Source organism: Garra rufa, chromosome 17, assembly GCF_049309525.1.
Source record: "Garra rufa chromosome 17, GarRuf1.0, whole genome shotgun sequence".
Taxonomy (NCBI): Eukaryota; Metazoa; Chordata; class Actinopteri; order Cypriniformes; family Cyprinidae; genus Garra; species Garra rufa.
The window spans coordinates 35,519,183-35,658,264 of NC_133377.1; the positions used below are offsets into that span (position 1 = coordinate 35,519,183).

The window sequence follows — 139,082 nt, forward strand, 5'->3', positions numbered from 1 at the left end:
TAATGCTACTTTTTAATTTTAATTCAGCAATGACACATTAAATTGATCAAAAGTGAGTGTAAAGGTTTCTATTTATCAAAAAATTCTTGGAAAAAAAGAGAAGTATCAGTTTACACAAAAATAATCAACACAGTTGTTTATAATCAGTGTTAGTTATGTAATAAGAATTGTTCCTTGAGCAGCAAATCAGCATATTCAAATAATTTCTGAAGAATCATGTGACACTGAAGACTGAAGTAATGGCTGATAAAATTATTTTATAAAATACATTTGAAATGGAAAGTAGTTCTTTAAAATTGTAATAATATTTCACAATATTACTGTTTTAACTGTATTTTTGATCAAATAAATAGTCTTGGTGAGCGTAAAAGACATAAAGTACACTACTAATCAAAAGATTTTAAATGTTTTTTTATAGACGTCTCTTCTGCTCACCAAGCCTGCATTTGTTTGATCCAAAGTGCTGCAAAAACAGTTAAATTTCTAAATATGTTTACTATTTAAAATAACTGTTTTCTTTTTGAATATATTTTAAAATGTAATTTATTTCTGTGATTTCAAAACTGAATTTTTAGCATCATTACTCCAGTCACACAATCCTTCAGAAATCATTCTGATTTGCCGCTCAAAAAACTTGTATTATTATTAGGGCTGCAACGATTAATCGAACGATGTTGTGAGGCGCGTCTAGACAATGAAGCCGGTACTTTGATTATTAGTAAATCTCCATCACGTGCGTTCAGCTGGAGCAGCAATTCAAACACCCCGCCGTAAATCACTGACAAGCCACGCCAAATCGCGCTGAAAATCGATTTGCAGCCCTAATCGATTTGCAGCCCTAATTATTATTATTATGTTGAAAACAGCTGAGTAGAATTTTTTCAGTTTTCTTTAATGAATAGAAAGTCTTTATCATCAGTTTTTTTTATCAATTTAAAGCTCCAAGCTTTTGAAAATATAGTGCATAAAATTACAAAAGCTTTTTATTTCAGATCAGTGCTGATCTTTGGATGTTTCTATTCATCAAAAATTTGCGTTGATCACAGGAATAAATTACAGTTTAAAATGTATTCAAATAAAAAGCAGTTATTTTAAATAGTAAAAATATTTCACAATATTACTGCTTTCACTGTACATTGGATCAAATAAATGCCGGCTTGGTGAGCTAAAAAGACTTCTTTAAAGAACGTTAAAAATCGTGCTGTTCTAAAACTGTTGACTGATGTTCTTACAATAGTTTTGAATGGTAGTGTATATTAACGTGCTTTGTAGATTTTGTAATGTGAAACTGTGTTTATTTCAGGAAGCTCATTGGAGGTGAGGTCACATGACCCTGAAACTCCAGTAGTGGAGACCGTTTTGTCAGAGGAGGGTCACCAGGTCAGTGCATCACCGCCGGTATGTACAACGCATGACGTTCAGTTATCATTCTCTATCACAGTATTTGTTATGCACACTTTGTTCACACTGTGTTCAAGTATGACTAGGTCTTTAAATTCAACCTGAATCTGAATTTTGACATTTTGTTTGTTCTGATATGCATTAATGCATGTCAAAAGAACTTAAAATTGCATCACAATATCTATGTAAATATTTGAATCTGATTTTAAACCTCTTTTTCTCTGTTCACCCACTAATCCTACTAAAAGTGGTGCCTGTCATCTGAATTTGAATGTTAAGCTGTCTCCTTCCTAAAAGACTAACAATTGTATTGTCCAATATTCAGATTTGCCAGGAAACATCCCCGGATTTCTTTGAGGAAATGTCAGCGTCTGGTCATACCGACGTCGAGCTTGATCCTGAGATCCACGCTCCTGTCATCCATGACACAATTACCAGTTCTCCCCCTGACAGTGATCTTCTGGGTGCTGTTCCCTTCAGCATCGCTACAGAATCAGCCTTCCAGTTTTCAGAGGAGTCGGTCCTCGACGAACCCTCTGAGGAGGACGTTGCCGATATCTTCCCTGGCCAGCATGTTCCAGTTCAAGAAAGCCCTGCCCCTGAATCAGAGCCCAAAATCACCTCCACTCCTGAACCATTCAGAGAAATAAGCTCTTTCCCAGATGTCCCCGTTGGTATTGCAGACATAAGCTCTGTTCCTGAAATCAGTGATTCTTCTGCAGTCCCCGTGCTTGATATTCATGCTGATGTACATCCTGCACCTGAAACCCCACCTCTAGCCCCGCCCTCTGAGACTGATACAGGATTTGGTTCCATAGTAGAAAGCCCCGCCCCTGACAGTCCTTATCCAGAAACCATTGGTTCGATTGAAACTGAGGAGGAGCCAACTTTTGAGAAAGAAGACATAGAGCTGCCAGAGAAATTCCCAGATATTGTCAGAGAGCCAGGTATGGTGCTTAAACAAATGTTTATTAAGTAATATATGTGCAAGAAACTACTTTTTTTTTTTCATTTATTTGTCATTATATTTAGCACTATTACCAGTCAACAGTTTTTGAACAGTAAGATTTCTTTTAAATCTCTTCTGCTCACAAAGTACAGCAAAAACAGTACAATTTTGATTTTTTTTTACTATTTAAAATAATTGCTTTCTGTTTGAATATATTTACAAATGTAATTTATTCCTGTGATCAAAGCTAAATTTTCAGCATCATTACTTTAGTTTTCAGCGTCACATGATCCTTCAGACATCATTCTAATATGTGACCCTGGACCACAAAACCAGTCTTAAGGTTAAATTTTACAAAACTGAGATGTATACATCATATGAAAGCTCAATAAATAAGCTTTCTATTGATGCATGGTTTGTTAGGATAGGACAATATTTGGCCGAGATACAACTAATCACCTTTAAATTTGTCCAAATTGAGCTCTTAACAATGCATATTACTAATCAAAAATTACATTTTGATATGTTTGCAGTAGGAATTTTACAAAAAAATCTTCATGGAACATGATCTTTACTTAATTTTACTAATGATTTTTGGCATAAAAGAAAAATCAATAATTTTGACCCATACTATGTATTTTTGGCTATTACTACAAATATACCCCAGCGACTTAAGACTGGTTTTGTGGTCCAGGGTCACATATGCTGATTTGACGCACAAGGAACATTTTTTTATTATTATTACTATCAATATTTAAAACAGTTGACTTTTTTTTTTCCTCAGGATTCTTTGATGAATTGAATAGAAAGACCAAAAGATCAGCATTTATCTGAAATATATTTTGGAAAGATATTATAGAAATTAATACTTTTATTTAACAAGGATGCTTTAAATTGATCAAAAACGATAAAAGAATTTATTATGTTACAAAAGATTTCTATTTCAGATAAATGTTCTTCTGAACTTTTTATTCATCACAGAAACCTGAAAAAATTCTACACTGCTGTTTTCAACACAATAATAATAATATATGTTTTTTAGCAGCAAATTAGAATATTAGAATGATTTCTGGATAATGAGACTGGAATAATGATGCTAAAAATTCAGCTTTGAAATTATAGGAATAAATAGCATTTTAAAATATATTCAAACAAAAAAGTAGTAAAGTAGTAAAAATATTTCAAAATTGTACAGTTTTTGCTGTACTTTGGATCAAATAAATGCAGGCTTGATGAACAGAAGAGACTTCTTTAAAAAACAAAAAATCTTACTGTTCAAAAACTTTTGACTGGAAGTGTGGATGTAAATATGTATGCAAAACAATACAGACAATGTAAATATTAGAATATATTTACTTTTATATATTTATGATTTATATTTGTAATAATTATTTAGCATTTTGTATTTCAGTACTAAATTTCACTGATATTTCTGCTTATATTATTTCTCCTTATTTTTTTCTGTAATGTTCAGAATCTCTTGGTCCTGAACTTCCAGCGGGCATCTCAGCAGACGATGATGGTCTGAGGCTCCGACATGTGCAACCTACCATACTGCTGAAGCGAAGCTCAGACGACGAGGAGGAGGAAGAAGAAGAGGAAGAATTCAACCTCCCAGCAAGGAAAGAGGAGAAACGAGGTTTCTCTTTGAATCAGCTGATAGTAGGAGCATTGGTCCTGCTCTGTGTTGGATCCTTCTTTTTCTCCGGTGAGTTTTGTGTGACACTGATACAAATCATGTCAGAAATCTAAATCACACTGTAATTGGTCCTATCCACCTTTTTCTTCCTGTGAGAGTGGGCGCTGACATTTGTAAATCTTATGGGTCTGGCTTCCGGTCGCATCCACGTCTAGCTACAGTGAGGTCAATAAGTATTTTGCAAGTTCTCTTACTTAGAAATCATGGAGGCTTCTACAATTTTCACCTTACTGTATTTTAAGCTGTACAAAACTCGTTTTGCTGCTTCATATTGCAAATTGGTGTGTTTTAGCATATTTTTTTTAACGTATTATCTTAACTATGAACACACTGGTTTGCAAACAGTTTTATTGTTTACCGCATGTCATTATTTTTCTTGTTATTTCCTTATAGTGGCTAATGAACCGGAAGTCTCACCCATAGGCTTACTTCCATGTTAAAGAAAAAGGTGGATAAAACATAACATAACTGTTGAGCAATTCATATTTAGCCGGTGGTTGGGTGGAAAGACCATTAATTTCCCATTTTCAGTTGTTGCATTCATGTTGTTATGCCTCCAGGTTTTGTGGTTGACCTGACTGATGGTAGGTTCATAGTTTAAGCTAGATGGCAGTATATGCTTGTGTTTGAGCTGTGGATAGGAGTTGCCCTCCAGTGCTGATGCTAAAGCTTGTTCCCATCACATATTCAAACATTAACAAATGAGTAGGGAAAAAAGGTACATTAACCTGAGGGCAGCCTCTATCATCAGCCCATATCATCACTGCGGATGCACTGCTTTGCCAAGGGGGTTTTCAGCTGGTTGCTTCTACACGTCTCTTTTAAAGTTGTAAAGTGTGTAATTTCTGTGCCACATTTAGTCAAACATGCAGGGAGCTTCTCAAACTTACACTTTTGTTCAGGCTGCTCAAACAAACACACTGCAGTTTGGTCACTTGGGGCAAGAGATTACACACTTCATCTTTGTATTTGTTTAGTTTCAGTAGTGGCTGCCTCACCCTGAAATGGCTTAATGCTGGGATTCTGTTGACATGACGTTTTTGTAGAGAATGCCTACATATCACTATATCACAAGGCAACTCAATTTGGTTGTATAAACACTGTTAAATTGAAAGTTTGTGGTCAGTAAGATTTTTTGTTTTGTTTCATATTTCTGAAAGATGTGACTTAGTATTATCATTTAAATAGCTGTTTTCTATTTTAATATATCTTAAATTGTATTCATGTGATGGAATGGAGCTTTCAGTCTCCAGTGTCACATGATCCTTCAGAAATCATTCTAATATGATCATTTGTTTGTTTGGTGAATAGAACGTTTAAAAGAACTGCAATTATTTGAAACAGAATTCTTTTGTTACATTAAAAATACTGTTATGATAACTTTCCATTGATTAATACATCCTTGTGCAATAAAAGTATTATTTCTTTCAAAAAAAGTAAAAATCTTACTGACCCCAAACTTTTGAGTGTGTTACAGAGAGACCTGGACTGGTTCATATATCCAGAAAAAAATTGTGGGACTGCTGTTGCATAAACTACACTGACTTTAACTTGCAGCGTTTGAGTTTGACACTAACACTTTTGTAATTCACTTCACTTGTCTGTGGAATCTCAAAGAACATTACAAATCAATTTTTTCTCCCACAGATGATTTTGACGGTGCAGAATTAAGTGACCAGGTTTGTACATTGCTTTATTTTTGACTTTGCTCTCTTTCATTATTGACAATATTCAAGTTGATTTTACCTCTGATGACTTCTGTCTCTGTTTCTAGGAACTTCTTGATAAACTTGCTCAAGAGAATAAACAAATTAATATATTAGAGGCTCAGATTGAGGTTAGTCCACAGTTTCTCTATTCTCAAACTTCATAACACAAAGCTAAACTTTATACACTACCAGTCAAAAGTTTTTGAACAGTAAGATAAACTATAATATAATGTTTTGAAGCCTCTTCTGCCTGCATTTATTTGATCCAAAGTACAGCAAAAACATTCAAATTTGTAAATATTTTGCCATTTAAAATAACTGTTGTTTATATGAAATATATTTTAAAATGTAATTTATTCCTGTAATTTCAAAGCTGAATTTTTAGCATCATTATTCCAGTCACATGATTCATCAGAAATCATTCTAATATTCTGATTTACTGCTCAAAAACATTTATGATGAATAGAAAGTTCAGAATAACGGCGTTTAATTGAAATGGAAGTCTTTTGTAACATTATAAATGTCTTTAACATCACTTTTGATGAATTTAAAGCATACTTGCTAATTTCTATAATTTGGTAATGGTATAGTGTATGATGTTAGCTTTTTTATTTGGTAGCTTTTTATTTGGTAGCTTTTTATTTCAGATAAATGGTGATCTTTCTATTCATCAAAGAATCCTGAAAAAATGTACTCAGCTGTTTTAAATATTGATGATAATAATAAAAATGTTTCTTTAAAAGCAAATCAGCATATTAGATTGATTTCTGAAGGATCATGTGACTGGAGTAATGATGCTGAAAATTTAGCTTTGATCACAGGAATAAATTACATTTTTAAATATATTCAAATAGAAAGCGGTTATTTCAAATAGTAAAAATATTTCTGTTTCTTTAAATGTCTGTAGAGTATTTCAGCAAACTTTTTTCAGATGTTGAGCCCTTAGGATATGGTCTTTCTTTGTCATGATCAGTCACAGAAAGAGGAGTTGGATCGGGCTCTGAAAACGGCGGCAGATATGCATAGCACCGAGAAGGGAACGCTGAAAAATGAGAACACTCAATTGAAAGAACAACTGTCTGAACTGCCTGGTTTAAAAGAAGAACTACAGACGCTGAGAGCGAGAGTTGCTGAGCTCGCAAAGCTAACCGGTATGATGAGAGAGAGTGGGAATGACACATGAACACTATTTGAATGTTAAAACTCAGCATTTATATTTGGATGTAATGGATAGGGCATGTAAATTTAACAGCCAAAAGTTCAAACAAGATGAGAATGAGGTTGTTAGCTTTTTTGTTAGTTTTTACCCTACTTTTCAAAAGTTTGTGGTTAGTAAAATATATATTGTTTAAATTAAATGCATGCTTTTATTCAGCAAGGACACATTAAACTGATTAATATGTAAGTACTAAATATGTGTGTTTAAAATAAATGCTGTTCTTTTGAAAAAATTTTAAAATATCACAAAAATGTGCAGCTGTTTTCATCATTGATAATAATAGAAATGTTTCCTGAGCGAAAGATCAACATATTAGCATAATTTCTGAAGGATCATGTGACACTGACGACTGGATTATTGATGCTGAAAATTCAGCTATAATAAATACATTAACACATTTTGTATGTAGAAAATGGTTATTTTGATTTGCAATAATATTTTATAATATATTACTGTTTAACTGTATTATTATTAATAAAATAAATGCAGCCCTGGTGAGCATAAGAGAGTTTTAAAAAGATTTTTTTTTAAAACTCATCAATCACGAACTCTTAAACAGAAGTGAATATTTATACATTAAATATTAATATAAATTATTACAATTAATTGTGATGGCTAATGTCTTATTTTTTTACATTTAGACCACCTTTCTGTGATATAACTCTGACTGGAAGTTTATAAAAACAAAAAATGTAACACTGTCGAATGTCATTTTTATAAATTTTTGTCTTATCTTATATTCCCTGTTTTTCTTACTGCATTTATTTGATTAAAAAGACAGACAGAATTGTATTATTGCGAAATGTTATTACAATATAAAATAATGGTTTCTATTTGAATATACTTTAAGTCTTAAGTGTCACATGATCCTTCAGAAATCATTCTAATATGCTGATTTATTATTAGAATTATCAATGTTGGAATCAGTTGTGGTGCCAAATATTTGGAACCTGTAATACTTTTTTCAGGATTCCTTGACAAATGAAAAGTTAAAAAGAACAGCATTTCAAGTCTTTGATATCACTTTTTATCAATTTAACACATAGGTGCATCTCAATAAATTAGAATGTCGTGGAAAAGTTCATTTATTTCAGTAATTCAACTCAAGTATGTTCATTTACTGTATATGTACTCAATACTTTGTAGGGACTCCTTTTGCTTTAATTACTGCCTCAATTCGGCGTGGCATGGAGGTGATCAGTCTGTGGCACTGCTGAGGTGGTGTGGAAGCCCAGGTTTCTTTGACAGTGGACTTTAGCTCATCTGCATTTTTTGGTCTCTTGTTTCTCAATTTTGACAATACCCCATAGATTTTCTGTGGGGTTCAGGTCCGGTGAGTTTGCTGGCCAGTCAAGCACACCAACACCATGGTCAGTTAACCAACTTTTGGTGCTTTTGGCAGTGTGGGCAGGTGCCAAATCCTGCTGGAAAATGAAATCAGCATCTTTGAAAAGCTGGTCGGCAGAAGGAAGCATGAAGTGCTCTAAAATGTCTTGGTAAACTGGTGCAGTGACTTTGGGTTTCAAAAAACAAAGTGGACCAACACCAGCAGAAGACATTGCACCTCAAATCATCACAGACTGTGGAAACTTAACACTGGACTTCAAGCAACTTGGGCTATGAGTTTCTCCACCCTTCCTCCAGACCCTAGGACCTTGGTTTCCAAATGAAATACAAAACTTGCTCTCATCTGAAAAAGAATACTTTGGACCACTGGGCAACAGTCCATTTCTTCTTCTCCTTAGCCCAATTAAGACGTCTCTGACGTTGTCTGTGGTTCAGGAGTGGCTTAACAAGAGGAATACGACAACTGTAGCCAAGTTCCTTGACACGTCTGTGTGTGGTGGCTCTTGTGGCTTTGCCCCCTGCCTCAGTCCAGTCCTTGTGAAGTTCACCCAAATTTTAAAATCGATTTTGCTTGACAAGCCTCTCAAGGCTGCGGTTCTCTCGGTTGGTTGTGCATCTTTTTCTTCCACACCTTTTCCTTCCACTCAACTTTCTGTTAACATGCTTGGATACAGCACTCTGTGAACAGCCAGCTTCTTTGATAATGAATGTTTGTGGCTTATCCTCCTTGTGAAGGGTGTTCCTGATTGTCTTCTAGACAACTGTCAGATCAGCAGTTTTCCCCATGATTGTGTAGCCTAGTGAACCAAACTGAGAGACCATTTTGAAGGCTCAGGAAACCTTAGCTGATTGCCATGTCACCATATTCTAATTTGTTGAGATAGTGAATTGGTGGTTTTTTGTTAAATGTGAGCAAGATCATCACAATTAAAAGAACCAAAGACTTAAACTACTTCGGTCTGTGTGCATTGAATTTATTTAATACACGAGTTTCACAATTTGAATTGAATTACTGAAATAAATGAACTTTTCCATGACATTCTAATTTATTGAGATGCACCTGTACTTGCGGAATAATATTATTTTTTTAAAAGAAATAATAAACATTTACTAATCCCAAACTTTTGAACAGTAGTGTATATTGTTAGAAAATATTTCTATTTTAAGTAAATGCTGATCTTTTAACTTTTTATTAATCAAAGAATCCTGATAAAAATATCACAGGTTCCAAAAAATATATTAAGCAGCACAACTGTTTCTAACATTGATAATAAATCAGCATATTAGAATGATTTCTGAAGAATCATATGACACTGAATACTAGAGTAATGATTTTTCAGTTAAAGGCAGTTCATCAATGAATTCAGTGATATCATCGTCAGTTCAGTTCAAATAGTATACAATATCCCTGGAAAGTGATTCAGCTTTGATCACAGGAACAAATTAGATTTTAATATATTCTACCATTTGTTTTTCTCCTTTAGTTCAAGAAGATCTTCCACAGCAGCTCCCAGACTCTGACCCACCTTCCACTGCTGAGTCTAGCCCAGAAGGAACTGAGAAACACTGGGACAAGAAAGAAGAACTCAAGCGGCAGAAAACTCTTTTGGAGGAGAGCCGGAAAAGGCTGGAGGGAATGAAGAAACATGGCTGGAACAAGGAGGGTTTGAGGGAGAGCTTGGTGGAGATGCAGAAGAGACTCTCGAAACAGGTAGATCAGCTGGGAAAGCGGGAAGACTGGAAGAGGAAACACCATGAACACAAAGGAGAAAAGAAGGAATGGGGCAGAAAGAAAGAACACGACAGTCGCTGGAAGAAAGACGAGGCGGAAAAAGGAAAAGAGTGGAAGCATGACAAAAACAAAAGAAAAGACAATCTCAAAAAGTACAAAGAAGAGTGGGACCACAAGAGGGATGAGAGACGGCAAGAAAGAGAAAGGAGACAGAAGGAAAGACCTTGGGAGGACAAACCTTCCAAGCATCACCATCACCACCATCATCATCATCATCACCATGAACAGGAAGACTTTTGGAAACACCAAGAAGAGAAGCTCAGGAGGAGCCGACATCCTGCCGATGGCTGCCATGACGTATCCAGCTGCGCTGATGCAGAAGGGCTTGTTCCTGTAAAGCTTGTTGAGTTTCAAGACCTTCTGAAGGTCTACCTAAACAAACTAGATGGTGTCCCTCAGGAAAGCAAGGAGTCTCTCAGCCGCCTCACTGCCCAGTTCTTCAGAGGTGACGTTTTCGCCCACGACAGAATGCTCTTCAGCGAGTTTGCTGAGGACGTAGCAGATATCCTGGAAGATCTAGCAGATGGTTTAGAAGACAAACAGCATGACAGTGACTCCCTCGAAGAAGAAATGGAGGAGTTTGAAAAAGAAGCTCTGCTACATTTCGCCACCCCTTTGGCATAATTGATGCTGGCCCAGAAACTCGGATGGAAAATACAAGTGAAGGAAGAAAGAAACAATCTTACCTGTTACTTTCCCAGACAGTAGATGTAGTTTAATGCCTTGTGTGTGTGAGGAGTTTCTCTCCATTCGGAGTCTCGTCATTATTAGTGAAGTCCCACATGTGCGTTGGGTGTTTTGTTGTAAGCTACCTCCGTTAGTCCTGTTCTTCGACGCCAAACCCTTTGACTCCTGCTTGCTGTGTAAAGTGTCAGTCATCTTAAGCATTAAGTCTTGCTTCACTTGCAAATGGATCAATCACAAATACGGAGTTGTGAACGAGATTAACGCTAAACTGGATAAGTGCAATGAGATCGGTCCCGTTGTAGTCCTAAAATTGACTTAAAAACGAATGTCAGAGCTTTGCTTTTAGCTATTTTTATTTATTTTTATGATTCAAATCCTGGTTTCTTTGCACCTACCCCATGGTTTTGCTTACTAGGCTGGTGTCAAACTGGTTTTTGAGTTTTGTTTTCGCCAGAGGTTTTAGAGGTCATTGTAAGCTTTCGCTTTTTTCGGTTTCTACCCCAAGTTCTAATGGAAATGACAACAAAGTACAATCTTTTGTTTTCTTTTTTTTTCCTGATATGTTAGCTTACGTGCCTTTACTAGTGAGCACAGGATGCTGGTACTGAATCAACTCCAAAAAAACCCCACATTGAATGAAAACTCAAAACGAGAGTTTCAATAATGGCTTTGTTTGCACTGTGGTGATGTGGACGTTTATTTATATCCTCTTTCTATCTTAGGAAAACAGCCATTGTAGTGAATCATCAAGATCATTTGAGCTGTGTTATTGTTGCGTTGCACTCCTTTGGGATGAAAACCATTGAATTTAGCCTTGATTTGTAAATACGAAGAAAATTATTTAACGAAACTCATAATTTATGTTATAATATGGCACAATGATATTTAATACAAACGAAATTTACTACATTTCAAAAGAAAGGTAATACAAGACCAAATGCCACAATGTATCAACATGAACAATTTTTGATGATTATTATTATTAAAATGACGTACCATTGCCATGAGAATTATTTTTTGAGTTTTATTTTTCTTGCAGATGTCTAGTCGAATTAGTTTTACCTTAGTTGTTAGTTCTGACCTCTAAAACTGATCTGAAGGAGACATATTAGTGAGGTTTATTCCAGCATGTCAGTTGATGCTGAGTAAGTTTTGACGCCGTTATCAGATGACGTTTCCCTGATGACAGATGTTTGGATTGACAACATTTAGGAAACCTGATAGCTGTAGAGTAATCAACCTTCATGTGTTATGCTGTGAAATAATCACAAACAAATATAAATACTACATTTTCTCAGTACCGTAAACCACAATGCGGGATTTATGCTACTAATCTCTCGTATATAAGTTGTATTTTGTCATCTAGATTACTATAAATGCATTGTGTGTAAGTATGTGTGTGTGAAAAAGAGACTAAACTATGCTATGGAAACATTGAAGCAAGAGATAAGAACATCCTGACATGTGAAATGGAGCAATGGGCGTGATTTTGGTTTTCCGCTGAGTTCGACGGTCAGATGAAGAGAATATAAGGTGAGATGTGGTCATTTTTACACCACTCCAGTCAGAACTTCATTCCTTGGCTCAGGTAAGCCTGTGATATTTTCTACTGAATCCCATTTTTGGTTTGCACTTAAAAAGTGAGCATTCTGTCAATTTGTATATATTCTCTTGTTCATCTTTCTGCCATTTAACAAAAAACTTACTGTTTTTTCCATACAATGACAGTAAATGGTGACCACATTTGTACTTGGTCCTCATCCACCTTCGCTGTATGGAAAAAGAAGCTTGGATAGCTTCTTAATACTCTCAAAATGAGTATTTGATGCCTGAAAAGTACTAACCTGTCAATTACTTTTTTGTTTTCTAGCCACCCAACTATCCTACTTCCAAAATCATGGAATCCGCTATTAATGTTCTGGTCTCCCAGTTCAAGACTTATGCAGGCAAGGATGGCTCTGCAAACACTTTGAGCAAAGATGAGTTTCAGAGCTTGGTCACATCCCAGCTACCAAACTTTGTAAAGGTAAGCCGTTTGAGTTATTACAGTACATCCTATTGGTTGGTCAGATTCACATCTATATTTGTCAATTCAGGTCTACGTATTTAAATAGAATAGATGTAGAATTTAGTTAATTATCTGCTTTAAAGAATGAGGAATTGGTACAACGTACTTCAACTATAATGGTAAGAACTTCTTTTTTAAATTTCCACAGAAAGATAAAACCAACTCTAAATGGTTCATAATAAGAAGAGGCATGTCTGCTGAATCTCAGGTGCTGCAAAGACCCTCTTTTTTAAGAGCTTACAGCTACAATAAAATGGTTGTTTTCTACAGCATGCTAAATTTTTTAAGATTTTTTAAAAACATTTTTAATATATTTTTTTTAATCTGTGACCTTTAATAACAATATTTAGAAAGTGAAATTACATATTGTATAAATAATATTCCGTGTTCTAAGAAAAATGCCGAATTTTACTATGGAATTATTTTTAATTAAATTTTTTAATGTTTTTTTTTTTTTTAATTACTAAAGGCCTTGTTTACAGTGTTTGATTAGTATTAATGCAAAATTATACTAAAGAATATGTTTTTAATCTATGCCCTCATTAATAATATATTTAGATAATTAAATTAAAGATTGTTTAAATGCATAAATGTGACCCACAAAACCAGCCTTAAGTAGCATGAGAAATATTGTAGCAATAGCCAAAAATGCACTGAATGATTCTAAATTATTGATTTTTTCCTTTATGCCAAAAATCATAAGGATATTAAGTAAAGATCATGTTTGACGATATTTGGTAAATTTCCTTCCGTAAATATATATAAAATTTACTTTTTGATTAGTAATATGCATTGCTAAGAACTTCATTTGAACAACCTTAAAGACAATTTTCTCAATATTTGGAGTTTTTGCACCCTCAAATTCCAGTTTTTCAAATGGTTGTATCCCAGCCAAAATATTATCCTATCCTAACAAACTTGATTACAAAAAATGACCTTTATGACTGGTTGTGTGGTCCAGGGTCACAAATAATGGCCTCATTTACGGTGTTTATCAGACCCTTCTGTGTTCTGTGAAGAACGAATCTAAAAGGATAAGAGCACCATTTCGGAGGTCTGGTGTGAGTTATTAGATAACCACATCCCAGTCCTCAAAAGAATTCCTTGTGAGTCACGTGTTTGTGATTTTGCAGAGGAAATTACACAAATCCTTCCTATGCAAAAACTCTAAACTCAGAGACAGACCCAACACTGCTAGTGAAAAACAAACTGGCTGCTTTCAGCATGCCTACATCCAAACCAGATCCCCAAGGCTGGATGCAATAGAAAAATGCCACATCAGAGCATTTTCTGTTTGGCCCATCCAGAACAGGAACTCCCCCCAAACTAATAGGTCAGCAGAAAAGAATGCGCAGTGCCAGTGACAACCACTAGATGGAGTCGCTATCATTGCAAGTGCGTATAAACGCCTGTCCATCTTGTCTTCCCTCACAGAATGCGTCTGACCCAGCCACCATTGATCAGCTCATGAACTCATTGGACGCGAATAACGACGGAGAGCTGACGTTCCTGGAGTTCTGGCAGCTGATTGGCAGCGTGGCGAACCAACATGGCGGCTTTTAAGCTGAAGAAAATCACTTGTGACTTTATGTAATTATAACATTGGGGAGTTAATGATTGTCCTAAGCAGGTGACGGCAAATAAAAGAAAGCGTTGTTTTATTCTCCAGGTAATCTTGCCTTGCCTCTTTATTGACCGTGTCGTATAAGATTCTCTGCACACCCTTTCCAATCTCTCCCAGTCTTTTGTGCAGACAATATAACACACCTGATTTAATAGCGTCATTTTATGGTAACCCAACACCACCTCGAGGCCCTCAACTATCCGATTGCACAGCGGCTTAGTTTGTCAGTTATGAGACATCCTTATTGACATTTTCAATCTCCCACACAATATAAAGTAGGTGCCGCCAGTTGCCTTGCTCACAGGTGTGGCTTGGGGGAAGGGAGTTGGTCTCTTTTGTGGGTAATAAGAGAGATTTAGATCCTTGCAAGTGCAAATATATCAAACTGAAGAATTGCCGGATGAACAGTGAAAAGAAGCATTGAGATTTTAATTTCAGGCTCATCGTACTGGTTTGATCAGGTGGCAATAGGGGTCTAAGAGTTTGAATCTTGCTGAACCGGTCACACTTCCTGTGGGGTGTCTACTGAAACATATTTATGCAACAAAAATATATTTAAGGTCAGGTGAACTTTGTAGCATAATCAGAGCTGTGAGGCATAACCATAGTCCACACAAAGTGACGCCAGTCGGTACAAACCGCCTTACATAGGCGGTGGCTCTTGTAAACACAGATAACCGTAGAAAAGCGCGGGCACTGGGATATGATTCATTAGCCTATATGTCTCCCCTGAGGCCTGTTAAAGGCTGTCTGAAGATTTATCGCAATACAATGCATTCCTGTTAGGAAAAATTTCTGACGAAATCAATCCTGGGGCGTTAAAAAAAATAAACAAATAACAAAGTGCAGTCTCAGTATTGCATACCAGTGTCTGTCACATTTTAGGAAGTGAGTTTCTTTGTTTTTATCTGTATTTCCTAACCATATACAGTTGAAGTCAAAAGTTTACACACCTTGCAGAATCTGCAAAATGTTAATTATTTTACTAAAATAAGATGGATCATACAAAATGCATGTTAATTTTTGTTCAAAAGTTTACATACACTTGATTCCTAATACTGTGTTCTTACCTGCTGTTTTTTTTTTAGTGATTCAGTTGTTCATGAGTCCCTTGTTCGTCAGAAAAATCCTTCAGGTCCCACAAATTCTGTGTTATTTTGGTGTTTTTGTGTATTTGAATCCTTTACAACAATGACTGTTTGATTATAACATCCATCTTTTTAAACTGAAGACAACTGAGGGACTCATAAGCAACTTTTACAGAAGGTTCAAACGCTCACTGGTGCTTCAGAAAGAAAAACTTTTGAACAGAAAGAAAATGTGTGCATTTTTTTTTTTTTTTCATTTAGTACTTGCACATTTCCCATAAGACAAAATAAGTAAAATGTACCCTGATCTTCAAATTTCTCTTAATGCATTGTGTTTCCTTTTGGAACATCAGTGAGCATTTGAACCTACTGTAATAGTTGCATATGAGCCCTCAGTTGTCCTTGGTGTGAAAAGATGGATCTTATAATCATAGAGTCATTGTTGGAAAGGGTTCAAATACACAAAAATGCTGAAAAACCACAGAAGTCGTAGGACTCTAAATATTTTTTGAAGAACAGCAGGCAGTTTAACTGTGATAAACAGCTGTGGATTATTCAGGTAACAACAGTATTAAGAGTCAAGTGTATGTGAACTTTTAAACAAGGGGATTTTTATAAATTAAATAATGTAGACTATAAGTTAATGTACATTTTTTGTGAAATATTTTACTCAGGTCAATAATAAATAAAAAATAACATTTATTTTGAATGATACCCCTTATTTTGGTCAAATAATTAACATTTTGCGGATTCTGCAAAGTGTATGTAAACTTTTGACTTCAACTGTATAAACATGAAGAGTAATTTTTATGACACACACTTCCAAACGCAATATCACAACAAAATCAGTGTTGTTTATTTATAAAACTAAAGTAAAAAAAAAAAAAAATTGGTCGTCTCTATTTACATTAAACACCTCGTTAACTACCATTATGGAAGATGTTTTATTCAGCTAACCGTGTGTTTGTATGTGTGTTTAGTTACTTATATTTTACTTACCAGCTAGAAGCCACCTATATTTCAGAGTCACCAAATTCATACTTTAGACTAAAATAATTTAAAACACATTAAATATTGTTACAGCTAAAGCAAAAGGGCATTTTCCCCAAGCCCTAACGTTAGTTAATTTCTGACACTCGGACAAACATTGTGCAGGTAAGGGTTAAAGTTTCCGTACTTCCCACAAAAGCTCCAAACAAAACTCGCCGTCCACTGCCATGACTCCCAGTAGGATTTCTAGTGTGAAACTACCAGAAATCATACTGTTGACAGAAAACATTAGAAACAGCACATTTGCGAATCATCTCAACACTCAAATGTCCTGTTCAAAGTAGCCAAATGTGTTCGTCCCCTAGTTCCCCTCCTCCAGGTACACGCCCTTTTCATTTGTCAGAGTCAGGGGCAAAAAAACGTTAACGAAAAAAAAAAAAAAATCACGGAAGAGATTCGGCAGCGGTTCGAGTCTGACAAGTTTTTTCTTCTTTTGAGGTAGGCTAGGGAAGAAAGGGGAAAGGAAAAAAAGAGGTTTTACTGCAGCTACTGCGAAGTGTCAATCCGTGCTGTCCCCATTTTAGGGTAAGTGCTCCAAAATACGTTTGTTTTGCGTTACAGGCTTATTTAAAGACGAAACTTTGCAGTTTTGAAGAGTTTTCAGAGTGTCAACGCCACGTTTTAGGAACACCCTTCGACCATCCTCAGCCAGCTCAATCTGAAACCATCTGCAGTTTTCGCACACAGCTAAAAAGCGTCTTTTTATAAACACACCGAACTATATGCTTATGTGCTTTGAAGCGTTGTTTATTAAGAATCAACGTCGATGATAAAAATGTACGTGGCTGTTTCTATTGTAGAGCATTGATATTTTAAACTCATCTTGAGTTGAATACAATATTTTAAGATCGCTGTGAAGTTGAAGTTATTTTAAACTTACCTTAATGTATTAAAAATACCTTATTTAAAATATTTTAAATAATACAATTGAAAAAAATATGCGAATAAGGATAAAAAGCCAACTGTTAAATTATTATTTAATATTTATATATAATATAATTGTAGTATTAGCCTACTGGTTTATGACATTTTGAGTCTCCTGTGCCAACCGCAAATCAAGTCCAACTCAGTAGCCAGAAAAGAGAGGCGTTTAACAAAAGCGTGATTTCAGGGTGAAGAAGAGCTATTACCTCAAAATTGTTCCTCACGAGTTTTTATGCTGTGGCAAAGTTGTTCCTGTGTGAATTTTTTATGGCGCACGCTTGCGGCGGGTATTGTCGTTACTGCGATAGAGCGCCCGCGTATCACGTTCGCCAGTTTGGAAACGCAAACCTTTCAATCTCTTTTGCGCATTGGAGAGAAACGATAGAGCAGACGCTGTTAAACTGCATATATCTGTGTCCCCTTTTCCTTTTTAGGGGGGGTTTGTTGGCACGGATTTATTTATTCATTTCGCCCAGGAACACTACAAGGTCATGTCTGTTTTGGAGAGTCATTCAGTAATGGAAGATCTCTCTTCATTACTTATTATTAACCCATCCACGTGCTGTCTGTCTGAAGGAGTTTTGGGTTAAAGCTCAAGACTGTCTAGGGTAGCACGCGCCGAATTGCCAGGTCAGGGGCCAAAGACGTCAATAATTCATATGACTTCACGACTGGCCCTGGATAGGGTTGAAACCCGGGGTTGAAAGAGTCAACCGGATCAATGAACGCTACCTATAGTCAGTAGAAATATGATTGTGGAGACAAGGTGTGTAAAACTTGTGACAACAACACCGCATTGGCTTCAACAGAGCAACGGCCCTTTGATCTGTACTGTGAATAAGGGCTGACTGTATCTGGACGGTTACAGTAGGGGCTGTGTCTCGAAACCTACTGTATTATACCTCCTACCTTTGTTAGGATGCTAAACTACGAGTCTATGTCTTAAAAGAGATCTTTTTATGCTGTCTAAATAAGCAGCTCATAGGTTTTCAAACACGGCCTGGATAAAGTCACTTATATTGTGTACTTTTGAAACTAGGTTAGTCTTTTTATGACTTAGAATTGTGTTTTATGCACTAACAACTGTACTAGCTGGTTTTGTTTTAGTCAAAGTTAGGTTACAACAACAGATTCATTTTTAAGGGTCAAATCAGGTAGAAAAAAACATAGTGCCTGAGGTTAACAACTGTGTGGTTTACATTTTCTCTTTGGTTAAAGTATGCAGGAACCAATATGTGAACCTGGACCACAAAACCAGTCCTAAGGGTCAATTTTTTGAAATTGAGATTTATACATCATCTGAAAGCTGAATATGCTTTCCATTGAGTATGGTTTGTTAGGATTGGACAATGTTATGGCTGAGGTACAACTGTTTGAAAATCTGGAATCTGAGGGTGCAAAAAATCTGAATATTGAGAAAATCATCTTTAAAGTTGTCCAAATGAAATTCTTAGCGATGCATATTACTAATCAAAGATTAATTTTGGATTTATTTACTGTAGAAAATGCACAAAATGTCTTTATGCAACATGAGCTTGACTTAATATTCTAATGATTTTTGGCATAAAAGAAAAATCGATAATTTTGACTCATACTTTTGGCTATTGCTACAAAAATACCCATGCTACTTAAAACTGGTTTTGGGGTCCAGGGTCACATATATTAGTCACATTTAAAACTAAGTATTCTCTAACATAAAGTTTAAATATCTTAGATCTTCAGGCATATGCTGTATGTTGGGAACGCAGCCTGCAACATTTTAATCAGGTTTGTGAGGTAAATCATTTATAAACCTACACAGACACAAGAGAATACATCAATATCTTTCTCAATATGCTAACTGTACATCGTGATTTCAAAATAAAAGTTTAAACCTCGCTCTAAGTTTATACATTTTGATGTCCACATAAATGCTAGATGTAGCATTTTTGTCGTAAAGGAATGGCCAAATATTAAAGATTAAGTTGACATTTCAATTAAACAATGTGTATTTTAACAGTTTTGATTAATAAAATCATATGATACTTTATCTGAACTAATTATTATGGCTTTATTGCTATTATATATGTATTTTAAGTAATTTTAAAGGCTATTGCTCGCTTAGGTGTATTTTTATTACCTCAAACAAATTAAGTATAATTGTCTGATTACTCGATTAATCATGAAAATAATCGACAGATTACTCGATTATCAAAATAATCGTTAGTGACAGCCCTTATAGCAACGAGGCAATAACAAGTTCAAGTAAAGTAAGTATAATCGTCAGATTACTCGATTAATTGCCAAAATAATTGACAGATTATTTGATTACTAAAACAATCGTTAGTGACAGCCCTAATAGCAATGAGGCAATAATAAGTTCAAGTAAAGTAAGTACAATTGTCCAATTACTCGATTAATTGTCAAAGTAATCGACAGGTTACTCGATTACCAGAATTATCGTTAGTGACAGCCCTTATAGCAATCAGGCATTAATAAGTTCAAGTAAAGTAAGTATAATCGTCAGATTACTCGATTAATTGCCAAAATAATTGACAGATTATTTGATTACTAAAACAATCGTTAGTGACAGCCCTAATAGCAATGAGGCAATAATAAGTTCAAGTAAAGTAAACAATTGTCCAATTACTCGATTAATTGTCAAAGTAATCGACAGGTTACTCGATTACCAAAATAATCGTTAGTGACAGCCCTTATAGCAATCAGGCATTAATAAGTTCAAGTAAAGTAAGTACAATTGTCCAATTACTCGATTAATTGTCAAAATAATCAACAGATTACTCGATTACCAAAATAATCGTTAGTGACAGCCCTTATAGCAATCAGGCATTAATAAGTTCAAGTAAAGTAAGTATAGTCGTCAGATTACTCGATTAATTGCCAAAACAATTTACAGATTATTTGATTACTAAAACAATCGTTAGTGACAGCCCTAATAGCAATCAGGCATTAATAAGTTCAAGTAAAGTAAGTACAATTGTCCAATTACTCGATTAATTGTCAAAGTAATCAACAGATTACTCGATTACCAAAATAATCGTTAGTGACAGCCCTTATAGCAACGAGGCAATAACAAGTTCAAGTAAAGTAAGTATAATCGTCAGATTACTCGATTAATTGCCAAAACAATTTACAGATTATTTGATTACTAAAACAATCGTTAGTGACAGCCCTAATAGCAATCAGGCATTAATAAGTTCAAGTAAAGTAAGTACAATTGTCCAATTACTCGATTAATTGTCAAAGTAATCGACAGGTTACTCGATTACCAAAATAATTGTTAGTGACAGCCCTAATAGCAATGAGGCAATAATAAGTTTAAGTAAAGTAAGTATAATCCTTGGATTACTCGATTAATCGTCAAAATAATCGACAGATCACTCGATTACCAAAATAATTGTTTTTGACAGCCCTAATAGCAATGAGGCAATAATAAGTTTAAGTAAAGTAAGTATAATCGTTGGATTACTCGATTAATCGTCAAAATAATCGACAGATTACTCGATTACCAAAATAATTGTTAGTGACAGCCCTAATAGCAATGAGGCAATAATAAGTTTAAGTAAGTATAATCGTTGGATTACTCGATTAATCGTCAAAATAATAATAGCAATGAGGCAATAATACGTTCAAGTAAAGTATCAAAAGCATATAATCATATGGTTTTATTAAGCAAAACTGTTCAAATAGATATTATATTATAAACAATAGATCTAATTTACATTACGCATTTTAACAAAAGACTGCAGAGGGCGCCAACAGCTTGACGATTGTTTTTACACTTTACTGCGCAGTCTAATAATTCTTTAATATTGACTAAACAACATTTAATTCAAATTTCCACTTAATCTATAATATTTGGCCATTTCTTTATGACAGAAATACTACAGCCATTTTAATTTCTTGAATATGTAGACATCAAAACGTGTGAACACTTAACATATTAAGAAAGATCTTGATTTACTCTGTGTTTGCATAGTTTTATAAATGATTTACCTTACAAATCTGATTAAATGACACACGTTGCGTTTCTAGATGAACGTTATAATAAACCTAAACTCACAACAATATGCAGTAATGAAGTTTGTGAAGCTACACACATGTAAATGATATCAGTTTCGTGGATTCTCGTCTGTGGAAATTGTCACTTTCAGTATTTTGTTAGTTACTCGACGTGGGCAAAATGCACTCAAGGGTTTTTTAAAATCGAGTACTCAAATTGAATCGAGGAATCATGGCAGCCCTACTTTAGATTATTTAAATGTTCTTTACTCTGAAAAAACACCCCTTTGAAACCTTTATTTTTAAGAGTTTAGGTGCAGTGTGAGTAAAAATATGAAATGAGCTTTAGCGAGGCAGTCTGCTAGGTTTTGAGTCATAGTCATTGTTTTACCTGAATGAAGATGGTGTACAAGTTCATAGGGTTCATATTCGGCAGCCTGTAGGAAGTATACTATAGTCTATTGCTGCATTGTGACTCATTAGCTGAGTGTGTGTGCCAAAGACGTCGAAAACTATTTCCTGCACCATTCCACCTGACAGTATAGAGTGAAAGACTCCTTCTCACTTTCGAACACCCTACGAAACCAGAAACTTTAATATACGTACTGCGTCATCTCTGTATCTCCTTCTCTCTCTCATTAAATTAGGCTAATGGTCATGTTTCTTAATTGCTTACTACCTGTCGATGTGTGGTTATTACTGCTGATAAGAGGAAACTCTGTGTGTATTTACGTCAGCTAATTTGGCGGCATCAGAAACCGTCTCGGATGACAAACACACCTACACAGATTTTGACCCGCAATAACAGCTCTGAGGGCTTCTGTGCTGACCGCTGGATGTCACTGTGCTTTTTGTACGTCTTTGTTTGTACAGCTATGCAAATTATAAGGTTTGGGTTCTCAACTAACAAGCGAGCTGTAACGTTTTGGTTAAGTTTGAACGACTTGCGTGAAGAGCAATGATTGGAATTCGAAGGACGACAAACCCTCAGAGTTGTGTCTCTCAGACACACGCGGGTCTGTTGTTCAAGATTTTATCAATGAAGTGTACCTTTTGTTGAATGCACACTAGAAAACACTGGTTCCTTGAAACCATTCTGCTGTTATATAACAGGATCATTTGATATGTTTGGCTTTTATTTTGTGTAGTTGAATACCTACCTACCTACTTTTTATAGTATTTATTAATATTTTGAATTACATTTTGTTTTTAGATTTTTGTTTTAATATACATTTTATTTTGTTTTATTTTTAGAAATATTTATGTTTTAATTTGTCTTAACTTATTTATTATAGGTAGTGTATTGAATTAGGTTAAAGTATTTAGTATTTAGTTTTAGTTTAAGTATTAAGTATTTTTTAGGGCTGCAAAATGATTAATCGGATTCAAAATTAAAGTTTATTTTTACATACTATATGTGTGTGTACTTACTATGTATATATAAATACAAACACACACTCACACACACACACACACACACACACACACACATATGTATATATTATAAAAAATATTTATGTGTGTGTGTGTGTGTGTGTGTGTGTGTTAATATTTTACAAATAAAGGTAACATTTTTTCTTAATATATACATGTATGTGTGTTTATTTATATATACATAATTACACAGTACACATGTATATAGTATGTAAACAAACTTTTATTTTAAATGCAATTAATCATGATTAATCGTTTTGCAGCCCTATTTTAAATATTTCTGTATGCTGTTTAGTTTTAGTAATTTTACTACTTTACTCTTAACTTATTTTATTTAGATGCCAAGGCTACAATTACTTCTAAAGTTTTTAAAGGTTTTTATCAAGTATTTAATAATAGAGAATTTGTCAATAATTGAAATTAGCTCTTTTATACATGTTTTATATTTACTGTTTTCATTATAATTGTATTTAAATTTACATTTTTTGTGTATTTCTATATTGTATTAATTTGTATTTCCGTTTTAAATTTAGTAATATTACTTATTAAATTTATTTCAGTTAAATATAAAATATTTGTATTTTATTTAAACTTTAATCGAATAACCGAAAAGTAGATTTAATCAACTTATTGTTGCCACTGCATTTTTATGCACGTTTTTAGAAATGATCTTTTTTTTTTTTTCAAAATCTAATCGCTGCATCTTCATGCCGAACATAGCTGAGTGATGACCTTTCGCACCTAATCCAAAAATCTGAGTAATGCCATTCATTAATGAGGCAAGACAACTGGCTATTGGCATTTCCTTCGAAACTTCCTTCCTTCAACCAATGAGTAAAAAAATTTGTAGTGGAATGCGAGAGAGTGAACGTGTACCTATATAGGTGAAATCGTACACGTGACAAAGGAGAAGCGATGCTGGTCAAGAAAGAAAGGGAAAAGCAGGCCTAAATTCTTTACATTGAAAGAGGTGTGAAGAGCAAGAGGGACAAACTACAGAGCCAAAAAAAGAGCGAGTGAGGAAAGAAGGGACGTTTGAGCTGTTGGTAATCCCTTGAGAAACATGAGACCGCTGTGCGGTTTGGTCATCAGTAGATCAGATGACCTATCAAAGATCAGGACAGCCACTGGCGACTTGCCTCTTTCTTCTCTCTTCCCTTATCTGCAATTGACTGTCAGTTCGAACCCCAAAGATTTCCATTCTCCACACTCTAGTACACCTTCAGGTACTGTACAGTAGAGTGTTAGTCCTTACCTTTATGAGGAAATGTCAACGACCATCTAATAATCCAACTTCTTCGGGTTTGTTTAGAATTTTTTCCCTGGCAAACGATAAACCTTAAACCATACTGATGTTTTAAATGATAGTTCAATTTTTAGAAAATCTAAATTTAGGATTCCTCGATTCAATTCGAGCACTCGATTTAAAAAAATCTGTGGCGCATTCCATGGACGCAAACTATTATTATTTACATGTGTGGAGGGTCTCAAACTCCTTCTCTGCATATTGTTGTAAGTTTTGGTTTATTATAAAGTTCATCTGGGAACGTCATTTCAACAGATTTGTAATGTAAATCATTTATAAACCTACGCAAACACAGGTGAATACGTCAATATCTTTCTTATATTCTTATCTTCCATGTTTTCTACAAAATAAAACTGGAAATCAAGGGTGTATGATGTCATATACAGGCGATGCAATGCCGTCTATTTTTTAACACACACACCCACACCCACACCCACACCCAATTACTCGATTAATCATCGAATAATCAACCAATTACTCAGTTACCAAAATAATCATTAGTGACAGCTCTATATACATTTTTACTTTGTATTTCTTGCTTAAGTATATTTTATTACCACAAAAATAAAAATAATAATTATCCGATTACGCGACTAATCTTCAGAATAATTGACCAATTACACGATGACCAAAATAACCGTTACTGACAGCTCTATATAAATTATTACTTTCTATTTCTCGCATATTTTATAATGTTGTGATGCCTAAATTCACTTTATCTATAATTTATTTCAACAAAATAGTGTCAATCCAAGTACTGTTTTTCAGCTATAATTTTAATATCTGTGGAACCCAAATGACCATTGCATAATAAATGTCTCTCTCTCTTCGTCTTCTTATAGAGCGAAAGCAAAGATGGAGGCAGCAATTAAAACCGTGGTGAGTGTCTTCCTGAAGTCATCCAAGGGCAAGGAAAACCTCGGAGGGAAGGAGTTCCAGAGCCTCGTGAAGAGCCAGCTGAAAAATATTCTGACGGTCAGATGCTGTATTTGGTTTTGTTAAATCTAGCAACGCTTTATTTGATATTCATTCATCATCCAGTTACCATATTCGTCAAAGATCTGTTCGGTGCGCTCGTTTTTTCCACGGCTACAGGTTGGCCCTGGTCTGTTTCTTTTTCGAGTAGTTCCTTATTATCTGGACTTTGATGAGCTGAGCAGAAACCACAAACTTGTGTCCAAATAGTCGTTTACCATGAAGAATGCTGCTGTGCTATTTGCTCCGGTGCCACATTAAATTACAGAGGGAAAACTTTTAGTGGTGCTCGTTCATCCCGCGCTGTTTGTGGTACTGACATGAATGATAACTCAAATCGCACAGTTTCTTGTGGAGAAGTGTGTTAAATGGGTTTGTAAAAATCCTATAGATTTACATATTTAAAAAACATTGTGATGACAGGTTATTCATAAGCAAAAAACACTTACTTTTATTTCATAAAGTTGTATCTAGTTTATATTGGACGTTGTATCACCTGCAAACTTGTTCCATTAGTGATTAACCTGTGAGGAACTTTGTGTTTAGGGCTCAGAGGACAATGAGGCAGTTAAAAACATGCGTCAACAGCTTGACAACAACCAGGATGGGAAGGTCAGCTTCCAGGAGTATATGAATCTGATTGGCTATCTGGCGCAGGCTCTCAGCGAACAGCGTTGTTTGGAAAAAGAACCAGAACCAGAGAGTTCAACCCAGGAGACGCAGGCCGAGGCGGCAGCCAATGCACAGGCCGAGCCGCCGAAGACAGAGCCACAGGCGGCAAAGGAGGAGGAGAAAGAAGACGAGCCAGTGGCCGAGGAGGCAGCGGTGGTGGCGGCCGAAGAGCAGAAGCCAGAGGAAGAGAAAAAAACAGATGTGGAACAGGAAGGGGCGAAAGTTGAAGAGAATAAACCCGAAGAGAAGAATAAAACAGAGGAAGCATCGTAGAAGCTCGAGGAAGTCGAGAGCGTCGCATCTCAAATGCTTCTGTGTTTGTTATGTTTGTCATTTTCATTATTGTGATGTTTTAATACATATATATGAAACCTGGCCAATACACTACAAATTTCATTACTGCAAAGAGCCGTAGCCCTATTATTACAGTTTTTTACAATGGCTAGAATGCATTTCTCAATACTTTTCAAAACTCTTCAACACACTTTTTCATCCAAAATGCATTGAAAACATTAAAACACTTGATATCATGACACTAGTAAAGGGTGTCACCCAACAAACACCCTTTAGGGCTTTTCACACCGGAAATAGTTAACTCTCAATCACTCTGAACTCCAGGTAGACGTTATTTGCGGTGTCAGTGTCAATGAATGCGAGTTGTTTATGACTCTAACATTAGGCGTCGTATTTGTACATTTTCTGAATGGACTTTTTGGTGAGCTATACAGGTAAGATTAAAATAGTTCTTCTTCACACCAATTCACGGAGTTTCCGCCACCGTTTGACTATTTCAAATGGCTAAAACGTACAACGCGCGTCTCTCCAAAGAACGTATACTAGGCAGCGCTTGCTAATGCTAAGCATAACCGTAACATTCTAATACCGTTTCGTTTCAAACGGAACATGTTTGCTATCCCTGGTGAAAAAAACTGCTAAAACCAGCCTAGGCTGGTTGGCTGGTTTTAGCTGGTCAACCAGCCTGGTTTTAGCTGGTCATAGCTGGTCGCCAGGCTGGTTTTAGAGGGGTTTTGGCATTTTTTTCAGCTTGGCCAGGCTGGTCAGACTGGTCTTAGCTGGTCAGGCTGGAAAACCACCAGCTAAAACCAGCCTGACCAGCCTGGCCAGGCTGGGAGACCAGCTAAAACCAGCTAATACCAGCCAACCAGCCTAGGCTGGTTTTAGCTGTTTTTTTCAGCAGGGATGGTGCTAGCGTTTCATAACACCGGTTCTAACCCCCTTCTACATTACAAATGTGAAACGTCATTACCCAGGGTTAAAAACGCCGTTTAAAACAACGAAAACCGATGGTTAAGCTCAGTGTGAAAAGCCCTCAAAACAACAACCTAAAAACACCAACAACAAATGTAGCATTTTTCTTAGTTTTCCTGTGTAAAAGTTCTTTACAAAACAAGAATGACACTTTACTGTGTAGAATTGACTGCATTATATGTTCCATGTTCCATGTTTACATTACAGTACAAAATTATAGGTTTTGTAGATCGTAATGAAAGACTAACACATGTAGGTGTTAAATGCAATCGTTTTGATAGCATCTCATTTTTTAGATTTGGAATATATTTAAATATAGTATTACTGTCGAAGTGTAGCAAATTGTTATCTTTCTGTTTTATATTGTGTGAAGCTTTGAACTCAAGTTTATTGAGTTGTAAATGTCCAATTTTGGTGGTGGTTGTTTGTGTGAGAAAATTATTAATGTAATATGAGAGACGTTTAGTCCTTGGAAAATGATCCGCAGTTTAATCCACATAAACTGCTGTGAAGAGTTTTGAAAAAGTGACCTAATATTGAGAAATGGGTCCTAGCGATTGTACAAAACTGTATAATTTCTATTTGTATGCACATCGATTCCTGTGATTCATTTTTGTACTAATAGTGTGATAGAAATTGTCAAAAGCCGCAAATGTGATAAATGGCCAAAGAGGTGCAATAACTAATCACTATGTCCTTTTGTTTGAGCCAGATTTGTTGTTAAGGGTACTGCAACCACTGTGTCCCCTCTTCAATATTTCCACAAAACATCCGTGAATGAAGAACAGACATCGTTTTTATAGCATATAAATGTTGAAAAGACAAAAAAGAAAGCATTTGTAAGTGTCCATTATGTTTACTTTTTATTCGTGCCACCTTTTAAGGACAGGGTTACTAAGTTGACTCCGGTGCTAGTGTATTTCCCAGTGTTGCAGAAGCATAAAAAGAGCAAGTTTTTCACCTCTCTCTCTTGTTTGATGAAATGCCAATCTGCAGGAATTTAACATAATGCATCACCATTTAAATGTGAGACTTGTGTTTGTGGCGCACATGGGAACACTACGCAGTCCACACTTTGTTGTTCACATTTCTGGGCCTTGTTTGCATGAGAATAAACAAATTTGCTTTTGAATAATGCAGTTTTATGGCATGCTTTCTGGCTTGTGTACTTGAATCTAACTCTTTCTGACAGCCTCCATTAGCTGGTGCTTTCTTTTAGACTATGCTGTCCATCTTTGTCTCGAGAGCTGGAATATCAGATGCTTACTGTGCTTATGATAGCTGACGCTCAATAATTAAATGCCTTTGGGACGGAATCCACACCAGGGGAAGTTGGGCCCTAAAGACCTTTATAGGCATTCATTCCCTCATTCCTTTATTTTAAACCTGCATATATTTAGGTGTATTTTGGGGTTGTAAAGTCTGAGGATACATTTATTTTAAGAATAAAGTCTAAATATACGAGAATCGTAGTCCAAATATTTCAAGAATAAAGTCAAAATGTTTTGAGAATAAAGGTGAAATATTTCAAGAATAAAGTTGAAATGTTTTGAGAATAAAATCGAAATTACGAGAATTAAATCGTAGCAATTAAAGATGTAATATTTTGAGAGTATAGCCTGCGCATGCAAATGACTGGGATTGGGAGCACCGGAAGAAGTTGCAAGGCCTTTAACTTTAATTAATTTTCTTAATTCTCGTAATTTTGACTTTATTCTCTTAATTTTTACTTCATTACTTCTCAGACCTTTATAGGCATTCATTCCCTCAAACTTTATTTTAAGCCTGCTTATATTTAGGTGTATGTTGTTGTTTTTTAAGTCTCTAAAGTCTATGACAACATTTTAGTGCCACTTAAAAAAAATCTAAAATTACGAGATTAAAATATTATGAGAATAAAGTCAAAATTATGAATGAAGTGGAAATGTTTTTGAGAATAAAGTCAAAATTACAAAAATAAAGTAAAAATTACAAGAATAAAGTCAAAATGTTTTGAGAATAAAGTCGAAATGCTTAGAAAATAAAGTTGAAATGTTTAGAGAATAAAGTCACATTTTTCAAGCATAAAGTCTAAATAAAGTCAAAATGTTTTGAGAATAAAGTCGAAATTATGAGAATAAAGTCAAAATTACAAGAATAAAGTCTAAATGTTTCGAGAATAAAGTCGAAATGCTTCAAAAATAAAGTTGAAATGTTTCAAGAATAAAGTCGAAATAAAGTCTAAATGTTTCGAGAATAAAGTCGAAATGCTTCAAAAATAAAGTTGAAATGTTTCGAGCATAAACTCGAAATAAAGTCTAAATGTTTCGAGGATAAAGTCGAATATTTCGAGCATAAAGTCTAAATAAAGTCTAAAAGTTTCGAGAAAAAAGTCGAAATATTTTGAGAATAAAGTCAAATTATGAGAACAGGCGAAATGTTTCGAGAATAAAGATGTAATGTTTCTAAAAATAAACTTGAAATATTCCGAAAATGTTTGCTACGAATTAATTCTCGTAATTTTGACATTATTCTCAAAATATTTTGCCTTTATTCTCAACTCTCAGACTTCATTCACATAATTTTGATTTTATTGTCAAAATATTCTGACTTTAATCTCATAATCTTCGATTTCTTTTTTTCCCTTTTTTTTTTTACATGGCACTAAAACGGCGACATAAACATCTTGAGTTTGAGTTATGTGGAATGTTTTAACAGCTTTGCAAAGTTTACAATGTCTACAAGTCTCTAAAAGGCCACATTTAAACAAGGACTGACTAGTTTTTACGTATATTTTGTGCTTTTAAACACATTTAATATTTGTGATATGATAACTAGTGCATGCTAGCATTGTTTAATGCATAGATAGATAGATTTGTATGCATTCCGAATCAAACTAGCTTGTAATAAAATATCCCATCATGTATAGACTGTTTCATAAGATTCAAGCTAGAAAACCCTATAACAAAAGTCTCAATGAATGAATTAACTAATTATCAATGATTCAATGAATTTCGATATAGCAGCTAGGGTAAATATATGACTTGTTCCTTTTTGTCATGAAAGCCATAACACAACAACAGCAAGAGACAAACACACAGGTACTTTCACCAGTTACCCATTATAGCAGCTTACATAATACATACATACTACATTATGCATTATACAGATATGTATAGCCTACATCAGTGTGAAATCCTACGCTGCCTAAAAAGCGCTCATTTAGATCATGCTAATGAGATCTCGTTTAGCTCATGCTGTCATGTATATCCTGGCCATCTAAAACCGCCTGTGTTTACTTTGGTGTGTCCGACTCCACAACAGCCGCGTCTGGTGTTACTAGGCCCCATTGCATTAGCATTATAACGTCATCAAACATCATGACGCTTGGCTAGCATTCTTTGACCACATGTTTGTATAATGTGGATTTCTTTTTGTTTTGTTAGTCAAATAGAAGTAGTTAGTTGCTTCATCACACGGCTAACATTCATATTTTGACCACATTCTGTGGAAAATGGTATTGAGGTTTATTAGAAAAGCCACTAGCACGAAGCTTGATGTTAATTCAGTTTCGCCAGCTCTTCATAAGTAACATAAAACCTCTTCTGTCTTTTAAACGAATGCATGAGAAGTGTACATAGCTCAATGTAACCAACTGTTCATTTTCTGTGCTGTACGATTGACCATCTCCATCTACTCGACAATAAAGGATTGTAATGCAAACTCCACTGGCCTGTAGAGTCTTCTTGTGTAGATTCAACCTGCATGACGGGGTCAAATGGCCCTTATATTGGCAGGTGAACTAAAGGAGGAGAGTACGGGAGGGGTGCCGAAACTGAAGATGCGGGAGATGCTCTTGAGAAAGGAGGGGGCCGAGTGAGTGATATTTAAACCCCAGAGGTTCTCTCTCTCCTCATCTGTTCCTCTGCTCTCCGGCTGTCTGTCACTATCTCCTGCACTTCATTACAGACAAAGGAAGCTCTCCATAGGCATTCAGGTAAGACAGACAACTCAGACGAGAGAAAGGACTCCTTTCTCTCCAATGAATGCTCTTCTAGATTGGGTTATCTACTGATAACTTCTGGTAGTCTTATTCAAATATCTGTCTTTCTGTCATAGCTCAGTGCTACTATTACTTTTGTGTGAAGTTCTTCTCATGGGATAAAGATTGATTTTTAAGCCTTTTACTTATACATAGGGTGAATTCGGGTAAACTGGGACATGTTTTGCCATTGTGATGACTGAGGAAAAAATGTTTCATAGATACATATCTATTCTGTGGGAAGTCTTGAAGAAGATGATGCTTAAGGTATAGGACTTTAAAACATCTTTAAATGATATCCACACTCTTATCGCCATCAGTTTTTCTATGAAGAACCTTGAACATCCATGGAAACTTTCAAATGCAGAAATGCTCTTTAGATTTTTAAATGTTCTTCAAAATGGTTCCTTCAGGAGCTGTTCACTGAAAGGTTCTTAGTGGAACCAAAAATGGTTCTTCTACAGCATCACTGCAAAAACACCCTTTTGGAAACTTTGTTTTTCAGAATGCCTATAAAAATATAACCCAAAAGGCATCTGTGAACATACAAATACAAGCTTCTTGCTTGTCCCACTTTACCTGTATTCACTAAACTTCATGCTAGTCTTGATTTCTTGTTTCTGATTTTACTTAAAGTAAATGTACTTTTTGTGTCTATATCATCAGTTGAAAAGCATTCGTTTTTATGTACATAAATTGATCTTTCCTTCTCTACATGTCAAAGAACGGTCAGTTTCCTTCGTGTCACTGGGTCACTTGGTGTTACATTTCCATTCTCATCTTGGTTTGCCATCGCGTCACAGCGTCCATTCTATACCATTCTGATACTGCTAATGGGAATGTGATTCGTTTGTCTTGTTTGCGACAAAAATGTGCCATAATTTCACCTTTACTTTTCAAAACCTCTCATGTTTAAATAGTTTCCTGTTATTTTTCTGTTGCCTCGAGCCTGTATCTTCTATTGCCTCACAGCTGCTTTGTCCGAAAATGCTTCTAGTTGAACTTTTTAAAGGCTCTGTGGGACATTAAACCATTTTGACCTTAGTGTCCATTTCATGAACAATGGTTCTTGGTTTTAGTAGCTGAGAGCTGTTGTTCACCGTTTTTTCTTTCAAATCCGCATGTCACCATTTGAGCTTCCTAATTAGGCACTCTCTTAGGTTAACTAATCAGTTAAATTAGATGGTGTAGTACTTCAAATAAAGAGGCCTCATTGTAACCCTGTCCAAAGTTGCAACTTGATTATGTTGCTAATTATAGTGGAGAAATTTAAGAAAAAGGCCAGCATACATGATTTTACTATTTAATTGATCTCATTCCATTACTTTTAAGGAGCAATGCCTTTAATCAATTAAATAAAGTTAGACTACATTCTTAAAAATAGAGGTTCTTTATTGGCATTGATGGTTCCATGAAGAACCTTAAACATGGATTCATTTGCAGAAAAGGTTTTTAGAATATTCTTCAAATTGGTTCTTTTATGTGTTCACTGAAATGTTCTTTGGGGAACCAAAAATGGTTCTTCTACACTCTTAAAAAGGTTCTTCTTCACGATGCCATAGAAGAACCTTTTTGTCTAAATGGTTCCATAAAGAACCTTTAACATCTGAAGAACCTTTCTGTTTCACAAAAGGTTCTTTGTGATGAAGCACGGTTCTTCAGATTATAAAAAGGTAAGAGATGGTTCTTTAAAGAACCTTTGACTGAATAGTTCTTTGTGGAACCAAAAATGGTTCTTCTATGGCATCGCTGTGAAGAACCTATTAAAGCACCTTTATTTTTAAGAGTGTGCAGGACTCTTTTTTTTCCACTTTGGCCTCTATCCTCAAAATTAGCTAATGGATTTGCTTTAGGATAACTTCAGGTGTGTATTGTGTGTGTTTGTGTCTTCACGAGAGCCTCGGGTTACTTGGACAAAGGTTCCCTTGGGACCTTGCCCGTAGTTTTATCTTCATTTTGACAGTTTTATGTTTCACTTGCGGTTTCCATTTGAGAGATGCGGCCCCTGTTACATGAGCAACAGATGATTTAGATGTGAGCAGGGAAGCGTTCACATACAACTAATGAGAGTTCCAAGAAGTTGTGTAGCGCTAACAGTTTATATAATCATGTATTGAGTGAGAATGACTCATAAAGTGCCAAACCTAAATACTTAGAGTTCTAACATTACCTTTTAAAAAATCTAAATGAACTAAACATGTTTAGTTGGTTAACCCAATTACAGCTATAAAAACACTGAAGCAATTTGTATAGCCTTCCAGCAGTGCTTCTGTTCATGCTCCAGACTTTCTCAACTTCTGTTGTACCTCATCAATGACTGTGTCTGTTTCTACATGCGCAGTAGCTCGCTGAACCCCGGAGAAAGAAGTTCCAAGATGCCACGCTCAAACTGTGATGTGTAAGAATGTTGCTTTTTGAGTGACAACCCCCTAAATCAAATAAACCCCTCAAACAGTAAACAAATGATTGTTTTCACCCATAGTCCAAAACATGTGTTTGTGCCAGAATTTATTGAGCCAAAGCTCTGCCCATGCTTGTCATGTGACCATACATGCAGCAGGGTCTAGTGAGGGTGCGCCATGTCGTTGTATCTAACCTTTGACCTTTTTGACCACCCTACAGGATGTCCAAAGAGCCCAGCTCCAACTTGGAAAGCGCCATGCAGATGCTCATCAAGACCTTTCATAAGTATTCCGGGAAGGAAGGAGACAAATACACGCTCAGCCGAGGAGAACTGAGGGAACTTCTGACGGAGGAGCTGGGAAATTATCTTGGGGTGAGAAGAAAGCATTTGCACAATTAGAAATGGTTTGCAACCTGTTTTACAGGCAAGAAGATGCAATGCAAAATAAAATGGAGCCATGTGTTTTCAAGGGAGGGATTAAAAAAATAAGAATTTGTAATGTCAGCCAAAAATTAAAAAGACAAACATTTGGATTAATAAGCACCATTGTAAACAATAAGTCCAGGAACATGTATTAAGCAAGTAAACAATGAATAAAACAATCAATGACCTACATTTAATAATAAGACAAATTCTTCAAAATATTTTTTTTTTGTCATCCCCTCCCACATTTTGTTAAAAACTTTCCATATAAATTCTTCAGAACTTCCTAAAAAAAAGAGATTGGTTTAAATACCTGTTATCTGCCATACTTCTATTTCAGCCAAGACAAATATGACACAACCTGTAACACAAGTTCAGATTTGCATTTACTGTTTAGTAAGTTACAGAAATGCCCATTTGATAACAGCTTATAGATTCAGTGACGCTTCAATTATGTCTTTTGGAAATATCATGAATGTGGATCCAGCTTCTGGCTCTTTCTTCAGAAATAAACACACGTACATTCCATTTCATTAACATGAGTCCTCCTGTAACACAATTGTTCAGAATAATTTCTACTGAATTTCTAAGAGTTTTTAGAGTTACTTTTATGCAAAAGCAGATTTTTACAGCAATACCATAGAAGAACCATATTTGGTTCCCCAAAGAACCTTCCAGTGAACAGTTCTTAAAAGCGCTTTCGTTGTGGAATGGAAAGGTTTCATGGATGTTAAAGATTCATGGAAACTTAAATGCCAATAAAGAACATTTTTCCACTGTGAAGAAACTTTAGAGCAGTGGAAAGGTTCCGTGGATGTTAAAGGTTCTTCATAAAACCACTGATGCCAATACACTCCTAAAAATAAAGATTCTTTATTGGAATCTATGATTCTATTAAAAAAAAGTCAGAATTGTTTATATCAATTCTCTGAGGGCAGTCAGAATCACTAGATATAAACTCGCAATTGTAAGAAAGAAGTCAGAATTGCAAGGTTTTAGCACATTTTCTGACTTCATTTCTCACAATTCTGAGTTTAAATCGCAATTCTGAGAAAAAAAATCTGAATTGTGAGTTTATATCTTACAAAAGTCAGAATTGCGAGATATAAATTGCAAAATATAATTGCAAAATTTTATTGCACAATTCTGACTTTATTTCTCACAGTTGTGAGTTTCTATCAGGCAATTCTGAAAAAAAAAACTGAATTGTGATTTTATATCTTACAGTTCTGAGAAAAGAAGTCAGAATAGCAAGAAATAAACTCGCAATTGTGAGAAAAAAGTCAGAATTGGGAGATTTTATCACATAATTCTGACTTTCCCACTATTGTGTTTGTCACGCAGTTCTGAGAAAAAAAGTCAGAATTGTGAGTTTATATCACAATTTTCAGAAGAGCAGTCAGAATTGCGAGATATAAACTCTCAATTGTGAGAAAGAAGTCATAACTGTAAGATTTAAATGTGTAATTATGACTTTATTTCCCACAATTCAGAGTTTATATTACACAATTCTGAAAGAAAAAAGTCTGAATTATGAGAAAATAGTCAGAATTGAGAGATATAAACTTGCATTTGTGAGAAAAAAGTCAGAATTGTGAGATTTTTATTGCATAATTTAAGAATAACTTACTTTTTTCTCACAATTGTGAATTTATATATTGTAATTCTGAGAAAAAAAGTCAGAATTGTGAGTTTATATCTTGCAAATCTGACTTTATAACTCGCAATCGCGAGTTTATATCACACAATTTTAAGAAAAAAGTCAGAATTGCGAGATATAAACTCGCATTTGGGAGAAAAAAGTCAGAATTAAATTGAGATTTTATCGCATAATTTTGACTCTCACTATTATGAGTTTATACCCCATTTTTCAGAAGAGAAGTCAGAAGTTTATATGAAGCAATTCTATATCTTACAGTTCTGAGAAAAGAAATCAGAATTGTAAGAAAAATGTCACAATTGCGAGATACAAACTCGCATTTGTGAAAAAAAAGTCAGAATTGTGAGATTTTATCACAATTCTCAGAAAAGAAGTCAGAATTGTGAAATATAAACTCACAATTGTGAAAAATAAGTCAGAATTGCAAGATTTTAGTGCATAAATCTGGGTTTATTTCTTACAATTTTGAGTTTATATCACGCAATTCTGAGAAAAAGTCAGAATTGTGAGTTTATATCAATTCTCAGAAGAGAAGTCAGAATTGCAAAATATGACTCGCAATTGTGAGAAAAAAACGCAGAAATTCAAGATTTTAGCATGTAATTCTGACTTTATTTCTCACAATTCTGAGTTTAAATCAAGCAATTCTGAGAGAAAAAAGTCAGAATTGTGAGTTTATATCTTACAGTTCTGAGAAAAGAAGTCAAAATTGCGAGAAAAAAGTCAGAATTGTGAGATTTTATCGCATAATTCTGACTTTCTCACTATTGTGAGTTTATATCACAATTGTGAGAGTCTTACAGTTCTGAGAAAAGAAGTCAGAATTGTGAGGAAAAAGTCAGAATTGCAAGATATGAACTTGCAATTTGAGTCAGAAGTGCACGATTTTAGTGCGTAATTCTGACTTTATTTCTCACAATTTTGAGTTTATATCAAGCAATTCTGAGAAAAATCAGAATCTTACAGTTCTGAGAAAAGAAGTCAGAATTGTGAGAGTCTTACAGTTCTAATATCTTACAGTTCTGAGAATAGAAGTCAGAATTGCGAGAAAAAAGTCAGAATTGCAAGATATGAACTTGCAATTTGTAAGAAAGGAGTCAGAATTGCAAGATTTTAGTGCGTAATTCTGACTTTATTTCTCACAATTCTGAGTTTATAGCACGCAATTCTGAGAAAAATCAGAATCTTACAGTTCTGAGAAAAGAAGTCAGAATTGTGAGAGTCTTACAGTTCTAATATCTTACAGTTCTGAGAATAGAAGTCGGAATTGCGAAAAAAAAGTCAGAATTGCAAGATATGAACTTGCAATTTGTAAGAAAGGAGTCAGAATTGCAAGATTTTAGTGCGTAATTCAGACTTTATTTCTCACAATTCTGAGTTTATATCTCGCAATTCTGAAAAAAAGTTTATATTTTGCAAATCTGACTTTATAACTTGCAATTATGAGTTTAAATCTTGCAGTTATGACTATAATTCTATAGCTCACAATTCTGTGGAAAAAAAAAGTCAGAATTGCGAAATAAAAATTTACAATAACCTTTTTTACTTTTTATTCAGTGGCAGAAATGGGCTTCCATAGTAAACCCCTAATTGAAACCATTCTTTTTAAGAGTGTATTTTAGCACATTTACTGTATACACACACCTTAAATTCCCCATCTTTTAATTTTTGTCTTCACGCAGAACGCTCAAGATAAAGACGCGGTGGAACGAGTGATGAATGACCTGGATTCCAATAACGACGGCGAGGTGGACTTCACCGAGTTCATCATCCTCATGGGAGCGCTGACCGTGGCCTGCAACGACTTCTTCCTAGACAGCCCGCCACCCAAAAAGCCCGAGGGCAAGGGCGACGGAGCCACAACAGAGGAAAAGAAAGAGTAATGAAAACGAAAACAGAGAGAGAAAAGGAGAGAAGTATTAGTAGGTTGAGAACAAGAGAGTGCGTTTCATCCATTTCTTATATCAGGACCGACAAACCTAGTTCCTGGAGGAGATTTCTCTACTTTTATAAATTCAACCCAAACTGTTAATATACCTTTAAAGCAAAACTGACAAACCCTGAAGGCAAAGACTTGGGGGTTTGACAGAAACACACATCAGTTCTGTGCCAGGAGCTGGTTTGTCTAACGCTGAACTACTTTTTTTTTCTAGTTAATGAGAAGTTCTTGAGTATAAGGTGTTTGAGGGTCTTTAAAGATGGGTGCCTTCTGTTTCATATGACCGCAGACATTATATACAGCTATATATAGTGTTTTTTGGATGAAGATATAGGAGGAAAGTGTATTTTGAGTGCAATCAGTGGCTACCAAGTGTATAGAGAGAGAAAATGGGATAGGAAATAGTGTGCTATGGGCCGTTACGAATGCTCATTTGGAATAATTCTGAACTGTGACTTGAAAACAGATGTTAAGGTGTTTATATTTATATCTTTCATGATGATGTATTTATAAATACCCTTTATTGTTGACATCGGGTGATATTACATCTACTTCATGGTTACCATAAATTCTGAACAGTGTTTCTTAATCTATAATATTTCAGTGTTGAAGATCTGAACTTGGTTTGTCTCTTTCTTTGCATCTATTTTTTAGCCTATTTTTATTTAATAATCAATATGTATCTTCTTAATTATAATAAACGTGCAACTGACCTCCATATGTTTGTCTGACATTTTTTGTACTGTAATTCTGCATGCTTTTTTTTTAATTTTAGATATTAATTCAACATTTTTCTTTACATTCACATAGCAAATTTGAAAATATTATATGGTCCTGCTTCCAAAATCCGGCTTGAAGTAGTAAAATATATTATGATTATTTAATATTGATGCATACAGTTTCGTAAACATTTTTAAAAATATTACCCACTACCAGTCAAAAGTTTTTGAACAGTAAGATGTTTAATGTTTTTTAAGGAAGTCTCTTCTGCTCACCAAGCCTGCATTTATTTGATCCTTAAGTACAGCATAAACAGTAAAATTTTGAAATATTTTTTACTATTTAAAATAACTATTTCCTATTTGAATATATTTTAAAATATAATTTATTCCTATGATTTCAAAGCTGAATTTTTGCTTAGCTTCATTACTTCAGTCACATTATCCTTCAGATCAAATCATTCTAATATTCTGATTTGCTGCTCAAACACATTTATCATTATATTAAAAATGTTGACAATAGAGTAGTTTTAAATACTGGTAACAATAATAATGTTTTTTGAGCAGCAATTCAGAATATTAGAATGATGTCTGAAGGATCATGTAACACTGAAGACTTAAGTAATAAAGCTAATAATTCAGCTTTAAAATCACAGGAATAAATTACATTTTACATATATTCAAATGGAAAACTATTATTTTAAATAGTATTTTACAGTTTTTGCTGTACTTTGAATAAAGTAAATGCAGGGTTGGTGAGCAGAAGAGACTTCTTTAAAAAAAAAAAACATTAAAACTCTTACCGTTCAAAAACTTTTGACTGGTAGTGTATTAAAAGCTAATATTTTTAAATAATTAAGTCAATCTAACAAAAATGTCAATATTTCTAAGAAAATATTCAATATTTGATTAAGCCAATTAAATGACATAATTGTAATTTTGGAAATACTTATTTAACTGGTTGTCTTCGCAATATCAAGTTAATATAATTTTTTTTAAGTGCTTTTATTGTCATTAAGTAAAACCAAAACTAAAACTATAAAAAATGTAATTTTTGAAAATGAAATGGGCATTAACTGAAATAAAATAAAATATTTAAAAAACTTTTAGAATTTTTATAATATAAAAATATATATTTCAGCTAGTTGCCAAGCAAACATTTTTCATTTTCATTTCAGTCTAGAACTAAAACTAAATAAACAAAACTTGAAAACAAAAAATAAACATAAACTTTAACAAAAAAACAAACAAAAACTATATACTAGAAAATATAAAAATAAACTCTATTTTAAAATATTAACAAACAAAAAAACTATAATAGTACTGTATTTTCAGTTCCACTAAAATAACACTGCTCTGAATAAGAACTCTGGTTGTTCCAGCAAATACGCATGTTTATATCAAACAGAGCAATCTTATCATGCCTGAAAGCAATGGACTCTTTGCATAAACAAATGTTCAATTTTGGCTCCTTTTTAAGCAGAATTGTTGAAGTCAGCTGCTTTTACTTTAGTCTATCAGCAAATAAAACTTAGTTTAACGCATGACTGAAATGTCTGATAGTTACCGTAAATCTACAGCAGTGGGGATTCCCACTATAGATGTGTGTGTAAATACTACAAAGGTGCTTGCTCGAGCACATCCTGGACTTGTTGCTTGTTTCCGGCTCAACCTGTTTGACCTGATCTACCACTAGCCGTGTTTACCCAGGCCTGTAAAGGAGAAACAATAAGCGACCACAAACATTTGTGTTAGAACAAAACAGAAAGAGCCGATCCTGTTTTTATGTTTCCAGAAGTACATTTGTGTACGGCTCCGAGCTAATTACTTCAGTCCAGACAGTCGTGTTAAATCAATTATGAATGGTATCTTTAATTTCAGTGATATAAGCTTTTACCGGTTCATGTTACATAGCAACAGATCGCATGTTGTTGTATTCATTTTACTCCAGCTGAAAAAATAAATAGCACATTGGGTTAGATCAATAGGGGGCTTTTTTGGGACAAAGTTTACACTACATAACTCATGTCATTCACTGAGATGTAAATGACACAAACCTGCACATCATGGCAATGACATCTTCAGCAGAAAGGTTGTTACGAACATGTGGTTGCGTTATACGGGTTGCATCAGCCGAAGCATGTTAACAATACATGTAGAAATGTTGAACTTTTTTTTTTCTTCACCATTGTTGTAGTGTACTTTGTACTTATTCTCTGACCTAATCACTAACTTGAACTTTGCATTCGTAAAATTATATATTTTTATACACACTACTTCTTAAAAGTCACTGATGTTCAGCAAGTCTGCATTTATTTGATCAAAAACACAATAAAAACAGTGATATTGTGAAATATTATTATTACGATTTTAAACAACTGGTTTATATTTTATTATTTTTTTTAAATGTAAATTATTATTATCCTTCAGAAATCCTTCATAAATCCTAATTTCTTATTATTATTAATGTTGGAAAGAAGCTGTGCTTCTTATATTTAAGATATATACTACCAGTCAAAAGTTTTTGAACAGTACGATTTGTAATGTTTTTTAAAGAAGTCTCTTCTGCTCACCAAGCCTGCATTTATTTGATTCAAAGTACAGCAAAAACAGTAACAATATAAGAAATATTTGTATTATTTAAAAGAACTGTTTTCTATTTGAATATATTTTAAAATGTAATGACTTCAAAGCTAAATTTTGAGCTTTCCTTGATCCTTCAGAAATCATTTTAATATTTTGATTTGCTGCTCAGAAAACATTTTATTATAATTATGTTGTTTAGTAGATTTTTATTCAGGTTTCTTTGATGAGCAGAAAGCTTAGAAGAACCGATTTTGATCTGAAATAAAAATATTTTGTAATATTATAAATGTCTTTATCATCATTTTAGATCAATTTAAAGCATCCTTGCTAAATAAAAGTATTCATTTCCATCATTTATTCCCTGGAAGAAAATATACTGACTCCAAGCTTTTGAATGGTATAATGTACAATGTTACAAAAGCTTTTTATTTCAAATAAATGCTGATCTTTGCATATTAGAATGATTTTTGAAGGACATTTGACACTGAAGACTGAAGTAATGGTGCTGAAAATGTAGCTTTGATCACAGGAATAAATTACACTTTACAATATATTCAAATAGAAAGCAATTATTTTAAATAGTAAAAATATTTCACAATATTAATGCTTTGCTGTATTTTGGTTCAAATAAATGCAGGCTTGCTAACCAGAAGATACTTCTTTTAAAAAACATAAAAAAATCTTACTGTTCAAAAACTTTTGACTGGTAGTGTATATAGGAATAAAATCAATTTTTCATGAGAAGGCGATGACATGTGAAGAATAATCCACTAAAATTGTCCAGAATAGTACAAGCTAGAAGAAAGAGGGATATAAGTATTAAAAAAGCATAGAAAAACACATGTTTATCCATGAGGATACAAACTTTGCTTTCACACCAACAATTAAACCTAATATGTGACTCTGGACCACAAAGCCAGTCGTAAGGTTGAGATTTATACATCATCTGAAAGCACAATACACAAGCTTTCCATTGAAGTATGGTTAGAATAGGACAATATTTGGTCGAGATACAACTATTGAAAATCTGGAATCTGATGGTGCAAGAAAATCAAAATACTGAGAAAGTTGTCCAGATGAAGTTCTTAGTAATGCATATTCCTAATCAGAAATTAAGTTTTGATATATTTATCATAGGAAACTTACAAAATATCTTCATGGAACATGATCTTTACTTAATATCCTAATGATTTTTCACATTAAAGAAAAATCGATAATTTTGACATATACAGTGTATTGTTGGCTATTGCTACAAATATACCCGTGCTACTTAAGACTGGTTTTGTGGTCTTAGGTCACATATAAACACTTGTATGAACCAAATCTAGTGGTATTGTCTTCTATCTCTCTAAATCCAGACTACAGACACTGTCTTCAGGACAGTGACAGTCTTTTGGCCATGGCTGACGCTGTTGTGGCAGCTTTGATGTGGCGGTGTCACCTGACCGGGTCCGGCTGGTAACTGTAGTGCTTCATGTCACCGTTATCTAGCCAGGCTGTCTGGACCAGCCCTGACAGACACCTCAGCTTACCTCACGCGCTGAACGTCTCCACCGCAGTCTCCAGCTCTGCTTCTGACCCTCCCACGACAGACGTCCAGCCACGGATGATCTGTACTCACGATAACAACAACGACAACAACAGTGTCCATATCAGTGTTCATACATGCAGACAAACACGTACTTCCTGGAAAGAAAAGTGGAGGCACACTTACTGAGTTCACATGCAATGATTCGCTTTTGTATATGAACACAGGAATGCGTTAGTAAAACTCTGTTAGACATTCCAGGGCAAATCTTACAAAACGTGAGCATGTGTGAGCAGCTTCAGGGAGCCACAAATAATAATGTAATAGATTACGTCAGTATCCATACTGTGTCTGATAGTTTCTCATAGTTTTTGATACTGGATAGGAGCACACTGTGTAAAAAGCTACTACTACTATGTAGTAAAAAAAACAACAACAACACACACACCTTTGTTTATCTTCGGAGCACAAATTAAGATATTTTTGATGAAATCCGAGTGCTTTTTGACCCTGCATAAACAGCAACGCAACTGACACATTCAAGGCCCAGAAAGGTATTACGGACATTGTTGAAATAGTCCATGTGACGTCAGTGGTTCAACCCTAATGTTGCGAAGCTACGATAATACTTTTTTGTGCATCAGAGCTCCTGCAACATGAAAGCACTTCGAAGACTTGACACATAAGAGAAGAAATTGATTAATAAAGTTATTTTAGTTTTCTTTGCACACAAAAAGTTTTCTCGTAGCTTCAAAAAACTACTGTTGAAGCACTGATGTCACATGGACTATTTTATCATTGTACTTACTACCTTTCTGGGCCTTGAACATGTCAGTTGAGATGAATGAAGGTCTTACGGGTTTGGAACGACATGAGGGTGAGTAATAATGACAACATTTTAATTTTTTTGGTTGAACTATCCCTTTAAGAGACTTTGTTCAAAAACCCTGCTGAAAAATAAAACAGCCAAAACCAGCCTAAGCTCGTTGGTTGGTTTTAGCTGGTCATCTAGGCTGGTCTTAGCTGTTAATAGCTGGTCAGAAGGCTGGTTTTAGAGGGGTTTGGGCCTTTTTTTTTAAGCTGGTCAGGCTGGGAAACCAGCTGGAACAACCAGCTAAAACCAGCTACTTCCAGCATAAACCAGCTAAGACCAGCCAACCAGCCTAGGCTGGTTTTAGCTATTTTTTTTCAGTAGGGTTAACCCCCGGATTCACAGACCAGGCTTAAGCCTAGTCCCAAACTAAAATGTAAGTCTGAGCTGTTTTAACTGAAAGTGTCAGTGCCCTTGTTTTGTCTCAAGGTGCATAGCAGTAATGTTGTTTTTTTTTTTCCGAAGGCATGTTTATAAAAATTATGGGCTAATCCTGGCTTAGTCTAAGCGCTGTCTGTGAAACCAGGCCTAAAACACCTTTCCAACCCCAAACTGTTGAACAGCTGTGAACTTATAACTTATAATGTTCTCACAACCAAAATGTAATTTGGAAAACATTTCAACATAAATTTGTTGTCTGGTGGTTTTTCTCGTTGAACACTGTAGTTTGAGGTTGAAGCAAACTACAGTTGTTCTCACCCCTCACATGGTCTTTTCTGGAATTGACCTCACTTTTCTTACAATTGCTTTATTTCCTATGTTTACAGTCTAATTTCTTATTGTTTAGATCACAATTATAAGCCAGTTGTGAAGCTACATTTGCAAACTATTTTGTCAGCAGGGGAGTATAATAGACTGCCAAAAGTTATAACAAATCAAGGAGAAGCGTGCAAAAACACTGTCTTGAAGAGCAAAAGGCGTTTGTGATGGGCCAAACTTATTTCTTGCACATATTCATGTTTGTTTCTATCATTTCCAGTCAGGTAGGTGAAATAGGCTAATATCTTAATTAATACAGTTTTCTAGCCTAGGCTGGTTGGTTTTAGCTGGTCAACCAGCCTGGTTTTAGCTGGTCATATCTGGTCAGCAGGCTGGTTTAGAGGGGTTTTGGCCACTTTTCAAGCCTGGCCAGGCTGGTCACGCTAGCTGGTCAGGCTGGGAAACCACCAGCTAAAACCAGCTACTTCCAGATTAAAACCAGCTAAGACCAGCTGTTTTTTTAGCAGGGTTGTGTGTATCTTTACCACCTATTAAGTTAGTTTGTCAAAATATTGTGCTCTTTCCTGCTTACTAAGTCCTTCTCTATATGATTTAGCAGCTTTCACACGTTTTTCCCATGGTTTAAACAGCATAAATTAGCAGAAAACATCTTCAGTAGTACATTAACTGTGCAATCAATGCTGTTGTTTACATCCAAGTATTGCCAATATGGCCGGGTAACTGACCAAACTGTGACCTAAGTGCACACAAACCTTCTATAATTAGCTGTACAAAACATATTACCATATTATTTCTAGTTTATTATCTTAATTATGAACACACTGGTTTGTAGTGCATGTCTTATTTTTCTCAGTATTTTCCTATAGCGGCTAATGAACCGAAAGTCTCGCCCACAGGCACGTTGAAGAATAAGGTGGATAAAGTTTTGACTTTTAAATTATACTTTTGTAATACCATAATATGTTTACTATTTCATTAGATACTTTATTTTCTATTGTAGCTAATCCACTGTTAAACCAAAGAGGCTGTTTTCTTGAGCCCTCGTTGTTTTTGGCGAGAGCTTTGATTTACACGTTTGCACGTGTTTGGTGTATCTTTAACGGCTGGTTTGTCAGTCCATCTCATACAATATGCTCGTGGAGGATGGCTCTGGTCTTAAATTGGATCACAGCGGGCGTCACAAGAGACTGCTTATCGGACTCAGCTATCATGATGATGAAGTAAGAAAGGTAAAAAGAGAGGGATCTTAGCGTACCTACTGAAAGGAAAGGGGAGGGCTGGTGTCAATTCAACCCTTTTTCCCTCCACGTTAAGTGTCTTTAATACCAGTGAAACGATACCGAGGCAACACTTTGCCTGTTTTTCGCAGAGTGATTCCCTTCGGCTATCACGTATTACTGCTATTCTACCCTTAACCCCGGGGGCCGCATAGACTCGTGTACATCTGATCTGCAAACAGTCATTAACCCCGTCGCCTCTGTCACCCCTTCACCTAACCTTCACTGCGATCTTAACCTGCCTATGACAGCAGTCCTGGATTAACAATTCATCTCGATTTAAGACAATGCAGACGGTAACTCAACCCTGAGGCTAAAATTAACACTAATGGGTCTTGAAGAGGGCCTGAGAATGCAGAAATCATTCATGAGGAGAGCTCGGGAAAGACGTACAGTATCAATGAAATGATTCATAACTGTTGACCAAGGTGAATGAATGACAGCAAACGTGCACCTTTGATTTATAGCGACAGTCATTTCTGAAAAATGAACTATAAACTATAAAGTTATTATAGTTAACTAAAACTAAACCAAAACCATACAAACATTTGCGTTGCTTGAAATAAAAGGAATGTTACCTAAAATGAAAAAAAAATATATATACAAAACGCATTTTATTTCATCTAGAAGCCAAGGCAACATTTCTCAAATTAATTTAGTTAAACTTAAATCTTAAAACTTAATCTAGGTCTACTAAAATAACAAAAGGGAAAATAACAGTTAAAAAAAAGCGAGAAGCAGATAGATAGATAGATAGATAGATAGATAGATAGATAGATAGATAGAGATAATTTATCCACTTAAATCCAGGCACTTTTAGTTTACAAGGCATGCAAAGTTCATATATAATGCACCACTTATATTGTATTACCAAGGGGTGTACCCTACCTAGTATGCTATTTTTAGGGCAGTGTGAAAGTATCCTCTGGTCATTCAAAGCAGAAATGGTTTAAGGCAGTCACAGTAAATTAAGTGACAATAATAGCTGTGAACTTGTCTTAAGAGCTGACATGATTGTCCTGTTACTTTCACAATTGATCTCCCAATGTGTTCAGTGTTGGTTCTGTTTATAGCCAATAGAGGCCGCCAGACACTAACAGACAGCCCTATTTTTTGTATGGCCATCACATAAAAAGGTCTACATCCTTATGCTGGGGCCTTGCAAAATGAATAAAGGTTCTCTCTTAAACTGCGCCTTCATTTGGCTTTTCCTTTTCTTTATTTTTCCCAATATCTCTGTCTCTTCCTTGTGTATGTGTGTGTGTGTACTTTTTTCTTCTAGGCCTACCTGTTACTTCTTCACCCAGCAAGTCTGCTGTTATGAACAGGATCGTGTCCATCTTGTTGCAAAAAACAAAAACAATTTCATTTTTATTGCACAGAATATTGTTATTTATCTTAAAATGACTTTTGATTTAACAAACCTGTATTTCATACAAATATATTAAAAATAATTTTCTAAAGTGCCTGAATGTCAAAATTAGTACAGTATCTTTGACGAAAAATCCTAATCCTGAACACACTTTTGAATCTTAAGGCTATGATATTTTTGTGTTGCTGTCTGCTTTAGCTTTAACCCTATAAATCCATGTGAATAGTCTGCTAAAATTATTAATGTAAATTTGCAACAGATAATAGTGATGTTCTTTAGCATAGACTACAGTATTCTGATTTATGATAATAATAACAGGGGGCTACAAATAGCCTAACAATTGCTAGCAGTTTAATACTTTACTAAGTTAACAAAGACAAAACTACAGCAGCCTATTTACAAACTGACTTGCACTTGAAGACCTGAACAGGTCGGTTATTTTGCTACATTTTACCGCTTCTTCTGGCCGCTTCCTCTCCTTCCTCAATTATTCTGTTTGAAGTGAGCCGATTTGTATAGCGCTGCCAGTCAAGACAGATTCATAACTTATCATCAATTTATTATCAAATGACAATATCGTAAGGGATCACTTTGATACACCGGGAAGGAGACAATCTAAAATAAAAATAATAACTAAAATCAACAACAGGGCGTCAGGGCAAGTCCGCGTCTGCCCCTATAGGTGAAGAAACCAAGTTCATATACAATTGGGTCAAAAGTTTACATACACATTGCAGAATATGCAAAATGTTAATTATTGTGCCAAAATAAAAGGGATCATACAAAATGCATCTTATTTTTTATTTAGTACTGACCTGAATAATATATTTCACGTTTAGTCCACAAGAGAAAATAATAGCTGAATTTATAAAAATGACACCGTTCAAAAGTTTACAAAATTTCTGTTCTTCAGAAAAATCTTTCAGGTCCCACAAATTCTTTGGTTTTTCAGCATTTTTGTGTATTTGAACCCTTTCCAACAATGACTGTATGACTTTGAGATCCATCTTTTCACACTGAGGACAATTGAGGGACTCATATGTAACTATTACAGAAGGTTCAAACGCTCACTGATGCTCCCACTGTAAACAAAATCTGTAGAAATTACAGTATTACTGGCAGCTGGTTGCCAGTAACTTACTGTAGATTTTAATTTATGCTATTTACTGGTTTGTTCAAAGTTAATTGAACATTAAACATTAACAAGTCTTTATCTTTACAGAATAAAACTAAAATAACAGCCTCATGCAAAGCATTCTGGGAACCAAAATCTGAAGGAAAAAAACAGAAAAAGGTTGATGAAGGTTTCTGGTTCCCAGAATGCTTTGCAGTAGGTTGTTATTTTATAGTTTTATTCTGTAAAGACAAAGACTTGTTAATGTTTAATGTTCATTTAACTTTGAACAAACTGTTGCCAGTAAATAACATAAATTAAAAATCTACAGTAAGTTACTGGCAACCAGCTGCAGAACTACAGCAATTTTTTTACAGTGAAGAAGGAAACACAATGCATTAAGAATTTGAAGATCAGGGTAAATTTAACTAATTTGTCTTCGGGGGAACATGTAAGTATCTTCTGTAGCTTCTGAAAAAAAAAAAAAAAAAAAAAAAGATATTTAAGCAAAAAAAGAAAAATGTACACATCTTCATTCTGTTCAGAAGTTTACACCCCATCTCTTAATGCATCGTTCTTCCTTCTGAAGCATCAGTGTATCTGTAATAGTTATATATGAGTCCCTCAGTTGTCCTCAGTGTGAAAAGATGGATCTCAAAATCACAGTCACTGTTGGAAAGGATTTGAATACACAATAATGCTGAAAAACCAAAGAATTTGTGGGATCTGAAGGATTTTTTCTGAAGAACAGCAGGCAGTTTAACTGTTCAGGACAAACAAGGGACTCATGAACAACTATCACTAAAAAAAGAACACAGCTGTGGATCATTCAGGTACCACAGTATTAGGAAGTGTATGTAAACTTTTAAACGGGGTCATTTTTATAAATTCAACTATTATTTTCTCTTGTGGAGTTTATGTAAACGTCTTTTATGTGAAATATCTTATTCAGGTATAAACAAAAAATAACACGAATTTTGTATGATCCCTCTTATTTTGGTAAAATAATTAATTAATTAATTAATTTTGCGGATTCTGCCAGGTGTACAGTATGTAAACTTTTGACCTCACTGTATGCGTTTGGCATGCACCGTGTTAACTCGACAACAAGAGGGCAGCAGAGACAGTGGTATAATACATTTTAGCTGTCTCCTGGAGGTGATTCACCGTAGTGAAGCTTTTAAGTAGCTAATTATCTTGATCTGAACACAATTTTGCCTTTTGAGCTGACTTAATTTATGATTTAAGATTGGGGGACTGATCCTAGATCAGTAGTAGTAGCCTACAAAAGGAAAACCTCCACTGGTGCACTGAATTGAGCTGTTTTGACTTGTGATCGTTGGTTCTGAATATCCAACAACATTTTTTAAATATGATTTAATTGTAATTATTTTATTATTCTGTTTGTGAGATCAGCATTCCCATAGCTACAGTTAATAAATGATGAAAGCAAAACTGCTTTTGACATAAAAAGTAATGTAGCAATGACGTAACATATTTTATTTTAAAGGCATTTTATATTTACAACAACAATGAGAGAGGAATACAAATTAAACTGATTTCATGAAACGGCAGTCTTGAAACTACAACTCCACTCATGCAGCTGAACCATACAAGCATTCAGACGCGCCTATAACCGAATCGGGGGTAAATATTTTCATTATAAAAAAAACTGTCAGAGTACATTTGCTCCAAAACTCTATGCACAACATCACAAATAAACTCTAATTGTACAAATTTACAATAACACCGACAGCAGTGTTCTGAGTGCAAAATGCACAAAACAGAATTTCTCCCTGCCTCATTCGCAAAAGTGGTCTGATCTCGATCAGTCCACATGCTTGATAAACGGGGGGGCGACGAGAAAAATACTAAGCATTTATAAAACCAGCGTCAGACGTTTATCAGGTTTACCTCACCTAAATGTTACCACTTTAAAATTAAATACAAAACAACTACATAATATGACTAGAAACATAAACATTTTGTAAAAATCACGTAGTTGTTTTAGCCCGTTCACCCCTATTTTCCACACATGCCCTGCGAGAGTCGACTCCGGCTGTCCCTCTTTGTCCGGCAACGAGCAGGCCGTAATTAACATGGCCAATTTCGCGTTTGGGGATAAATATTAAATCGTAAGTCTATTTGACATTGATTGTTTGTCATATGCGGGTTGACATCCATGTCTTGATGCAACAGTCAGGTGTATATGAGTGAGCTGTGTGAGCAACGTTTACCGTCTTTACCTTGCTTGCTGATGGCTAAACGGCTAACGGTAGCTAGATCGCGAATTCAAATCACGTTTGAATTAAATTCAAACGCATAACGCGTCGTTTACAATCGCACTGCACTTTCGAATCAAACGCTGTTGAAAATGGGGAGAAGAGGTCGGTGTGCTTGCATATAAGTGTCATTTAGACGGCCGTCCAGGTAGAAACACATCTGTATGTGATCACATTGCAGGCAGGCAGATGTGTATTCACATTCAGTCCATTGCAATCACTTCTTCTCACGGCTGGTTTGCGTGCTTGCAAAGAACTTTTGATTAGCAACTCAATCTTTTTAGACACTTATGCGATGCCCATCCAGATCGCGTTGTTATTTGTAAACGTGCAGAAAATGATACATCTAAATCTGATTCAAACCATTAATGCATCCTTCAGACATGTTGCTGAGTAGGTGCCTGATCTCATTGGCCCATCGGTACAGTTAAAATTAAGCATTCACGGTCAATTCCTGGGGCTGCGGGGTGAAACTCGTTGGACCCGAGGAGGTTTTCGTCAAATAAACTAATTTCTGTAAATGAACGGTGTCATGTCACCGCACCGACAGTCATTTTAATGGCGGGACAGCAGGCGGGACAGAGTCAAGGAAAACGAGGCAAAGGTAGGAAACTGTCAATCAGCGCATCTCTGTGTCCGAGCCGGGAATCCACACAGCTCTGGCTGCAAATCTCCCTTTTCCCTGTCCGCACATGCCTGAATGTACGGTGGCCTTGTTTTCGTGGGGATCTGTCTTTGGGTAGCTTTATGTCAACCTCGCATCACTTGTCTATTCACGCGTGTTCGTTGGGGTTTTGGTTTGTTTTTTTATTTTATACACACATTGCATTCAACTCTTTTCCAACTTATTTACCCTAAAAGCAAGCCTCTTACTTCAGAGTTTGGGATTTCTAAAGGGTTACATAAATGTTCATCAGCTGTAAAGTTTGTCTTCAGAGATAGACCGATATTGCTTTTATATGACAGATTGTCTTAAGTGTCTGATTAAATTCTCTTATTTTTGTTTTCGGACAAAATAGACTTAAAATAAATGATCTATTCGGTATTGTATAGAAATGGAAGCAAATAGTTATTACGCAATTATGTTTATGCAATTGTTTTGTCGAAATTGTCCAGATTTCCATTTATTTTTGGCTGTGTAATTGTAAAACTAAGATTTTGACTTGAAAATAAATTAATGTATTGGATAATAATAGTTGTAGTTATAAAAAAATACCCCATTCAAAGGTTTACATATCCTCCTGAGACCCAGCCCATTGACTTATGTCCTCTGTAGTGGACCTTGTGTTTTCATGAATTTTCTTTGAATTTTTGATTGATTCTTAATACGGTGTTGTTACCTGAATGATCCATAGCTGTTTTTTTTTTAAGTGATAGTTGTTCATGAGTCTCTTGTTTGTCCTGAACACAGTTCAGGTCTCACAAATTCTTTGGTTTTTCAGCATTTTTGTGTATTGAACCCTTTCCAACAATGACTGTATGATTTTGAGGACAGCTGAGGGACTCGCATGCAACTATTACATAAGGTTTAAATGCTTACTGATGCTCCAGAAGGGAAAACTATGCATTAAAAGCAGGAGTGTAAACTTTTAAACAGAATGAAAATGTTTTTTTTTTTGCCTAAATATCTAAAAAAAATAAATAAATCATTTAGTACTGCCCTTCAGAAGCTACAAAAGATACTTACATGTTTCCCAGAAGACAAAATAAGTCAAATTAACCCTGATCTTTAAATTCAAAAAGTTTTCACCCTCTCTGCATTTAAAGAAGTCCGGTGTGATATTGACCTAAAGTGTATTGAATCATGATACCGAGTGTGAACATATCTTGCATATCTCATCTCGGTTTGTGTCCCGCAGTCCGAAATCTGGCGTTAGTTAGCCGATGCTAACAACAGGTTGTCAATGAGGGTGAATAGGGCATCGGAGTAGCCATGTAAATAAATCGCTGTTTTATGCCATTTACGAGGTACAAAGTAGCTCCACACTTCATTGGTAGACTTCCAAGGGCCCTGACATTTAAAACGATACATTGAGAACTCAGAAATAGCACCGGTAGTTTATTTACAAGAAGATTTATACAGACAGTACCTGGAAGAAATTTACCAGCCGGTGCCATCTTGAATTTAGTCACGATAAGTCGAGTGACGAGCAGGAAGGAACTTATCAGGTTGTAGTTTCCTTCCTGCTCGTCACTCGACTTATTGTGACTAAATTCAAGATGGCGGCGGCCGGTAATTTTACTAAGGGGAATGTCTGTATAAATCTTCTTGTAAATAAACTACCAATGCTTTTTCAAAGTTCTCAATGTCTCATTTTAAATGGCAGGGCCCTTGGAAGTCTACCAATGAAGTGTGGAGCTACTTTGTGCCTCGTAAATGGTGTAAAACAGTGATTTATTTACATGGCTACTCCGATGCCCTATTGACCCTCATTGACAACCTGTTGTTAGCATCGGCTAACTAACGCCAGATTTCGGACTGCAGTCGACAAGCCGAGATGAGCTATGAAGGGTAAGTTCACACTCGGTATCATGATTCAACACACTTTAGGTCAATATCACACCGGCTTCTCCTTTAATGCATTTTGTTTCCTTCTGGAGCATCAGTGAGTGTTTAAACCTTCTGTAATAGTTGCATATGAGTCCCTCAGTTGTGTGTAGTGTGAAAAGATGGATCTCAAAAACATAGTCATTGGGAAAGTTCAAATACACAAAAATGCTGAAAAACCAAAGAATTTGTGGGACCTGAAGGATTTTTCTGAAGAACTGTCACTGGGGGGAAAAAAAAAAAAAAAAAAGCACAGCTGTGGATCATTCAGGTAACAACACCGTACTCAGAATCAAGTGTGTGTACATTTTTGAACGAGATAATTTTTATAAATAAAATTTTCTTATAAATTAATATAAGATACTATATGTAAATATATGTAATGTGAAATACCTTATTCAGCTCAGTACTACATTAAAAATAACATGCATTTTGTATGATTCCTCCTAATTTGTTAAAATAATTAACATTTTGCAGATTCTGCAAGGTGTATGTAAACTGTTGACGTCAACTGTATCAGCGGTCCAAATATTACAGTATATTTATTAAAAAAAAAAAAAAAACATCGGTCAAACCGATTATCGGTCTATCTCTAATCTTCAGTTTCGTGTCATAATGTTTGATAATGTGGGGTACGCTTAAATCTACATTTAATGGTAATAAATGTATGTATTTTTGGAGGTGCTGAAATGTGTTGTGGTAAAATTGAGTTGTTTCCACAGAGTTACATAATAAAATAACATGTTCTAGGCAAAAACTCAACACTTATATAGTGGTGGCCAAAAAATTATTAGAACACCTAGTATTTACACCAGCTAAAAACTGGTTTGAAGTCAGTTATTTCTATCTTTTGCTGTAGTGTGTTAGCAGGATATATAAGTTTACATTTCCCAACATTCATTTTGCCATTAATTGTAGTATTTTGAGATTTTTGTTTGCACAAGGAGTCTGACAACAGCCAGTGCTCCACACAGAGATCTGATCTCATCATCATCCAGTCTGTCTGGAATGACATGAAGAAACGGAACAAACTGAGACGGACTAAATCCAGAAGAACTGTGGCAACGTCTCCAAGATGTTTCAAGAGACCTACCTGCAAAGCTACCTGAAAAACTATGCACAAGGATGGTCACACCAAATGTTGATTTAATTTAGTTAATAGAAGTTAATTGATAAAGAAAATCTATTTATGACATTATTTTTGACAGCATCTTCATTTTACAGTGTTTTTACAAAAGTCCCAAAACTTTTAACTGTACTTCAGCTTTGCAGGTAGGTTTCTCGAAACGTCTTGTAGACATTGCCACAGTTTTTCTGGATTTAGTCTGTCTCAGTTTGTTGTTTCTTCATGTCATTCCAGACGGACTGGATGATGATGAGACCAGATCTCTGTGTGGAGCACTGGCTGTTGTCAGACTCCTTGTGCAAACAAAATATAACTGGATTATTACAATTAATGAAAAAATGAATGTTTGGAAATGTATACTGATATTTCCTCCTGACACACTGCAGAAAAAATATAGAAATGACTGACTAAAACTTAAAACCATTTAGCTGGTGAAAATACTAGTGTTCTGCTAATTTTGGCCACTACTGTATGTTTAACAAAATAGTTACCAAATCCATTTATTTTACAAGGCTAAGCTTTATCTCTTAAAATGCTAGTCAGGTTCACAGTTGATGTTAGCAGTGTGGCACAGTAGGCATGCAAATGACCAATTCCACCTAACACCACCTGGGGAAATTACAGTGAAAATTTATCTTGTGCACGTTTTTGCATCAAAAACAGTTAAATATAAATGTGTTTTTGGTCTAACGACTACTCTTCCCCCTCCCTATTCTTGTTCGTTGTTCCCCCCTTTCCATTTCTGCTTCCATAGGTTCCCAGATGAAGAGCCCAGAGAAAAAGAAGAGGAAGTCCAACGCTCAGGTTAGTTTTTTAATATTTGGTCTTAATGCTTTGTTATACGTAGCCTCACTTTGTTGTAATAGTATTTGCATCTTCCCTCTTTAAGCTAATGTTAACAATAATTGCATTTAATGGCCAATCAGTGCATTAAAAATATTAATACTAGCCTGCATTTATTTGATCCAAACTACAGCAAAAATATTTTTCTATTTAAAATAACTGTTTTCTATTTGAATATATTTTCAAATGTAATATTTTCAAATGATTTTAAAGATGAATTTTTAGCAAATCAGCATATTAAAAAGATTCCTGAAGGATCATGACACTGAAGACTGGGGTAACGATGCTGAAAATTTAGCTTTGATCATAGGAATAAATTACATTTGAAAATATTAAAATAGAAAAGTTATTATAAATTGTAATATTTTAAAATTTTACTGTTTTTGTAACAGAGACTTCTTAAAAAAAAACAATCTTACTGTTCAAACATTTTTGACTGGTGTTGTATGTATTCAATAAAACATTAGAAACTAAGCAATTCAATGTTACCAACTTATTTTCACCCTTTGTGCCCCTTTCTATTAGGGGGCAGCATTCTCCCACCTCTCTGAGTTTGCACCCCCTCCAACTCCGATGGTTGATCACCTGGTGGCCTCTAACCCTTTCGATGATGACTTCGGTCCGCCAACGCGATCTGGTGGGGGAGGTGGTCCAGGTGGTGCCTCTTTTCTTCCCAGCCCAGGGGGCGGTGGAGGTGGCTATGGTGGACCTGGTCGAATGGGAGGAGGTATGGGATTCATCGGGGGCCCTGGTGGACCTGGAGGCGGCCAGCCTGGCCGACGCCCCCCTTTCGGTCCACCAACGCCAAATACCGGACCACACCACCCGCTTGGATTTGGAGGCATGCCAGGGTTTGGAGGTGGTGGAGGCGGAGGAGGTGGTGGAGGAGGATTTCCTCCAGGAGGCCCATCACAGTTTAACATGCCACCCAATTTTAGCCCACCCATGCACCCTGGGCAGGGTTTCAATCCGATGTTGTCACCTGGAGCAATGGGTGGCGGCCCAGGAGGTGGAGGAGGTCCACCACATCCAAGGTTTGGGATGCCTCAACAACAGCCTCCACATGGACAAGGTGGGCATCCCTTTAACAGCCCACCCTTACCCGGTGGCCCCGGCCCTCGTGGGCCTCCACACGGCCCTATGAACCCTATGGGGGGAATGGGAGGAGGAATGAACATGATGGGCATGGGTGGCGGAGGTGGAGGAGGTAATATGGTGGGAGGACATCCAGGTATGCCTCCACAAGGACAGTTCCCTCCTCCACAAGATGGTCCGTACCCTGGATCAAGTCCTCCTGTTGGTGAAGAGGGAAAGAACTTTGGTGGTCCAGGTGGTGGTCCACCTGTTCCCTCTCAACAGCAGCCACCTAACCTTAACCCCTCCGGTCCTCCATCCAACAATGCCACCCCTGGTCCGTCCCCAGCCCCTGGACCCCCACAGCCTGGAGGAGGTTTCCCGGGTCATCCAGATGTCCAGCAACCCAACCCCAACACTCCAGGTCAACCCCAGTCGGCTCCTCAACCCCCCAATCCCAATTCGTCCCCCACAGGCCCACATAACGGCCCCCAGCCTCAACAAGCGCCAACCAATCAGCATCCTCCACCCAACTCCACTGGAGGCCCTGGACCCAACACCCCGTCCAACCAGCAACAACCAACACCACCAAACTCCGCTCCAGGTTCGGCGGCCTACAACCAGCAGAACAATGCTCCTGGAGGTCCAATGCCAAACCAGCCACCCAACTCCAACCAGAACAACCTTAACAACAGCAGTGGTGGCAACACCCCAGGTAGCAACCCCAATCCTCCTTCCAACTCCAACTCTACGCCTAACACTCAGTCCCCACTACCAAGTGGGCCCGCTCCACCATCTGCTGGCCCAGGCTCTGGTCCCCCAAAACTAGGTGGAGGCATGGTGTTTCCTTGCGGCCTCTGCTTGTCAGAAGTACACGATGACCAAGAGGCCATCTTGTGTGAGGCCTCCTGCCAACGATGGTTCCATAGAGACTGCACAGGCCTAACTGAGCCAGCGTATGGGCTGCTAACCAGGGAGAGCGCTGCGGTGTGGGCTTGCGATTTCTGTCTCAAGACAAAGGAGATTCAAGCTGTTTACGTGCGCCAGGGACTAGGACAGCTGGTGGCTGCAAATGATGGCTAAGCGAGAAAAAAACGGGAAAGAGGGATGTTTGATTTATTTCTTGGTGCTTCATGTCTTGTGTTTCATGGTGAAAAAGTGAAATGGAAGAGAAGATATAATCCACCAGAGGAGAGCGAGATGTATGGATAAAACTGAGCATCTTAATCTAATGTTGCATTTGTTTCTTCACAGACCTCATAAGCACTTTTAGGGCCTATGTCTCTGATTAAAAACCATTGTACCAGATGTTTGAAATGTTTGTATATAGAACATCATGACACATTTTGAAAATTCAGCTGTTTTTGATTGATTGTTGCACTCATTGGTCTTCATTACACCTTGGTGACAGATTTGGAGACACAGCTTGATTCTAAACACAGTAGAAAGCAAAATTTAATGTAAGAATTGAACCTTCTAAAGAGCTGTCCAATCTTTTTACCTTCCAAAATCCAACTTTTTTTGATCTGCGAAAGCACTGACGCCAACTTGCTACCTCAAAATTTTGACATGTCTGGATAAGAATGCTTTAAGTCAAGAGTGTATAGTCACCACACAACCTCTCCTCTCCTCTCAGTGATCTCCATTTCAGTATATCCAAAGGAAAACGGCAGCATCCTGAAAAAGGCATATAAGACATGTAGATAATCAACATTACACTGTGTGTCATTGAATACATGAGCGATCTGATGGAAATTGGAGTCCTGCGGTTCTAGATTGTTTCTTTTCATGTACAGCTACTCAGTTCTTGACACAAAGTGGACAATGGTGGCTTGTGGCATAGCCGATAGCGGTGATCCATAACCATATCAGTGTATGTATGTAGTCTTTGGATTGCATGTGAACCAATGCAGTACTTTGTCAGAACTGTTTTCAACTGTTACCTTTACTGTTCCGATTAGGCCTCATCCTGGGCTATGAAGTAGACCAAATAACAGAACGAATTCAAATGTTGTCGCAGAATAAGATGTTTGCAATTTCTTTCTTTTTTTTTTATTTCTACATTTCTTTCCAAGTTGCCTTTTTCTTATTTGTTACTTTTTATGTACCTGTGTGTATGCTGTTCAATGTGCTTGCTCTGGTGCCCTCCATTCGCCAGCATTGTGCAGTAATATGGGGGGGGGGGGGGTGTTCTGGGCTCTGGCTCTGTACTGAAAGAAGTAAACTGAATAGTTTTTTTTACAAGTCTTTTTTTGTGACCATTTTATTGTATTAAATATAGGTTTAAAAAAAATTTAAAACCTGTAGTTGAAGATGTATATGGGCCATTCTACAGAAGTCAGAGTTGGAAATGTTTTGGAATATTTGCCCTCTGCCCAAATTTATCACTACCAAAACAGTAATGTATAATATATTTATAAGGGTTATATTTACCTATTATTATTTTGCTTATATGTGACCCTGGACCACAAAACCAGTTATAAGGAGCACTAGTATATTTGTAGCAATAGCCAACAACATATTGTATGGGTCAAAATTATCGATTTTTCTTTTATGCCAAAAATCATTAGGATATTAAGTAAAGATTCCATGAAGATATTTTATACATCTTTTACCATAAATATATCAAAACTTAATTTTTGATTAGTAATATGCATTGCTTAGAACTTCATTTGGACAACTTTAAAGGCGATTTTCTCAATATTTAGGTTTTTTTGCACCCTCAGATTTCAGATTTTCAAATAGTTGTATCTCGGCCAAATATTGTTCTTTCCTAACATCAATAGGAAGCTTATTTATGCAGCTTTTAGGTGATGTATAAATCTCAATTTAAAAAAATTGACCCTTATGACTGTTTTTGTGGTCCAGGGTCACATATCTACATTGTAAGTATATTTCTTTGCTATTTTATGCCATTTTTTTCAAAAGGTAAATTAATAGCAATTACATTTTTAAATATATTTTAAGTGTAATTTATGAGATTTGTTGTATTTTGAGTCCAGTTTTTTCTTTGTAAAAGGCAAAAAGTTGATCATACTGATTTCAAACGTAAGGATTCATTAGTTTGAGTATACATTAAACCAAACACTATCATAACATCTTAGTTGATAATTTAGTATACTTTTTGACGAAACATCCCATGTTTCGATCGTGACTGCACATCTTTGGTGACAGAATTTTATCTCACATACTAAAGCACTACTAAAACATACAAAAGTACTAGTGACATGAAAATGCAGGACTTTTTTTTAACATAAAAGTTACATAAAAACATTTTTGAATTTTTTTAACAATGGAATAAAATGCAAAAATAATTTTTATGTTTTCATAAATTGAAATTTTTTGAGTTAGGGTTCAGGACAGCCGCCTGCCAATTGAAAGTACCCAATAAATTATGTTTTATATATATTAAGCTTACTGATATTTTAAAATAATTTTGTGGGTTTCAATAGATAATAATAGGATCTTAGTAAACATCTAAGATTTGAATATGCTATATTTGAAATGCTTTTTAAACTTGTTTTTTGGTTGCGGGACAGCAGTTTGGACCAATTCTGTAGAATGTATTTTTAACATATTGGTCTATTTTTCAGTTGTTCATTATGAAGGGAGCAGCAATCTGTAAGTTACCTAAAATATTTAGAAATAGCAGGGATTTTGTAACAACCTAATTTATATCTAGCCTATTGCATTTTGAAGCTTCTGTGTTTTTAGGAGCTTTACTAACAAGTTGCTATGCGAGGACTGCTAGTTTATAAAACACAGTCCTTTTAGCAACTTTTTACCAACTGTAATTTGTTTAAAAACAAAACATAAAAGTCACTTCAAGTAAATTAACCAGAGACCTTATTTTACAATTAAAAAAAAAACTATTCAAAGAAGCTTCTGTAAATATAAGAGGAACCTCATGCCTCAACAATGCAAATTTTGGGTGTATAAACTAGTTAGTAATGCTAAATAAAACATGAATGGCTGTATTCAAGAAACATGAGCTGAACAAAAGTCTAAATCAATGGCACATCCATGATATTGCAAATTATTTTCACAGAAAGTTTGCAGTTTAAGTTTTTTTTTTAGAAAAGGTGAATATTTTTGACAAATAATAAATTGACAAATCTAACTAAAATCTTTATAAGATAGATTTGACTTTAACCATTTGTGACCCTGGACAGCTAAACCAGTCTGAAATAGCATGGGTATAGCTTATTTGTAGCAATAGCCGAGAAAACATTGTAGGGGTCAAAATAATCGTTTTGTCTTTTATGCCAAAAAACATTACGCTATTAAGTAAAGATCATGTTCCATGAAGATATTTTGAAAATTTCCTAAGGTAAATATATCAAAACCTATTTTTGATTTGTAATATGCATTGCTAAGAACTTTTTGGAAAAATTTAAAAACGATTTTATCAATATTTCGATTTTTTTTTTTTTGCACCTTCAGATTCTAGATTTTCAAACAGTTGTATCCCTGCCAAATATTGTCTATACATTAATGGAAAGTTTATTTATTCGGCTTTCAGATGATGTATAAATCTCTATTTAAAAAAAAAAAAATACTCTTATGACTGGTTTTGTGGTCCAGGGTAATTTGTTATGCCCTCATGATAAATGTTTAGCCAAGTTCATTTTCTTTTTACTATTGTTTTAATTTTTTTTAGTATGTTGTCTTAAAACTAAACGCAATTTTAACAGGAATAAACAGTGGCGTCAAGTTTCTTAAATTGCTTAATGGACGGGTCCTGAATTATTTGTATTTGATTGACATTGGATCTCGGCCAATCACGTGTCCCAATCGCCCGGCCTTGGGACAACTCTCCAACCAATGAGCGCGCAGGAGGGGCGGATCGATGACGCAAAGGCAACAGGTTGTTTCGGAAAAAAAAACGCACTGACAGTTTTGCATGGACTGTCCATCCTCGGTTTCAACGAGGAGTTTTTAATTGACGCCAAACCTAAAAAGAGCTTCTTTATTATTTTGTTGCTTGTGAAGGTCATTGCCGAAGGTTTCGGAAAACAGGTAAGCAGAATGAATGTCTTTGTTTACCCAGCGGTGTCTGTTTGCTTTGGGCTTTTTGTTTTTGTGCTGTTCATGGCTGCGGGGTTGTGTCCAGACTTTCAGTTGTTATAATCCATATATCACATGGCTACACAAGTACAGTTCTGCTGAGCAAAGCAAAGAAACACCTGTTGCTTTGTGTCCGAAGCTGCAGACTGGTTTACAGAAGATGCGCTGATCCAGGTTGGCGTGTATCCTCTATAAAAATAATAAAGTCAGTATGACTTTGAACTGCGTTGATCTCAGCAGTACCTATTAATATCACTTTTGTATATTATATATAGACAAAATTGCGTTTTTTTAAACATCCCATATGATTTAAAAGGGTTTTGATACTCATATGTATATGTACAGGACAACACTTCTAAACAATAAGTCAAAAATCTAGCCATAAAGTCTTCATTGTATTATTAATGTAACTCTAACCCTGTATATTAAAATAACATGCTGGTTTCGATCCCACCGATACTGACTGACTTGCTAGGTGGGTGTGACGCAATTTGAACACGACTGAAAAAAAATCGTTTCATTCTGCACCTTTGCTTGTGCTTCCTCATCTCTCTCAAGTCATATCTTTGAATAGGGAAACTTAGGGACAAAAACAGCTCCTCTAAAAAGTGCCTGTCTCAGTGTAATTTAATATTTAGCTCTTGGTTATTTCCAACACAGTGCAACTAGAACATAGTTGAATGTAATTGAAACAATAGCTCAAACCTAGCCTCAAACCCAAATACTATCCTTGCTTTGTAGTAAAATAAACTGGCAGATCAAATCTAAATAATTAAATAACAATGAAATAATGACAATGAATAAGTACACAAAAGGTAGGTCTAGTGTAGTATTTTGCTTGAGAATACTTATAGAGAATATTTAAAAGGCTGATTACAAATTATTAGTTTTGTTTTTGTTTATGTGCTTGTATATCACTTAATCAAGCTACTGTATTTTGTCAACAAAACTAGCCAAAATCATATTACTGAGAGCTTATATCCAGTTTTGACAAAGCCCCTGATATAAGCTTAAATTATTGTGATTATCTGTTTAAGGTGACAAGAAACACTCTATATAACACTATAAAAATGAATGTCATTGCATTAGTAAAATAATATTGAAGTAAGAGAGCTAAAATAAGAACCAACAAAAATAACCATGTGACAAGTTGGATAAAAGTAGTTAAAACAATAAAAAAAATAAATTTCACATAATATACTGACTACTGGTAAAGAGTGTACTTTTTGGGGCCTGTGTAAATCAAATAGCAGTTATTTAGACCACATTTGGTGGCAATTTGGAAGTGATGAAGAGTGAAAGATGCCCGTATTTGGGCTAAAGACTGTCATAATTGACATAAATAGCATTTTCCCCATAGAAGCATCAGCCAAGAAAACAATTAATGGATTAAAGCCAATTCAGACACAAGTACCCTCAGGGTACTAATACTTTCAAAGAGAGTAGAAACTGTAAATAAAACCCTTTCAAATCTGTTTAGGTGAATTATTAACAAGAGTTTAACTTCCATGTGAAACCTGCAGCTGGGATGAGTCATGTTAGTGTGTTATTATAAACCTTAAAAATTAGATGTTATACTCATAATCTGTAACGGTGCATGCAGGGTTTGTGTGTACACATTCATGTGAGTGGTTGACATAATGTGCTTTTTATGTGTGAGTAATGCTTACAGAGCTGAAAATCTATTTCTAGAAATTTGAGTGTGGTTTGAGTGTAAAGTTACTCTATATGTTATTCAGTTTCGAGGAATCGAGGGAAAACGGAAGTAGATCCAAATTATTTGGTTTTAAAGTCGTCAGAGAATAATTCTATTTTCTAAATGCATTTTTTTCCCTTTTTGATCATCTGATACACTCGGATGTATGTCACAAGATAAATAATCTGTCACTACTTTCATTTTATCGCAACTTTAAATATACAAAATTACACTGCTAGACAAAAGTTTTTGAACAGTAAGATTTTGAAGGTTTTTAAAGAAGTCTCTTCTGCTCACCAAGCATGCATTTAAAAAAGTAAAGTTCTGAAATATTTTGACTATTTAACCCTTTATAGGGCACTCATTGAAATACTTGGAAATTCTAAAATTCAACCCCAGAGTGTTATTGGAGGTTATTACAAGACCTTTAAACTTTTGTGACTTAAATTTTTTTTTAATGTTTTTATGTTGAAAATTAGGTTAAATGAAGTGATCATATATAGTCACTTGCCGGTCTATGGTAACTTTTTCCTCCCCAAAAAATGTGTATACATTTTAAATATAAGGCATAAATACATAAAACAAATATAATATTCATAGAATATTTATTTAGAAACAATTTACACACAAAAATATTATATATATATATATATATATATATATATATATGTATGTATGTATGTATATGAACACAAAAACTTAACAGAATATTTATTTAGAAAATTAAAAATCTTGCTGTCTTCCTCATCAGAACCCTAGATGGGGTCAGCTGGCACATCAAAACTGACTTCTATCCATAGAATTGTTGAGTAGACAGCTGTGAAAGAAAAGGTTTCTGAGTCAGTATCAAGCCCATGTTGATTTGTTTGTGAAAGAAAAGTGCAGATCTACTGAAAACATATAATATTCACATAAATAGTAAATTTATAATAAGAACTGAAAAAAATAGCATTAAGTACTGGTGGTACCACCTATTTTAGCAGAAATAATAAACACCAATCTATTGGTACTAAAACCAAAATTACAAATTTTTCACTGTTTATTTCTTGATCATTTCAATAAATGGTTTAAGTTTGACACTGGATTACTGCATCATGGTATACAAGCCTTTGCAATATTCAGTGGACAAAAAACAGGCATAAAAACAGCCAAACTATCACTTGCCTTACTTTTACCTGAACCGGGCGTATGTCTAAAAATGGACATTCTGTTGTGTTACCACAAACGGGCGTATGATCAAATATGATCACACCATTTTTTTTACCACATCGTTCACTAATTTCTAGAAATCAAACGCAAACAACGTCTATATCACCATATAACACAACTATTCAGCTATATAATGTGTGAGTTTCATTGACTTACCATTGTGCATTTCGATGCTTTCTCCGTTTTTGTGGGACAAAGTAGGAGCGTAAATCAGCATTTTCTCATTCCGGAAGCACGCTGAAGTTTGAAACGCCCCAGACAACTTCCGATTGGTCAGATGCCATTGTGTCGCTATCCGTGACGTAGACTAACATCCGTTGATTGGCTGGGACAAATCCATGTGCTTACACGATCTCATACAAGGGAGGCAGACGCTATTGAAAATGTTCGATTAAGTGATCAAATATGGTGCCTCGCCCTATAAAGGGTTAAAATAACAGTTTTCTATTTGAATATATTTTAAAATGTAATTTATTCCTGTAATTTCAAAGCTGAATTCACATGTCACATGATCCTTCAGAAATCATTCTAATATTCTGATTTTATGCTCAGAAACATTTTATTATTATTATTATTATTATAATATTGAAAACAGCTGAGTAGAATTTTTTTCAGGTTTCTTTGATGAATAGAAAGTTCAGAAGAGCAGCATCTATCTAAAATAGAAATCTTTTGGAACATTATAAATGCCTTTATCATCACTTTTCAATTTAAAGCATCCTTGCTAAGTAAAAGTATTACTTTCTATAATTTCTTTAAAAAAAAATATTTTCAAAAATCATGAAAAAAAAATTACTCAACTGTTTTAAATATTAATGATAATAATAAAAATGTTTCTTGAACAGCAAACATATTAGAATGATTTCTGAAGGATCATGTGACACTGAAGACTAATGTAATGATGCTGAAAATTCAGCTTTGATCACAGAAAAAAATTACATTTTAAAATATATTCAAGAGAAAGCAGTTATTTTAAACAGTAAAAATATTTCACAATTTTACTGTTTTTGCTGTACTTTGGATCAAATAAATGCAGGCTTGGTGAGAGACTAAAAAACATTAACAGTCTTGCTGTTAAAATTTTTTTGACTGGTAGTGTATGTGTGATAAATGTAGGGTTGCAAAGGGGTGGAAAGTTTCTGAAAGTTTCCAAAATGTAGAAATTTACCCACATCTTGCAAACCTAGATATGAAAAAATATTAACAGTAGTGTGGTTGACTTAAAAAGAAATTAATAGAATAGAAAAGCTTTTGAATTTAAATTCGCTGGTATTATTACTATTTACAGTGAGACTGATTATGAATAAAAATATAAGTATGTGTACTAATTAGCATGCTAAATCAAATGGTTAATTTTAGTAGGTTAATAGTTAAAAATTAAATGCCTATTAGATTTTTGTTTCTTTTAGATTTTTTATTTTTCTTTCATTTTTGGCCGAATTAATGTTGCATTAAATAGGTCAGAAATGGGGCGGTAATTTGGTTTATTACAAAGAGAACAATCATCACATGCCTCCTAATAGTCAAGTGTATGTGCAACAAAACTTTTTGTATTGTTAATTTTACTGCATGAATAGAAGATGGCACAGAGAACCAATAATCTAGTCTAGTAACATTCCTCCAAGAACAAACACAAACAGCCATTCTGATGCCAGGAGAATCGCATCCACATACCTATCCAGACCTGTTTTCATAAGCTTGTAGCTATAATGTTTGGCGGATGTACACAAATGGATTCTAATGCAATAATTGGAGAAACCTGGAAAACAACCTCAAAGAGTTTTCTTTGTACAGTTTTCCCATAATTAATCTGCTCCTTTAACCAATGAGAAATCACATCCATTTTACAAGAATGCTTGGAATTCTGTCAATGTGAGGAAGACAATGGCTGACTTTGAGTAGCTAATCACACCTAATGGCTCAACAGGGGTGCTGATAGTTATAATGTAACCAAATACCCCTGTTTCAATAAGTTATTCATTGATAGACCAGAGTTTGTGGATTGTTGGTTTAGTTCTCAATGTCTTCGCAGATTTTGCCCCCCCAAGCGCATTATAAGTTGGTGTTTACCACAGGATGCAACATACTACTACAAACACAAAGCAACTGTTAACATCTAAAGTTTGCAGATAGAAATTTGCTTCAAGACTTCAAGCAGCACACACAGTCTGAGGAGGTGGTTAAACGAGGGCTGCATAGCTCTGAATGTTTTCTGCATCACTTGCTTTCTACAATAGAGCACAAATGGTTCTCTTTAAACACCAGTAACTCAGATAATCAGCAGATTAGACTCAGCATCTTTGATCCTTCGTGCAAACATGCGCTTTGATATGATTTGAGGAATGTTCCCGTCACAGTGATAAGCTGTTTTTGAGCCAATGTTAGCTTTCCTGCGTACTGGAACTGTGTTCTAGGAAAACGGGAAGACAGGAAGCAGAGTGGAATGTGCTAGAACCTGCTCCTACCAGCAGGCACACCTGTTTGTCGCACACAAACAATATCTTTCTCTTTTTAGAAGCAAGAAGACTCTCAATGCACTGATACCTGATAGCTGTGTCACGTACAAAACTGCTTTATATTTCTATTTACCAAAGTGTGACACTTTATCACTTTTAGCACTTTATCAAGAGCGGTTTGTTAAAGGGTCTCATGGGAAATTAGTAGTATTAATAGTCCAACATATATTTGAAAGGTGAGCCAAGATGGAAGCAGCAATGAAGGCTGATAGGTCTAAACGGCACAAAAGTATACAATATTTGCAGGCCAATGCTGATTTTTTTTTAATTCTTTTTATAATTAAAACTTAGATGGTTGAATAAATTGCTCGCCATTCCGGCTGTAAATAAAATGATAATACAAAATTATACAGTTGAAGTTAAGAGTTTACAGAATCTGCAACATGTTAATTATTTTACCAAAATAAGAGGGATCATACAAAATGCATGTTATTTATTTAGTACTGACATGAATAAGATATTTCACATAAAAGACATTTACATATAGTCCACAAGAGAAAATAATAGCTCACCAGTTTACATACACTCGATTCTCAAGTATTTGTAAATGTTGTAAGGTTGTTACCTGAATGATCCACAGCTGTTTTTTTTTTTTTTTGGGGTTTAGTGATAGTTGTTCATAAGTCCCTTGTTTGTTCTGATTGTTACATTTCCTGCTGTTCTTCAGAAAAATCCTTCAGGTCCCACAATTTCTTTGGTTTTTCAGCATTTTTGTGTATTTAAACCCTATCCAACAATGACTGTATGAGTTTGAAATCCATCTTTACACACTGAGGACCACTGAGGGACTCATGCAACCATTACAGAAGGTTCAAATGCTCACTGATGCTTCAGAAGGAAACACGATACATTAAGTGCCTGGGAGTGAACACTTTTGAAAAGAATGAAGATGTGTACATTTTTCTTATTTTGCATAAATATCAGATTTTTTTCATTTAGTACTGCCCTTCAGAAGATACAGAAGATACTTACATGTTTCCAAGAAGACAAAATAAGTTACATTTAGCCTGATCTTCAGATTCAGAAAGTTTTCACCCCCCGGCTCTTAATGCATCTTTTTCCAAAGGTTTTTCCAAAAGGTTTTGTATCATTTAACACAAACTATTTTTAATCGTTTTGGTAAGCAATAACAACACTGAGAAGATGTATTGTGTTTTCAAAATTGACTTGTTAATGTTTTGTGGGCCCTAAATTAAATGTCATGTTTAAGTTTACATAAATGACAAGCAGGCTCAATTGGTTGTACAACTTTATAACCAACGGCAAATTGCTGAGCTGATTTAGGATTGGGGAAAAAAAAAAACTTTTTGCAAACGTCTTTGCAAAGAATTTCCAGTAGACAAAAAACTCCAGAGAATGTAGGTTGTGAAAATAAAGTGAGACTTCCTGTTGAACCTAAAAGTGATACAATCTTTTAACCAGACTGTAAATCCATCTCACACAACCTTGTTTTCACTTCAGATTTAAATATGGAGTCTATCCTTATTTGGTTTATTGCTTTGTAATTTATGTTGTAGCTTCTTTGTATATCGGTCCACTCTTTAGGCTCCTCAAATAGTCCACCAAACAGTTTAGTCTCTAAATGGGCTAGCACACTGATTTATTAAATTCTTTGTCTTGGCACCACAGCAGGTCACAATGAGCTCCCTCTCAGCAGACAGGAAGCCCCCTCTGGACTATGGTGTCCAGATTCGCTTCATCAAAGATTTGGATGACGCCGGCGGAGGGTTTCCAGACAGGAGTCGACTGGCTGGTGGAGTTGGTGGCGTCAGCAACGGGACTCCTTCGCCGTCTAAGTATGGAGTAGCTGTGCGGGTGCAAGGCATTTCGGGACAGCCGTACGTGGTCCTCAAGGATGGAGAAAAGGGGGATTCTTACGGGGTACAACTGAAGACTCAACCACAACTCCAGAGCTCCACGCCAATTGTCTCTCAAACCTCCCCTTACAACACCCTGCTACTGGGACAAAGGGAAGGGGCTCGGACTCCCCAGAATTCCTATATCCCAGCTGACAAACTTAGTTCTCCAGATGAAGACTTTGGGAGCCCCTTAAGGAGGCCACCTGGTGACGGACAGGCAGGAACTCAAGGAGAAGCCGAGCCTAGGACTACAGAACGCCTTATACCTTCTGCTCCGGCTCCAAAGGTGGACAAAAAGAATGATGATTGTTTTAATGAAGCAGGGCTTAGGAAGGTCAGGCAGAATGGTATTGGGACTAGTCTGAATGGAGCCTCATTGAAAGACGACCAAGCCCCAACTATAGACACAAAGTCACTGGCTCCCATAAATAAACTCATTAGCCGGTTTGGTGGTGGGAGTATAGGTGATGTTCCAAACTCAGAACCCCGAACTCGGGTTCGTCTTGATAACCATGTTCGGTCTCACAGTGTGGATGCCCTCAATAAACCTACAGATGAAGCTCCACCAACTTCACCAACGATAAACCCTTATGCTCCTATTACTCCAGCTACAGTGCCTAAACTCAGCTCATTGAAACCAACAACTAGCAGTCTAGGACGAGAGCCCACCTCTGTGGCTAAAGTGACTGCCATCCCCAATTCCAAACCCCTCACCTTCAGCCAATCACCAAAGCTCTTTGCGCCCAAAGAGGCACCACCTGCTATACCAAAGAAACCAGTGAGTCCTCTTCTTCTTGCCTAAAGTTGGCACAACTTAAAAAAACAATTAAGAACCAATATATAGAGCCAAGTTTTTTCTTGGTTCTGAAAAGGAGAAGTGTCATCCAATGTCATCCAAGATGTTCATGTCTTTCTTTCTTCAGTCGCAAAGAAATTAAATTTTTTTCAGGAGAACATTCCATATAGTGGACTTCAATGGTGGCCAATGTATTGAAGGTCCAAGTTGCATTTAAAGGCAGCTTCAAAGTAGAGATGCTCCGATCAGCATTTTTGGGGCCGATCACCGATTACCGATTACCAAGATCATGATCTGCCGATCGACGATCACTGCCGATCACAGAATGACAGGGGAATGGGAATCTTTGATCTATAATCTAGCAGAGTTTGCACCATTTGTAGAAATGAAACTAACTCTAAATTAGCTATATTGGAAAAAAACTGTAGAAATAGGCTACAGTCAAGATCTTGAAGAACCACCAAGTTAGGTTTGTAGACGATAGTATCGATGATAGTTAGAGATATCGCCATTTGCTGATGCCTTTGACGATAGCAAGACGATTATTATTATCCGTCAAAAAGGTGCCTAACTTTAGCGATGCAGTGCAGAGAGTCGGTTCTAGGATGCTTCAGAAACCTGCCGTGGTATAAACACACGCATAGAGTGCCACGTCGCCTTAACGTGCCGCATGAGGGAGAGATTTATTCATCATAAGTGTAGATAGATAAACTGATTATAACGGGAGTGTACCTCACACAAGACTAGGCTACACTAGTTAGTGATGAAGTTCTTTGATAATGTAAATGTTCTTTGCTTGTTATTTGGATAAAGGTAGTGAAATGTGGTTTAGACGGAATTAAATACGATATTTCAGAATCAGCCTGTATATAGGAAACATAAACATTCACCTCAGTAACATCTGTATGCGTTCGTTAGAATTACGATGTGATAAAATGGCGCTAAACATATGCACGTGAATTACACGGGCACCGTTTCTCCTCATTCTATATGAACTGAACTACAACATGAACTGATGACAACAATCAGACATACAGCGGTAACATTATTGCAATATGACGGGTATAGAAAGATACATTCATTTACATTCGCACATTTACCACTCACTGAAGATAGCAGAGAATGAAACCCAAAGTAAACTTGAACGTCTCAGGCAAAACTAAAGTCAGCACTCTGTACACGCACAGCTTAGTCACATGCCCAATAACAAGACTACCCTTACAGAACGAATAAGGAATTTCTCATGTTGCCTCTGCTGTTGTTTACCTGTGCGCCGTGCATGCATGTGTGAAAAAGTCACGCAAGTAATTTACGTCAAGTGATCGGCTTTTTTGATCGGCGCTTTTGGGGTTCGCAGATCAAGTTATTTTAAGCCAATATCGGCCGATCGTGATCATTGGCCGATCAATCGTAGCATCACTACTTCGAAGGGCTCTACACAATCCCAGCTGAGGAATAAGGGTTTATTTAGCTAAACAATTGGTCGTATTCTATAAAATTGTGGTACTTCAACGGATTGGTAACTATTGAAGTCCACTTTATGGAGAAAAATCCTGGAAAGTTTTCCTCTAAAATTTTAATTTCTTTTCGACTGAAGAAAGAAAGACTAGAACATCTTGGATGACATGGGGGTGAGTAAATTATAAGGAAATTTGCATTCTGGAAGTGAACTTCTCCTTTAAAAAGTCTAAACAATAGAAATATTGAGCCATATTCATGCTTTTTTCCAGCCAGTCAGAAAGTTTCGATGTATAGTATTTCAAAAATAATGCTCCTTTGATATGTCTTTTCTTCCAGGTGACCCCTGACCTCATAAAGAGCCAGACCACAAGTTTAGAAAACGGAAGTGGAGAGGATGTCCAGACCAAACAAGCAATTTACAACATACTTAAAGAAGGGTATAATAATCTTTTTTAACAGAGCCTCACAATCGCCTATAAATGTAATTCACAATAAATACTACTTTTTAACAGAACCATACAACAGAAACAGAAAGGGATAGTTCACCCAAAAATGAACTAAAAATTCTGTCATTAATTAGTCACCCTCATGTTGTTTTTGATGAAATCTGTAGGCTTTCTGGCCCTGCATAGACACGTTCAATGCCCAGAAAGTTTGTTAGGACATTGTTAAAAAAGTCCATTTGACATCAGTGGTTCAACCATAATTTTATGAAGTTATGAGAATACTTTTTAATTTGTCATGGTACTCTTGTGAACGCGTGTCGAATGTGTGTGTTTTTTTTTTTGTGTGCACAAAAAGTATTCTCGTAGCTTTATAAAATTATAGTTGAACCACTGATGTCACATGGACTATTTTAATGTTGTCCCCACTACCTTTCTGAGCCTTGAACGTGCAGGGTCTATGCAGGGTCAGAAAGCTCTTGGATTTCTTAAAAAATATCTCAATTTGTGTTCCGAAGATGAAAGAAGGTCTTATGGGTTTGGAACGACATGAGGGTGGGCAATTAATGACAGAATATTCATTTAATGGGTGAACTATCCTTTTAAAGCTACTCAAAACACCCTGGCAACCACAAAGCAACCCTGGCAACACATTGGCACACACCTTTTACATTTTCCTCAGAACATTCCTTAATCTACTTGTCTCTAGCTCATTCAATTTCCTTTCATATTTTCTAACACTAGGTCTATTGAGAGTGAGTCAGCCATCAAACGCAAAGCAAGCCTCATTCATGAAAGGTTCTGCGAGGTGAAGGTAAGCACGCTTGTATTCAATAAATCAGTTTGCATTTCCCAGCAGTGAATAGCGCTCAGCAGTGTCTCCTGAATGAGGAAACTACATCTAGAGAGGGAGGGTGTGTGTGTGTGCGCCCATGGTTTGCGTATCGGTCCCTGTTTTGCATGATTGTGACTGTGTGTTTTGAAAGAGAGAACGTACCAGAGAAAGATATTCTGAGACAGAGTAGATAACAGCGACAAGACTGTCTTTGTGAAGAAATGAGCGAGTTTAAAATAGACAATAATCATTATGATTATGTATTTTAAAGAGAGGTCAGCTAACAGAAGGCTTTATTTAAAGGAGCAGTTCACCAAAAATGAAATTCCAGTATTATTTACTTAACCTCGTGTTGGTCCAAACCCATATAAATTTTCTTTGTTTCATGGAACACAAAAGGTGACTTTTTGAGGAAAATCCTGGCCAATGTAATATATGAAAATGGTCTATATGACTTGCTTGCCATATTTCAAATTTTCATTTGGTGGTTTCAAGTCATTTGGTACAAATATAAGTCAGAAATTGAATATACTGATAAGAGTTAATGAGAGAGTTGTCAGTAGTCTGATTTCTGGGTTCGTACAAGGTGCTTGAATTTGACTTTTTGAAATGTAAGGCCTAAAAAAATAAAATAGGAATATTCCTGAAGAGGAACTTGAAAAGTACTTGAATTATTGAAAGATAATGTATCTATGAAATAAGTGTTTAATTTGGTCAATAAGCACATATCTTTTCATGCAAAATTCACACAATTCAAAAGACATCATAGCTTTTTGCTTATTTCAGTAAATGTCAGAAAACAATCGAGCTAAGCAAGTAGTAGTACTGACAGTGTTGTGTAAACATGGCTTAAGATTCAAAAAGAGGAACAGATGAACCAAATCAATCGAGTCACTTGAGCTGGAACCGACTTCCATCATTCATTTCAAGCGATTCACTAGCAAAAACCAGATCAAATTAAAAGAGCCATTCATTTTTGAATTTCAACATAGTTTGTAACAATTTTAAAAAGCACGCAGTAATGGGTGAAACGGATCTTTTCGAAAACTACGAATCAGTTGAACCTGCATCGCAAAATGATTCACTCTTTCAAAACGCTGTAATCAGATCGCGTAGCGCAATTTAAATCATATTTAGTAAGGAAATGATTTGCTATACATGATTTGTAGTCTTAATCAAAATCAAATGGTTCGTAATATGCAAAGTTCCAATCCAAATCAAAAGAATCACGTTCTGTGCTCTAGGTCCTGATTTAAAATTATGGTTCATGAATCATTATTCAGATCGAAATTTCAGAGCGTGTATCGTGTATCGAGCGGAATGGGTTTGTGAATCATTTTGGAAGTTGAATGATTCAAATCAAATGATTTGCGATGCAAGATTTGAAATCCCGATCGAAAATCAAATAGTTCACGATATGCATTCGGTACGGGTTTACAAATCTTGTAGATCGGAACTTCGTGAGCCATTCTTTTTTTGAATTTCAACACGCTTGTAACGATTTTAAAAAGCACTTAGTGATTGGTGAAACAGATCTTTTCAAAACTCTGAATCAGATAAACCATTGCACAAAATGATTTGATTTAGGTCGGGACTTGTATCACATGTATCACAAATCATTCGATTTAGATTGTAACTTGTTTGTGAATCATTCCGCAAATTGAATGATTCAAATCAAATGATTTGCGATACACTATTTGAAGTCCAAATCAAATGGTTCGCAATATGCAAAGTTCCAATCAAAATCAAAAGAATTGCGTTCTGTGCTCTGAGTCATGATTTAAAATGATGGCTTGTGAATTATTATTCAGATCAGAATTTCAGAACCTGTATTGCAAATCATTGATTTAGATCAGAGCGGGTTTGTGAATAATTTTGTGGATTGAATGATTCAAATCGGTACACGATATGCATTTGGTGTGGGTTCACAAATCTTTTGTTCTAGATCAGAACTTCGAAGTGCGGAGCATGAATCTTTTGATTCAGATCAAGACTTCAGTGTGATTTCACAAATCATTTGTTTCAGATCAGTATTTCAGAGCGATTTTGCTAATCTTTTTTTTCAGAATTGTTTTCTTAAAATATAAAAAAACATTAAGGCAGTACAGTTATAAAAATGCCATTTTTATTAGTATATTTGTATTTATTTTAGGGGTGGGCATAGATTATTTTTTTTAATCTAGATTAAATCTTGGAATTAATCTAGATTAAAATGGCTAATTTGAATTCTGATGAAGGCATTCAGTATATGTGTGCTACCCAAATAATGGGTCTTCGCGAACGGGCCAGGTGGCGTATTAGATCAGGCGCTCATCTCCTGTTTCCAAAATGCATCACAAACTGCTTGACAATTGCATTTACAACATAATTACCTATACAAACTTGTGTAACCAAGTACTTCTGCGCAAAAGGCTGCACGACGTGCGTGTTGCCGTTAAATACACAGACGCACACGGGCATGGATTTCTGCGTGCATAGTCTTCCATTAAACTGCGTTGCTTTTAGAAGCGTCAATTCAGTTGTTGCATATAGTTTAATGTCTTTATTTCGGGACTATCAAAGTAAATTATAACTCAAACTTGAGATTTTACTGGGGCACAGCAGATTTTCACTAGGGCACCTGCCCTGAAGCGGCTTCATATCTGCATCCATGTTTGCACGTCTCATTTGATGTGGTAATTTCACAGAAGTTGAAGACTCGTTCTCGCCCCCTACAGTGCAATTCGACTAGGTATACGTCATCCGCGCTAAAATATCAAGGTGAAAGTCATCATATCTTGCGTAGTTTAGACCCAGCCCCCAACCCAACTTTGAGAATAGATTAACGGCGATATTTTTTTTATCGCCCGATAAGAGTCTCACGTTAACGCAGCACGTTAACGCCGATAACGGCCCACCACTAATTTATTTATTTCTCTTTTTTTAAGAAATTGAAATAGAAGACATTGTTCGATAAGTGAGATCTCTGAAGTCCTTGAAAATCAAAAAAGTAGTGCTTGAAAAGTCCTTGAAATTCATGAAATTTAATTTTACAGCATCTGTACGAACCTCGTAATTTGTTAATGAATCATGCTTTTGCATTGGATCTTTTCAGTGAACTATTGCTTCAGTTGCAACAGAATGGATGATTATCTATGGACAACAACTTAAAGGGTTAGTTCAACCAAAAATGAAAATTCTGTCATTAATTACTCACCCAAGATGCTTGTTGTTCCAAGCCCATAAGACCTTTGCTCGTCTTCGAAACACAAATTAAGATATTTTTGATGAAATCCAAGAGACCCTCAATAGACAGCAAGGGTCCTTCCAGAAAGATACCAAGAACATCAACAAAATAGTCCATATGACACAAAAAGTATTCTTGAAGCTTCATAAAATTACGATTGAACCACTGATGTCACATGGACTATTTTATCAATGTCCTTACTATCATTCTGGGCCTTGAACGTAGAAGGAAAGCAAAAATATCTTAATTTGTGTTGCAAAGATAAATGAAGGTCATACGGGTGAGTAATTTATGACAGAATCTTCATTTTTTGGGTGAACTGTCCCTTTAAATTCTGTGGCTTAAAGTTTGTTGCTCACACGAAGCTATCAAATGACTACAGAAGACATAATGATACTTAATGATCACTTGAATGGCTTTTTCATGGTGCTTTTATGTCCTTTTTGTAGCTTGCCAGCCCCAGCCCTAGCCCTAGTCACTTTCATTAAATTCAAAAGTGGCAAGGTTATTGACTCAAAGAAAATCACCTTTTGTCTCTTCAAGAGAAGAAACAGTCATTCAGGTTTAGAATGAAATGAGAGTACTTAAATCATTTTCATTTTGAGGGAAATTTCCCTTTAAAGCCTTAGTTTCTGTATCTTCCTGTACGTGCGCACATGCATGGGCGTGCAGGTCTGTATAATATTGTTAGCCGTGTTTGCATAAGCTTCCTGCGTGTGAATTATCCTTCTGCGGTCTCTTGGCAACCGTCGCCTCAACAAGGAAAGCTGATTAGGGCCGCGTGGTCGAGAGCTCGCTCTTTGTGATCCATCAATAATTAAGTTACACTGGAAATGGATACCTGTAAGGGACGGTTTCCCCCTCAACCTGGGGGCCCTCAGCATGTCTGTTTGGGTTACGGTTTTAATGGGCACTTGTTGTACGGCCTCTTACGCTGTTATATCCCACTGAGTGCTTGTCCATGCATGATAAACTCTGTTGTTGTTGTTGCCACTATTGCTGGGAGACGTTGCGACTGTTGTTAATTAAGCTCATTATCTTAAAGTAAACCTTGTCAGACACTTGGAGGTTTTTGACGGTGTTTAGACTGAGATTATACAGTTTGGATCTCTAAGATTTTCTCTAAGGGTACTTCTGTTAAGCAAGGAGGGATTAAATTGAGCAGAAGTGACAGTAAAGACATTTGTTTCTTTAAATGCTGTTTTTTTTTTTTTTAACATTTATAGTCCTGAAAATGTAAAAATGTATCATGATTTCCAAAAAATATTAAGCAGCATAATAAGAATTGAAATCTGTTTTAGTTTTTTTTTTAATTTTTAATGGTTAAATTAAAATATATTAATCAAAAAGCATATCTAATTAATCTAAATCATAAATCTTACACAAATTACCAGCAATTTATTAACAATTTAAGAGAAATTAAAATTTTAAGGCCCTGTGAAATCTGTTTTATTTTTTCCTAAATTCCATTTTATTATTATTTTTTAATAATTTTTTTCTTGATTCCAGTTTTTCTAGGCTCTGTTTTAATGGTTAAATTAAATTATATTAATCAAAAAGCATGTCAAATTAATTGAAATCATGAAACTTACACAGTTTAACGGCAGCTTATTAAAAGTTTAAGAGAAATTACATTTTAAGGCCCTATAAACTCTGTTGTATTTTTTTCCAAATTCCGTTTTTTTCCATGTACATTTTTTTTCTAGACTCTGTTTTAATGGTTAAATTAAAATGTATTAAATGTATCAAAAAGCATATCTAATTATTAAAAACTATGAACCTTACAAAATTTGACAGCAATTTATTCCACTTTTATGAGAAATAAAATTTTTAAGGCCCTTTGAAATCCATGGAATTTTTTAGTTTTTTCAAATTCTGTATTTTTTATTTTTTTTTTATTTTTCTGGATTCCATTTTTTCACGTGTTCATTTTTCTAGACTTTAATGGTTAAACTGAAATATATTAATCAAAAAGCATGTCTAATTAATCAGTCATGAAACTTACGCAGTTTCTTTTAAGTTTAAGAGAAATTACATTTTTATTTTGTCCCAAATTCCGTAGAATTTGAATTTTTTTAAATTCTGCTTTAATGGTTAAATTAAAATGTATTAGTCAAAAAGCATGTCTAAATATTTAAAATCATAAAACTTACACAATTTAATAGCCATTTATTAAAAGTTTAACAAAAATTACATTTTTAACGCCCAATGACATTTTTCAAATTCAGTTTTATTTTTTACCAAATGCTGTGTATTTCATTAATTCTGGATTCCATTTTAATCGTTTTATTACATTTTACAAACCAGAAGCATTTAAATAAAAACATTTCTGATAAATATTCCTTACAAAATAATGTTTTAATAATACCTAATTTTATTATTAGTTGTAGTACTATCATTACAGTAAGTAATATATTTTACTAAATATATGTAGTAGTAAATACATTTCTGACGCAGTTTCTTTTAAAACCAAACTTTCATTTTGACGGGTTGCTTTAAAGACCTGTTTGTATATGATATGATGATAGTTTTACTTGATAGAAATTGTAAAATCCTTATGAAGTGACTCTCAGAGCAGTACTAGAGTTAATGTTTATGTACTCATATTTTGCAATATTTTCTGCAAGCGTTTGTGTGTAGTAAACAAAACTGCATTTACACCATTCATTCACACAGAGACATGCATATTAATATATTAAAATAGTATTTTTGTGGCTTAATATTTAAACATGCTGAAGTGTACTGACCTGCTTTTGATCTATTCATCCATTTCATTTGGCAAATTCAGTGACATTCTGTGTTAAACAGTAAATTCCATTTTCATGACTGGATTCCGTGATTGTGTCTGCACTTTTCGCATCGTGGAATCATAGGGCTCTACTTGAGCTGCAAATTATTGAAGACTGGAGTAATGAAGCTGAAAATTCAGTTTTGACATCACCGGAATAAAATAGAAAACAAATACTTTTATTACTGTGTTTACTATATTTTTGATCACATAAAAGCATTTAAATGTCTTATAGAACCCGCATTTTTGTACGGTAATGTATGATGATCAATTGAGCTGACATGATTATCCTAATAATTATCTAATGTCTAATTGTTTTTATTTACATTAGTGTTAGTAGTAAGATGACTTGGATAGTACTTTAACGTGTTCTTTTTTTATTCAAGAAGTAACTTTAGACCTCGTAGTAGCCATGTGTGGTCATTATAGTGATGGCAACAGCAGTTGAATGGTCTGATGGGATATACTAGAGGACTGGGATATTTGAGGAGCAGACAGCTGCCTGCTGGCTGTGTGTACATGTTTCAGATCTAATTATTTGTTTTATGTTTCCTCATTAAATTAAGATCAGCCATGTGCAGCTATAAGGTGATTCATTTAAGGCGTATCTGTATCAGGAGTCGCACAGAAACTAATCTTGTGATTGACAGTAAGAATAACTAGATACGATAGCTAGGATGTAGTGATTCCTGAGGGGACATTTGAAGAAAAATTACTGCTGTAAGATGAATGCATAGCCCCAAGATGACACAAATCATCCTCCTTGTAGAAATATGCATGTTTGTTTTGGGGCTGCAACTTTTGTATGAACAAAGCTACATGTGTTGTGGTTTGATAAGGCCCATTGATGGCAAATTTAAAGACTTTCGTTCAATAGTTATATGTATATGAATAAAAATGGAAACTTTTTTTTTTTGGTTCTAGCGTTGTAGTTGTACTGAAATGTAAAGTCCTCTTCATATCTTATTCTTATATATATAATATAATACTTACAATATAAGTTATATAATGTTTAGTTCTGATGGTTTCCAGTTGACTACGTGTTGACATGAGACAGTGTGATAAAATCACTTAGTAATTTTGTCTGTGGAAAGAAATGCAGTCTTTTAATTCCTGACATAACCACATTAAGTCATAACCTTTAACTTTCATGTAATGAGCGGAAGGTAGCAGGAAAGAGTTTTTACGGGATTCACGTCAGTAATGTAAAGCCTGTTTAGCTGCCTTCAACAGTAACCCCACCACAACAAGGATGATTTAAATAACTTTACAGATCATAAGAGTGCTTTGATGAAAATTTGAGCTTCAGCTTCCATTTCTGTTCTTAACCCCTTAGACTTTTATTGTAAATGCATAAGTGTAACATTTTCTGTCCGAATAAAGCTAAAGCTCACTGGGGTTTTGTGCTTCACAGGGTCCACAGATCTCAGTGACTGACAGCAATATGAAGACTGAACTGGAGCAGGCGTTCAACAAAAGTACACAATTACAGCAGCACCTGGACAAGGCCAAAAGAGAACTGCAGGAAAACCAGGACCAGTGAGTCTCTATGTGCATCCATCAAAAACATCAAAACAAAGCAAATGTGCATTTCCAACATAAAATATCCACATTTTTATTGCCGTAAGAGTGGGTGCAGCCATTTGTACATTTTATGGGTCTGGCTTCCGGTCTTATCCACATCCAGCTATTTTGAGCTGTACAAAACGGCTAGTTTTGCTGCTTGATATTGCAAATTGGTGTGTCTTACCATATTATTCTAATGTATCATCTTAATTATGAACACACTGGTTTACAGTGCAAACAGTTTTACCATTTACTGCATGTTGTTATTCTTCTTGTCATTTTCCTGAAGCGGCTAATGAACTGGAAGTCTCACCCATAGGCGTTAAAGAAAAAGATGGATAACCCTTTGAAGTTTGAATTGGATTTGTTTAAAAATGTTCTTTCTGTCTTCAGAATGGTGGAGCTGCGTATGGATAGAGAGGCAGCGGAGTCTCGCTTACGGCAGCAGGAGGATCAGCTAGCTCAGCTCCAGGAGGAGCTCAGACGAACGCTGGAAAACTCACCTCAGTCCGACACAATGCAGCTAGTACGCACACAAACACACAACGTACCCAATGATTGTGGTGTTTGCCATTAATGCTTAAAATACCTAATAACTGACTACACCAAGATGTGTAAATTAATAAGTGTATTATTAATTGTTTGAAGTGTAAATAAATGCAAACTCTAGGTAATTAAATTGAAAAGGTACAGAATGTTAGATACATAGTAACTACACACACAAATACAGAACTAAATAAACACACTGACTCATTATGTGTTATGAGTATTTTATATAATAAAAAAACCGTAAAGGATGACTTTACTGTTTTTCTATTATGGAAAATAGTCATCATGAATTTTGTAGTGACCAAAAGTTCTTCAAAATTGCCCCCCTGACTACCTAAAGTTGCTTTTCCAACTCATTTGTTCCAACTTATCCAATACAAATTTAATATTTCACATGAAAGATTTTTACATATAGTTCACAAGAGAAAATACTAGTTGAATTTATGAAAATCACTCAAAAGTTCAAAAGTATACATAAGCTTAATACTGTGTTGATGCTGTACCTGGATGATTCACAGCTTTTTTGTTTGTCCTGAACAGTTGAACTGCCTGCTGTTCATACAGAAAAATCATTCAGGTCCCACAAATTCTTTAGTGTTCCAGTATATTTGGCATATTTGAACCTTTGTCAACAATGACTGTATGATCTTGAGATCCATCTTTTCACACTGAGGACAACTGAGGGACTCATACGCAACTATTACAGAGGGTTCAAATGCTCACTAGTTCTCCAGAAGGAAAAAATATGCATTAAGACCTGAGGGGTGAAAACTTTTGAACAGAATGCAGATGTGTACATTTTTTCCAGAAGAAAAAAATAAGTTAAATTTACCCTGATCTCAAAACTCAAAAAGTTTTCACCTCCAGTCTCTTAATGCACTATGTCTCCTTCTGCAGCGTCAGTGAGTGTTTCAACCTTCTGTAATAGTTGCATACAAATCCCTCAGTTGTCCTCAGTGTGAAAAGATGGATCTCATAATAATCATACAGTCATTGGTGGAAAGGGTTCAAATAAGCAAAAGATGCTGGAAAACCAAAGAATTTGTGGGACCTGAAGGATTTTTCTGAAGAACAGCAGGCAGTTGAACTGTTCAGGATAAACAAGGGACTCATGAACAAATATCACTAAACAAAAAAAAAACTTCAGATAACAAGACAGTATTAAGAATCAAGCGTATGTATACTTTTGATCGGGTCATTTTTATAAATTGACTATTAGATGACTATTTAATAAAAGACTATTATTTGCTTATGTGGACTATATGTAAACATCTTTTAGAAAGCTAATTTGGAGCAATATGTATTGCGAAAGTTTAATTGAGTTTGTTTCTCTTTTTTTTCTGCAGGACTTGATGACGGTGCAGGCAGAGCTGTCAGAGTCTCTGATGCTGAAGCAGAAACTGGAGGATACGCTGAGACAGAGAGAGCGAGAGCTCACCGCTCTAAAAGGAGCCTTGAAGGATGAGGTGGAGTCTCATGACAAAGAGATGGAGGCCCTGAGAGAGCAGTTCAGTCAAGACATGGACGCCTTGCGTCACAGCATGGAGACCGTCTCACAGGTGAACATGCACTGCAAGACAAATCAATTCCTGTCTCTCACAATCCAAGTCCCTGCCTTGTGGGGATTAACATGGAAGAGAAATGTTTTATCACTTGTCACATCAAGCCTGATACCTAGGCTGGATCGATTAAGAATGTGGTCTGTTTTGTTGTCCAAACTTTTGGGAGAAGTACTTTAAAGAATTTTGAATGGGTGCAAAAAACAGAAATGTCTTTGTCTCTTGCCTTATCCGCAGTCTCAGCTGGAAATTGAGGAGGAGCGTCAGAAGGTGAATTTCTCCATCTTGGCTCTGGAGGAGGAGCTGGAGGGATACAAAGAGCAGAGCGACCAATGGAAGGAGCAGCTTAGCTCCGCCAATCAAGAGTAAGCTCTCACACACAAAACACCAACTAGTATAATATTTAAATGTCAAAACCAAAAATTTTAGCTGAATCCCAATAAAATGACTGACAGTGGTCACTGGTGATTGACAATGCAGTGACCCTGCAGCCTTCAGAGTTAAAATTACAGTAGTTTAGCAACATATGTCCATAGCTATGTAACCTTAATAACTTAAAGCATTGTTTTAGCATTTCTTGTAAGATCTTAAAGTGTCACTCCATGGTTCAAGTCCATATTTGTCTAAGGAGTAAAGAGACTCTTCTGTAATCATATACAAACAACCTTATGACCCACACCTTTATTTACATTAAGTGTTATCTTGATGACTTCAGTATGTATGATGAATGTTTTGTCTTCTGGTCTGGTAGACTAAAAGGTCCACATTTCATTTGCCTGTTTTGTTACTTTAAACATAGATACTGTTATTATCCTTTATCCAGTTTACACTCACATTAAAATTTTAGGGTCTGTAAGATTTCTTATGTTCACCAAAGCTGCATATATTTGTTAAAAACAGTAATATTTTAACTTCTTTTTTTTATTTGAATATATTTTAAAATGTGATTTCTACCTCTTCAGCATTATTACTTCAGTCTTCAGTGTCACATGTTTATTCAGAAATCATTTGCTGCTTAAGAAATATTTCTTATCATTGTTGAAAACAATATTGCTGCAATACGTTCAAAAGAACAGTATTTTCTACATTTTATAATAGATTTTCTTTCAATTCTGACCTGAGCTAGAACTCATAATGTTGTCCCAAAGATTTAATTAGCTGTTTTGTCTTCATTTTTTGTGTTTTATGAGTTTCATGCTAAATGTTTATGTCATTTGTGCTTGTTAAATGTTTATTGTTGTCTTTCTGTTTCATCTGTTCATTCTTGTTTGCCAGACGGGGGCAGTGCAGCACATTTCAAAAGTGAGACAGAGTCCTCTAGATGCAGAACTACTGACACCTCTGGCAGAAATGAATCAACAATTAACTATGACTGATGTGTTTTAGTGTAAATCAGTAATCTGTCAAAATCTGGCCCTAGTGACACTGACACACTAAACTAAAATCTATTCGCCTGGTTTTAATTTAGCTGCAGATTATAAAATCTAATAAAACTCAGCTTTAATTAACACTAATCTAAAAAAATCCTTTAATTTACTATCTGAGCGGGTACATTATATACAATACTTTACAACACAATGCTTCTACTAATATGTCAAAAGGTCTTGTGCAGGTGATCCAAATGGACACTCAAATGAATCTTGATCAAATCTTACGTCCTGAATCATTTCAGTTCTGTTCATGATTCTGAAATAACACAGATTCTCCTATAGGATGTTGATTCTTCTACTGGATGAAATCATTCTAGTGGATATCTGCACTAACATTTAATGTGATATTGTGTGTTGGTGTGTTTTAATTCGTGTTTGTCTCATTGGAAAGGCTGCTGCAGGCTCAGCAGGAGAAGAAGGAACTGGAAGAGAAGCTGCTCACAGTTAAGAAGCAAACTGATGAAACTGATTCAAACTCTTTATTGAAGGTAAAATACAAATAGAACACAATCTGTTTTCTCTATTTCTCTACACTTAACGATGCACTGTGAATGCTGAATTTTGACATGTACACTACCAAGCAAAAGTTATTGAACAGTTAGAGTTTTAATGTCTTTTCTGCTCACCTGGTCTGCATTTATTTGATTTAAAGTACAGCAAAAACAGTAAAATTTTACAATATTTTTCTTATTTTAGCATCATTACTCCAGTCACACGATCCTTCAGAAATCATTCAAATATTTTAATTTGCTGCTCAAACATTTATTAAACATTTTTCAAACAGCTGAGTAGTATATTTTCAGGGTTTTTTGATTAATAGAAAGTTCAGAAGAACAGTGTTTATCTGAAATAGAAATCTTTTGTAACATTATAAATGTCTTTATCATCACTTTTGATCAGTTTAAAGCATTATTGCTAAATAAAAGTCCCCCCCCCCCAAAAAAAAAAAAACAAAAAAAACAAACAATTATACTGACTCCAAGCTTTTGAATGGCATAGTGTATAATATTACAAAAGCCTTTATTTCAGATAAATGCTGATCTTTGGATCATGTGTACTCAGCTGTTTTAAATATTGATAATAATAATAATAAAAATGTTTTTTGAACATTTAAGAATTAGAATTTCTGAAGGATCATGTGACACTGAAGACTGGAGTAATGATGCTGAAAATTTAGCTTTTCACAGGAATAAATTACAAAAAAAAAAAGATTTGTCAGTTTTCCTGTACTTTGGTTAAAATAAATGCAGGCTTGGTGAGCAAAAAAATTTTACTCTTCAAAAAAATTTGACTGGTAGTGTAGATGTTTTTTTGCCGGGTATAAAAGTTACTTTGCATTTTCAGGAACTGCAGCGGTGCCAAGATGATTTGAAGAAAGCTCTTTCCGAAGTGGAAAAAGTTAAAGCAGAGGCAGCAAAAAAAGAGGAGGAGCTTAAATCCGCATCAAGAGCCAATGAGAATCGAGAGAAGGAGCTGAAGGCAGAGATTGTCAGACTAATGGATCAATCAAAGAAAGACAAAGAGGAACTTGCAAAAGCACTAGAGAAAACACAACAGGTAAAACCTAAACTATGTCATCCATGTTTGTTATTTTCCAACTTATTTAGGAAACACCACCGACACTGAATCCAATTGGTCTAACATCTCTTTTGACATGATGAATTTTATGTGACTCTGGACCACAAAACTAAAACAATACACTGTATGGATTAAAATGATCGATTTTTCTTTTATGCCAAAAATCATTAGGATATTAAGTAATAATCATGATCCATGAAGATATTTTGTAAATTTCCTACTATAAATAGTTAAGTTAATATAGTTAACTTATAGAAATTAACCTATAGTTAAGTTAATTTCTGATTAGCAATATGCATTGCTAAGAACTGCATTTGGACAACTTTAAAGGTGATTTTCTCAATATTTAGATTTTTTTTGCCCCCTTAGATTTCAGATTTTGAAATATTGTCAAATACTGTCCTATCCTAACAAACCATACATCAATGGAAAGCTTATTTAATCAGCTTTCAAAAAATTGCCCTCATGACTGGTTTTGTGGTCCAGGGTCACACATATTCTGATGGACTAGAATTTTGTCACTTTAATACAGATATTCACTTTGCTTGAAGGAAAGGAAAAAGTACTATAAATTTAATATTTGTTCGCTTATTCTATGTATTTCTTGTTCGTGTAGCCCTCCAAGTCAGTGCAATCTCAGAATACTGAAAGCAACCTAGAACTTCAAGAGGCCAATGCTCGCTTAAGAGAGAGAATAGCCCGCATGGTAAAACATCCCTAGAAACCAAAATAGTATTTTGCATGAAAATTATTGGCATAACCTCCTCCCAATAATCTCCTCTGCTTTTGTTTAGTCTTTTAAATTAATGTATTTTCTTCATTTCATTTCCAGACACGCTTGCACTCCAGTGTTCCTGACAATGAATCAGATGTTCTGGAGGATGAGAACCGGAGCCTGAGGAACCAGTTGGAGGAGTCCCGCCGTGCAGCGTCTCGACTGGGTCAGGAGAAAGAGGAGCTCAATAGACGGTTGGAGGAGAGGGAGAGAGAAAGGGAAGCGCTAAGACGCGGCAAGAGTGACCTGGAGGACCAGAAGAGACTGCTGGACCGATCGCTGGAGAAGATCAATAAGGAGGTGTGTGTGTGTGTGTGTTGTTAGATGAATATACAACATACAGTTGATGTCAAAAGTTTACATCCTCCTTTCAGAGTCTGCAAAATGTAATTATTTTTCTAAAATAAGAGGGATCATACAAAATGCATGTTATTGTTTATTTAGTACTGACCTGAATAGGATATTTCACATAATAGATGTTTACAAATAGTCCACAAGAGAAAATAATAGTTAAAATGTTCAAAAGTTTACATCCTACATTCGTAATACTGTATTGTTAAACTGCCTGCTTTTCTTCAGAAAAATCGCTCAGGTCTCACAAATTCTTTGGTTTTCCAGCATTTTTGTGTATTTAAACCTTTTCCAACAATGACTGTATGATTTTGAGATCCATTTTTTCACACTAAGAGAAACTGAGAGATTCACATGCAACTATTACATAAGGTTCAGACGCTCACTGATACTCCAGAAGGTAAAACAATGCATTAAGAGCTGGGGGTTGAAAACTTGAATTTGAAGATCAGGATAAACTTATTTTGTCTTCTGGGTAAAATTTAAGTATCTTCTGTAGCCTCTGAAGAGAAGTACTAAATGAAAAAAATATGATATTTAAGCAAAATAAGACAAATGTAGTTACTCATCTTCATTCTGTTCAAAAGTTTTCACCCCCAGCTCTTACTGCATTGTTTTTCCTTCTGGAGCATCAGTAAGTGTTTGAACCTTCTGTAATAGTTGCACATGAGTCCCTCAGTTGTCCTCGGTGTAAAAAGATGAATCTCAAAACCATACAGTCATTGTTGGAAAGGGTTCAAATACACAAAAATGCTGGAAGACCAAAGAATTTGTGGGACCTGAAGGATTTTTTCTGAAGAACAGCAGGCAGTTTAACTGTTCAGGACAAACAAGGGACTATCACTCAAAAAAAAAAAAAAACACAACTGTGGATCATTCAGGTAACATCATTATTATAGTTAAAGTGTTAAGAATCAAAGGGGATGTAAACTTTTGAGCAGGGTCATTTTTATAACTATATGTAAACATCTTTTATGTGAAATATATTATTCAGGTCTGTACTAAATAAACATTATAATGCATTTTGTATGATCCCTCTTATTTTGGTCAAATAATTAACATTTTGCAGAACCTGAAAGGGGGGTGTAAACTTTTGACCTCTGTAACTGTAATTTATACGTATACTATCATGCAAAAGTTTTGGGTTGGTACATTATATAAAAAAGTTTCTAATACTAAGGCTTCATTTATTTGGCAAAGCAGCCATTACTTCAATCTTCAGTCTCAAATGATCCTTCAGAAAGCATTCTAATATGCCGAATATGCTGTTCAAGAAACATTCTGTATATTTACCAATGTTGAAAATAGTCATGCTACTTATTAATTTTCTGTAAACGATGATACAGTGATTTCAGGACTTAGAAAAAAAACAAAAAACAGCACTTTATTTTAAATATTTGAATTGTTTTTTTTATCAGATGGAGTCTATGATGGGAGATTCACGTCAATCGGTACTGGTTCTTCAGTCTCAGCTGGATGAATTCAGGGATCGTTCTCGTAGAGAGCTGCAGGATGCTCAGAGACTTGGTAAAGACAGGCTGGTTGAGCTACAGAGAGCGCAGGCCCTCTTAAAGACCAGCCAGGAGGAGGTGAGACAGACCAAGTTTCACTAGATATACATAGTGCTAAAGTACCACATAGTGTCTATAGGGCAAAAATCTATAATCCTAGCAAAAAAAAAAAAGCTACATCCTTTATGAATATTAAGACTTTGTGACAATATTCCCACTGCTCCTATCCATCACCACATTTACATATTGTTATTAACATTTAAGTCCACCAGTCCTGGTTTCAGTTAACAACTCGGATCACAACATGGATACTTTTTGTGCTTAGTGCTTTGTTGTGTGTTTCTCAGGTGTCTCGTCTGAAGAAAGAACTGCTGTCATGCTCAGAGGAGAGGGACAGCGCTCAGCTGGATAAAGAGCTGCTGAGCAGCCGTCTCAAACACCTGGAGAATGAGATGGAGACGGAGAGAAGCTCACAGACCGACCGCAGCAGAGAGATCCGTCTGATAGAGGTAACTGTGTAGGTTTGTCACCTGGACTTTTGAGTGAAACCAGCTCGACAGCACCTAGTCTCAGTTTTTAGAGGCTTCATTGAATGTCCGTGTGACCAAGAGTAACAGGAAATAAGAACAGGCAGATTCTTATCGGGATGTTTTAGTGTTGTACATAAATGCACCATCAGGGATGTTTGTAAAAGTGCACATTTTTGTTTCAGGACAAAGTGAAGACATTAGAGATTGAGTTGGACGAGGAAAAGAGTGGTACAGAGCTACTGAACGAACGCATCGCTCGCAGTCGAGAACAGGTAAACAAATGCACATGATGAGTTAAAGGCTGCTTTTTATGTGTTATATTTACACTAATATTCAAAAGTCTTTTTAAAGAAGTCTCTTCTGGTTACCAAGCCTGTGTTTTTTTGATCCAAAGTACAGTAAAAACAGGACAATTAAAAAAAGTACTTTTTAAAATAACTGTTTTCTACTTGAATACACTTTAAAATGTAATTTATTGCTGTGATTTCAAAGCTGAATTTTTAGCATCATTACTTCAGTTACATGATGCTTCAGAAATCATTCTAATATTCTGATTTGCTGCTCTAAAAACATTTGTTATCGTTATGTTGAAAACAGCTGAGTAGACTTTTTTTCAAGTTTCTTTGAATAGAAAGTTCATAAGAACTTCTGTAACATTATAAATGTCTTTATCATCAATTTTGATCAATTTAAAACACCATTGCTGAATAAAAGTATTAATTTCTATAATTTCTCCTTCTTTTTTTTTCTAGGTGGATCAGCTCCGTTCTGAGCTGATGCAAGAGCGTTCAGCCAGACATGATCTTGAGATGGATAAGACGGCACTGGAAAGACAGGTACACACAGACATCTTTTCAATAATATTGGTATAAAATTAAGCTTATTCTAATTGCTTTAACATAAACATTAATCTGAATGACAAAGTTTATTTATTTTATTTATTTTTAGGAATAAATCTAGTTTCCCCCAGATTTATTTATTTGTGGCCCTGGACCATAAAACCAGTCATAAGGATACATTTTTTGAAACTGAGATTTATACGTAATCTAAATAAATAAGCTTTCCATTGATATATAAATTAACAAAATATCTTCATGGAACATGATCTTTACTTAATATCCTAATAATTTGTGGCATAAAAGAAAAAATTTGACCCATACAGTGTATTGTTGGCTATTGCTGCAAATAGGTAGTGCTACTTAAGAATGGTTTTGTGGTCCAGGGTAACATTTAATATCTTCATTCTATAATCATGCTATATTTAATCTCTCTTGGTCTCTCAGGTGAAGGAGTTGAAGTCTCGTATAGCTGATATGGGCACTCAGGCACGTCCCACTGCTGGAGTCTCGATGCTAGAAAACAAGATTCAGGAACTGGAGGACCGTTTGCGTAGTGATGAAAAGTATATAACTGGACAAACACAATCAGCACACAACTGGATATTAATAAATTAAGTATTAATCCATCTTTTGTGTATTTAGAGAGAAAAATACCATTCTAGCAGCTCAGAAGAGATTGGACAGGAAACTTAAGGAGGTGACGGTGACTCTGGACCAGGAGCGAAATCAACATGCTGAACAGAGAGACCAGGCAAGCATACATACATTTAAACATACATGTATATATCAAGTGCTTTGATGTATGTACTCGATGTACTTTAATATAAAAACCATAAAACCATAAGGTTACATTTTCTGAAATTGAGCTTTCCATTGATGTATGTTAGGACAGGACAACATTTGACAGAAATGCAACTATTTAAAAATCTGGAATCTGAGGGTGAAAAAAAAATCTAAATATTGAGAAAATCACCTTTAAAATTGTTCAAATGAAGTTCTTAGCACTGCATATTACTAATCAAAAATTAAGTTTTGATATATTTACAGTAGAAAATGTCTTCATGGAACATGATCTTTACTTAATATCCTAATGATTTTTGGCATAGAAGAAAAATTACTTATGACTGGTTTTGTGGTCCAGGGTCACATATGATTTTAATTGTCATTTGTGTAATGACATAGAGCTCGCTGGAAGAGTGGAGCTGTATGCATCTAAACAGCTGCTGTGTGTTTATGTCTCTTTAGCTGTCTCTGCGAGTGAAGGCTCTGAAGCGTCAGCTGGATGAGAGCGAGGGGGAGGTGGAGCGTCTGGAGGGCGTCAGGCGGAAGGTTCTGCGGGAACTTGAGGAGCAGCGGGAGCTGCAGGAGGCACTTCAGGCTAAAGTCAAAGCACTGGAGAATGAGCTCAAGTGAGTATCAATCAAATAATGACAAATCAATGTGTATGTATGTGTGAGTATATTTGTACCTAAGGCGTTTTCTTTGAGGAGGCAAGGGAGGCAGTGCCCTTAAAATATTGGTTGAGAAAAAATTTGTAGTACAAAAACAAAACGATACCAATATTACAAAATATAACATTAAGTAAAGAATAATTGACAACGGGTCGTTGAATTCTTAGAAAATAATGCACACCCGAGGAGGTGATGCTTCGTGTCGTGCCCGTTACACCTCGGGTGTGCATTATTTTCTAAGAATTCAACAGACTGAAGTCAGTTACTCCGCTTATACTGCGATTACCTTATACAGCTCATCCAGTGCCTCCGTTGCTAATTCCAAAATGTAATTTTAGACCTAGAACAAGTGTTGTACCTGTTTAAATCATGCTTTCACCTGAAAATATTCAGTATCTAGAAGAAACAAACTAATTCCTTGTGAACTATAACTTACCGCTCATGTCCATTGGCGTCATCATAGCCAAGCTAGCTAAATATGTTTAACGTGAATTCTTGCTTAATAATTCATTAATATGCGAGTGAAAACCACGACGCTCCGACTTTTAAAAAATCCGCTTCTCCCTCCATTCAAAATCACACCGCTCCGCTCACATACTCTGGTAAGGATTTTTGAAAAAACTGAAATCATGTGGCGAAATTGTTATAGACATGTAATGCGGTCAAGAGCTGCCTGGAACTATGTTCGCCGTGTGTTTCCCTGAAAATAATGCATACTATTAGAACATTTGTCAGCCAATCAGATTCAAGCATTCAACAGCCCCATAGTATATAAAAATGTATAAATCACTCATTTTTCTAAAGAAACATTGTCTAACAGAAACACCAGCAGGTAAAGTTACAGCAGGAGTCGCCTCCCCAGAGCTTGCGTTTTAACAGACCCCCATAAAGCGTGCCATGAGTTTCACAAATCAGTCTGAATGAACAATATTATGGTATTAACAGAAGTACTAATTAAAAAAGTAAGTAAACAGCTCACACACTTAGATATAACCACTTTATGTCAAAATAAAACTTGAAATAGCATGAAAACATGGTCTGTGGGAGTTTTTAGTGAGTAATCAGCTTGGTGAAATTTAAAGTCAATTATAAGTGTTTGTTATCAATATTTACCAAGCTTTTATGACTGATAATTCTAAAAGTAGTTCATAATTGTTACTGCTTTGAGTTATAATTTTGGAATAAATGGAAAATGCTTAAGAACTTGAAGAAATTTATGTTTGACTTTTGATTACATGGGTAATGTTAAAATATAAAATAAAATATAATAAGACATGAATGTACATTTGATAAAAAACTTTGAGGACTTTTTCTGCTTATTTCAAAACACTGCCACACACCACTGATATGTACATATGTTATAATAATATTTAATTAATTTGTTGGAAGAAGTACAGGAAAAAGCTACGGTGTCTTAAACATCTTAATGTCCTATTATTTAGGTCTCAATTTTGTCGAATGAACATGTTTACGTATTCTGGCCACTAGATGCTGCACATACAATGCTAAACTATTGCATGCTATTAACATGCTTTTGTCCAATCTGTAGTCACATTTTCACAATTAGCACAACATACGTCTGTTGTGACCATACCATTAACACAATTTGTGTTTTTTTTTTTTGTTTTTTTTTACACAATATGCAGTTAATTACAATGTTTCTAAATTGCATACATTTTCTTTTATACAAGCTTACACAAAACCAAAATCATGGGTCTTTTTAGTGTCATTTAAAATGTTTAAACACAGCATGTCTCTACTTCTAGCTCAAAATGATTGAAAATACCTCTATATAAAATATTGTAACAACTGATAAGCATTTTAAGTAACAGATCAATGAAATATGCAGAAGTAGTTGATTCCAGTCTCGGTTTGAGGAATAGTCAGGTGTTGAAGCTCTTTTCATTACATCAACATAGAGCCTCAACAAAAAGACATCTTTGAATTGTTTTTGTGGATGCAGAACAACACACGAATCAGAGAGAGAGAGAAAAATAATGCCTGGGAGAGGGAGAGGAGTAGTTGGATCAAAAAAAGGGTGAAGAACTGTGCATTTTTATGTTTGTTTTTTCCCTTTACACATGTGGAACCTATAAAAACTTATTTTGCCATGAAATATATGACTTTTTTTTATCTCACAATTCTGATTAAGTATGAATTGCAAGATGTAAACTTGCAATTCCAAGAATTTCACTTACCGTACTTTCTTTTTTTTTTTTTTTCTGTGACGGAAACAAAAGCTTATAGTAACCAAAGGCCATGTATGTTGGAATTTTTGTTGATCACTGGCATCAACTACCATGGGGTCACCATCCACATCCAATCCCCACCCACTGAAAAGCAATTTCTAACAAGGTTCCAACTGAATTTCTGCATAGGGGATCCTATCTTTTTCTATTGTGCAGTCTATAAAGTAATGACTCATTCAGTTTTAGATAGTATGTTGCCAAGAAAGAACACACTCAACATTTAAAAATGTAAAATGGTTTTCAGTGGAAGGTAAACTAAAGGCTAAATTACAAAAAACAATGGATTTTTATATTTTCTGTTGTATGCAGGTAGAACTGAAACAGGACAAGTAATGCAGTTTTTGTAAAGCCATCAGCTGTTAGTATTTTGACAGCCACTGTGCTATGATCGACTATACACTCACCTAAAGGATTATTAGGAACACCTGTTCAATTTCTCATTAATGCAATTATTTAATTAACCAATCACATGGCAGTTGCTTCAATGCATTTAGGGGTGTGGTCCTGGTCAAGACAATCTCCTGAACTCCAAACTGAATGTCAGAATGGGAAAGAAAGGTGATTTAAGCAATTTTGAGTGAGGAATGGTTGTTGGTGCCAGACGGGCCAGTCTGAGTATTTCACAATCTGCTCAGTTACTGGGATTTTCACGCACAACCATTTCTAGGGTTTACAAAGAATGGTGTGAAAAGGGAAAAACATCCAGTATTCGGCAGTCCTGTGGGCGAAAATGCCTTGTTGATGCTAGAGGTCAGAGGAGAATGGGCCGACTGATTCAAGCTGATAGAAGAGCAACTTTGACTGAAATAACCACTCATTACAACTGAGGTATGCAGCAAAGCATTTGTGACGCCACAACACGCACAACCTTGAGGCGGATGGGCTACAACAGCAGAAGACCCCACCGGGTACCACTCATCTCCACTACAAATAGGAAAATGAGGCTACAATTTGCACGAGCTCACCAAAATTGGACAGTTGAAGACTGGAAAAATGTTGCCTGGTCTGATGAGTCTCAATTTCTGTTGAGACATTCAAATGGTAGAGTCAGAATTTGGCGTAAACAGAATGAGAACATGGATCCATCATGCCTTGTTACCACTGAGCAGGCTGGTGGTGGTGGTGTAATGGTGTGGGGGATGTTTTCTTGGCACACTTTAGGCCCCTTAGTGCCAATTGGGCATAGTTTAAATGCCACGGCCTACCTGAGTATTGTTTCTGACCATGTCCATGTCCATCCCTTTATGACCACCCTTTACCCATCCTCTGATGGCTACTTCCAGCAGGATGATGCACCATGTCACAAAGCTCGAATCATTTCAAATTGGTTTCTTGAACATGACAATGAGTTCACTGTACTAAAATGGCCCCCACAGTCACCAGATCTCAACCCAATAGAGCATCTTTGGGATGTGGTGGAACGGGAGCTTCGTGCCCTGGATGTGCATCCCACAAATCTCCATCAACTGCAAGATGCTATCCTATCAATATGGGCCAACATTTCTAAAGAATGCTTTCAGCACCTTGTTGAATCAATGCCACGTAGAATTAAGGCAGTTCTGAAGGAGAAAGGGTATTAGTATGGTGTTCCAAATAATCCTTTAGGTGAGTGTATGTTTCCGCTGGATAGAAACTAGTGCTAAGGTTTTGACCAAATTACTCGATTTTGAATAGGGTTTGCTGTGTTTTGATAGAGTTGGTATATGTAGAAAACAGTATGCAGCATTTTGAATTGCAGAGTTTTTATTTATTTAATAAAATGTGGTTTTGGCCAGAAAATTAACTATTTGGCTATCAAAAAGTCAGAACACCATTTTAATATATCTTCTCAAGGGACAATACTATAGAAATTAAACATACAGAAATTAAACATACATTATTGTCAAAATAGCTGGCAACAAAAGTGAGTAAACTCTGTGTGATAACAGTGTTGTTTTATCCACGCAAAGCCACATGTCCTATTCATCATGTTTATGTTTTTGTCTGCTTGACAGGACCATACAAAGTTGTATTATCTTGTATTAGAGGAGTTAAAATTAGGTGCTTTAAGTACATTTCTCTCATACTGACCACTAGATGTTCAACATGGCATCTAAAGGCAAAGAACTCTCTGAGGATTTGAGAATTAGAATTGTTGCTCTCCACAAAGATAGCCAAAGCTATTAGAGGTTCAGTAACACCCTGAAACTGAGTTACACTACAGTGGTCAGGGTCATACAGAGGTTTTCTAAGACGGCTTCCATTCAGAAAAGGGCTTGCGAGGGTCAATCAACGAAGTTGAGCACTTGTTCTGTGCGTCAGGTGCAGAACCAGGCTTCAAAAAAGTCATATGCATGCGTGCTGCCAGCATTGCTTAAAATGTTGCAGAAGTAGTAGGTCAGCTTGTCAGTGCTCAGACCATACGCTGCACTCTGCAACAAGTCGGTTTGCATAGGCATTGTCCAAGAAGGAAGCCTCATCTGAAGCTGGCTCACAAGAAAGCCCGCAAACAGTTTGCTGAAGACAACCTGTCCAAGAGCATGAATTACTGGAACCATGTCCTGTGGTCTGATGAGACTATAAGATAAACTTGTTTGGCTCAGATGGTGTCCCAGCATGTGTGGCGATGCCCTGGTGAGGAGTACCAAGAGAATTGTGTCTTGCCTACAGTCAAGCATGGTGGTGGTAGCATCATGGTCTGGGCTTGCATGAATGCTGCTGGTACTGGGAAGCTGCAGTTCATTGAGGAAAACATGGATATCCATTATATATTGTACATTCTGAAGCAGAACATGATGCCTTCTCTACAGAAACTAGGCCGAACGGCAGTTTTCCAACATGACAATGATCCCAAACACACCAACAAGATGACAACTGCCTTGTTGCTGAAGCTGAAGGTGATGGAGTGGCCAAGTATGTCTCCAGACCTGAACCCTATTAAGCACCTGTGGGGCATCCTCAAGCGTAAGGTGGAGAAGCACCATGTGTCTAACATCCAGCAACTCAGTAATGTCATTATAGAGGAGTGGAAGAGGATCCCAGCAACAACCTGTGCAACTCTGGTCAATTCCATGACCAGGATGATTAAAGCAGTGCCAGAAAACAATGGTGCTAACACAATATATTGACACTTTGGACAAGTTCACTTAGGGTGTTCTCACTTTTGTTGCCAGCTATTTTGCCCATAATGGCTGTATGTTAAGTCATTTTCAGGGGACAGTAAATCTATACTGCTATACAAGCTGCACATTGACTGCTCTAAAATATATTTGTTTCATTTCTATAATATCGTACCTTGAGAAGATATACAAATTGTAAAATTGTTGCTGAAATGTGAGGGGGGTACTCATTTTTGTGACATACTATATGTGTATTGCTGGGTTAAGAGGTTTAGAAAAAGTACTTTAAGTATTGGTAAATACTTGTTAGCAATTGAAAAAAAAAAACTGGAACGGTCTCCATTATCTGTTATAATGTATGTGATTGTTTGTTAGGAGGAAGGTACAACAATCACGACGCCCCACTCTGGGAAGCACCTTGAGCTCTGAGGAGGAGGACAGTTACTCAGACACAAAAAGCATCACATCTATTCTTACTGAAACGCCACTTCAGACCACCAACTGTTGAAGACTGAGCAAGAGAGGGAGGAAAATATATTTTTGCACACGTTTGATTTCAGTTTTCTAGTAAATGTAAAAATAATCATAAAGACATGAAGGATACAAATGGTGTGACATCTGTACAGTCATGATGGAAGAAATGGGTTTGAAGGCCTAATAAAGCATTCAGTGTGAAGATTGGTCACCCAAATGCTTCTTTAGTATTGTTTTGTTAAAACTGGTTAATTCTTTAGAAAAACTGTTTGTTCTTACTGTTTATGAGTGTAATGTTTTTTGTTTTAGGAAGACTCACAGTACATTTTATTTGTTTTTGAATTTTTGACATCCTTAATCATTACTGAAATTTCCTGTGGTACTGGAAAAAATATCAATGAAGGAAACATGATGGGATGTATAAAACATGCAAGGTCATTTACAGAGGTGGAATCTGACGGATAGTACTTTAACTCTGTGGTTTTCATTTTTTTGAATCTTCAAAATGACACACTAGCGCAAATTAAAATGAAGGATATTTAGAAGGCTTCTTTTGGTGTTGCTTTAATTTGAGAATTAAACTTGCACTGTGAATGACACCTTTTGTGCCAAGACAGAAAAAGGTGTAATGTAATGTAATGGCTTTGAAAAATCTATATTTGCCTTCAATTTTCATACAGTTAGAAAGCTAATAAAATGTAAGCTGCTTTTTGATCATTTTTCCAGAGACATATATGTTCTGTACTGTATTTTCAGATTTATCAGAATGTATTTACCTGTCAGATGAATTTGTAACTCTTTAAGAACTGTTTTTGGAACATGGTTTCATATTACACTGTACAATATTAGATATGTATTGTATATACTGTCATTTGTTTAAAATTTATTCTTCCACTACACAGTAAAGGTTTTGAATTACTCAAGCTTTTGTCATGTTACTCTCTCTCTCTTTGTGTTCTCTCCTTTAAACTATCAGTTATTTCTCAGATGTCCTCCAAACATTTTTACATTCAGATTTATTTTTATTTTTTATAAGTATTAGGTTGAATTTAGAATAGGTTTAGCCCTTAATTGTTTAGCTTTTGGTGTAGAGAAATTGTTTGACCATTAATGCTTTGAAAAATAAAATCGTTTTTAGTACAGCTCAACAAGTTCTCAGAGACCAATTAATGAAGAGCAAGAGCTTTATTGTTTTTTCTTTCCAAGTATACTTCTATAATTATATTCAGTACAGTTATAAATGTTTTTCATTGCATAGTCTTTACACACATGTAAAATTATGAAACATTTCAAACTTTTATGTTGACACTGCATAGTGTAAAAGATTTGACACAGTCATTGTGTTTATAGTACAGCGAAAGATCATTCATTTGTTTTATCTGAGCAATGTTTGACAGTAATATAAAATAAAATAAAAATGTTTTTTTTTTTGTCAACCAATGTATGGTAACATACTGTAATTGATGATAATGCACTACAAACTGAAAGCTTAATTTTTGATTCCAAGGCTAAAAAATAGCAATAGCAAAAAATAGTTACCTATATTATAAATTCCCATAACCCTGTTGGTGGCAACAGTTCTACAATCTACTTGAGTTCACAATGCTTTCACAAAGTGCAACCCTAGACTTTGAGCCTGTGAACGTAAGAATGTGACTTCAGTGTCTCTCCATTTCAATTCTTTTAAAGATTTGGATCATCATCTTTATTTTGGGGTCATTTCAATAAGAATTGAACATCCAAGCATTCATTTGCCTGATGTACGGAGATGTTTTTCCAGTCTTTGGGTATGTCAGCTGGTTTTAAATTGTATCTCTTAGCAAAGTTGTTGTTGTACTTAGTAAAGATGTACTTCCAGAAGTCAGTGGCTTCAATAGTATCGTCAGGCTGTATCTTCCAGTCAGGATAGAACTGTTTGTATTCCTTATAGGGATGCCACTCATATCCTGTGTCTTTACATTTGAAACTATTTTCGCTAGTGACAAGAGATGAGCATATGTCAGGGATTAATTTTTCTGTGTCAATCCAGCTGTAGTAACCAATACCTTGAGGCCGATGAATTGAAGCAAAATGTTCAGTATGGTCTTTTCCACCAGCTTCACAAGGCGCACTGCAGAATGGACACATTTCCCCACAGCCAAACACTCTGCTGAAGAGCTCCTCCTGAGGTCTGTTCACTGACAGTCTAGTTAGCTTAGCCTCCACATCCCCTGCACTACGTAGCTGATCAGCTAAGGTCTTATGCATTTTTTCTATGGATGATTCAAGGCATTCTGCAAACTCAGCAGGGTCCGAGTTGTTTAGAGCCAGAGTTCCACTAAGGGTGTCAATTGGTATGACCAGCTCTTTATCAAGAGATGTGAAGACATTGGTCATGAAACTGCAACTGTTTTTTGTCATGCTTTTTGCACCTTTAATAGCCGCTTTGAGTTTGCTGACAATTGCATTCAAATGTTTCATCTCTAACTTGAAAAAGGCATCTTCCTTTGAAAAATGTTCAATGATATTCTCAGAAATCCACGCCGTTACAAACTGCTCATAATTTTCCACATACTCAGAAATATTGTTAAAGTCGTCATCCTGAAGCAGCTCCTTTAAAAGTGAAGACTGGAAAAATGTTCGTGTGCTATATGAAACGCCACTTTCAGCTGTCAGCATTTCATCCACAATGTCAGGTCCAATACGTTTCTGGATGTATTCCATCACGGCAGGGGCGACACATTTCATGGCACACGTCTCTGCCTTCTTCTGACACTGGTCTCGTTGGTAGTAGAGGTCTTTAAAGTCAGCTAACCATTGGTCCTTGAACTTCTCAATTGATTTCAAAGGGTCATTTCTCTGTATGTAGTCGTTATGCATTTTCTGGAAAGCTCTTGTTGCATTCCCGCAAATGTGGATCTTGAGAGATGCTTCGATTTCAGGGCTTATTTCGATTTCCTTGCAATCTTCCAATTTCTTGTCAATGAAGCACAGCAGTTCTTGTATGTCAGCATTATAGTCTGATTTTGCTCTTGCTCTAGACGAAATAAATACATTGCTCTCGTTTATTATTTTATCACATGACAGTTGTACGAATTTGTGTTTTCTATTTCTTTGCGCAGGCTCAAGGGAAATCTTGAGTTTTTTAAATATGTTCCTTTTTACAGTGGTTGCATAGAAAGGTCCAGTCCCACACTGATCTAGACTAGTGACACTTAAAAGCGTCTCACGTACGGATCCACCTTTTATTTCCAAGTTACTGTATAGGAATCTGTATGTTTCCTTCCCTACTTCATAACTTGGTAGCGCTGTGAGAGAAAACTGCTTCAAAATTTCATCCCACTTTTTTTTAAACTCTTCATTTAGCTGTTTGTCGGAGAGGTTTTTTGTATTCCTGCAGGCAGTGATCAAGTTAAGCACTTTTTCTTTCATGGTATCCCTTTGATTTTGTCTTATAAGCTCCACCTTTTCAATTCCCTTCTGTATCAATACAGCATTCTCCAGTTTGTTTCTTAGATCTGTCTCGGTCTCCCTTCGAAGGCTTCTTGCACTATTCAAAAAGTCCTCCTTGTAATTTTCGACAAAGTGCACATGTTCCGCCTCGCTTTCGAAGTATTGCTCAATTTGACCCAAAAGGCTTTTCTCCACTTTTTCAAGCTCAATAGCAGCTTCATGTTTTAAATCAGCCAAAACTCTGTCAACATTAAGTGCCTTTCTTGACCGCACTGACATTACACCCATGTTAGTGATTTTAGTTTCTTATTTTGTGTACCAGCCAATCATGTGCTTCTTGAATGCCCATTCGAATTTGTTATACTCCACACAAAGTTTGGAGTACGCTTCAGCGACGAGGGTGTTGCGAAAACTGAAAATAAAGTTTTCAAATTGGACAGACTTCCAGAGACTCCGTATCCATTCTTCAAACTCCAAGAAATTCTGTGCTGGGACTTTGGATGCCTTAAAAATGTTAAGTATGCCATCCTTCAACTTACTCGCCTCCTCACTGTAACTGGTACTGACAGGTGCCATTGGAGGAACACCAAGCCACAGTCCAGGGCTGTATCCGAAATCGCCCCCTATACCCTCAAATAGGGCACTATTTGAGGGGACAGCCATTTTAAGTGGTGTTCGAAACCATAGTGGACATTCTCGAGTGCACTCATTCAATCCCACAATCCACCGCAAAAACGAGTGTACAACCGATGTACACTCAACATCTAGAGATAACCCATAATGCACTGTGAGAGTCGCGCGCCGGATGAATTCCCGCGTCTCCCCAGACGATGGCGCCCGCAGCTGAATCATCCATCAGTTCATTTTACAAAGCGCTGGTCCATGGTGTAATACAGCGTCCAACACAGGTACAAATTCGTTGTAAATTGATTATTAAATTGTTTAACCAGGGTTTATACATACATTCCTAGACATAGTTCAAGATAAATCCTTTAATCTTACTACTCAAACTGTCCGTTTTAAATTATTGTTAAACAGTAAGCAATACTATGCAAAAGCGCCAGTCCTTCCGGTGCACTTAGTGTCCGAATTCACTCACTCGTTTTCATTCACTCCTTCAAGTGAACTGTATGAGTGGACTAATGTAGGGAATAGTGAATGAGGGTATAGGGGGCGATTTCGGATACAGCCCAGGTATGTGCCAGTTGTTTTCATCAATGTTGTACTCTAGAATGTCTGTAAATTTCTTGTTGTCACCAACTTTCTCCATTCTTGCAGCTGTTTGTGTCATTTCATCTAGCTGCTGCAAGAGAATCTTTCTCTCTTTTAAGAGGAGAGTCGACTTCCCACTGCTTTGAACACCTAAAACTGTTACAACTCGTATTCTGTTGTGAGGTGATGTCAGTTTGTTTAGTGCTTTAAGCACATCTTTAATCCATGTCATGGGAATGTTTGATGCCTCTCCATCAATAAGTTCCAGAGGAAACCCATTCAGCATCAATTGAGCACATATTTCTGGCAATTTCTTCACGGCAGTGAACTTCTTATTTTTTTGGGTGCATGACGATTCGTAGAGTTGACTTAACTCTCTCATGAAGTGTTGGACTCCTAAAGAGCTGCTGGCGATCTTATTTTCCAAATCTCTGAGGTGTTCTTTATCTTCTGTGGCGTTCTTACATGCATTCCTATACTGCTCATCCAGCCTTGATAGGTGTTTCCTTGTTAGATGATCTAAATTTAATTTCATCCATTTGAGAAAGTATAACTGCTCATCTGGGGAGCAGCTCAGGCCAGAGATGAATTGATATACTGTTTCTCTCACGTCATTGCTTCCTTGTTGCTTTTGCAGTTTCTGTATTTGACTTTTAAGTTCACTCTTGTAGTGCTCAATGTTTTGTTTCTTTGCCTTGAGTCGACACATCTCTTTCTCCAGTTTGGATATCTCTTTCCATATTTTGTCTTGCAATGACAGTTCCTTCTTTTTGTATTCTGCTATGTTTTTAATGTCTTGTGTGATCAGGGCTGCCCTTTTCTTTGCATTTTGACAAACGGTATTGTTTTCATCGACAAGAATCCCCAGATCCGGTGCGATCTTTGACATCTTCTCAATACTCATTTTAGTGGAATCCGCAAGTATATCAACAACAGCCTCTTGTAGTGTTTCAACAAATTTAAAATCATTCATGTTGCTATCCCTAAGGATTTCTGAGTATGGCTTGAACTTTTGTGTCAAATTGTTTCCCGAAGTTGAACTGTCTGTGGCACAAACCAGAACCAATTTTGATCTAGTTTGCAGAGATTCCAGAAATGTCTGATTTGAGTCCAAATCATCACAGAACAGAAAAATTGCAGATGATATTTGGTTCAAGAAGGCGAATTGGGCCTCAAAGGCTGAAATATCCCCACGGAGATTAGCCACAGCTACTGGCTCTTTGAATTTGTCATTTGATTCATAACCACCAGGTAGATACCAGCTCATTTCAACAAGCCCATTAGAGATCTTTCTGGGAATGTTTCCATTTTCCAGTTCCTTGTGGAAAAAAGTGTCATGATGATGCTGACTGTTGCTGACTGTTGCTGACTGTTGACATACTGCTTTTTCCTAGTCTGACGAAAGAGATCAGGGGCAAGTCTGTTAGCACAATACTGCTTTCCTCTAAACTGTCCTCTTTCAATGGATGATATCGAAACTGTTTTGTTGTGTCCCTCAAGGCCCAAAGCATCAGAGTGCACTCATTTGTGTCACAGTTTGGCAGCAGCAATGGCACAGAAAACTGACACACTGACATTTTTAGGGCCATTTCTTGCTGGAGGAAAGGATCAGCACAGTGGAAGAGAGCTGTGATCAAATCTAGTGGATGGATTCCTTTCTGATCTTCATAGAAACCAGTAGATTTCTCAATGATGTTGGTGCTTTCTTCGCATGTTTCAGATTTACAGTTTGAAGCGCATTTTATAATTCTGGCTGATGAATTGACCATCATGAGCTTTCTTAGGAAAATCCACGGCAAAGATTTAAGACTCTGTGCAGTTTCAACCTCATATGATGGTTTCCTTAATTCCAGCACAGTCTTTAAAGTCAGTTTATTCTTCACCTGGTTTTGTAGCCCCAGATCTCTTAACAAAGATTCCATAGTTATGTCTGCAATAAAAAGTTACACAGTTTATATATCTGTTTCAAATTATGGAAAGAAATGATTGCGTGATATGAATCTTTCTCAGCTGAAAAGACCAGCATACTGTATGTTCGGGATGATGATGCCCCAAGCAAGCTTCTTAACTAGTTTTCTTTTTTAAATTTACTTGATTGTTCAGTAAATTTATATACTGTATATATATTTTTCGCAGGGTCATACTGGCCTTATTATTGATTAGGAAAAATAGTAACTCACTTGTGCGATGTGTGATTTTTGCAGGAGAGCTCTCAAGTTTTGTGCCATTTAACTCAACTAAAGTGCAGACAGAGAATGAATACTCAGTTCCTGGTTTTAAACTTGATACAGTAATCTCTGCCTCATCTGTAAACGATTCCTTCGCATTGGCTTCGCTGCTGCAAATCACTCTGAAACTGTGAGGAATCTCATCATCAGTCATGGGATCAGTCCATTTCAGGAAAACTGAACTTGCCTCATTTTTGATCTGAAGGTTTTCAGGTGGGAGTGGCTCTGTGGAGGATTATAAAACATATTTTATAATTCCATTTGTGTATTGGAAAAAACATTAGAAAAATGTACTAGCTGTAAATTAGAAGGCTCCTAAAGCAGTCACTTACTTGTATGGATGATTAAAACAGCTGGTTCACTTAGTTTGTCATTATTCAGTTTTGTGTTTATTGTAGCTTTGTACTCGGTGGCAGGAAGAAGATCTATCATTAAACTGGTATTTGCATTTGATTTGACAGTCACTGATTCGGTTCTCTCTCCATTTTTATACATAATCACTTGGAATTTGAAGAGACTGGGGTCTATTTTCTGAGGTGACGTCCAATTTAGTCTTACAGTTTTTGCATCCTCTGAGACATATTCAAAATTCTCAGGTGCAGGGATTGCTTCAGGAAAAAAAAAACAATTAATAATACATGAGTAAACACAAAGCAGCCTATAAATAATGATGAAAGAATCATTCACAGAAATTCTTTTAAAGACACAGAGTCATTCATTTTAAAGTCACCACTGGTCCAGCTGGTTTATGTAACCTGTCAATCTCACACTATAATAGAGAGTTTTCACAACACGTCATCAACCGGCCACAAAATGAAACTAGCATATTTTGCTGATTATTACTGTTGAAAATGGTCAATTATTGTAATATTTTGGGCTGTAATAATCGATTAGGAAACAGGAAAAACATCTGGAGTATTATAGACTGCCAAAAGTTATAAAAAATCAAGGAGGCAAAAAATAAAAAAATATTGAGTGTGAGGTTAGAATTACCAATATTTTTCCATTTTAACGTTACTCTGTAGACAAAATTACGATTATGATTAATAAATCAGTTAATGTTGATTAGCCCCACAAAAACTATTTAATTTGGTAATTTGTTTTGTGTGAAATTATTTAAAGGAGAAGTTCACTTCCAGAACAAAAAATTTAAGATAATGTACTCACCCCCTTGTCATTTAAGATATTTATGTCTTTCTTTCTTCAGTCGTAAAGTAATATTGTTTTTGAGGAAGACATTTCAGGATTTTTCTTCATATAGTGGAATTCAATGGTGCCCGAGTTTGAACTTCCAAACTGCAGTTTAAATGCGGCTTCAAACAATCCCAAATGCGGTCGTAAACGATCCCAGCCGAGGAAGAAGGGTCTTATCTAGTGAAACAATCTGTTATTTTCATTAAAAAATACAATTTATATACTTTTTAATGTCAAACACTCGTCTTGTCTCACTCTGCCTTTTTTCCCTGTTTAAGACAGTTAGAGTATGTCGAAAAACACCCGTCTCATTTTCTCCTTTTAACTTCAAAATTGTCCTACATCACTGTTGACCTTTTTTGTTAAGGGTGTTTGATCTTCTTTGCATGTTCACTTGCAAAGACTGGGCCGGTACTTCTCTAGCGATGTAAGGTGATTTGAAAATTTGAAATTAAGTTGAGGGAGAAAATACGATGGGTGTTTTTCGACATACCCTAACTGTCCTAACCCAGAATACACAGAGTTCAGGGAGAGCAAGACAAGATGAGCGTTTGAGGTTAAAAAGTATTTAAATTGTATTTTTCTGTGTGAAAATAACGATCGTTTCGATAGATAAGACCCTTCTTCCTATAGTAAATGGCTAGGATCATTTACAACCGCATTTGGGATCATTTGAAGCCGCATTTAAACTTTAAACATTTACAGTTTTGGAAGTTTAAACTCAGGGCACCATTTAGTTTCATTATATGGAGAAAAATCCTAAAATTTGTTCCTCAAAAAACATAATTTCTTTACGACTGAAGAAAGAAAGACATGAACATCTTGTATGACAAGGGGATGAGTACATTATCTGTACATTTTTGTTAGCTTGCTTATTGTGCCCAAGAGCAGAATTTATTGAGCCCATATATCTTACTAACAAGGAAATATGCTTCTAACCACAGGTCGAAAACTGTAGTCCCAACCACGTAAGTTTGCGACGCTGTTTGCAAATGTTTGGCTGTATATTTGGCTGTATACATATTAGGCTGTATCTCAAATAGGGCACTATTTTTTGGCACAGCCATTTTTAGTGGTGTTCGAAACCATAGTGGACGTTCTCGAGTGCACTCATTCAATCCCACAATGCACCACAAAAACGAGTGTACAACCGATGTACACTCAATGGCTAGAGATAACTCATAATGCACTGTGAGGCTGTATCCGAAATCGCCCCCTATATCCTATTCACTATTCCCTACATTAGTCCACTCATACCGTTCACTTGAAGGAGTGAATGAAAACGAGTGAGTGAATTCGGACACTAAGTGCACCGGCACTGTTTAACAATCATGTAAAACGAACAGTTCCAGTAGTAAGATTAAAGGATTTATCTTAAACTATAACACGGAAATTACGTATAAACCCTAGTTAAACAATTGAATAATCAGTTTACAACGAATTTGTACCTGTGTTGTACGCTGTATTACGCCGTGGACGAGAAAAATGGTAAAATGTAAAATGAACGAATGGATGATTCAGCTGCGCGCGCCATCTTCTGGCGAGACGTGGGAATTCAATCGGCGTGCCGCGCGACTCTCACGGTGTGTTCACACGGGGCGTAAGCATCAACGCCTAACGGAAGGCGTGGCTGACGTTTATGGTCATAGCAGCGTCAGCCAATGAAATGCTGCTCTTGAACAGGATGAACGTGATTGGCTGCCGCCTGGCCACTGTATTTGCATAGAGCGATCCTGATTGGCTGACGCTTCCGTCGGCGGCGCTTCACTGGTGTTGCTCGTGGCAGAAGTTGAAAAATTCTCAACTTCTGCCGCGAGCAACGCTAGTGAAGCGCTGCCGACGGATCCACAATTCTTTTCGGCAACGCTTGACGTCACCCATTCAAAGTCAATGGGAAGCGTTGACGCTTACGCCCCGTGTGAACACACCATCACAGTGCATTATGGGTTATTTCTAGCCGTTGAGTGACTCGTTGAGTGTACATCGATTGTACACTTGCTTTTGCGGTGCATTCTGGGACTGAATGAGTGCACTCGGGAATGTCCACTATGGTTTCGAACACCACTTAAAATGGCTGTCCCCTCAAATAGTGCCCTATTTGAGTGTATAGGGGGCGATTTTGGATAAAGCCTTAGTTTGAAATATGGTTTCGGGAAACACCGAATCATTGAACTATGTTGGTAACAACAAAACTTGCGACCATAGTTGGCTAACGATGCTTTTGGGAAAAGAACCCCAGTTAAAGTTCTGTGCGACTGCCGCTAGGGGGAGAAATGCGACAATTGTAGTCCAAAGACAGTCTAAAAGGGGCTTAGGGTAGCGTGAATTTTTTTTTTTTTTTGGTGGCGTAATTAACTTTTGAGGGATTGAGTTGACAAAACAGATGCGCTAAACTGTTTTGAGAAAACAGTAACTGTAGTGGGCTAAACCCAGTTGACGCTCAGGTATATCGTCTTAACAAATTTGAATATGCAAAATGGTATTCGCCATCAATTAGATGGAATGTAACGTTATGAGGATCAATTTAGGAGTTTTACATTTTATCCTGAGTTGTCTCGTTTCAGATAATAACGTAATAGAAACATATAGGCCTAGTATGTTAGCATTTGTTTGTCAAAGTAAACATTTTTAAGCTACTGAAAATACTATTTCAGTTTCATTTTTTAAATGATTCATTTATTTTTCTGACCTTTTTCTTTACTGCAGTTAACTGTAGCTTAATGTTTTAAGATATTTCCCAGATTGTCAAGATCAGAGCATGAGATATGTTCTTGTATCTCTGTAATCTTTAAAACTTGACAATCTTTCCTCAAAGAATGCACTTCTAAAACAAACAACCTATGATGATATTCAAAGAATGAAGAATAACAACTCATATTAGTTTCATGACTTTGGTTCAGTTATTACGAAAACTGTTCTTTTTTTTATCCGTGCTTGCAAAACCCAAAACAAAGTAGAGAAAAAGATTTTGATAGAATTTCTGTCCAGTTTTTCTTAGCCAATCTGCACAGTCACAAATATCAAAGGAAATACTATAGCAAACATAAGCAGATGTTTCTTTTAAATGTGTTTGAAAGATTTTTTTTCTTTTAATTAAAATGACAAATATAAACAGTTTGCACTAAGTTTACCTGTACAAACAGATGCAGAGAAACTTTTCTTGCAGTTTTCCTGAATTGCCACCACTATGATGTTATATGTTGTGCCAGGTGAGAGTTGTTTTATCTCAAAATGATTTGCATCTGTTGTTTTAGTAAAATCTGTTTCTTCATTCTTCCATTCGATTTGAAATTTTTGTTGTGCATTTACAGTCACATCTGGATCTCCCCATTCTAAGCGCACCGAGTGTGGGCCGACATTAGTGAATCTAATGCGACCTGGAGGAGGGAGAATATTAGGTAAAGATTTGGATCAATGCATTTGCTAAAGGTAAAGTGTATTTGTGTGCATTTTGTTTTTAAACAGGTGTTACAAATAAATCTGAACCAGGTGTAAATGGCATATTAGAATACATAATTATTCATTAAACAGAAGGGGATCTTAAGTAATATAACAACCACTTGAAAGAGAAATTGCACGTTTTCTGGTTAATGTCATTGCTCTCTTTCCCAGCATGTTTCAACATTTTCCTTCAATGTACATTTACAAAAAATATTACAAATATGTCCTCTTGTGAGACTCTTGCAAAATACCACAGGTATTTTCCATTTAAAAAAACGAAAACTGGTCAGACCACAAAATCTATAATGAATCATGCTATGTACTATAAACAGTATTATGCCTGATGGAGCAGCTGTGGGTCCAAGGCAGCAGTTTTATTTATTACTGTAAATTAGCACTACTCCTACATTAATTAGATACAACCTTAATATAACTCATGTTATTTTGAAAGACCAGTAACAATTACATTTGCTCATACAGGAATTAAAGGTCAAAGTGATTAGAGTCAAATTTAGGATTTTTTACATATGCCTTAGGTACTCCATAGTTAAGAAAAAATATTAAGTGCTATTTTGTCTAGAGATTTTGAGACAGAGCAACCACAGGTATACTAATCAATCATTTCCCTTAATCTATAGTTATCTTTCTCCTTTCATGCAATCATTTTCCAAAGTCAACTTGAATGTTTTCAGTACCACTAAACATTTTGGGAGAATGTCACAGATGTTGGCTCAATATATTGATGTGATTTAAGTAAAAATGGATCAAGATCTTGTTACTGGTGTAAAAAAAAAATCAGTAATGCTAAAGTAAATAGATTTAAATGCAATAAAATGTGTGTATGTGTGGATAAGTGCTTTATGTGAGGAAACATAGGCCAGTGTCCAAATAATGAAGAATAAATAATGTTTTTTTTTTAAACCAAGACCTTTATTGTTTTTTTCTATATATAAGTCTAATTCTCCAATTATATTTAGTAAATGGTTAAAGTTTTTAATTGTTAGTCACATGTTTTTTTTTTCATTTTACATTAAGTTCTACACACATTAGACATTAGAATGCAAATGTAAAATCATAAAAAAAGTTTAGAAATGGTTAACATTATACAGAGTGTAAAAGATTTGCTAGATAAATAACCATTAACCATGTTACAGAAAATCATTCCGATTTTTTCCATCTAAACAATGTGTAATCTAAAATAGTAAGGTATTTATCTTGATTTTTGTGTAAATAAATTGAATACAATTATGGTTAGAAACTTTAGACAACAACAACAGTTTTAACAGATTTGTTAAAATCTCTATTCCTAAGTCTTTTCTTCAATGATTGTCATTCGCCAAGCACTTGTTATGTGTCTTTGCACACAGTGGCTGGTCAGTGGTGAATCTTCAGTTCAGTTCTACTTGATTGATATTGATTCTTATTTTTTTGAGTAACTGAATGTTTTTTGCAAGCATTTGTTAGCCTGATCTACAGAGATACTGTACCAATCATCAGGTATGTCTGCTGGCTTAACATTGTATCGTTCAGCAAATTTAGTATTGTACTTAGCAAAGATGTACTTCCATAAATCAGTGGCCTCAATACTAATGTCAGACTGTATCCTCCAGTCTGGATGGATTTTCCTATATTCCTTATATCGATGCCACTTGTATTTTGTGGCTTTACCACAGAATTCTTTTTCACTAGCAACAAGAGAGGAGCATATGTCAGGGACTAGTTGTCCACTTGAAGCCCAGCTGTAGTTACAAATGCCTTGTGGCCGATGGGCAGAGGCAAAATGTTCAGCATGGTTGTTTCCACCAGCCTCGCAAGGTGCACTGCAGAATGGACATTTTTTACCACAGCCAAAAACTCTGCTAAAGAGCACTTCTTGTGGCCTGTTCAGTGGCGGTCTGTTTAGCTTTTCTCTGACATTGCTTTCTTTACTAAACTGATCTTTTAAGCGTTGATGCATTTGGTGTATTGATAATAAAAGGCAATCTGCAAACATAGCAGGGTTTGAGTTGTTTAAAAACAGTGTTGCATTGAGGGTATCAGTAGGTACGACCAAATCTTCATTAAGACGTGTAAAGACACTGGTCACAAAACTAAGGATGTTGATTCCTCGAAGGTCTGCCTTTTTCTGGGCACTTATAGCTTTCTTAAGTTTGTTAATGATTATATTTAAATGTTTTATCTCTAACTTAAGCATAGCATCATCTTTTGAAAAATGGTCCATCATTTTCTCAGAAATCCACTCCGTTACATATTTCTCATAGTTTTCCACATACGCAGAGATTTTATTGAAGTCATCATCCTGAAGCAGCTGTTTTAAAATCGAGAACTGGAAAAATGATCGTGTGCCAAAATCAATGCCACTTTTGCTTGTCAGAAATGTATCCACAATGTCAGGTCCAAGACATTTCTGGATGTAATCCCTCACGGCAGGGTCGAAGCATTTCATGGCACACATCTCTGCCTTTTTCTGACACTGGTCTCGTTGATAGTAGAGGTCTTTAAAGTCAGCTAACCATTGCTCCTTGAACCGTTCAAGAGATTTCAAAGGGTCATTTCTCTGTATGTAGTTGTCATGCATTTTCTGGAAAGCTCTTGCTGCAATCCCACAAATGTGGATCTTGAGAGCTGCTTCTATTTCAGGCTTTATCTCTGGTTCCTTGCCACTTTCCAGATTCCTGTCAATGGAGCACAACAGTTCTTGTATGTCAGAACTGTTGTAGTCTGTTTTTTCTCTTGTCTTGCAACTAATAAATGTTCCACAATCATTTGTTATTCTTTCACATGCCATTTGTATGAAATTGTTTGGAAGTGAATGTGTGAGTGTTTGAATTCTATTCTCTGTTTCATCCTTTGCAAAAAAGGGTCCAGTGCCACACTGCTCTAGACTGGTGACATTTAACAGCATCTCTCGTACTGCCCTACCTTTCATTTCCAAGTTATTGTGTAAAAGTCTGTATATTTCCTTAACCACATCTTGCCTTGGTAGAGCTGTGAAGGAGTACTGTTTCACAATGTCATCCCACAATTTTCTAAATTCCTCGTTTAGTTGACTTTCAGAGAGGTTTTTTGAATTCCTGCAGGCAGTGATCAAGTTGAGCACTTTTTCTTTCATGGTATCCCTTTGATTTTGTCTTATTAGTTCCACTTTTGCAATTCCCTTCTGTACCAATACAGCATTCTCCAGTTTGTTTCTTAGATCTGTCTCGGTCTCTCGACGAAGTCCCCGTGCGCTGTTTAAAAAGTCCTCCTTGTGATTTTCAACAAGGTGCACATGTTCCTCCTCACTTTCAAAATATTGCTGAATTGTATCAAAAATGATTTTCTCCTCTTTGTCAAGCTCATCAACAAATTCAGATTTTAAGTCAACCAATATTTGATCAATATTAGGTACATCTATTGACTGCACTGACGTCACCCATGTTGGTGATTTTGGTCTCAGATTTCGTGTACCAGTCAATCATGTGCTTCTTGAAGGCCCATTCCCAAGTGTTAAACTCAGCACAAAGTTTGGAGTACGCTTCAGCGACGAGGCTATTGCGAAAACTGAAAATGAAGTTTTCAAATTGGACAGCCTTCCAGAGACTTCTTATCCATTCTTGAAATTGCATGAAATTCTGTGCTGGGATTTTTGTTTTCCTCAAAACGTCAAGTATGCCATCCTTAAAGTTACTCACCTCTTCACTGTAACCGGTGTTAACAGGTGCCATTGGAGGAGTTCCAAGCCACAATCCCGGTATGTACAAGTTGTTTTCATCAATGTTGTACTCTATAATGTCTGTAAATTTCTTAATGTTGCCTCTTTTCTCCATTTTAGCAGCTGCTTGTGTCATTTCATCTAGGTTTTTCAAGAACATCTTTCTTTCTCGTGCTTTCTTTTCATGCACAGCAACCTCTGCAGTGTTTTGGTGCACAAAATGACAACAGGGCTTTTTTCCCACCTCCTTCATGCGGAGAAAGGCATGGACAACAATTTGCAAAGTATCTTTCATTTCTACTATATTTTCCATGGAAATGTTGACAATTGTAATTTCACTCAGTCCAACAACCAGGGTCGCAAGTTCATTATCATGCTCGTAACTATCACCAGCTTTTTCTAACTCTGGAGATTTTAATCCCTCTGTGTCGATTACGAGGATATAGTCACACTGAAGCTCTGATCTGAATTCCTCAGATACGCCTATTAGAATCATGAAGGCACCTCTTGTGCATTTTGCACTGCTAACAGCAAACTGAACTCCAAACATTGTGTTGAGGAGAGTCGACTTCCCACTGCTTTGAACTCCTAAAACTGTCACAACTCGTATTCTGTTGTGAGGTGTTGTCAGTTTGTTAAGTGCCGCAAGCACATCTCCAATCCACGTCAGTGGAATATTTGATGCATCTCCATCAATAAGTTCTAGAGGAAACCCATTCAGCATCAGCTGAGCACACGTTTCTGGCATTTTCTTTAGAGCAGTATATTTCCAGGATCCTTGGAAGCGTGCACACTCATAGAGTTGACTTAACTCTCTCATGAAGTGTTGGACTCCTAAAGAGCTGCTGACAATCTGATTATCCAGTTCTCTGAGATGTTCTTTATCTTCTGTGGGATTCTGACATTCATCCCTATACTGCTCCTGAAGCCTGGACAGGAGCTTTCGTGTTAGAATGTCCAAAGTTATTTTCATCCATTTTAGAAAATATAGTTGCTCACTTGAAGAGCAGCACAAGCCAGAAATGAATTGATGAATTGCTTCGTTCATCGTATGGTTTCCTTGTTCCATTCTTAGATTCTGGATTTGACATTTAAGTTCACTCATATAGTGCTCAATGTTTTGTTTTCCTGCCTTTTTGAGACGACACATTTCTTTCTCCAGTTTGGATATCTCTTTCCATGGTTTCCCTTGCAAAGGGAGTTCCTTCATTTTATATTCAGGTATATTTTCAATGTCTCTTATGATTCTGTCTGCCCTTTCCTTTGCATTTTGACAAACGGCATTGTTTTCATCTACACGAATCCCCAGATCTGTTGCGATCATTGACATCTTTTCGATGCTTATTTTTGTACAATCTATAACTATTTCAGCAATGGTCTTCTTTAGTTTAGCAACAAAATCAGCATCATTCATCTTCCCATCCTTGAGGATGATTGAGCCTGTTTTTAGCTTCATCTGTTCCAATTTTTGTTTAAGATTTTCTCTTGGTTTTTGATCATTTGTGGCGCAAATAAGAACCAATTTGGATCCGAGTTGCTGAGATTCCAGAAATGTCTGATTTGACTCCAAATCATCACAGAACAGAAAAACTGCAGAGGATATTTTGCTCAGGAAGGCAAATTGCACCTCAAAATCAGAAATATCCCCGCGGAGATTAGCCACAGCTACTGGCTCTTTGAAAATGTCAATGTTTCTCCTTCCACTAGGAAGAGACCAGCTAATTTCAACAAGTCCATTACAGATCTTTTTTCTAATGTTTCCATTTTCCAGTTTCCTGTGCACAAACGTGTCATGATTTTGCTGCTTGTTGCTGAGGAGCTTGTTCAGAAACTCAGATTTGGAAAGATTTGGATTTTTTCCTAGTCTGACGAAAGAGATCAGGGGCAAATCGGTAAGCACAATGCTGTTTTCCTCTAAACCATGGCATCTAAACTGTTTTGTTATGTCCCTCAAGGCCCAAATCATCAGAGTGCACTCATTTGTGTCACACTTTGGCAGCAGCAAAGGCACAGAGAACTGACACATTGACATTTTTAGGGCCATTTCTTGCTGGAGGAAAGGATCAGCACAGTGGAAGAGAGCTGTGATCAAATCTAGTGGATTTATGCCCTCCTGATTATCATTCAAATCTGTAGATGCCTCTGTCAAATGGATGCTTTTCTCTTCACATCTTTCAGAGTTACTCTTTGAAGCACATTTAATGCTTCTGGCTGATGAATTGACCATCATGAGCTTTCGAAGAAAAAGCCACGGCAAAGATGTAAAACTGGGTGCAGTTTGGTCATCATCTGATGATTTTCCTAATTCCAATACAGACTTTAGACTCAGTCTGTCCCTTAGGTGGCTGTGTAGACCCAGTTCCATTAACACAGATTCCACATTTATGTCTGCAATGCAAGGTTATAGAGTTTATATACTATACTCTTATATACTTCTAATATCACATTTTCTTTCGTGAAACACACACAAATATTTTGAATATCTTAGTGTTAAACTGTCTCTCTACCTAGCTTAACCAGCAAGACATTCAAATTATCATTTACATTCCTTATAACAATTTACACAGCATTCAAGGTATATATTTGGTCTTTTCAACAGGATTGTAAGCAACAACATTAAAATAATAACTCACTTGTGCGTTGTGTGATTTTTACAGGAGTGCTCTCATTTGATTCAACAACAGTATTGACAGAGAAGGTATACTCAGTTCCTGGTTGTAAACTTAGAACATTTGCTTCTGTTTCCTGTGTAAGAAATGATTGTATTATATTATCTTCATCACTGCAGATCATCTGGAATCTGTGTTTGATCTTGTCGTCAGTGTTGGGATTAGTCCATGTCAGATAAACAGTAGTTGCACCAATTTTTTTGATCTGCAGGTTTTCAGGTGGGAGTGGCTCTGTAGAGGGTAATAAGGCACTGTCTATATAACAACTGAATTTGTACATTAATATGTAAAAATATTATGAAAATGTATTAGCTGTAAATGAAAAGGCTCATAAAGCAGTCACTTACTTGTATGGACGATTAAAATGGCTGCTTCACTTAGTTTGTCATTATTCAGTTTTGTTTTTAATGCAGCTATGTATTCAGTGGCAGGAAGAAGATTTTTCATCACATGGGTATTTACATCTGATTCCACAGTCGCTGATTGTTCCTCTGCATCTTTATACAGTATCACTTGGAATTTGTAAGAACTGGAATCCATTTTCTGAAGTGGCATCCAACTTAATGATACAGATGTTGGATCCTCTGAGACATATTCGAAATTCTCGGGTACAGGGATTTCTTGAGGGAAAAATGAATCAGCTCAACATAAATAATTCTACTCAGTTCTCAGCTGAATATTCAGTTTTCCTTTTTGCATTGTCACCCGAGTTGGTTGTCTTAAATAACTTTTTCACAAACTCTGATAAAATTATAAACAAAGATCAAATGATAGTGTTCAGCCTGTTTGTCTTGTTTCTGAAATACTGCATTTGCTTAATGACAATAAATTAAATGTTTCAGATCTTGTGCATATGTCCTGAGATACAGGCTCCAGCTGCTACTGCATAGGATGGTTTGGAGAATGGATGAATGGATTTACCCAGTTTTACCATTAAGTCAAAGCACTACTCACATTTCCTTTAGAAAATGTAAAAATCTAGTTTTAGAAACTGTTTAAAATCAGCCCTTTTGATCTTTCAGTAGGTTTTAAAGCTATTAAACTGAATGTTTACAAATATGTATAGTGTACATTCGTTTTTAGGATTTAACTGTATGTGGAGTTGGAAAAGTCTTTGGTCCCAGATTAAAGCAGGTTGCAGTAAAGTGGGGTACAATGGGGCTAAAAGCATCATATTTTTTCCTGTAAACCACTAGATGGCAGAAAAAAGTATCTTAGTATTTTCTGAAACACCCGATGTGCAAATTTGGCTCATCCTTGACGCTATTGCGGGCAGCAGCGCAAAAGTAATTCTGTAATTACTTGATCTAATATTAGATTTTTTTTATGTCGATTTAAGTAGCAAATAAAAAGCATTACAATTCTTGAATATATCTTGAGACAATGGTCTTCTTAATGATTTTTTTTTTAAATTAAAACAGCAGTTTTTAAATAATGAAAGAATATGTAAAAGTATGTTATTTGGCCAATAACATTTTATTTTGGCAAAAAGGCACAATAATTAACAGGATAATAAATAGAAGGCTGAATTTTATCATTTATTTTCACACAAAATCTGTTGCTCCATAAACGTTCAATACATTGTACATATTTTTCCACATTCATGCACTTTGGGCGCAGTGAGGTGCACATTTTTTTCTTATGGTTTGCCTTTAGCCTCGTTATAGCTACCCTACTATGTTTGCAGTCTGCATTTAGGACAAGGAAGAGGTACTTAAAGTGCCCCATTATGCCATTTTTAAGGTTCCTGATATTGAGTCTCCTACAAAAGGTTTACATGCATAAAAGCTAAAAGAAATGCTTTTATTTTCTCAAAATATGCATTTATTATCAACTAATTTTCCAACGATTCATTTGAAACAGTTCAAAGATTCAGTTTTTCTTTGTCTACAAAAATCCTCTATTGTGTCCCATCCCATAACTGTAATCGTAAATCTCAAAACATGTTAGATATTTAAAACTCTTGGTCGGGCTGCCTCTGGCGGATACCCGTGATAGCCAATGAGAGCGAGCAAGCAAGCGCCACCTAGTGGATGTTGCCTGCTTCTATAGCTTATGCCGCCTTCCAGGCAACCAGTTACCTGTGTTTTTTTCCAACCTTCTACCCGTGAACTCGTACTAATCGATGTACTCCCAATTCCGCACTCTGATGTCACATAGCCAACGAAACAACAATGGCAGCCCCTACGGATGCAGTGTTTATTGCAAGTGGTATAGACCAATTATCTGTTTGTAAACATCCGGGATGCGCGCGCATCTTGGTTGCAGAAAACCCGGGAGACCTAAGGTACGTTCGACTTCATGCAGCGCTGCGCAGACCGATCGGCGGCTGACTTGAAGTAGTGCATGCCGGTTAGAAATTTTGTCCGACTTGAACTGGCGCCGACGCCACGTGACGTTCACGTGTGGCATCAAAGTAACGCGAGAGCGTTTCGAGAACAGCCGGCTTGCTCAGCCAGCGCAACATTTCAGAAGGGACTGCGCCAGGCTGTGATGACGTCACAGCTTCTCATGATTGGCCACATTCACCACATGACGATGATCACGCGTGTTTCGTGCATAACAAATCAAATTGGATGCCATTTCGTAAATAGTTTACGATCTTTTGACTGCAGTACATTTTATTCCCTAAAATTCTTTATATTGGATTTGTGCATAAGTTTATTATTGTACTTTTTTCATACAGACCACTTATAGTATTCAGCTGCATATTTAAGTAATATTTTTAATGGAATAACTAAAATGTCACAGACATTTAATGTAATGTGGTCAACATTGATTGATGCTGAAATCTGTAGTTGCTACTTCACTTGCATGTGCTGCATTTCTTCCAACAAAAAAGGTATTTCTATAGCTCCCAGTTCATCTGCAATAAAGTAGGCAAACGCCACGTGATCTGCCATGTTTGAAGGAGCAACGAGATCTCCAACTTGTCCGACTTGACGGCTCCGATTTCAGCTCCTCCCCGACTGCTTTCGGCTAATCTCGCCGATCGGTCTGCGCAGCGCAGCATGAGCTCGAACGCACCTATAGCGTTTACGAATAGGAAATTACACGGATATGGTACAAAACAGTTCGATTCTAAATTATTATAGATTATTTTGATTAATGTTATTTAAAAAAATGTTTACCGCATATTACAACAGCTTGTCACCCAACGATAAGAATGGTTATTCAACGAAATTAACGTTAGTGAGTGGGGTTGCTCTGACAGATCCGTTTGCCATAGATGTAATCGTGTACCCAAATCAAGTCAAGTGCAAATTACATGTATAAAGCATGCCTCAACAGGCTTCACAACACAATGCAGACATACAAAAACGATCAATGTCTAACAAATTAATTTAAAAACACGATGTGACATTACTTGCCATAAATTATCTGAATTTTGATGCCTGCAATTTAATCCCTCTTAGCAAATAAAGAGACAATATTTACCTCAAATATTTAAGTTTTGCTTTGCCTTTGTTTATTTCACACTGGGTTGAGTTGAGTAGGAAAAGACAGAAGTGACGAATGGATACCGATCTCCTGTACAAAAAGTGTATTCTAACGTTAGTGACTGACAGTAGGATAGTTCGCTATAACTTGTTAACGTTAGTAGCCAAGCTTACGAGACTAGCCGTGTAACTTTACCCACTGCACAATACAACATTTTCACGGTTGTCTTTCCTTCATTTTCTGATTTTTCTTTCGGGTTTTACGCTGCGTTCCAGGCAGGTTTTTTAACTCGTAAATCAGGACTTCAAATCACGACTCACATCTTTGTAGCATTCCAGGCAAGTCACCCCAAACTGCCTGAGCGCATTTATTATTATTACATTATTATTAATTTGTTTGCAATGTTATATTGTCCTAAAGTCTATTTTTTCACTGTGTACCTCTTGCATAAACACCGCACTCGTAGGTGCTGACATAGTGGTTTCGCGGGCTATGTCACGTCAGAACTCGGAACTGGGAGCACATCGATCTAGTACGAGTTCACGAGTGGGAAGTCACGGGTTTGACTGTCGTTTGGGTGCACTTTCACTGATAGAAGATCGGAAAAACACGAGTAACGGGTTGCCTGGAACGGGACATTATAGCGGTTCCGGTGTTCTGACGATTTCTGCTACCCTGTCAGATTTTGCTACCTCCCATTCAAACAGATGGTAGCAAAATTTGACAACGAAAAATGCTACCTATCAGATTTTGCTTCCAGCATGATATTAATGTGGTGTGAGGGGTTATTAATTGCTTACACCTACTCCAACCCTAAACCTAACCTTACAGTATGAAAAATACAGTGTTTGTAGCATAATCTGATAGGTAGCATTATCAGATTATGCTACAAACACTGTATTTTTCATACTGTAAGGTTAGGTTTAGGGTTGGAGTAGGTGTAAGCAATTAATAACCCCTCACACCACATTAATATCATGCTGGAAGCAAAATCTGATAGGTAGCATATTTCGCTTTATCTGTTTGAATGGGAGGTAGCAAAATCTGACAGGGTAGCAGAAATCGTCAGAACACCGGTCGTCTTTTGCAACCGACATGCGCAGTTGAACCAGCGTGACGCGTGTGTGACGTAGGCTGATAATTGGTCTATACGGAGAGAAATATGCAAATAACGTAAAATAAAAGTTATAACAGCTTCTCTTGCCTTATGCACTGTTTTTCCTCCTCCGTTTCCCTCAAATAAGCAAGGAATAAGCACCTTTGGCAATAGCAATGATTGTAAATAAGCATAAGCCACATACAATCTGCCATGCAGGTTTATTTACATCTAGCTACCACAATTCCTTGCGCTCTGGCAGTTTGGTGTGACTTGCCTGGAATGCTACAAAGTCGAAGTCATGACTTACGGGCTCAAAAACCTGCCTGGAACACAGCATTAAACTTGGCAGCCACACACATGCCAAGAAAGCAAAGTACTGAGAAAGAACGTCACCCGGCAGCAAACTTCCTTGACTATTACGCCGGAATGGGAGTGTAGTTCCTAATCTTATCGGCCTAGAAAATCACTTCTTTACATTTTCCGCCAGTCTTGCTACACGAAATAACTGCAGAAGAGTCAAGTTTTAAATAGGACAAATACCGAAACTCATTGGTTATTTTTGAATGCGATGCTATTGGTCTACTAGGATTCAATGATCTATGCTAAGCTATGCTAAAAGCCAGAACAGGAGAACGGCTAAATGGATTTCAAAACAGTAAAACTCAATTTATTAACTCAGGGGGAGTTGGAGAATGAACCTGTTTCCAAAAAAAGTGGAGTGTTCCTTTAAGACTTAAGTCGTCTAGCGTGTGGCCAGAAGAGCAAGTCAAACCAAACATGTTCCATCTAGTTACATTATCATTTCACAGTATCACTTCTTCTCATCGTTTTCTTTGATAATGTGTGGAATTGTGTTTTATCGTAATGTAATGTAAACGAACAGTGTAAGCTGCAATAATTTTACCTGTGCACACAGATGTAGAGAACCACTTGTTATCCTCAGTTCCCTCTACTGTGATGCTATATGTTGTGTCAGGTGAGAGATTTGGTATCTCAAAATGATTTGCTTGTGTTGTGTAAGAATAAGTTACTACTGCAGACTTCCATCTGATTTTGAATTCTTGTTGTCCATTTGTGTCCCCACCTGGTTCTCCCCATTCTAAGCGCACAGAGTATGGGCCAACATGAGTAATTCTAATATAACCTGAAGGAGGGGAAAAAATTGGAAAAGAGTTTATTTACATGACTGTATGTTTCATTTCTCCACCACTTCAGTAAACAAGCTACATAGATTGATCTAATAATCTAATACATATTTACTGGTTCAGTTTTTTAGAAGGGATTATCAGTTAAAAACTGTGGGTGTTCACTGGTGACTGCTGAAATATTTATATCTGCATAGCATTTTTGAAGTTTGCAATTAGCCTTTTAAAGAGAATAGACATGTTTAAAGTATGAATAGCCTACATCTAAATGGCACAAATAATATTTCCATACCTTTAGTTCCTTCTTCATGTGTATGTACACATCTTGTTTCCCTGTTATTTTTACACAACACACACTTTGTCAAAACTTGTCCATTCACAGGAAATAATTATTATTAATAATAAAAATAATGAGGGAGTATTTGATTCTCGTTTACCTTTCGTCTGGGTATTCCATCTCTTCAGAGCCTGGCAGGGTTCTCTGGGGTTATGGTAATGCTGATTTTAAGACTTATATTCTCTATAAACACCATACAAATTGCATTCAATATATTCAATTTACAAAAGAATCTTTTAAAAATAGATATTTAGATAACATTAAGAAGAACATGGCTACATTTTAAATCTAACAAAATAGTACATACATTTTTTAAAGGTTTAGAAACACTGATAAATTAACTCGAATTATAATACTCACAGGATGATTCATGTATTGTATCTTAAAAGAGCTGCATCTATCTAGAGACTTAAAAGACAAAATGATTGTGTGAATGTCTGTATAAGAAGACATCCCCATGCACTAAGCAATAGTTAAGTAATACTTTCACTTTAATTTTTGATGTCTAATTCCCGTCATGGGTGGTGAGGGAAATGACTTGCTAATGTTTCCTTTAAAGACTCTGTTTTGAAAAATGCATTTAAAGTACAGAATGGATATATTCACACTCTTACAACAGTTTATCAGCTTACCTGGATTGTCTATTCTGTGACATGTGGTGTTTTACTATAGGTAAATCAGATTCATATGAGGTTATATTTCATGTTTGCTGTTGGTTGTTGCAGTAATGGAAAGCAGAGATACCCACTTAACCAAGTAATTTTGGACATTTGAAGTTCACTTGAAAGTCCTGTAAGAGTTAGGGATTCAATTGTTTTTATGTAACAAGGAAAATAATTTTCGGCATGGTTCACATTCTTGAAATGCTGTTAAATGTTTAGTGGGGTTTTCTCTGGTTAAAAATATGTCATTAAGGTGTCATTAAAACCTGTTTGTTACATTTTAAATGTTACCTGTGAAAAAGAAGTTTACATGCTGGGAAAAGAGCATAAAAATTAAATTGCTTAAGGAAACATTCTCAGCTGATGCAGAGCAGTTCTGTCAGGGAACACAGAGTGAAAGAGAAAGTATAATTTCATGTAACTTTCTGAGCTGCAAAACATGTTTTAAGTGTGCTCCTGACCTGATAGACACTGACAGACATTTTCCAAAATTAACCGAAAGTGACACTCTCTCAATTATCAACAATACTATACAATACTATTGTGGTCAGTAAAATAAACTTTTGGGTGGATTTTATGATACTATGCAATATTCATACAATTTACGAGTTATTTTAATATAAAACATGACACAAATATTAGTTTTCACAAAGTTTGCTGCTCAACTGCTTTTAGATCTTTGTTTCAGTTGTTTCTGTGATGTACTGAAATATAATTACAAGCACTTCATACGTTTCAAAGGCTTTTATCAACAATTACATGACATTTATGCAAAGAGTCAGTATTTCAGTATTCTTTTTCAGGACCTCTGCAATTCGACTGGGCATGCTCTCAATCAACTTCTGGGCCAAATCCTGACTGATAGCAACCCATTCTTTCATAATCACTTCTTGGAGTTTGTCAGAATTAGTGGGTTTTTGTTTGTCCACCCGCCTCTTGAGGACTGACCACAAGTTTTAAGATCTGGGGAGTTTCCAGGCCATGGACCCAAAATGTCAACGTTTTGGTCCCCGAGCCACTTAGTTATCACTTTTGCCTTAAGGCACGGTGCTCCATCGTGCTGGAAAATGCATTGTTCTTCACCAAACTGTTGTTGGATTGTTGGAAGAAGTTGCTGTTGGAGGGTGTTTTGGTACCATTCTTTATTCATGGCTGTGTTTTTGGGCAAAATTGTGAGTGAGCCCACTCCCTTGGATGAGAAGCAACCCCACACATGAATGGTCTCAGGATGCTTTACTGTTGGCATGACACAGGACTGATGGTAGCGCTCACCCTTTCTTCTCCGGACAAGAATGTCTGTGTGTTTGACTGCAAAGATGCAAAGTATTTTTATTTTATCCCTTAACATATCCACATTATGTAGCCTACATTTTCTGTGGGTTCACATAGCTGATGCAACAAAAATAAATAAAATAAATAAATAATAAAAAATATAATATATCTAAAATATATATATTAGAAATGCGTTAAAGAGGAATTATGCGCCATGCTCAACAGTCTTTTGGTCATGTAGATATGAAAACATTGAGTGGAAGTAAGTACGGTCAATAACAAATAAGTTTTTCATAACTAATAAAATAAAAGAGATATCTTTTACTTTAGATATTACACAGAATTACACAGAATTTACCCTGTTAAAGAATTATTTGAATGGTTCAAACTGGGTCTGGAAAACTCTTGTGAGTTTTGTGGTGTTGAAGACTCTGTGACTCATCTTTTCTTTCAATGTTTACTTCATGAACTATGCTGCCCTCATCTGGCAAACGGAAAACAGCAGTCGACGAACCTAATTTTGCCCAGTACATGCTCATCCTGGATCAACACTTTTGTTGATCCTGGAACGACGTTCCAATCAACCAATCATATTTGAGGGATACATTTATGTTAAGCTTGCAAACAAGATTTGGTGATTTTGCATCACTGTTATTTACCTATCTTTTCCCTCTGTTTTTAGGTATTTATGATTCGGGTTTGGGCTAGGTTTAGGGGTAGAGATATGGGATATGTTTTCAAAAATGAATGTCACAATTTTGACAGTCAGCATGCAGGACAATAAGCTTAACCTAATAAATGTCATTAGGCTGAGCTTTTACACACAGAAATACTGAAAATGTGCCTGAACAGTGCAATTAGCACCTCTCCTGTTGATCTGAGTCACATTCCATACTCATTCAGCTACTCGAAATACTGATTAAACTAATTAACTCATGCTGAAATTTTGTGAACATTTAAGGTCATAATGTGAATGTAAAGTTTCAACCCAAAGAATTGTCAGAAGAAGAGAAGAGTCAGATAAAAAATATTTTAGCTTATCGCTTGTCAAACACACTGCCAGTAAGACTAGTAATGTTTTGTTAAAGACGTCTCTTCTCTTGTACAGAAGCAAAACAATAATACTGCAAAGTGTCAATATAAAATAATGTTTTTTATTTTATTTTAATACACACACACACACACACACACACACACACACACACACACATGTTGGGTTTACATGTTTCATGGGGACATTCCATAGGCGTAATGGTTTTTATACTGTACAAACCGTACTTTCTATCGCCCTACACCTACCCTACACCTAAACCTAGCCCTCACAGGAGATTGTGCACACTTTTACTTCATCAAAAAAACTCATTGTGCATGATTTATAAGCCTGTTTCCTCATGGGGACCTGAGAAATGTCCCCACAAGGTCAAAATCTACTGGTATTACTATCCTTGTGGGGACATTTGGTCCCCACAACGTGATGAATACCAGGCACACACACACACACACACACACACACACACACACACACACACACACACACACACACACACACACACACACACACACACACACACACACACACACACACACACACACATATATTACTCTGGTTTTCAGTGCCACATGATCCTTCAGAAATCATTTTAATATGCTGATTTATTATTAGAATACTCTATGTTGGCAACAGTTGTGCTACCAAATAATTGTTTGGAACCAGTGATACCAGTGACTTTTTTCTCAGGACTGAATAAAAAGTTGAAAAGAACAGCATTTATTCAAAATATTTCTAACAAGTCCTTGCTATATATATAATTTTAACCCATCCTTGTTGAATAATTACTAATTTCCTTAAAAAAAAAATTACTGACACCAAACTTTTGAACAGTAGTGTGTATTTCTATTTTAATTAAACGTTGTTCTTTTTTTACTATTTATTCATTAAAGAATCCTGAAAAAAACGGTCACAGTTTCCCCCAAAATATTTGGTAGCACAACTGCTGACTGTTTGTAAATTATGAAATGCACTAGAACTTTTTACATTTAAGACTCAAAGTATACTTGAAAGTGAGACTTGTCTTTTGAATTCAAATTCACTTTATCTAGTTTCAAAAATCTATCAAAAAAACTTCAACTTCAACTTTTAACTTCACAAGGGTTTGAGAGACAAACAAAATAGGCAGTAGAAGTACAACTAGCAATAAATACTTAATGTTAAATAAAATTGCTTGTACTAAGTACAAACCAGTACATCAGTGTGTCATGATCACAAGTAGTCATAACAGAAATAAAAATGGTGTCCATGCAGCAAATGTTGAAGATTGAGATATGTATGAAAATAGTTTATATTTTCCAATCTCTGGCAAGCTTTTTCTGTTTTTACATAAATCTTTACTGTTTTTCATAGCATTGATTTTTGTCAAATTGAATGGAAACCAAGTTGTATTCGGTTTCAAAAAGTAAGGTTAAAGGGATAGTTCACCAAAAAAATGAAAATTTGATGTTTATCTGCTTACCCCCAGGGCATCCAAGATATAGGTGACTTTGTTTCCTCAGCAGAACACAAACGAAGATTTTTAATGAAAACCGGAGCAGTCTGCCAGCCATATAATGGCAGTAGATGGGCACCAGACCTTTAAAAGTAAACAAAAACATGCACAGACAAATCCAAATTACACAGCCACATCCATCAGTCATGAGCACGAGTTTAGCATCCGGGTCGTTACCTGTTACGCACTCTGTGGTAGTATAGGCAAACGCCGGAAGCGATCTGTCGCATGTACACAACACTCATTGTTTACACAGTGCACAGAGATTGTGGGTATAGCGGCTTTTCAAAATGGTAATTACTTGTGCTTATCCTGATTGTTTAAACCAATTTAAAGCTAAAATCATCCGGGCCTTACGGCGTTTGCGTATTGTATGCCTGAGCGCGTGCACATGTGACGTGACTGATGCCAAACTCGTGCTCATGACAGATGGACGTGGCTGTGTATCAAAGGTAAAAAATGAAATAAATACTGTTCAGTTTCTCGCAAAAAACGATCGTTTCGTGTCTTAGGACATCAATGTATCGTCACGAGTCGCAGGGTGTAATTTGGAATTGTCTGTGCATGTTTTTGTTTACTTTTAAAGGTCTGGTGCCCATCCACATCCATTATTTGGCTGGCAGACTGCACCGGTTTTCGTTAAAAATCTTCGTTTGTGTTTTTCTGAGGAAACAAAGTCACCTACATCTTGGATGCCCTGGGGGTAAGCAGATAAACATCAAATTTTCATTTTTGGGTGAACTATCCCTTTAATATTGCATAATACAGTATCGGGGAGGGAACATGTTTTGTTCGCTTAATGTTCTGAATAGTTCTATAAATAATAGCCTACTGCTATAGACCTTTTTCGTGAGTAGATCCATCCAGATTGGATGCTTTTCAGTTCCTGTCTCCATAGGAACCCATTCAAATAGCTTTCATCTGTTTTTATCGGTTTGTCATCTATTAAACTTTGAGAAGTGAGGCACTGACAAATGACAGTCATTGCGACATTGCATTAAAACATTTTAAAAGGATTATTAGATTATCAACTCGGAAAATACGCTAAATTGACTAGAAACACTGGAGACAGGAAATGCAAAGCATCATTCCATTTAAGAGTCAGACGTAACTTCTGCATTCAGGAAAAACATCTGTGGGACTGGAATTTTTTACTGGAATGCAGCTTAAAGGCTGAATTGAGCATTTACTGGTATACAATCATAAAGTCACAACTTTATTGGCATAATTGTCAGGCGTTTACAGTATTTGCAAAGTATATGGTAGCAAATAATAGCATAATTATACAGAACATTAATTAGGTAAAGGGATACACAATACATATAAAAATATAGCCCTAACCAGTTATTAAAGTAATAATAATAACGATATATACAAAGACAAGATCGGTTTACAAATGTACAAGACTGTGGGATGCATAAAAATGTTTTATCCATCTCTGATAATCCCGGGTTACAAATACAAACGCAGGTTTGTTTATGCATTAAACACACGAACACAAGAAATACATGTCGTTCCGATGAGTTAATATGGCGTTCCTATGAATTAATATCTCATGGTCACGACATGCTATCTGTCACAGTTCTGTCTGTCTTGTCTTTGGTTTTTCCCATTTGTCTTCCCCCCGTTGATCTGTCATTTGGTTTAGCCCTTCGTTATTGTGATTCCCTGCACCTGTCCTTGTAATAATTAGTCATCTGTGTCACCTGTGTTTGTTAATTAGTTTGTCTTTAAAAGTCTGTCTTTGATTTCAGTTCCCTGTCGGTCCTTTTGTGTAAAAGACGTGTGTGAATGTTCCTGCCTTGTTCCTGCCTGGTTCCATTCGGAGATTTATATTAAATATATTGTTACTTTGTAAATATTGTCTATCGTCTCGTCTACTCCTGCACGCACCCCTGACATAAGGACCGACCAACTACAGTTTACCCGGCACCTCTCCCTGCGTTTATTTTTCCATTTTTTGTATCAGTGTTTTATTTATTTTTTTCCTCATGGATGACCCTGCTGTTTTCATCATCCTCCTGAAGCAGGGGAACCGCTCTCTCGAGGACCACATCAGAGACTTTCTGTTCCTCGTGCCATCAACACACTACCTGGACAGCTGCTTGTGCACGTTCTTCCGCAACGGACTAAGCGATAACATCAAGACGCAGCTGTCCGGGGAGGGTCCTCGAGAGAGCCTTGCCGGATACATCGAGTGGGTGCTGGCGTCCAGTGGATCTTCCTGGACTGTCGGCTGCGTCAAGGAGGACGTCAGCCCCACTCATGACCCAGAGAGCAGCCTACCATCACCCCGACACGCAGAGCATGAACCCGAGCGCACTGAATCTGCCTGGTCCCCGCTGGTTCCGCCCAGCCGTCCTGAGTCCCCGCTGGTTCCGCCCAGCCGTCCTGAGTCCCCGCTGGTTCCGCCCAGCCGCCCAAAGTCTTCCAGGCCATCAGTCAGTCCCCTTGCTCACCCTCAGCCCACCATCTCTGCAGTGGGCTCGCCGCAGGGATGCCAGCTTACATCGGTGGCATGGCTGGAGGATCCCTCAGCTCCGCCTCCAGCCTCCGAGTCCAGATCTCCACCTCGGCCCTCCGACCCTGCGGCTCCACCACGGCTCTCAACGCCCTCCTCTCCACCGTCGCCCGTCGGCCCACCAGCTCCACCGGGCTCCATCGTCCTTCCGGCTCCGCCTTGGTCAGTCGTCGACCATCCGCCGCCTTGGGACTCCACTCCTCTGGCTTTGCCTCGTCCCTCTGTCCCTCCGGCTCTGTCAGGCTCCTCCTTCCCGTCAGCATCGCCTTCGTCCTCTGTCGCTCCGGCTCCGCCGCGGACCTCCGGATCTCCGCCTCAGCCTCGGCCGCCAGAGCCTCCTGTTCCGCCTTGGCCCTCCGGATCCGTGGTGTCGCCCTGGATCTTCGGCTCTCCATCTCCGCTTCGGGTTCCTCTGCCAGCTGCTCTGCCTCTGTCGGTCGGCCCCACGGAGTCGGCGGTCCTTCCTCCACCATGGCTCCTCCCTCCGTCGGCTCCTCCGTGGGCCGTCATCCTGGCTGCGATCTGGGTCCTGCTCTCCTGCTTCAGGTCCCTCCTGTTTCCTCCCTGGCTCCTCCCACCGTCGTCGCCCCCTTGGACTGTCTTTTTTGTTACCTGGACTTTTGTTCTGGTCCTCCTCCGGGGGTTGCGTCCTCCGCCGGAGCCCCCTCCCTCATTGACTCTGGTTTTCCGCCCCTCTCGTTTTTTAGTTTTTTCCACGGCGCGAGGACGCGCCTTTCCGGAGGGGGGCGTAATGTCACAGTTCTGTCTGTCTTGTCTTTGGTTTTTCCCATTTGTCTTCCCCCCGTTGATCTGTCATTTGGTTTAGCCCTTCGTTATTGTGATTCCCTGCACCTGTCCTTGTAATAATTAGTCATCTGTGTCACCTGTGTTTGTTAATTAGTCTGTCTTTAAAAGTCTGTCTTTGATTTCAGTTCCCTGTCGGTCCTTTTGTGTAAAAGACGTGTGTGAATGTTCCTGCCTTGTTCCTGCCTGGTTCCATTCGGAGATTTATATTAAATATATTGTTACTTTGTAAATATTGTCTATCGTCTCGTCTACTCCTGCACGCACCCCTGACACTATCACTTTCTCACGAGTTTGTAAACCGAACATTTCCCGTCTCAGTCACCGTAATACTCATATTTTCTGGCTAATGTGATTTACTGTGCTCTCTTACCCAACATGCAGTCTACATTTTCTTCATAAACATATTTACATGAACAGGTATTTCACAGAAGTTCTCTTGTAACTCTTTTGCAATGTGCCACAGAGTATTTTTCCATTTAACAATGCTGAACAGGTCAGACCAGCACAGGATCAAATACCAAAGATTGCCAAGAATTCATTTTTTTTTTTTTTTTAATTAAGTCACACACTATTTGTTTCTGAATTAACAAATGTAGTCATAAGTACTGAGTAAGATGCAACAGGCCTGGTCCTTTGTTTTTTCGCTTCATCTATCAGAAGTATGATATTGTTCTGAAAAGACCTAACTTAAATGCATTGTTCTTAAATGTATTTCCTGTAATGTTTTTGTACTAGTACACTTCCAGATTACTTGATGATGCAAAATTCCTTGTCACAGACCGGCATTCCTTGCCAGTAATGGTGATGAGTCATAACTAATTACTGTTCATGCTTTGGATGAAGACAATTTACCAAAATGTGGCACCACAGTCAAATCAAAGTAAACTCTATTCAATTCAAACTATTATTAAGCAAGCAGATGCAAATAAAAGAGCAGATAAGTCACCCTCTTGCTTTTGCCTCTATACAAATGTAAAATGTTAAATAGTATGTTATTAGATATAGTCATTCTTATCAATTGAATTAACTGGAAACAATACTGTTTAAACTATTTGCAACTTAGGGAATGCGATTTTCTAAAATGGTAAAGTTCACTGACATTAGTAGAAACTGGTTTCTCAGATTTTACATGTATAAACTCATTTTACTGAGCTTGTGGAGACAAGATGCATGTATTACGTAAATTATAATGATTTTATAACTGGAGGACAACTGAGGTCACTGGAAACCTCACTGACAGATCTTGTCACGTTCTTTTAATACTGTGCAATTTTTAATACTGAGCATTTTTGAGTTTTCTTAACTTGCAGTTGTAGTTGTGAAAACGAATTTTTGAGACCTGTTGTTCACCCAAACTAAAACGTTAAGTTCCAAAGACCAATCTTTCTTACTATATAGTTCTCTCAGTTCTCAACAAGACATTAAGCATTGCAGCTTGTTCAAATAACATTGTTAAAATGACAAAAACACAGTTATTGAACATTTTGTTGCAACTTCATTTTATTATGTTCAATCCACATTTGTAAACAAAATAAGTTCTTTTTTTTTGTTGGGACTACAATCGTGATTTAGGTGCTACACTCTTGGTGCTTTAAAAGATTCTTCACTGCGATGCCATAGAAGAACCATTTTTGGTTCCACAAAGAACCATTCAGTCAAAGGTTCTTTAAAGAACCATCTCTTTCTTGCCTTTTTATAATCTAAAGAACCTTCTTACAAAGAACCTTTTGTGAAACAAAAAGGTTCTTCAGATGTTAAAGGTTCTTTATGGAACCATTTAGACAAAAAAGGTTCTTCTATGGCATAATGAAGCACCTTTATTTTTAAGAGTGTATGATGTTTTTGAGTTTTGTGCTGTAGATGGCACATGAGAATGTGATCGTGGGAAATTGTATAATACCAATGAGCTATGTTACTTTACTCCATGAGCAATAGCTGCTAATGCATGATGTAACATAGATATAGTTGTCTTTAACATCATGGTGTATCCAGTTATTATCTAACACTAAAATCTATTGAGTTGGTTCAACAAAACATTGTTTAAGTGGACTTGTCTTAGTCTTATTGTACAGACGTGTAGAAAAGGTTTTCCTTTAAGTTCATAGAACAAATTGTATAGTCTAACTTTGAGAAGTTGTTACATTATTGCAGTTCTAAGTCTAAAACAGCAGTCAGTTAAATATATATTCAACTTGAACAAACCCAACAGAAAGAAGCGCTAATCATGATAATATTGACATCAAAAATAAATAAAATGAACAAATATATGAATAAATAAAAATAAAACATCATCACAAACACTAAATAGATTGTAGTTTTATCCTCTAATTCTAAATGTACACATCTAAGTCCTTGCGTTTTAAAATCTAAAAAAAATCTACCACTTCAGCAGAAATCTGCAAAACACACGCATCATATTTAGACCACACTGTTTGTTTCGGAGACATCTGGTTCCCACAATGCACACTAAAGCTGTCTCAAGGTAAAAACTCTTCACTCACTTCATCACTGTTATGTAATTGACTTTTAAAACCATTGAAGCATGCAAATGTTCTGCCATGATACTTATTTTAGGATTAAGCAGTCAAGTTGTGTTATTACACACTCTGGAGGGGTCAAATAACACAGCATTAATATTTAATGCTTGGTAGATCCTGTCACGGAACAGTAATAATCTAGCTCTGTTCCATAACCTACAGAATTACATAGCATTCTCGCAGAACATTTTTTCAGCATTTCTGGCATGAGCTTTATAAATGTTTTGTGTTATTAGGCAGGGTTTGGCAAACTAAGTCAGTTAAGCAATACATATCGTTCTCCTTTTTGTATTATAAACGCATTCATATTTTCATTTAATTAAAAACGAACCTACATGCAGCAGCGATTCCTCTGAATTCTGGAAAGTTTCGAAACTTAAAAAAGTGTCCATCATTACAAAATGGTGGATGAAGGTAGTAAAAGCGTTAAATAGGCCTAGGCTTTATCTAAATCTATTTCAATATGGAAAGCATGTATAGAGTGTTTTCACAGCGTATCATCAACTGACCATATTGGTGGCACTGAATGTAAACAAAGCCACTGAACTGATCGAAACTCGCATATTTTGATGATTATTGCTGCTGAAAATGATCAATTATGGTCATGTTTTGGGTTGTACTAATCGGTCAGACCAGGAAAAACATTTGGAGTAGGTTTCTATACACTAGCAAAAGTTATAACAAATCAAGAAGAAGAGTGCAAAAAATGTCTGAGGAACAAAAGGCGTTTGTGGTTGGCCAAACTGAACCAGGATTTCCAAAGCAAGAATCTTGACAACATTAGTGTTTGTTCTTATTATTTCTGGTCAGGTAGGTGATGTATTAAGCTACTGTAATAACTTAATTAACACTGCGTGTATGTGTCTTGACCACCTATTCGTTTTAGTTTGCCTTTCCTGCTTACTAAGTCCTTCTTTTCCCATGGTTTAGCCAGCATAAATTAGCAGAACAACGTATTCAGTACATTAACCATGCAATCCATGTTGTTTACATCCGAGTGTCGCCAATGTGGCCACGCATCCGGCTAACTGACTAATTAGTGACATAAGTGCAAACCCTCTATTTTTGTTTCTGCCTATGTAAAATGACTTTGGTCACTTGTAAGGGTGCACATGTACAATAAATGAGCTGTTATTATTGTTTTGAGACAATTTGGGTGAGAAAAGGTCGTTTCACACTGATTCATTTGCAGTTCCCATGGTGCACACGCTGAATAAGTCCTGTAGGGAGCACTGTCGAGTGAAGGCTGAGGGAGGATCAGGGCTGGACCGATGGAGACTCATCCCTGCCTTCTACGGTAAAACCCAGCCTTCTTATTTAATGAGTCACCAGAACAACACATGCAGTGAGAGAAGAACAGATAGTCTGCATGTTATCTTCAGCAAGGTAAGCAAGAACGCCTTTTGCTTGTATTCATGTCTGTTGTTTAGCGGTATTTATGAACTACGAATAGGGAGATTTTTAAAACATTAACATTTATTGCTTTTTTTATTGAATTGGGAAATTCCCACGCTTGTTAGCTACTTATCCGTGAAAGTTGAATATGCTTGTGATACTTTGTTTAAACGCCGCGATTTACCTGGGTTAATAGTATCGAAGTATTTCTGGGAATAGTTTTATTGTTTTAGTATTCAAGATCACACTAAGAATATCACAAAAATGTTTGTGGCTCCTCTGCGTTCCGTTCTAACCAATAAACTGTACTAGAACAGAAAAAACAGAAGCTCCCATGTAATTATGTTCATAAAACGTGTTTACTGTTGTGTTTACTGTATATTTCAGGCTATATTCATTGTTTATGTTTGTGATTTTAGGACTAACTACTAAGCATTTTAATAAAACTATATGACTAACCATGTGACCGGGTTTGGTGATAATAAGGATCATATTTGATTATATATCGTTATCAGATGCCATTTAGGTTTGCTCATTTCCCCTGTGTGGAAGATGCAACATGCTGACTCATGAGTTTATCTCTTTATGGCCTCGGAATAGATTTAATATCTCACTCCACTGAATACTGTGGAAATATGTCACTCTGGACTACAAAAGCAGTCTTAAGTTCAGTTTTATGAAGTTGAAAATCTGGATTCTGAGGGTGCAAAAAAATCGAAATATTGAGAAAATCGCCTTTCAAGTTCTAAGCAATGCATATTACTAATCAAAAATTAAGTTTTGACACAAAATATGTTTATAGAACATGATCTTTACTTAATACCCTAATGGTTTTGGGCATAAAAGAAAAATCAATCATTATGACCCATACAATGTATTTTTGGCTATTGCTACAAATATACCCGTGCTATTTAAGACTGAAGTTCTTATCAATGCATATTACTAATCAAAAATTAAGTTTTGACACAAAATATGTTTATAGAACATGATCTTTACTTAATACCCTAATGGTTTTTGGCTTAAAAGAAAAATCGATAATTTCCCATACAATGTATTTTTGGCTATTGATACAAATATACCTGTGCTACTATAAAATCTCAATAGCCACCATTTCACACTGAGTTTTATTATTATACAGTAATTTATGATCATGATATGATTAATGGTTTAAGTCCGCGTATGCAAAAATATTTTAAAACAGTGTGCATATCACAAGCAGTTTTGTTTCTAGCAAATTCTGCAGGTCCAGATAACCAGCATTGCATAATCCAAACAATAACAGTCTAAGATGGCTAATTAGAACTTAAAATTTGACCCATTCTGACCAATATTATCTAATACTTAGCTGACTCATTAAGTTCTGTTAGTTCATGTCTTTGCACAAACAATGAACAAGGTGAGGTAATTTCTTTTAATAAAAAAGATAAATGAGGTAGTTGGTAACCTCACCTACGGATTTAAACACCTTTTTATGCCTATGATGCGTGTCAGGTAGACTTTCGGAGTGAGATGTGTGTGTGAAATCTAGCAGTCATCTTAATGTCAATACAAATTCACATGCAAGAAGAATCTGCCTCTTTATGTAATATTAATATATCACATATGTGGAAGTTTTGCAGGTTTTTGTGAAAGGCATGAGGCCAAGACATTTGCTAATCTTCCAGTGTAAACACTGGCTTTGAGTGCTATTTAGGTGAAATATAGCAGGTTGTTTTTGATAGAATGATTCAGATGCTTATAATGATGATGAAAATAATGATGTTCTAAGCTTAAGACTTTGTTTAAAATTAAGTATTATAGTAGAAATAAAGGCTTATAACCGTGACAATTTTGATTTGCATTTTTGTAGCATCTCTTCTTCATACTGAAATGCTAAACCCTTTGATACTTTGGAAATATGCAAATCATAAAAAGGAATTTGCTACACAAAACATTGTTAGCATACTTGTTCGCCACATGCACTGACATAAACCTCCAAGGAAAAAGTACACAATCATTTGTATTTCTACTTAAACGTTTGTTGTTTTTGGATTCATGTCAATCGATAAACGAGTTTCTCATTACCAACAAAGTTGCATAACATGACTTTGAGAAACCTACGGTAATAAACCAGCATTCCGAATGAACAAAGGCTGAACGAGTTTTGCATAAGAGAGCTTAATAACATTGCATGAGAAGAGGTTGGATATCAGAATGAGATGACGCAGATACAGATTTTATTAGGCTGACTGTAATCTTCTGTAAACTTCAGTTACGCACCTGAAGGGTGTTTGGAAAGATGCGTGTGTGTGTGTGTTTGTGTATGTCAGAACATGCTTACCAAGTCAAATCTGAAAGTTTAACTTTGGAAGTTAAATCCTTAATTAGTCCTACTACGTCAGTTCATTTATGAATCATTTATGTTTGTCTTTATAAAGTGGGGTTCCAAAGGTTTAAGGATTTATTTCGCATTTTTGTAAGTCAAAAGTAAGCCATTACAAATTACTTAATCAAATGTAATAATTTGGGTGAAAAATTAAGCATGTCAATTTACCATGCATTTCAGAATGTTTTAAGGTGTGTTCACACTTGTATTTCGGTCAGTTCGGTTCATTTGGTCTGAACCAAAAAGGAAAATTATAAATTTGGTCCTGGTCCACTTAGCGTTCACACTGGCATTTTTGACAGTGAACCCAAAGATGCTGAACCTAATGCATAGTGATACATTCGCAACCTGATCGGTCTGGTTGAATGACCTATATTTCGTGACGGAACTCGTTGCGTGCATATGATTTGATTTTCACCACCTGCAAACTAATAAAGAGCTCATAAAAAGGCACTTTACCTTCTTGTTGTTCCATGTTTGCTCATTTTGTTTTAGAGACACCCTTGTTCCCTTCATGAAATCATGTAGCATAGTGTTCGCATCTTTCCATTACTTCCTGTTTTTGGTTCATTTAGAAGTATTTGGTCCACGTTGCGTTCATATTTCATTCGAACCGCACCAGAGTTTGTTTGGAGTCCGCTTGTTTGGTGCACGCCAGGGTTTGGATGACAGCGTTCACACTTACTCAAGTGAACCGCACTAACAGAGCAATCGCACCAGAGTTCATTTTAATTTAAACAAACACGACAAGTGTGAACACAACAGTATTTGGTTTGTTCACAATGTCACAAATTACCGTATTTAATTAGAGACCTACAAATAGTGCAGAATGCACGTTTTCTACCTCAAAATACTAAACGTTTTTGTTTGTTTCTTAAATTTTTATTTTAGATTCCCAGATTTTTTGGAACCTACCTAACTTTTTGCATCATTTACCATCTGTTTTTGGTCTTTAACTCTCTGAAGTTAATGTGCCAGACATGCACGTACGAAAATGAACAGCAAGTGCATGTACGCTTCTAGCAAATTCCTCAGGATCAGAACTTGAAGCAACACATAAGCCAGAATCAGCGGCACACATAGAACAGATGAGTCAAAAAATGTAATTGTTTGCAGTGGTCATAACCATTTCAGACAGGCACACAATATGTGACCCTGGACCACAAATCCAAATCCAGTCATAAGGGTCAGTTTTTTTGGAATTGAGATTATCTAAAATTATCTGAAAGCTGAATAAATACGCTCTCTATTGATTTGTGGTTTGTTAGGATAGGACAATATTTGGCTGAGATACAACTAAATGAAAATCTACAACCTGAAGGTGCAAAAAAAAAATCTAAATATTAAGAAAATTGCCTTTAAAGTTGTCCAAATGAAATTCTTAGCAATGCATATTACTAATCAAAATTTTTTGATTTATTTACGGTAGGAAATATACAAAACATTGTCATGGAACATGATCTTTACATAATATCCTAATGTTTTTTGACATTATAATTATAATTTTGACCCATGCAAAGTGTTTTTGGCTATTATTACAAAAATACCTGTTTGCTATTTACGACTGGTTTTGATTTCCAGGGTCACATATTCTCTTTTGAGAAACTTGAATATTTTGAAATGCATGTATGACCTTGTGTTCATATAATAGCTCTATAATAGCCCAGCCTGGCCAGAACTTGTCCGTGTTTTTGCCCTATCAGGTTTTCCAAAGCAAACCGCAGGGCTTTCTCACACATTTCTCATCTCCAAGTCCTGGCTTATGTAATGCGACACCTCCGGACAGATTTAATGCCGGAGAGGCTACCGTACAGGCTGTGGAATGAAGCCTGCAGGTTGGACTCAATACAAAGAGCCTGTTTGAAAGTTCATGCTATTCTCTTCACCATTCAGAACAGTTATTTTGTGATTTAGTTGAGTAGTCGGTGAATGTAGAGATACAGGTCAATTCAGCATTGCAGCAATTCCTGGTCAAATGCTTAACACTGCTTATATATATGCAAATAGGAGCGTGTGAAGACCATTCCTTCCTTGTTCATAAAAGCCTGGCTTCAAAAGCAAAATTGATTGAGCTTGTTTGGAAGTGCACACTCTTGTCTTGCCTTAAGGGTAACTAAGCACTTGGTCAGATCTAATGGCGCCGAGAGTAAACCATTAGGCTACAAGCTATTAACCAAATTCAGAATCAATGATGACGGCAAATGCAAAGTGATGTATGACAGATGTACAAGTTAATGAGAGGGTGTGTACACTCAAAAAGAGAACATTAAGTCTTGTTTGCGAGGTGCACAGGGAGTGGCAGAAATCATTTAAAACTTTTTCTCTTTTGCTCCCTAGAATGCACTTGATTGTCAGGCTGCATGTTTTTTCTGTCAAGTGTGGAGGGTTCTTTTCAAAACCACTGTACTCTGAGTATTTATGTGCTCTGTGTGTCAGTTTGCAGATTCACCCCAAGGCTGTTGTTCTTTCTCTGATCTTGCACACGTCCCCTTCAATATGTCTGCAAGGATAAAACATGACAGGGCTGATGATTTTTCAGCACGACTTAACGCAAATGCACTTGTGCGGAGCATTTCATGTGGGTGCAGACAGAAATACAGAAGCATAAAGCATGAATACACGCTAATTTACATATCATAAGAATGAAAGTTCCGCAAAATTAAGGCACGTGCATGGTCAAACTGAGTCATAATTTATAATAAAAGAAAATAACAGTAAACTGCCAGACTTAATTAGCTATAATATATTAAATTAAATTACATGGGATAATGTACTTTTCTTTTATAATTAATTGATTCCCCTTAGTAATCACTAACTTTTAATAAGCATAAAAATACATATGAAACAATTAGATTCATAAAGTTTCAATATGAAGTTTAATATAATCAATTTTATATGCAAATACCCCTTGTAAAGTTGGAACCTCTTATCTTTTACTTACCAGCCCAAGTTGTTAACAGAAAAACAAACAAAGTGTTGCTTTTCTATACATAAAATTAATTTTTTGCTGCTTATTACAACATTTTTTTTTATATAGAGCAGCAACATAGTTGTATCTCAAAGTTAAAAAGATCACAAATGTAATAAAAACAATAATAATGTTACCATTAATTATAATTATTTTCTACACTTTTCTACAAATGTTGGGTTAAAAGCAACCCAACTTGGCAACCCAGCGCTGGGTAAATGTTGGACAAAACACATGCTGGGTTATTTTGACCCAAAATGTTTTTACCCAACATGCTGGGTTGTTTTATTTAGGTCAACTGTTTAAAAATGATTATATTGATGGCTTAAAAATCACACAAAGAATGATGATGGGCTGCTGTTCGCCGGGGGAACTATGAACCTCAGGCTGCTGCCTTGCATTTTACTCGTAGCTGAAATATACCTTGACAGACTCCATAACCTGCTGAGAACTGCTCTCTCCTGTGGAGGACACAAAAAGTCTGCGCACTGACTGAAACTCAACAACTGGGTTGTTTCGTCGGTAGTCTCGCGTAGCCAGACCTCAGACTGACCCAAAAAAAACTAACCCAATATTTAACCCATTAAAAATGACCCACGCAGCTTAGTTACAGAAAACTACCCAGCACCTGCGTAAAAAATATTAAAGGATTAGTTCACATCATGAACAAAAATGTAAATAATTTACTCACCCCCTTGTCATCCAAAATATTAATGTCTTTCTTTCTTCAGTCGTAAAAAGAAATGATGTTTTTTGAGGAAAGCAACTTCTATGTGGACTACTATGGTGTCCGCATGTTTGAACTCAATGCATACTCAAAATTGTTCTTCATCACTGCAGAAGTATAGATAAAACATCGATGTAGGGCGATTTTGAAGTTGGAGGAGAAAATGAGATGGGAGCTTTTCGACATAACTAATTGTCTTAAACCGAAGTTTGCATGAGCATCGCAGAGGTAAAATTGTATGAATTGTACATAATTTTTAGAAAATAGCTAATCGTTTTGCTAGATGAGACCCTTCTTCCTCGGCTGGGATCGTTTAGAGCCCTTTAAAGCTGCGTTTAAACTACATTTTGGAAGTTCAAACTCGCAGGCACCATAGAAGTCCACTATACGCAGAAAATTGCTGAAATGTTTTCCTCAAAAAACATAATTTCTTTGCGACTGAAGAAAGAAAGACATGAATATCTTGGATGACAAAGAGGTAAGTAATGATTCCTAATCCTTTAAAAGTAACCCTATAAAATGACCCAACAAGCTAACCCAGCATTTGGGTTAAAAAAATAAGCTAGCATTTTTTAGATTGCAGAAAAACTCCCTAGCACTTGGGTAAAAAAATTAAAAACAACCTAATAAAATAAACCAGCAGGCTGAACCCCAGCATTTTTCAGTGTATTTAAATTGAGGATTCAAATTTAATTTTATTTCTGCAGTGGCAAAGCTGAATTTTCAGTCTTCAGTGTCACATGATCCTTCAGAAATCATTCTAATATGCTGATTTGATGCTCAAGAAACATTTTTTATTTTCAATGTGCTGCTTAATGTTTTTTGTGGTAACAGTATTTAAAATAGAAAACAGTTAGTTCCAGTCCTCAATTCTGATCTGATCTGGTCAACAGCTTTATTCACGATAAACCACAGCTTTTAACGGTTCTGTGCATCACTGTGCAACACCCTTAGCAACCACCCTTAGCAACATAAACAATTAATAATATACCCTCAAAAGTGTTCCATATATTATGTAGATAACCTTATTGTCACTTAATTTAATGCATAACTTAATGCATATTTCATAAATACAACAAGGACATGAACATCTTGGATTTCCCATATATATATATATATATATATATATATATATATATATTATATATATATTGGTGGTGGGCATAGATTAATTTTTTTAATCTAGATTAATCTAATTGTAATCTTGGAAGTAATCTAGATTAAAATGGCTAATTTGAATTCTGCCAAAGGCATTCAGAATATGTGTGCTACCCAAATAATGACTATAAGTTAGTCTTTGAGAACGAGGTTTCTCAAGCCAGGTGGCGCATTAGACCAGGGGCTCATCTCCTGTTTCCAAAATGCATCACAAACTGCTTGACAATTGCATTTACAACACAATTAACTATACAAACTTGTGTAACCAACTATTCCTACACTGCATGTTCTTCTGCGTAAAAGGCTGCGCGACGTGTGCATTGCAGTTAAATACACAGACGCGCACGGGCATGGATATCTGCGTGCATAGTCTTCGGTTAAACTGCGTTTTACTGGGGCACAGCAGATTTTCACTGGGGCACGTACCCCAGTAAAAATGGTCTAGCAACGCCCCTGCCCTGAAGCAAACCCTGCGGCTTCATAGCTGCATCCATGTTAGCACGTCACGTTTGATGTGGTAATTTCACAGTAGGCATACACACAGGTTCGAAGACTCGTTCTCGCCCCCTACAGTGCAATTCCGCTAGGTATACATCCGCGCTAAAATATCAAGGTGAAAGTCATCATAGCTTGCGTAGTATAGACCCAGCTCCCAAC

General features: G+C 36.2%; 8 protein-coding genes and 1 pseudogene across 14 annotated transcripts in view; 7 read left to right on the forward strand and 2 right to left on the reverse strand.

Annotated features, from left to right (window-relative positions):
* The window catches only part of pbxip1a (pre-B-cell leukemia homeobox interacting protein 1a), a 14,443-nt gene extending 2,630 nt beyond the window's left edge, over window positions 1-11,813 (forward strand). For 2 of the 4 annotated variants that reach the window (XM_073821711.1, XM_073821712.1), the window contains exons 4-11: window positions 1,304-1,398; window positions 1,727-2,348; window positions 3,825-4,058; window positions 4,610-4,633; window positions 5,697-5,728; window positions 5,824-5,886; window positions 6,732-6,909; window positions 9,809-11,813. In XM_073821711.1, coding sequence (XP_073677812.1) covers window positions 1,304-1,398; window positions 1,727-2,348; window positions 3,825-4,058; window positions 4,610-4,633; window positions 5,697-5,728; window positions 5,824-5,886; window positions 6,732-6,909; window positions 9,809-10,740 — 2,180 coding nt within the window. In that variant the 3' untranslated portion in view covers window positions 10,741-11,813. The remainder of the gene's footprint in view (window positions 1-1,303; window positions 1,399-1,726; window positions 2,349-3,824; window positions 4,059-4,609; window positions 4,634-5,696; window positions 5,729-5,823; window positions 5,887-6,731; window positions 6,910-9,808) is intronic. The other 2 variants (XM_073821713.1, XM_073821714.1) reach the window with 2 other exon arrangements.
* A 130-nt stretch (window positions 11,814-11,943) lies between these two features.
* On the forward strand, window positions 11,944-14,539 carry s100a11 (S100 calcium binding protein A11). Of its 2 annotated transcripts, XM_073821715.1 has the most exons (4): window positions 11,944-12,391; window positions 12,674-12,829; window positions 13,020-13,079; window positions 14,306-14,539. In XM_073821715.1, the coding sequence occupies exons 2-4, from the start codon at window positions 12,701-12,703 to the stop codon at window positions 14,432-14,434; spliced, it is 318 nt and encodes a 105-aa protein (XP_073677816.1). In that variant the 5' UTR covers window positions 11,944-12,391; window positions 12,674-12,700; the 3' UTR covers window positions 14,435-14,539. The 2 variants fall into 2 exon arrangements, with proteins under 2 accessions (XP_073677816.1, XP_073677817.1); XM_073821716.1 differs by lacking the exon at window positions 13,020-13,079.
* Window positions 14,540-17,003: 2,464 nt separating this feature from the next.
* s100u (S100 calcium binding protein U) lies at window positions 17,004-30,922 on the forward strand. Its single transcript, XM_073821295.1, has 3 exons — window positions 17,004-17,158; window positions 25,142-25,274; window positions 25,821-30,922. The coding sequence occupies exons 2-3, from the start codon at window positions 25,155-25,157 to the stop codon at window positions 26,217-26,219; spliced, it is 519 nt and encodes a 172-aa protein (XP_073677396.1). The 5' UTR covers window positions 17,004-17,158; window positions 25,142-25,154; the 3' UTR covers window positions 26,220-30,922.
* Window positions 30,923-31,064: 142 nt separating this feature from the next.
* s100s (S100 calcium binding protein S) lies at window positions 31,065-38,369 on the forward strand. The gene is made up of 2 exons (XM_073821296.1): window positions 31,065-34,012; window positions 37,406-38,369. The coding sequence occupies exons 1-2, from the start codon at window positions 33,860-33,862 to the stop codon at window positions 37,604-37,606; spliced, it is 354 nt and encodes a 117-aa protein (XP_073677397.1). The 5' UTR covers window positions 31,065-33,859; the 3' UTR covers window positions 37,607-38,369.
* Window positions 38,370-49,891: 11,522 nt separating this feature from the next.
* pygo2 (pygopus homolog 2 (Drosophila)) lies at window positions 49,892-58,703 on the forward strand. 2 transcript variants are annotated; one of them, XM_073821750.1, is made up of 3 exons: window positions 49,892-49,984; window positions 54,560-54,609; window positions 55,174-58,703. In XM_073821750.1, exons 2-3 carry the CDS (start codon window positions 54,568-54,570, stop codon window positions 56,803-56,805), a joined length of 1,674 nt encoding a protein of 557 aa, XP_073677851.1. In that variant the 5' UTR covers window positions 49,892-49,984; window positions 54,560-54,567; the 3' UTR covers window positions 56,806-58,703. The 2 variants fall into 2 exon arrangements, with proteins under 2 accessions (XP_073677851.1, XP_073677850.1); XM_073821749.1 differs by having other exon boundaries at window positions 49,920-50,735.
* Window positions 58,704-60,612: 1,909 nt separating this feature from the next.
* On the forward strand, window positions 60,613-96,479 carry cgnb (cingulin b). 2 transcript variants are annotated; one of them, XM_073821884.1, is made up of 21 exons: window positions 60,613-60,741; window positions 67,840-68,847; window positions 70,663-70,763; window positions 71,514-71,583; window positions 79,033-79,157; window positions 79,578-79,710; window positions 81,080-81,292; window positions 81,530-81,657; window positions 82,568-82,594; window positions 83,114-83,210; window positions 84,067-84,279; window positions 84,917-85,006; window positions 85,133-85,375; window positions 86,845-87,015; window positions 87,285-87,446; window positions 87,650-87,739; window positions 88,220-88,303; window positions 88,751-88,869; window positions 88,949-89,057; window positions 89,552-89,715; window positions 95,480-96,479. In XM_073821884.1, the coding sequence occupies exons 2-21, from the start codon at window positions 67,849-67,851 to the stop codon at window positions 95,610-95,612; spliced, it is 3,471 nt and encodes a 1,156-aa protein (XP_073677985.1). In that variant the 5' UTR covers window positions 60,613-60,741; window positions 67,840-67,848; the 3' UTR covers window positions 95,613-96,479. The 2 variants fall into 2 exon arrangements, with proteins under 2 accessions (XP_073677985.1, XP_073677986.1); XM_073821885.1 differs by lacking the exon at window positions 82,568-82,594.
* An 815-nt stretch (window positions 96,480-97,294) lies between these two features.
* Window positions 97,295-107,790, reverse strand: LOC141289388 (interferon-induced very large GTPase 1-like; annotated as a pseudogene).
* A 715-nt stretch (window positions 107,791-108,505) lies between these two features.
* Window positions 108,506-120,614, reverse strand: LOC141289389 (interferon-induced very large GTPase 1-like). The gene is given in 7 exon segments (XM_073821492.1): window positions 108,506-110,498; window positions 110,500-113,167; window positions 113,413-113,679; window positions 113,796-114,068; window positions 118,893-119,132; window positions 120,424-120,445; window positions 120,594-120,614. Coding segments are annotated over 7 exon segments (5,484 nt in total).
* A 10,529-nt stretch (window positions 120,615-131,143) lies between these two features.
* The window catches only part of tuft1b (tuftelin 1b), a 21,452-nt gene continuing 13,513 nt past the window's right edge, over window positions 131,144-139,082 (forward strand). Inside the window, exon 1 of the mRNA XM_073822266.1 lies at window positions 131,144-131,198. The gene's annotated coding sequence lies outside the window, so the exon portion shown is untranslated. The remainder of the gene's footprint in view (window positions 131,199-139,082) is intronic.

What these genes read in the sequence shown, in the direction of transcription:
- cgnb (XM_073821884.1), top strand. Translation starts at nt 67,849, where the DNA reads ATGAGCTCCCTCTCAGCAGACAGGAAGCCCCCTCTGGACTATGGTGTC. An exon ending in GCATGGAGACCGTCTCACAG is followed by an intron (nt 81,293 to 81,529) that starts GTGAACATGCAC and finishes CCTTATCCGCAG; the next exon opens with TCTCAGCTGGAAATTGAGGA. An exon ending in CACTAGAGAAAACACAACAG is followed by an intron (nt 84,280 to 84,916) that starts GTAAAACCTAAA and finishes TTGTTCGTGTAG; the next exon opens with CCCTCCAAGTCAGTGCAATC.
- s100s (XM_073821296.1), top strand. Translation starts at nt 33,860, where the DNA reads ATGTCCAAAGAGCCCAGCTCCAACTTGGAAAGCGCCATGCAGATGCTC. An exon ending in AGCTGGGAAATTATCTTGGG is followed by an intron (nt 34,013 to 37,405) that starts GTGAGAAGAAAG and finishes GTCTTCACGCAG; the next exon opens with AACGCTCAAGATAAAGACGC.
- s100u (XM_073821295.1), top strand. Translation starts at nt 25,155, where the DNA reads ATGGAGGCAGCAATTAAAACCGTGGTGAGTGTCTTCCTGAAGTCATCC. An exon ending in AGCTGAAAAATATTCTGACG is followed by an intron (nt 25,275 to 25,820) that starts GTCAGATGCTGT and finishes CTTTGTGTTTAG; the next exon opens with GGCTCAGAGGACAATGAGGC.
- pygo2 (XM_073821749.1), top strand. Translation starts at nt 50,690, where the DNA reads ATGGCGGGACAGCAGGCGGGACAGAGTCAAGGAAAACGAGGCAAAG. An exon ending in TCAAGGAAAACGAGGCAAAG is followed by an intron (nt 50,736 to 54,559) that starts GTAGGAAACTGT and finishes CTGCTTCCATAG; the next exon opens with GTTCCCAGATGAAGAGCCCA. An exon ending in AGAGGAAGTCCAACGCTCAG is followed by an intron (nt 54,610 to 55,173) that starts GTTAGTTTTTTA and finishes CCTTTCTATTAG; the next exon opens with GGGGCAGCATTCTCCCACCT.
- s100a11 (XM_073821715.1), top strand. Translation starts at nt 12,701, where the DNA reads ATGGAATCCGCTATTAATGTTCTGGTCTCCCAGTTCAAGACTTATGCA. An exon ending in AGCTACCAAACTTTGTAAAG is followed by an intron (nt 12,830 to 13,019) that starts GTAAGCCGTTTG and finishes AAATTTCCACAG; the next exon opens with AAAGATAAAACCAACTCTAA. An exon ending in GCATGTCTGCTGAATCTCAG is followed by an intron (nt 13,080 to 14,305) that starts GTGCTGCAAAGA and finishes CTTCCCTCACAG; the next exon opens with AATGCGTCTGACCCAGCCAC.